The sequence below is a fragment of the Pinus tabuliformis genome, chromosome 7 (genome assembly GCF_031772625.1).
Source record: "Pinus tabuliformis cultivar Carrire ecotype Pingquan chromosome 7, CPIR1, whole genome shotgun sequence".
Taxonomy (NCBI): domain Eukaryota; kingdom Viridiplantae; phylum Streptophyta; class Pinopsida; order Pinales; family Pinaceae; genus Pinus; species Pinus tabuliformis.
The window spans coordinates 710,883,811-711,027,989 of record NC_142293.1 but is presented as its reverse complement, the minus strand read 5'-3'; the positions used below and the strand labels follow the sequence as shown (position 1 = coordinate 711,027,989).

General features: G+C 36.0%; 5 protein-coding genes across 7 annotated transcripts; 2 read left to right on the top strand and 3 right to left on the bottom strand.

Annotated features, from left to right (window-relative positions):
* Positions 1 to 16,326: 16,326 nt before the first annotated feature.
* On the bottom strand, positions 16,327 to 18,098 carry LOC149249497 (arogenate dehydratase 3-like). Of its 3 annotated transcripts, none has more exons than XM_089458710.1 (2): positions 17,863 to 18,098; positions 16,327 to 17,532 (listed from the first exon to the last, which is right to left on the bottom strand). In XM_089458710.1, exons 1-2 carry the CDS (start codon positions 17,943 to 17,945, stop codon positions 16,827 to 16,829), a joined length of 789 nt encoding a protein of 262 aa, XP_089314836.1. In that variant the 5' UTR covers positions 17,946 to 18,098; the 3' UTR covers positions 16,327 to 16,826. The 3 variants fall into 3 exon arrangements, with proteins under 3 accessions (XP_089314836.1, XP_089314837.1, XP_089314838.1); XM_089458711.1 differs by having other exon boundaries at positions 17,875 to 18,098; XM_089458712.1 differs by lacking the exon at positions 17,863 to 18,098 and adding an exon at positions 17,663 to 17,838.
* Positions 18,099 to 94,782: 76,684 nt separating this feature from the next.
* Positions 94,783 to 121,610, top strand: LOC149249496 (putative WRKY transcription factor 74). The gene is made up of 4 exons (XM_089453213.1): positions 94,783 to 95,034; positions 95,189 to 95,377; positions 121,199 to 121,323; positions 121,433 to 121,610. The coding sequence occupies exons 1-4, from the start codon at positions 94,783 to 94,785 to the stop codon at positions 121,608 to 121,610; spliced, it is 744 nt and encodes a 247-aa protein (XP_089309339.1).
* Positions 121,611 to 122,734: 1,124 nt separating this feature from the next.
* Positions 122,735 to 123,600, top strand: LOC149249495 (putative WRKY transcription factor 7). The gene is made up of 4 exons (XM_089453204.1): positions 122,735 to 122,745; positions 122,830 to 122,976; positions 123,187 to 123,312; positions 123,423 to 123,600. Exons 1-4 carry the CDS (start codon positions 122,735 to 122,737, stop codon positions 123,598 to 123,600), a joined length of 462 nt encoding a protein of 153 aa, XP_089309330.1.
* A 1,843-nt stretch (positions 123,601 to 125,443) lies between these two features.
* Positions 125,444 to 128,398, bottom strand: LOC149249494 (uncharacterized). The gene is made up of 2 exons (XM_089453198.1): positions 127,415 to 128,398; positions 125,444 to 125,883 (listed from the first exon to the last, which is right to left on the bottom strand). The coding sequence occupies exon 1, from the start codon at positions 128,396 to 128,398 to the stop codon at positions 127,703 to 127,705; it is 696 nt and encodes a 231-aa protein (XP_089309324.1). The 3' UTR covers positions 125,444 to 125,883; positions 127,415 to 127,702.
* A 13,013-nt stretch (positions 128,399 to 141,411) lies between these two features.
* Positions 141,412 to 141,918, bottom strand: LOC149249493 (uncharacterized). Its single transcript, XM_089453190.1, has one exon. It carries the CDS (start codon positions 141,916 to 141,918, stop codon positions 141,412 to 141,414), a length of 507 nt encoding a protein of 168 aa, XP_089309316.1.
* Between the last annotated feature and the right edge of the window lie 2,261 nt (positions 141,919 to 144,179).

The window sequence follows — 144,179 nt, the reverse complement described above, 5'->3', positions numbered from 1 at the left end:
AACTGTTGATGAGAATTAGCGCTTCACTTCTCTTCACTTGATTTGTACGCCACTCTTCAATGATTTCTCTATGGTTTGGTTTATTTTGGGTTTCCTCGTCCTTCCACCATTATGCAATGCGACTCACTCCAGAGCTTAACTCTACGGGTTCTTTAATTAATGTCCCTCCAAAACATTACTTGGTTCTTCAAATGGATTCAACGATCCATCTCATTCCTCTCTATTCTTCTCCTCTGTGTTTCGCCTGGACTCTTCCTACACACGTATATTATACAGAATATTCCGATCCCTACATAACTTTAACATTCAATACATGAATTTCACACTTATATAGTTTAGAACCAATCACCGTATATATATAAACACCTAGTTATACAATTTCTCTATCTTTGGCTTGATCTTCTCATGTAAATGGCCTCTGATTACAATCTGCTCGTAGGCTTAGAATCACACCCCTGCTCTTCTAGTTTCTCTCTCGCTAACTCTTGAATTATACAAAAAGATCACTGTTTATACAAAAGTGGATTCATGAACCAATTCTAGTTCAGATCCAGAAATCTCTCTCTCTTATAAAAAAATCTCTTCAACTCCACTCTTTTCTAAACAAATGCTAAATCAAGCTTTCAAATCCCTCATATCCTATTCAAACCAGATAAATCTAGTTGTTTGGCCTGATCTCTACACAGGGAGGATCAATCAACCACTATACCCTTTTTATCATATTTTACAATAAATAAACACTCTCATACATTTAAATAAATAAAATTAACTAAACTATTGTCTTCCAACCCTTTGTTAGTCACAACATGTGATCATGCCATCACATTGCTGACTAGGCCTGAATGCTCCTATATCAATCCTGCTCACTTAGATGTTTACCTCTTGTTCATCGTGTTATCTGTTAATTTATAGGGTATGAATATTTATCTATCAGTAAATTTATGGGGTATGAATATATATCTTCGCGAATAAAGCGTATTACAAATATCTTTATTGGTAATGTTTTGAAATTCGACTAGCAAGATTAAGGTCAATTTGTTTGGTGCCTCTTTTCAAAATATTTTCGAAATCCACAATAAAAATAAATTCAAGAACATAATCTCCCCCTTCTACTTCACATATTAATTTAATTTTTTAACATAAAAATAGTTTGCAGCAGCTGAATATATGTATTTGCAACATCAAATCCATGCTTTCAACTGTTCTATATCTATATGACTAGTTATATGAAAATCTTTGTATGCCATGTGATGCATTGAATATCGAAATTCAGTGAGAACTTATACATAATATTTTTGAATTTACATTATTATTAAATTGATTTGGCATTTTTATATTGAAAATGGAATATAGAGGAAATATTATTTTAATGACATGATGAAAACGTTAATATATGATTAAAATTTAATATGTCAAGAATGAAGGATTTTAATATTAATATACATAGATGTTATAATTTAGAAAAAGTTTTTGTTACATATTTTAAATTTAGAAAAATTTGTTAATGGTGATAAGTTTATTTGGTGTGATTATTAAAAAATTTTATCTACTTAATATTTATTAATGAAAAATTAAATGATTGTATTGATGTTTAATTTAACATTTATAATGAAAAATTAAATGATTGTATTGATGTTTAATTTAATATTTATAATGACATGATATTTAATATTTTATTTGTAAATTAATTAATTATATTTTTTTTAAATGTAATTTATATTATAATTTTAATATTAATTTTTTTTTTGCAATTAGATACTTTGTATTACTTCAAATGAAGATTCTATAGATAAAAAATTTCCTATTACTAATTTGCTAAGATAAACTATACCAATAATACCTAGTAACAGAAAATCTTGACATACATCCACATGAAAAGACAATAGATACCTACTAGTGTTGCAAGCAAAAAATACCTTGACATACATCCACATGAAAAGACAATAGAGACTACTAGTGTTGCAAGAAAAAAACCAGTGAGTCATAAAACGTAGTGGATAGAATCTCTAGGTATTAGTGATGGTTGGTCACTATCTTGGAGAAGGATAAATTGGTTGATCTCCTGGCTAGAAGGATTAACTTGTCATATATACTATCAATTGTTTCTTCCATATATGATAATTTCTCATGTTGAGTCCTCTCATATGCCCTATGTCATTCAAATGACATTTAAACTTGTACCAACTTAATGCCATGATCGATGGAGTGACAAGAGTGTATGCAATGCTCCAAGTATGGTGGGAACGACCCTCTTTAGTATGAATTGGATTATATCAAAACGAGGAGAAAAAAATATTAAAATTTATTTACAATAACTTATATATAATATTTTGAAATTTACATTATATTTAACAAAAAAATTTAGTATTAAAATTTAATTTAATATTATATTTATCAAATTATTGATATCAAGTTAGATAATCTAATTGAATTCCTTCCTACATAAATTTTCAATAACCATGTTAAATTTTGAAGTAAACTTTAATAAGATAAAATTGTAAGATTAATAAAATATATCATGAGGAGAGATGACTAATATTAAAATAGTAATAAATTCCTATATAGTTGAAAAAAGAAATTGTTAATAAATAATATTAAAATAACAATAAATTTTTAAAAAATAAGAAATTATAATTATGGAAAACAATAAAAAAAAAATGAGTAAAAAACTCAAAATAAACCTTTTTAAATAATAAATATTAGATTAACATTAATTTCATAATATTATTAAATACTACCAATTCTATTTAAGTTTAAATGATAAATTTATTAAAATCATTAAAATAATAAATATATAATATTACATTGAAAAAATAAAGCTACAAAATCATTTTGTTACACTATCGTTTTTAATCAAATTTGTTTGTCATTTAAATGGTCCTCAACGTATATATTTTTATATTCAATTTGAAGATCAACATTTTACATTGTTTTTTAAATTTTAGCGTAACATATTTGGTTTTATCATAACGATCAACATGAATCAATCGGTATGAGCATCCAGATTTCGAACTTTTTCACCAATTTAAAAGCAAAGAATTTAATAAATAGTTAAATTTAATTTTTATGTCTTTATCATAAAAATATTATTAATTTAATATAAAAAATAATATTATTTTTATTATTTTAAATATATTTTTTCATACATAAATAAATTTAACAACTTTAATTTATTATTTTAATAATTTTTAATTAAATTTAAAACAAACTTACTTTCTAATCTAAAAAATAAAATCTTATAACATTTAAATTATATTATAATAAACCATATAAATGGAATATTAACGTGTAAATATGTAGATTTATGTGAGAGAGGCCACATTACCTTTATAAAGGGCATTTCAATGCAATGCATCAATTGATGGGAGAGAATTATATATATGATGTGCATGGAGGTACTTCGTAATTAATATTTTTAAAAAGACAACCATACATAAACTTCTCGTATATGTGCAAATTATAAAGAATAAATGATATCACTTTAGTATGGAAAGTAGTGTCATAATCATTACACAACAAGAGCAACAACATAGGTTTAATTTTGGATAATCAAATGAGAAAGTGTCTCGAGGAGGAATGATTGTCCTCACATTCTGGCATATTTTTGACATCATTTGTTGTGTCATAATTTCATAAAAGAAATTATTTATTTTCTATATGATTTAGCATTGTTTTTATACTTTGTTGAAGATGACAGTTACTTGTCATCTAGCATTGTCGAAGGTATAAATGTTATTAGGGAGACAAATTGAGTTTATGTTGGCAGGAACTAAAGTCAATTCTTGACTTTGTTTTATAATTTTTTGGATAGGTGGAATCTGTAATAGACATAAAGATGTTTGAAAGATAATCATCAAAGATTATATATATATATATATATATATATATATATATATATATATCAATTTTTTATTTAATAATTTACTTTTAAATTAATTGGATTTATATTTTTAATCAATTTGTAATGGTGTAATAGGTTTTGTTTCTAGCAATATTATAAGAAGTAATAATATAAGAAGATGGAACAATTGAATCTCTTAGGAATTTTAATAAAGAGCTTTGGAATTTTAATAAAGATCTTTGTTGTTGTTAGGAAAAAATTGTTATTTACTTTTATTACAATTTAATTTGTCATTATTTCTTGTTGTAGAGGTTGTTGTGAATACATTGTCAAATAGAATACCTTCTAAGTCTCTAGCAATGAAGGTTTGGGGTTAGTCATGAGATTTTTTTTAGTTTTACTTGTTAAGTGTCATAGGTTTCATGAATGCATAAACACACTCAAATATGGAAACCATTAAAACAATTCAACACAACATCTCGTAAGTCTAGTGCCATTATTTTTTCATTGAAGGCATATATGTTTCCACATAATTGAATATGTTAGGTTGAATATGTTCTCGCACTATTATAGTGTCTTCCCAAAGAATACCACTAAGAAAATCCTCCAACTTTGGACCTTTGCATCACTATAGTGTCCTATCAAAGAAGTGTCACTAAAAATGTCCTCTATCTTTGAGCCTTAGACATATAGTCATCTTTGAAAAAATATTAACATCTAATTTTTTTTTCCCTTTTATGAAATTGGTCTATGTGAATTGTTAGCTCACAAATTGCTCTGAGAATTTTTATTGGGGCTGGAAATGATGCAAAGAATAATTAATTGGCCATCTACCTACATCTTTACCCCTTATGATTCTATCAGAGAAAAAATGGTTTTAAAAGTATGCATCTATGCCTATTTACTTAGAGTAAATGGAGTTCATGGAAATAGAGATAGGCGATATTTAGGAGAAAAGGGTTTTCAAAAGCCTTTGCTTCAATTTCCTGCCTACTATGAGAATAAAATTTCTCTATTGGCAAGTAGCATCATCTATAGAAGCATAAGCCAAAGAAAATTCAAATGCTAAGATCATTCCTTATGCTACTTTCTTTGGCAATGATCCATACATCTATTGATGATCCTACCTAGGTACGATATTTTCTATTATAATTGTTACCTTCTTTAAAGCTCTACCTTGTTTGAAGTTTATCTATCGAAAAAAAGTTTGCAATTATTACCTTCTTTAAAGATCTACTTTGTTTGAAGTATATATCTATTGAAACGAAATTTATACCTTTTAGAGCTAAGGTCATGTAGAAAGATAAAAGAATAATAATGTGATGAAGATCATATGAGCTGAAGTGGTATAGAAAGGTAATGTCATGGAAACTACATCAAAGTCAATGAGGCAACTAGCTCACATAGTAAATGAAAGCGAAGAACATTCTGCGCATGTTGTGTAGTTGAAGTATATATCTATTGAAACAAAATTTCTACCTTATACAACTAAGATCATGTAGAAAGATAAAAGAATAATGATGTGATGAAGATCATATGAGGTGAAGTGGTATAGAAAAGTAATGTCATGGAAACAACATCAAAGTCGATAAAGCAACTAGCTTACATAGTAAATGAAAGTGGAGAACAATCTAAACATGTGTTGTATGTTTAAACCATGATATATTAACATTGCCCCAAATGGTAAATTTATTATACAATGCTAATGTAATGTTAATGCTTCAAGCAAAAAATAAAAAAATAAAAAAAATATCATTACCAAATACAATAGTGAAAGCATAAAATATCATTCTAACAGAAAGAAAGCATTTATCACATGACAAAAATATAAAATATCTTTTAAATATGCTTTAAAAATTTCAAAAAATTGAGTGCATTGGATAAATAAGGCATTAATCCCTTAAAAAAAAAAAATGATGTAAATCTTTTTACCAAAATGGTATGATTAAGATAGGTATAAAATAATAAGATTGTATGTGAATTTATGTCTACAAATAACAATCTAAAATAGTTAGGATAGTTTCATATTCACATTATTTGAATTAAAATATAATAAAATAATATAATGTATAAGATCGTATGTGTATTTATGTCTAGAAATAATAATTTAAAATAATTAGGAGATAAGTTTCATATTAAAATAATATAATGCATTTTTATTTGTGGCATATATATATATATATATAATTTTAAGTTTTTTTAAATAGTCAAAAAATTATTATAATTTATTTGTTAAATTAGTAGTGAAGACAATTATCTCTAACTGTTATTTCTAAAAATTTGGTTATTTGATAATTATTTTTAATAAAATATTATAATATATTTTTATTTATGAAATAAAAAAAATTTCCATCCTTCATAACATATATTTTATTAATTAACTTTAAAAAAATATTAAAAACTTAATTATTTTATGATTTAGATTTTATGGTTGGTTATCTTGTTTGCTTTCATACAAATAAAACAAACTCTATTGTCTTCCTAAAAATCATTATCATGTTATAACTAGTGCAACTACATTAAAAAAATTAACGTGGTTGATATAGCAAAACACTTTATAAATATAACAAAAAAAAACTATTGCAACGCAAAGAATGCCTTACCAATGTACACATTTACCTGATTAACCATGTATAAAAAGGTTATAGGCCAACTTTAACTTGAGAAAAAAAAATACTTACACATCTTATTGTAAAATGAACCATTTTGCTAAAAAAATGTGTTTATATTAATTTCCTAACCTAATCAGAATATGAACTTATTAGAATTGGAATAATCTCAAATGAAAACCATGTATAAAATGGTTATTAGAATTGGAATAATCTCAAATGAAAACCATGTATAAAAAGGTTATAGGCCAACTTTAACTTGAGAAAAAAAGGACTCGCACATCTTATTGTAAAATGAGCCATTTTGCTAAATAAAATTTGCTTATATATTAATTTCCTAATCTAATGAGAATATGAACTTATTAGAATTGGAATAATCTCAAATGAAATTGGTGAACGGAGCCATGGCACGAATATAATTTTTTAAATTTATTAAAACTCAATGCAACCTAACAAACTTTGTAACATGCTACAACCTTTAATAAGCATTAAAACTAAGCATATGTTGAGCATATTGCCTTAAAAATCAATATAAATCATCAATTAAAAAATAAAAAAATCAACAAATCTTTATCCACATTGAATTGAAATAAAAAACATTCCATAAAATTATTTTTATATACAATCCCACTTGAAATACTGACCGGAGATCTAAAGGGATTACTACTTTGTAAATGACTTGAAAATTATTTTGTATACAATCCCACTTGAAATACTGAACCTGAGATCTAAAGGGATTACTACTTTGTAATGACTTGAGACATACGGCAAGGAAACACCTATGAAATGCAATGAAGTGCAGTCAAAGCGCAACGCGTGTTTGATGAAAATTGGGCTTGACTTTGAAATTTAGGTATGAAATGCAATTAAGTGCAGTCAAAGCGCAACGCGTGTTTGATGAAAATTGGGGTTGCCTTCGAAATTTAACATTGTAAAAGTAGATGGTTTTGAACTTGTGATAGATGGTTCTAGGTTTTCGTTTTCTGTTTTTTTTTTCCTTTATCAATTCGGTTCCAAACCAGGCATGAATATTTGTGGGAACCTTGCTAATTGTGTAATGTGCATAACTTCCAAGAAATTTATTCATATATTGGAAAAAGTATTTAAACCATTCAAATTCATTATGCAATTAAAAATAATTCGTTTTAGCGACGTACAAAGTCCAAAGTACTCTTTTACGTAAATATCAAAGTTTTGTCATATTCTTTATGCAACGAGTTATGGAATGTTATGGTGATTGGCAAAAGGATTTAAATGAATTAATTAGTGGCGTTGTACATGCTTTAGTACAGAGATGAGGGAAAAAAGATGGCCATACACTCTGTGTGTGATAACTAATATTTAATGGGAGAAGAAGGGAGGGCAATAATATATTAATGTGTGAAGTGATGGTTTGGTGGACACAATTTGTAGATAATTCAAGTTTACATTTACATTTAGCGTTTTGGCATACAGAGTTGTTGAGATGGTCTTTTTCTTCCCACTTATGTGACAACCAAATCTCTAGTAACTCAGATAGGTCAATCTGGAAAACTATTCTGGCATGTATATATGCAGGAAAAAATAATCATAGATCTCTACTAGAGTTGATTCTGTGAAGCCTTGAGACCATGTGTGTTCAACAAGATTCAACCAGATGACATTATGATATTATTATTTTTGGTATAAATGGATATGTGTCCACTCGTGAAAGTTTTGGCGAGAGGTTTGGCACTGAGAATCCTCGTTGCCTCCAAACCCACCAAAGTAGGCATTCATTCTTCAAGATTTTCTTTTTTTTTCAAGATTAAATTTGATAAAGTCCTTGTCAAGATAATAGTGGTTCCTCTTATTTCTATCAACACTCTTGCCCTTGATGCCCAACAATTGGTGGCGAACTTTCATCTGGAACATTCCAAGTTGGCGAAGCTTCCCAATAATTCTTGCCTCGGGGTTTTGAATCCGTAGCTAGAGATTACGGTTTACATGGGAAGCCAAGGTTCAAACTGCGGTATGAACTTGGGAAAGGTGTTGGGTAAATTCTTGGTTCCTCTGGACCTGGAGGGAGCCCATGAGAGGTTGGTCATGTTCCACAGCAGGTAGGTGTCTATTGGGAAAAACTCAACCAAAGATTCGAAAGCGGGTCCACAACTTCACTTGAACGTTCGGGCGGAGCCCAACCCAAGGTTCAATTTCGAGTTTGACAGTGAGCCCGAGTGCAATCTGCAAATCCTGAAAATTCAAGGAAATATTCGTCAACCAATTTTCAACTACAAGTTTAGCCACGATAATAATATTAGATAACAGATGGTGCTTTTACTCTTAGGTCTCACCTCATTTATTCATTCATATATATTTCATTTTTTTGGTTAAAATAAACCCTAAGAAACTACATTGTGGGACTGGCACTTGGTCTCATATCTTCAAAACTCATGTCATCCTAATAGGATAGACAATGTCGCTAGTGCAACCCTAGCCGACGATTCACTCTGATTTCACTCTGTCAACTTCACCAGTAAAATCAGAATCAACGAATGACTTGCACCAACTATCTTTCCATTGAAATCTATTCTATACATTGGGGTAAACCATAGTTAGAACAGAAACATTGTGGGTGGCTTAACACAGTATACCTCAAACTTAGCGATGGATAACTGTCCACCTCAAAAGCATATCAAAATCAACACGCTGTCACTTTCCCTTTAAAACTCATGGCATCCAAGTGGAGCCTACAACATATAGATTGAAACCTTAGTCGACAAGCTAACACTCCATAAATGTAATGATGAAAAAATACCCTATTGACATTGGTTTGTATTTCACTTTTCATATGCCTAGCAAATATTGGTTCAATTCAATTTACATTCTCACTAGGTTCTCTTCTATTCCTACGTTTGTTATAGATCTTTTCATGTTACTCTAAATTATAGATCCATGGGGCTTTTGCAAATAGTTATTTTGTTAAATAGAGAAATGCAAGATTGTGATAAATGTGAGCCTTCTATTTCCTTTGGTTAGAAATAAAATATCAAGGCAAAAAAAAATAGCAAAATGCAGAAGTCTCATGATGAGAGTCTTCTATTTCTATTATTTGGATATTAAATACATAGTGTTTTGTATAATTTGAGTTGTTATACTTAAATAATTTAAGTTATTATAATTTAAGATACATGTAAAATAATAGCAAAAAACATTCAATTACACCTTTGTTTTGGGAACCAGATATACTATTTCATTTTGAAAATAATTAATATAATTTATAAAGTTTTTTTTATTATGTGAATGTCTATTTTTAAATTTGACTGGGTTTCCGTCTGCAAACACTCCTCACCCCAACCAATAACGAAGGCATCGACTTGATGGTCTACTTGGAAAGGCGCCAATTAGGACTGACCCACATTCGACCACTAGACTTCCGTAGGATGCCCACTCATCAAGGAGCATGCTCCAATACCCTTTGATTCACTGTTTCGAATCCCATATTTTCAAACTCCAAAACGTTGTCGACAACGCGGGTATTTGTTGAAGGGGAATATGACTAGCATTTGCACCAGATGTTGCAAAGGAAACGTCGTAAGGCATAAATTGAAGAACACAAATACAACACAAGATTATTTTGATAAATAATAAAAATTTATTGACCACTCAAATCAATGCCCCATTAACTGGAACCACTTAGTAGACATATCTATCAACATTAGGATTATACACAATGATCAAGAAATTTCCCATATACAAACAACACCTTCCACAACAATCTTTTGTCACGTCCACATTTTAAAAAATGCCTTGGAACATGATTGGAATCTCCCATATTGTCTTTTTCATTATGCAGATAAATCTTCCCTATTGCTATTTTCATCATGAATATTGTTAGTTCATTGTTGTAAAGTGTTAGTGTGTTAAAATATACAAACAACACCTTCCACAACAACCTTTTGTCACATCCACATTTTAAAAAATGCCTTGGAACGTGATTGGAATCTCCCATATTGCCTTTTTCAATATGCAGAAAAATCTTCCATATTGCTATTTTCATCATGAATATTGTTAGTTCATTGTTGTAAAGTGTTAGTGTGATAAATTCAATACCATAAGTTCAACAAGCGAAAAAAATTCCTCAATTAGCATAATATGTATTTTTCTATCACCGTGTATTCTTCAGTCATGCATTACAAAAATTCCATCAAAGAGCACAAGTAACAGATTAACTGATTTTTTTCGAGATCATAAACTGGAAAAGCCCTGAAACTTTTTGAGTTCCACACGTAAACCAGAAAAATGAACCACCCTAAGAAACCCTAAACCAAGAAAATGAAAAACCCTAAGAAACTCTAAACCAAGAAACATTTAACGCTGGTCATCGTTGCTGATATATTCATGACTGATCATCTCTGATGGGTGTGCCTTCTGCGGATAACCTGAAACTATCAAGCAATGCATTCCTTCCACTCAAAATAACATGAAAGAAGTCATTAACCTGTTTAGAGAGAGGATCTAACCCCTGGGCAAGCAATTGTGCACTTTGTTGTAATTCCTGTATAGCAATTCTGATATGTTCCACTTTCTCTGTTCCATCGACAATGTCAGACTACACCCTTATTCATCTATTCTTTTTACCTGGCCTTTGATGATGATAAGCAATGTTGAATTGGAAATGTGTATCACAACATTGCCAAAAGTGGCTCAATATTTGCTAGATGTTTTATAGGTGATAGAGTAAGGCATTGTTTAGTACAATTTTTAGAGGTGATAGAGCAAGGCACTGTTTGCTATATGTTTTAGAGCTGATAGAGCAAATCACTGTTTGGTAGATGTTTTAGAGCTGATAGAGCAAGGCATTACATATAAGCTACTTTAAGAGGAGTTTTTCAATATGAAATACAGCTCCATTTTGTTATGAAATGCATTGTTAGATGGACATTTAAGATCAACAAGTATGCTGTCATTAACTCTTAGGGCTTAGTAAACCAGTACAAAACCATCTTTATGTTTATAGGATTTTCCATGCGTGGAAGCAACCTTAGTCCTTAATGCACTTACTTTTTTTGTTGCTTCTTTCATTGTCTTTAGTGGTATCTTGCTAGAAAATCCTTACATAAATTCCAATATATGTTCTCTAAAACAATATAAAATTCTCTCAAACGCAAGACATGAGCTTGGATACCACTTGGAGCAAAACCACATCACAAAAGACACATTGTACATTGAACGCACAAACAATAAGTTCCTTTCTTCCAATTTTTGACATTTTGCATTAAAGTAAACAATATCCAAGCCACTAAGTAGATAACTCTGTTCTTTTTCCTGTCTATGGGTGCACTGAGGCAAAGATTTTTGTTTTCTGAGGAAACTAAAAAAATAACTGTCCATAAATATCTAATTGATAAAGACTATTTAGTAATGATTTTTAACTTATCACAAAAAGCACACTCATTTTTATGCCATCACTAAGAATCGAAGGTATGCTTTTGTATGAAAGTTAGACATGGATGGAAGGAGTTTGACTATATTTTGTGGTTCTAGATGTCTACTAATACGACCTAATTTGACCTTGAATGATGCAAGTTCTGGTTTCTTGAGCTTTTTATAAAGACAATGTTGAATTAAGATTTTGAGCTTTTTCTGATCTTGAGTAGAGTTTAGAGGATGTTTCCTTCATTACCAATACAAGTTTGGATCCATCCCATAACATAGTTGAATTAACCTGAATGGATTTTTCTCCAATATTGTTTTTTCCAAGCCATTATGTTCCTTAGTTAGCTCAAGTCATCTACAGACACAACAAGGACCTTGAAAATCCAGCCATTAATCTGAAAGGATATATGGTAAGACCCTATACTGTCATTATGAATGTATGGGCATTAAAATATAACAAGCAACACTTGAAATGGACGACAGATGGCAATAAATCATTTGTTCTAAATAGGATCATATAGAATGAAAAGGGGCGATTATATTTCTATATTGTGTTTTAACATCCGGAAAATCATGGTTCTGGCAGGTGGGCAATGCACTTACAGACGATTTCCATGATCTTGTAGGGATTTTTGAATTTATGTGGTCTCATGGTTTGATATCAGACAACACCTACTGGTTGCCCAATATTCACTGTGACTTTTCATCTCTTGTGCATCCATCAGCTCTATGTAATATGGTATTAGATCGTGCCGATGTGGAAATGGGGAATATTGATCCATACAGTATCTACACCCGTCCTTGTTTGAATAGTACTGGAACATATAGAAAACAACAGAGAAAAAGATATGTAAGTATATTATATACATTAAGCATTGTATATGCCAGCAGATCAGTTTGAAGGTATGCTTAAAGTCCAATTTCGTATCTTTTGCATTTGGTAGTCTCTTTCCCATTGACATGGTAAACTGTAAAATAAAGACCAGAGAAAAAGATGTGTAAGAATATTAGATACATTAAGCACTCTATATGCCAGCTTATCAGTTTGAAGGTATGCTTAAAGTCCAATGCTATATCTTTTGCATTTGGTAGTCTCTTCCCCATTGACATGGTAAACTGTAAAATAAAGACCAGACTAGATGATTGAGGTCATTTTTTCTCAAATTAAACACATTCTTGCGTGCCATTGAGGTCCACAATTTGTTGCATGGTGAATTTAAATGACTGGTATCCATCACCTCTAGATGGGGATAATCAGATCAACTATAAGAGCACTACTGCATTCTCTTTCTCACAGAGGCTTGCTGCATCCACAACAAATTTATCGTGTTCTTCAATAACACACTGGCACCCTAAGCATTTTATGGTAAAACAAAACACATAATTTCAGTCAAACAAAGATGGTTACAAAGTTCTCAATGATCAAGGATTTTCTGATCAAATTGTTTTCTGTCGCTTTCTCTCTATCTGCCCCATGAAAACAATCAAGCCCATTAACTGGAGTCTAGTTTAGAGCTGACAGAACCCTACTCGAGTTTGTAGGGTGCCATGGGGATGCTTTTCTTGTGCACTACAGACAGGGAAACAGGGTAGGGTCATTTTTAGTGTCGTTTGTTGTCAATGGATTCCTTGGATATGCCTCCTATGATGGAAGACTGTCTATGGGACGTCCCAAATGTCAGGGGTTTGTCCTTGCCAAATGGCTATAATGGGATTCTGTTAAAAAAGTGTTTTTTAATCAACCACTGGTTAACATGAGCAAGATTTTCTTGATTGTGAGGTTATTAGTGGTGTATTTATTCGGCCAGAGTTTTGAAGGATTTGCAGGTCTTACTATTTTTTGTAAGCATAAGCACACATATCAGTATGGATATGTTATTGGAGAAGCTTAACTCTGGTGAAAGGAAGCCATCATTAAAATGCTTATTATTTTAACTTATATTTTACTTGAAGCCACCTTTTCCCATTAATCTATATAAAACCAGCAATCCTGTTCATATTTTTTCCTTAATGAACACATATAGAAAATATTGCCAAATGGCATAATCAGTATAGTATATTGTGATTGGCATACGAGGAAAATTAATGGAAACTATAAAATATTTATGATATTTAAATTTGATAAATGATACTAAATGCATATATGAAAACCAAATAGAGATTATTTTATAATTTAACTATAATAAAAAATAATAGGTGTGATATAAATTATTCAGCCCTCTAACCAACGTCCTCAGTAAACTAGAAAATTTCCTCCATCTAAATTACAGAACTATCAGTCCAGTTTTGTATATTTTATCGATGCCAACAAAAAGGTTTTATTTACCTTAGAAAAATAATTAGACAAATTCAAACAAAATAAATTTCTGTGTTTTATTTACCTTAAAAAAACAGTAGACAAAATCAAACAAAATAAATTTCTGGGATGTCATGATTGAGGTAGCAGCAACCAGATACAAAGTACTGCAGTCTCGTTTTGGAAGTCCAAAAGAAATTAGTTTATATTTGAGTTATGCTTTGAAACATAATAATTTTCATACGTAACTCAGTTTTGGAGAAAGGCACAATAACTTTATGTGTAATGATTTCAGATATAGTTGGTTTGTAGGTTATTTGTTTTTGGATTTGAACCAGTGATCTATCGCAAGGAGTGTCTTAACAGTGCACTCATTCACCATCAATCCAAAACCCCATGGACTACTGTAGGCTATTATTAATCACAAATCTGATCCAGAATATTTCCAGACATACTATTGTTAATCACAAATCTAGTCCAGAATATTTTTCTAGCATCTAAATCTCAGAAGTAATAAAACAATTCTGTTTTGTAAATTTCCTTCAATGTCCATAAAATAAAGTTTATAACCGGAATGCCATGATTGAGGTAGCCAATCAAATACAAACGAAGTACTATTGGAAAAGCAACCAAATACTACTCTGACAAAAATGAATACAGAATACTGCATTTACATTTCCAGTGTTCTTTCTGCAGCCTTTCATTAAAGCAGCTGGATAGCAATAGAGATATTTACAACGTTGTAAGTCTGATAAGTAAAAGAAAATATGTATAAAAATCCAATGAAATTTAGCTTATACTTTAGCTCTGCTTTGAAGCATGTTATATACATAATTCAATTTTTGGATAAAGCCAAGCTATCCTTTGAAACATAGTAACTTTGATACACAAAATTCAGTTTTGGATAGATTTCAGACATATTTGGCTTGTAGGCTAATGCAAATCATATGTTCTTCACTTATCTGGTTCAGAAAAATTTCTACCATAAAAAGGCAAAACAGTGCAGTTTTGTAAATTTCCCTGTTTTTCTACTTAAAAACAATCCATCAAAATACATTAATGGTTTGCCTTGAAAAAATAACCAATCAAAATACATTAGTGGGATTCCATGCTGAGGTAGCCAATCAAAATGCATATAGAATCCATCAAAATACTTTAATGGTTTGCCTTGAAAAAATAACCAATCAAAATACATTAGTGGGATGCCATGCTTGAGGTAGCCAATCAAAATGCATATAGAATCCATCAAAATACATTAATGGTTTGCCTTGAAAAAATAACCAATCAAAATACATTAGTGGGATGCCATGCTTGAGGTAGCCAATCAAAATGCATATAGAATACTATGGGAAGGAAAGAGCTAACCAGCCATATATTGGGTATTTAATGCCCTCAGAGCAGCACGCCACTTAGCCTGATAACACGGGAGCGGGCAAATATTATTTAATGCCGAATTTGCCCGCCCCGCTCCCGTGTTATCACGTTAAGTTGCGTGCTGCTCTGAGGGCATTAAATACCCAATATATGGCTGGTTAGCTCTTTCCCTATGGGAAGAGCAAGCAAACTATTCTGACAAAAATGGATCCAGAATACTGCATTTACATCGACATATTTCTTTCTGCAGTCTTCTTTTAAAAGGGCTGGATACCAACAGAGATATCCACAAATGTTGTAAGCCTGATAAATAATATCAAATATATAAAAAAATCTAAGAAAAAATAGCTTATAAATTATAATTTAATTATGCTTGGAAGCACAGTAACTTTGATACACATAACTTAGTTTTGGATAAAGGCCAGTTATGCTTTGAAGTGGATGGATACCAATAGAGATGTCCACAAACGTTGTAACCTGATAAATGATACCATATAAATGTGAAAAAATCGAAGAAAAAATAGCTTATGGTTTAGTTCCTTTGAAGCATAGTAGCTTTGATACACAACATTTAGTTCTGGATAAAGAACAGTTATGCTTTGAAGCACAGTAACTTTGACACAATTTAGTTTTGGATAAATGTCAGTTATGCTTTGAAACATAGTAACTTTGATGCACATAATTCACTTTTGGATAGATCTGAAATAATGAACTCGGATATTTGTCTAGAAAATAAATGTTAATCAGCCATATGCTCCTCACAAGGCTAGTCCAGAAATTTTCGGTCCATGAACAAACAACAGTTACAGTTCTGTAAATTTTCCTCAATGTTGATAGAGTAGTATAATCAAACAAAATACATTTGTGGGATGCCGTGATTGGGATCGGCAACAAAAAATACAAATGGAATACTAAGGGAAGAACAACCAAATACTACTCTGCCACAGAGGGCCACAGGATACTGCATTTACATTTACAGCTTTCTTTCTGCAATCTCCCTTGAAGGCGGCGGAATGAATTTACAGAGGAAAATCCTAAGGTTCCATCAAAACTATAACAACAAAAAGCTTCAAATTACGCCTTCATCTGCCATAGATATTCAACAATATCATATAAATCAATTCATTCTCATTGCCCAAATCGCTGTAAGTTGCTCTGCTCTGCTCCCTCCTTTAGGAACCATGTACCATGTACCAGGAACCAGGAATATGTTTATTGATATGGAAAAAATATAACTTCAAGGTCCGGAAAAACTAGAACTAGAATTTCCTGATCAGAAAGACAAGGGGTTTTTAATATCATTGATTTATCAACAAGAGGATGGGGATGAGGATGAAGATGAGATATTATTCAAGGGGGTCATGTCCATAGGGTAGCTGCCCAAAACCCTAAGGAAGGAGGTGAATTCTTGGACCTCTTGAAGGGCATTCTGGGCTCTTGTGTCGGCCGTGGAGGCCTCAAAATCGACATAGAACATGTACTCGAAATGCTTGGCAGTGCCAATAACATTACCATCATCGACCACACGAAGTGGCTGGTTCCTGTGAGGCCTGCTCTCAATCTTGGTCAAACTTATATTCCTGAAAGCAAAGGCTGACAAGACCTTGAACAAGACGGAGGTACCCTTGTCTTGAGCAAACACAATGCTGGTCTTGAAGGGCCTGTCGGTTCTTGGAATGATGGGCTCCCTCGCCAGCATAACGAAGCGGGTCACATTGTTACTGTCGTCCTGGATGCCATCGAACAGGACGCTCATCCCGTAAAGCTCGGCTGCCCGAGAACTGGCTATGGCCGCCGTGTCGCGGAGGCCGTTGAGGGCAATGAACTCGGCGGCACCGGCCGTGTCATCGAAAGCCTCGCGGGCGACATTGAGGCCGAGCTTGGTGAGCGTCAGCTCGCACTGGGAAAGCGCCTGCGGGTGGCTGATCACCCGATTCAGATATTCTTTTCTCACGCCAGGAAGCGCCAGGAGGCAATGATGAACAGGCAACTGAACCTCCCCAACAATGTGAAGCCTGTTGTCAAATAAAATCAAGAATCAGGCGCATGTTGTCAAATGAAATCAAGAATCGGGAATCAATTACAGAAATTCAAGAATCAGGTATCAGTTACAGAAAAGAAAACCAAGAATCAGGAATCAGTTACATCAAAATTAACTGAATTCAAAGCAATGCAAAGCCTGTTGTCAAATAAACTCAAGAATCAGGCATCAATTACAGAAAACCAAGAATCAGGAACCAGTTACATCAAAATTAACTTAATTCAAAGCAATGCAAAGCCTGTTGTCAAATAAACTCAAGAATCAGGCATCAATTACAGAAAACCAAGAATCAAGAACCAGTTACATCAAAATTAACCAGTTACTCTCTTGCACAACAGCCACATTCTTCAGCGCCATCGTTTTCCTTGTCTCTTGCACAACAGCCATTCTTCAGCGCCCCTATAGCCATGGCCTGTGCAGCTGAGGTTCCCGATTTGCAAATATGAACCAGAACTGAAACCCCACCATTAGCCTCAATTCCCCAACCATTTTCTGCATTGCTCGTTAGCCCTCCAATGGCCGCCGCAACCTTTTCTTTACACAACGAGCTCCCGGATTCCAAGAGCCGAACCAATGGACCTAAATCGCCCTACGTTTTTTTAAGGGTTTTTAATGTTTTAATTTAATAAAAAAAATTAGACGGCTGATTTTTGTTCAATCGTCTAACAAAAGATCTAACGGCTACGATTAAGACAGAAAAGCATTTGGGGGAGTTCATTTCAGAGGGAAACGCCTTACGGCGTAATTATGGTGATCCACTTCTCGTCTGCAATGTTGTGGAATGCAGCGATCGCCGTCATTGGTTTCGTTGTTACTTTGCTGCTCAGCTTCGCATACGCGTCGAAAGGGACGACTCTCTCCGGATTTCCTATTCCACTAAGGCCAAACTTTCTGTGGATACTGGGATTAAGAAATGGGGACATATTGCTGGACTATTTCAGATTGTTTTAACGAATTTGAAAACCACTGGAATTTTATGCATGCAGCTAATGATGATTTCATGGAGGAAATATGTGACTTTGATTCTTATTTAAGCTCTGAGAACTCCGATTCTCATTCTGTCAGAGTTAACAAGTCGGTACAATGCCAATTATTTTTTGCAGATGATGCCCAATCCACGAGTGATTCCAGTTATGTCGAAGATTGGAACGCGCAATGCGAACATGAAAAGTATAATCCATCGATGAGTTATATGAATTATCTGCAGAATGCTTCCGATGATGACCTCGGACTCCCTCCGAATCTGAAAGAGGATCAAATGCAACCAAGATTTTGTGTCGATGGATAGACATGAAAAAAAAGGATTTTAATAATTTTGTGTTTAGAGATTTCGAATGTAGAATGACTGGCTAAAACAGAGTGGTTTCACTGCTCATGGTTTAAGATCGAGAACAAACTAGGACTTGTGTATTTGTCAATTAAGATCGAGATTGACTGACATTTTCAAGTTTTTCCAGATTTATTTTGTCGATATTTAAAGTTACTCATTTGTGTCTATGACCTGCAATTGCTATAAATCCTTTCACTGTCACAAGGCACAGAAAACCTACACGGATTACAAGCGAAAGTTGAACATGAATTTTAAAAGCCGGCATGCAATTCAATTTCATGAACAATATTTTCTTTTACAAATTAGATTAGATTTGTTTTAAGCACTGATTCATAAAAAGAAGAAGTGCCTAAATTATATGACAAACAATTTGGTGAATACATGGTCCCAATATAATGATGGACGTTCACATATATAATTATGGATATTAATTATTAAAAGTAGAATTTTTTTGCGGTAAAAATTACATTATCAAAGTTTTGTTAACTAATTATTATTTGTGTGGTTCTGTGTGGTTTATTGTAGAAATAAGATGAAAAACAAGATTTTGGCAACATATTAAATAGATGAAAAGAAAAAAAATTAACCATTATAATGTAATAGTTAGATTCAACTAAATAAATAATATTTTTATATAAAAATTGTTATATTTGACTAAATAAATAATATTTTAATATAAAGAAATAATTGTTAAAATATAATTGTTAATATTGAATTAAAGAAAATAATTAATAAAAAGAAATTTTTAATGAATATTAAAAAAAAATTAATAAACTTAAATAATCAAAACAATTAATAAAATCAATAATATAAAATAAAAATATTATTTGTAAAAATAATAAATGATTAAACTTAAACAGAGGATTTGAACCAGTGACCTATAGCAAGGAGTGCCTTAACAGTACACCCATTCACTATCAACCTATCCCAAGGAGTGCCTTAATATTGCACCCATTCACTCTCAATCCAAAGCCCTGTGGGTTAATAATAATATATATTTTTGTTTTAGTAGGTAAACACCCACGAGGATTTGAACCAGTGACCTATCGCAAGGAGTGCCTCAACAATACACCCATTCACCGTCAAGGAGTGCCTCAACAGTACACCCATTCACCGTCAATCCAAAGCCTAGTGGGCAATTTAATCAAAACACTAAAATAAAAATAATATTTAGTTCAAACTTAAAAAATTGAAACAATTAATTCTAAAAATTTAAAAATAAATAAAAATAATAAATGTTCAAACTTAATAATAATAATAATAATAAATTAATTGATTAATTATTTTTTTCCAAAACTCAATAAATAACTTAATAATGAAAAAAATAATTTATTATTATTATTATTTAATTGTTTTTTGGCTATTTATTATTTTTAAGTTTTTAGAATTAATTGTTTCAATTATTTAAGTTTGATTATTTGTTATTTTTATTTATTTTTAAGTTTTTAGAATTAATTGTTTTGATTATTTAAATTTGAGCTAAATATTTTTTTTCCATATATTATTATATTGATTTTATTAATTATTTTATTGTTTTGATTATTTAAGTTTGACCTAAATATTATTTTTCATTTTATTTTTAGATATTTATTAAAATTTTCTTTTTTATTAACTATTTTCCTTAATTCAATATTAACAATTACATTCGAATGATAATCATATTGGATGGTTCGAAATGCTTGGACAAAACTCTAATAATATGATTTTTACGAAAGTTTTCTTACTTTTCAAAATATGGACCACAAAAACCTAAATTCAATTATTACAAGAATTATTAACTCTATTAATATGATTTTTACAAAAGTTTTCTTACTTTTCATAATATGGATCACAAAAACCTAAATTCAATTATTACAAAAATTATTATATTTGCATTCGATTAATAAAACATGATATATTTAATTTTCATGATTAATATTTATTTATTAAATTATATTATGAAATTTATAAGTTAAAATTAGAATAATGTTATAAAAGATTTAGATCTTAAAGATTAAAAGTTAACTACAACCTTATTTCCAACACCTATACACCTATGTATATAGTAAAATTTAACTCAATAATAAATCTATATTTTATATATTTGATTTAATAAAATAGACCCAGCCTTGAATCAACTAAAGAACATAATCACTATCCAAAATATTTTATAAAATCTATATAATCACTATCCAAAATATTTTATAAAATCTTCCATACCCTTATCTTATTCATTTTCACCTTATTGTAAGTGTTCTTCAGAAACCTTTCGTTACTCACATCTCTTAATACAAGGTCTCCTTCCTCAAACCTCTTTACTCACCCTTTCCCAACAATTGTTATAACCTTGGCTACTTCACCGAGCTACTACTTAACCCTTTCCCAACAATTGTTATAACCTTAGCTACTCCACTAAGCTACCACTGCTTGTGCACTTCCTTCATATAATCAATGACTTTACATCTACATTTATATTTTTCGTGTCACACAATCTTGCCAAATTAGTGGTTCGTATTAGTGATCTAACAGAACATGGAAACAACTCCACTTGTGGACTTGATCACGAAATTGTTCTCTTTAAATACACTTGCACCTAACACTGAATCCCAATACTTTGGTTATTTTCCAACCAAACATATCAACATATTTGTCATGAATATAATTAAAGCATATGTTAAATATTTTATTCGTTATTACAATTTGATTTTGAAGAAGATACATTTAGGATGTGTATAATTAATTTAAAATTAAAGAATATTAATAAATAATTAATTTAATTTTAATAAAAATATTGTTTGTTTAATTCTTTCTAATGTATTTTTTCAAATTATTAATATATTTTTAAATGTATAAACAAATTTAAATTTTGAAAATATAAATACTAATCAAATTCATTATTTCAAAAATTTTAAGAAAATTGAAAAATATGTTAACAGGGTATAAAGATGGTGATAGAGTGTTTTGTTAAGGCGCTTTATGATGTGAATGTTAATGATTCGAATCTCTGTGGGAAAAAAATCTAGTCATACTAAGGGTTGGTGTGGCCCAGGTTGAGTGTGATCCGTGAGTAATTTTGACTACCTAGATGCCCTTGGGTCACAGCTACTCAAGCCATAGATTAGGCGTGCCAATCATCTAAAGACTCACATAACCTAGCAAACAAAAAGAAAATATATAAAAAATTGAATTTTAAATTATAATGATACAAACTTCTATAACATAACCCATATTACCTCAATATTTTAATGCAATGCATCAATTCACATAAACAAATTAAGTCCTTATTATGTGCTAGGAGGGCCAAGCTTGTTCAATCAATATTGGACTTTGAACCTTACCAAGTATCATCTAATTAATAATCCCTAAAAGAAAACTATACATAACTAAACTTCTGATATATGTGTAAAAAACAAAGAATAAATCCTATCACTTTAATGTGGAGAGCACTGCTATAATCACTAACAACACCACGAGATCAAGAACATATGTTTAAATTTTGATAATCAAATCAGTAATTGTCTCAAGGAGGGAATGGTTGGACTCAAATTTTGACATATTCATGACATTATTGGTTATGTTTTTATTTCACACAAACATTTATTTATTTTTCATTTGTTTGTCATTGTATCCATAGTGTGTGGAAGGCAGGGTTGGAATTTGGATTTCTCTTTACCCGTCATACAATTCTTTTTTGAAGTTTTGGGTCCTTATGCTTCCCGTCAAGAAACATTATGTTTAAAAATTTTCCCTTCAAGAGTGATATTCTCATAATAAATTAACCCTTCACCAATAAAAGTTTGATTAAAAATTTACCCTTCAATAACATAATTATGTTAAAAAAATTCATATATTTATCCTAAGGAACAAAAACCAAAATTTGAAAAAACTCAATTAAGGAGGTTTCAACAAAAAGTGTTGAATGTTTGATATTTGCTTATTGAATGTACATAATCAGTCCAAGGTAAAATACTTGATGGTTATCCATTGCATATATTTAAATTAACATTTAAAACCAACAATTTATATTATGCCACTTAAATATTTAGATGCCTAATAAGACTAAATTCCATGCAAATTCAGAGATAATTTCTGACATTATCTAATATAAGATTTTATACAAAATATAAATATATGACACACTAAAAAGGAATAAGAACATACCACCAACGTCCAACTGTTTTGGGAATATTTACTGTTCTTGGACAAACGCCTAACCCTCTAGACTTAGTAGCAGGTCTAGAAACAACAGACAAAGTAATCTCTACCTTTTCTATAATCAATAGATAAAACAAGAGAGAAGAGAAACCTACTTGTAGTTTTCGCTAGCTCCTTGTCTCCCTTGACCGATCTTGTTGCTCCTTTCCATACTTAAGCCGCTTGGAAAGTACCTACACAAACATAGAAACAAAAACCCATCAAGGCAAATGATAATGATCTATTGCTTATAAATAACATGGAATCGAGAACATGATATACATATGAAAGCATTAACATATAACACAAGCATAAGGAAAAAGTTTTGAAGACTTTATTGATAAGAGGAAGAATTACAACCCATATGTGCTCGATCCAGTGACACTCTTCCAATTCAATCCCTCTTCACCTCATGACAAGCAAGACACTTCAACACTATAACAATACTTGCAATCAATTCTAATCTCATATCACCAACATCTCCTTACAACTCAATATTTTCCAACCCCTTGATCTCTTAGATGAGTGATCTTTTTATAGGTGAGTGAAGGAGGTTATGCCATCAATGGTGATAATGAATGCCTTTCTAAATTTAGAAATCAGTTCCATGGAAGAAGGGATAGGGGATTGATGTTTCCTAATTCCCTTCCTCATCCAAATGCGAACTCAAAGGTGTAGGTGGCATTGAGAAACTTCTAGAGGCTTCCAATGGATAAGGAATCTTCAAACCCTCATGGAAGTTCACTCAAATTCACTCAGCGCAGGCCAAAGAGGGACCAAGTGCGCTGCATAGCACCCTGTCAATGTATGGTTTGCATTGCAGCGCACCCTAATGAAGGCCTACCTGCGCTGATCTTCTTAGAGGCAGTGTTTGGATGTTTTCAATGATGGAACTTCTTGGGAAGTGAGGCATTCTGATGTTTAACTTCTTTTAGGGCATGTAACAACTGCATTAGGGGTTGATGGGCCCTAATAGTATCGATCCGTAAGTCGGGGTTGATGTGCCCTAATGGATCTGTAATAGTTGCCCCCTAAAGCATGAAGTTGTAAATATATATGTCGAGTGAAATGATTTATCACAAGGAGAGGAGGTTTCGAAATGGAAGGTGACTTGCATCAATTACAATACATATATCATGATAATTTGATTTTTCTCATGAACTAGCTGAGGGAAGGAATACCCATGCTCAGCTTATAAACTTTCATTACATTACAAATATAGTCGTTTATAGATATAGAACTATGAATGGTTGACCATGAATGTAAGGCCATTGTACATTTGATTTAGTACTCCTAAAAATATCGCAGCCCGAATGGATGAAACTAGATTCAAGGTCTTCAATCTCATTCAATCTTTTGCTCAAGTACAAGTCTAACCATGTGAATAGATGTTCTGAATTTGAACATGGAAAGACATCATCTGATTACCAACCAATGATGTAAGTCGTTAACAGACGCAAGCGGAATCACCGATAATGATAATGACCCTCAAGGTACTATAGTACATTTTGCATGGTGTGAATAAATGATTTGATGTCGAACACCATACAAAGTCTTTCGGTCGAAGGTCAGTGATGTCAACCTATCGCCGAAAGCGAGAAACCTGCCATTGATGTAGGCAAGCTTCAAGGTACTGAAGGGGTGTTTCTAAGTCAACTTCTTAAATGATGTGTTGATGTCGACAAGAAGCGACTCATCACAAGAGGGCCTTGATGTATCCCACATTAATGACATGAAACGAGGTAAATGATTTTGGAGATGAGAATCAACTTACGACACAAGGTTCAGGAATGGCGGTCATGAAAATGAAGATTTACAGTATTTCAAAGGATGAAGTTTGAACTGAATGACTTCTCTTGAACATATCGGCGACACTGAATGAATTGGCAGCATTGACCCAAAACCAAAGTAATGGATGGTGTGATAGACCATAGGTATGATAACCATCAAGCAGATAACCCAACCCAAATAATTTGAATGAATTGGCAGCATTGACCCAAAACAAAAGTGATGGATGGTGTGATAGACCATGAGTATGATAACCGTCAAGCAGATAACCCAACCCAAATAGTCACAAAGATGAAGGGAAAGTGTCATGTCCAAAAGCGACTTGCTACCATAATTTTTTCTCGGATTTTTCGCATTTTCCCCAGTCATTACTGACCAGTACCTCTTTATTTTTTATCAAGATTGAGGAGGATAACATATGTTTGTTGTATAATTTCAACCTTTGGGTGAATCCATTGCTATTTGATGTTTTAACGAGTCTAGTGAAGGTGTAACTCAGTCTTGTCTAGATGGACAAGTTTGTCACTATTTGATGTTTTTAACAAGTTTAACGACAAAGATAACTCAGTCCTTTTCATTTTTAGAGAGTTTGAAAAGGAACGAAAAGGAAACTCCACAAGTTCTTTTTCGTAAAATAATCTCTCAAGTCCAAAAAAGCGTAAAATAATACAAGAGAGATATTGTTTCCAATCCTTTAACGAGCTAGAATAAACAAGCGCTCAACAAACTTTTCATATTTAGAGAGTCTGAAAAGAGCTTAAAGAGGACTCTATTTTGAGGAACGAGTGGTGTCTACAGTAGTAACTAGTTCCGGTGATGCTAGAACTTCTTAAAACATGTTGATTTATGTGTAGAGGTTGGCTAATAAGACCACTCATTGCAGTTGTTCCTCAAAAAGGGTAAAACAACCAAGTGAAAGCGTATGATTGGCCAAAGGGATGGTGGCGATGGGATGAAAACAATCAAGGCTCATCTGACGAAAAGGTTGATAGAATGGCAATCACAAGGGTTAAAATGGAAATGGGTTCATTTTTACACAAGCTTGAACCATAGGGAACTATGCTTGGAGTCAGTTTCTTGTTTACACAAGCTTGAAACGAAAAACTATGCTTGGACTCAGTTTCATTTTTAGACAAGCTTAAAACAAAAAACTATGCTTGAGATTGGTTTACATGCCCCCGGCATGATGAAAGGGAGAGTCTTCTGTAACCAGATGGAAGTCGCTATGGTGAAGCAAGACGGTTATCCAACACCATTTTGGCTTCATCTAGAAAGGGACAAAGGTGAATGGGGTGATTCCCTTCACATAACCTACAAGGAAACTTAACTTTACCACTAAGTGCATGCCCCCCAAGCTTCATTACATTCACCTAAGTAGCCTATTCCCAGCTATGAGGTAGATGGAATGAAGGTTCACTTACGAGATCAAGTGAAAGACTCGACTGGGATTTTACGAGATCTAATCAAAGACTCGACTTGGAACTTGGGACCTTGTTTCATTTTTTTTTTAATGAGCTTGACACAAGACAAGGAACTTTGCTCATATTCCTTGTTTCATTTTTTAACGAGCTTGACACAAGACAAGGAACTATGCTCATGGACCTGTTTCATTTTTTAATGAGGTTGACACAGTAAAAGAACTATCCTCATTTTCTTTGTTTCATTTTTTAACAAGGTTGACACAAGACCAGGAACAATCCTCATACCCTTGGTTTCATTTTTTTTTTAATGAGCTTGACAAGGGACAAGGAACTATGCTCATATTCCTTGTTTCATTTTTTAACGAGGTTGAAACAAGACAAGGAACTGTCCTCGTTGGCCTGTTTCATTTTTTAACAAGGTTGACACAATAAAATAACTATCTTCATACTCCTTGGTTTCATTTTTTAACGAAGTTGACATAAGACCAAGAACTGTCCTTGTGAACTGGTTTCATTTTTTAATGAGGTTGACACAGTAAAAGAGCTATCCTCATACCCTTGGTTTCATTTTTTAACGAGGTTGACACAAGGCAAGGAACTCTCCTCAAGCCTGTTTCATTTTTTAATGAGGTTGACACAATAAAATAACTATCCTCATATCCTTGGTTTCATTTTTTAACGAGGTTGACACAAGACAAGGAACTATCCTTGTAGGAGTTGTTGCATTTTTTAATGAGATTGACACAGTAAAAGAACTATCCTCATATTCCTTGATCACAACTCATAAGAGGTCATGAAAGAGAGATCTGGTTCCAATGCCCCCAGTACATGATGTACAACATCACTGAATTGATCGTCAGTTGATGTAGGTATGGAATAGGTTGCCACATAATTAACCCGTGGCGAGGATGATACCATTGGTACAAAAGAACCATTTAGGGAAGATGGTTGACTAGGAGCCATATTTGGACCGGGAAATGAAAGCTGGTCAACGGTGACAATTCTGCCTTCATGTGGGAAACAAATCACTCGAAAGAGTGTTGAAACAATAGCTCCCATGTCATAAACATAGTCGCGCCCTAGAAGTAAATTGTAATCTAATGGGCCTGGGACTACCATCACATTCAGATAAACGATTTTTCCTCCCAAAGTAATAGGTAACTGAGGGAGGATCCCTAATGGTTGACTGGTTCCTCTGTTAAAAGCCAACAGATTCTAGGTAACAGGCACAAGCAGTGGCAAACCAAGCACTTGCCAAGCAGTTGAGGAAAGGATGCTCACTGATGCACCTTCATCTATAATAGTGCCAAATACAATCATATTACAAACTTGTACTATGATCTGGAAAGGAACATAAGAAGGAAAACGGAATCCAGCCTGTCGATTCCAATCAAAGGAAGTGACTAGACCACTTGGAGGGGCTACTGTAGAAATGGAAGAATTAACCCCTAGAGTTACGATAGCGGGAGGATTTTCCTCCTGTCTTGATGGAACAGGAAGATTGCCCCCAAGCTCATTAGAATCTGAAGAAACAAAAAGAACTTGAGTGGTATCATGTTCACTCTCTTCGGGAAAGGTACGGTTAGCTAAAGGTGAAATCGGGTCAATTGTTACCTCGACCTATTGATTTGGATCGGGTATAGACTCATAGGATTCACTTTCATAGAGAGTGGTTTCAACTGACGGTTGATTTTGGTCAGTCAATTCATCAACTAGTGAAGGATTTAGGGAGAGTTTCCTGTAACCAAATGGAATTCGCTGCGGTGAAGCAGGACGGTTATCCAACACTCTTTTGGCTTCATCCAGATAGGGACAAAAGGTGAATGTGGTGATTCCCTTCACATAACCTACATGGAAACTTAACTTTCCCTTCTTTCCACGAACTTTACTACTACTAGTTGACGGTGCGTCACCAACATGATCACCAGAAGTTGATGACACAGGATGATGTGAACAGGAAGACCATTCGTCTAAGATCTAAGGAATATTACGACAATTTCGAAGAAGATGGTCTCCCACACAAAGTTTGCATGGATATCGAACTTTGTGAGGCTTGACGGACGGTTTCTCATCAAATGTTGCATTCAAAACAATGGTTACTTGGTTTCCCCTCTGCTGAATTTGCTTCTTCTTCTTCTTCTTCTTAGCCACCTGGTTACTAGTACCAATACTTTCACCAGGTGAAGAGGAAGAAGGGGAGGAAGAAACAACCGGGGAAGAAGGCAAAGGGTTAACCTTAGGATCAACTGTAGGTTGATTTTGTCCAGTTGGAAGTGTACTTGATTGCGGAGAAATCACGACATTTTGAACCAAGGAGGTTGAAAACAACCATATTGGCAAGCCAATGGTAAATCACGGAAGGGAAAATGTAGCCATATAAGGAGCACCAATATTTCTGAAAGGAGGAAAAGGACTAGGATTCCCATCAAAAGGAATTCCTTGATCGATGGACTCCGGATTTGTCGCCATATGTTTCAACCTAAGATCAATTAAGGAGCGAGCGAGGAGGATGTTATTCGCGGTCCATTAATTTTATTTTAATCAAAGTAACATAACAAAACAAAAGAGGGATGATTTAGGCAAAAGTTTTACCAAGCAACTATGAACCGCAGAATACCTCCTGGCGAACCAAGAAGTATGGGCAGAAAATCTCCCCGAATGCTGTGTTCGGTGTATCACAATTTACAAGGTGGCCGACTCAATTACCTGAGGATGGATAGCAACCTAGAGTTGTCCTCCCATATATACCCGAAGGTACGTGGAGGCCCAATCCATATAAGCACTGTCTAATGCAAAACCGCACAGTGAGAGCATTCCCATATACTTTACGTACTGTAACACCACCCTATATACCTGAAGGTATCTGGACGAGCTACGATATACTCACGTACGTGGAATGAGGTATCACACTCAGGATGTATTGCAGAAGAGAAAATTGGCAAAAACTTTCAGTTCCTAGATGGGAAACTGACCCTCAAGGGATCAACGCAGGCAGCAGTTAGAGACAGTGTGCTGAATCAGACTAGATCTATGCAGGAAGTGCACTATAGCGCACTGTGTCCTTCATTGGACTGCGTTGGTGACAGTAAGCCATTTTGAAGGCGATTTTGACATAGTTTCGACTCAATTTTCAATGAAAGAAGACTGAAATTCAATCAACGACCACAAGTACAGTATGTAGAAATGTCTTAAGAGGCTGATAAGCCACTAAGATGGATAATTGATCCCCAATGTAGTCGCCAATTTGTTTTGGGAATATTTAGTGTTCTTGGACAAACGCCTAACCCTCTAGACTTAATAGCAGGTCTACAAACAATAGACAAAGTAATCTCTACCTTTTCTATAATCAATAGATAAAACAAGAGAGAAGAGAAACCTACTTGTAGTTTTTGCTAGCTCCTTGTCTCCCTTGACCGATCTTACTACTCCTTTCCGTACTTAAGCCGCTTGGAAAGTACCTGCACAAACACAGAAACAAAAACCCATCAAGGCAAATGATAATGATCTATTGCTTATAAATAACATGGAATCAAGAACATGATATACATATGAAAGCATTAACATATAACACAAGCGTAATTAAAAAGTTTTGAAGACTTTATTGATAAGAGGAAGAATTACAACCCATATGTGCTCGATCCAGTGACACTCTTCCAATTCGATCCCTCTTCACCTCATGACAAGAAAGACACTTCAACACTATAACAATACTTGCAATCAATTCTAATCTCATATCACCAGCATCTCCTTACAACTCAATATTTTCCAGCCCCTTGATCTCTTAGATGAGTGATCTTTGTATAGGTGAGTGAAAGAGGTTATGCCATCAATGGTGATAATGAATTCTTTTCTAAATTTAGAAATCAGTTCCATGGAAGAAGGAATGGGGGATTGATGTTTCCTAATTCCCTTCCTCATCCAAATGCGAACTCAAAGGTGTAGGTGGCATTGAGAAACTTCTAGAGGCTTCCAATGGATAAGGAATCTTCAAACCCTCACGGAAGTTCGCTCAGCGCAGGCCAAAGAGGGACCAAGTGTGCTGCATAACACACTGTCACTATATGGTTTGCATTGCAGCACACCCTAATGAAGGCCTACCTGCACTAATATTCTTAGAGGCAGTTTTTGGATGTTTTCAGTGATAGAACTTCTCGGGAAGTGAGGCATTCTGATGTTTAACTTCTTTTAGGGCATGTAACAAACTACATTAGGGGTTGATGGGCCCTAATAATATTGATCCATAAGTCATGGTTGATGTGCCCAAATGGATTTGTAACACCAACCATCCAATAACAGAAATACATTTGGATACAAATGTTTAATTGATACATATACATACTATTTTGAATGATGGTTTACTCAAAAATTGAGTTAACCAAACTAATGTCACAACTTACAAGCTTCTAAATTACATTGCTCCAATGAAAATGAAGCAATGAAATGCCTCAAGTTGTATGAAAGTTATGCATTAAAGCCAACGAAAGAGGGGAATCATCTCCTTGTATTTAAATGCATCTTGAGAAGCATAAAGGGAAAAAAGTTATGCCATAGTACCAAAATAATCAAATCCAAACGCATCACATCTTTTATTGCATTTTCTAAAAGGTTGGTAAGATGTGGGTGTTTTTCAACCTTGATGACATTTTTCATGTGCCATCAACCTATAACAATAGAACATGAAAAAACTTTCAAATGATATCTTCAATTTCTTCTTACATCAGTCATCATCCATGTAACTATTCATGCCTATATTCCACATTCCATCAATACACAAAGAACATTAAAATTTCATATCAAAAATATAAATATAGTAGAGGAAAACAAAATTCATATATATATATATATATATATATATATATATATATATATATATATATATATATATATATAGATATATATATATATATATAAACTTTGTGCAAAGTAAAAAACTATGTAACTTAATAATTCTCACATGTCAAAAAGTCCTTTGGAGCTTGCCAAATCTCATAAACTTGTTCCCATTCCACCTCTGTCGTGTTAGGACCTATTAATGATATATGCATCAATGCATCAAATGTGTTAATTGATAGTATTGTTCTACTTATATCTTTGATCATATTTTTCTTAAAGAACCCTCATTCACATGCGATGGTGCTCGTTGGTATGGCAAGCATTGCTTGCAATAATTTTAGCATATTTGGATACCTAGAGTGCCAATATTTTGTTTGAGAAAATACTTTCCATGCATATTTCATTAGGAATCTTTCTCCATTCAAATAAACCACATCAATAAATTGATATAATTCTATTTTACGAGTTGTAATATCAAACTTTAATACATTTTCATCTTCATTACATGTTTTATGTTGCAAATGTGAAAAAAATATTTCAAGCCAATGTTTTGCATTATTTTCTCTAACATAAAGATATGACGGATAATGATAAGGACTAAATAGCCTTGTTGCGTTAAAAAGATGAAGATCTAGAAATCTTGAATTGAAAATCTCAATTAGTGCTTGGACATAATTTCTTGTAAGTTGTATGCAACTCTCAAGGGAGTCGTCAATGCAAGTTGCCATTGGTTGTGACAATTGTTCATTATGGATTAGAATATACAACAAATCATGTCTAAGGGTATTCCCCTCTTTGTCAACATTTTCAAGGAAACCATCTTTAGAGTCTTTCAAAATTTTAGTAAGATGTACAACATCTTCTACAAAAGAATCTGGTTTGGAGAAATATCTTTTAAGAGTATTTAATGCATGGTCAATAACTATTCCAAGCGATGTGGCATCCACATTATCTCCTTGAATTTTTTTTTATATTATTCAACTCCTTCAGAACATCAACAAGCATATTCAAACAAAATTGAGTTGAAAAAATTATTGCCTTATGATACCCTGAATTATTTCTTTCTCTCTTCCACAAGCTCAAAATAGCAAGCATTAATGTAACTAGTCTTTCAACCACTTGACCCCTGGAGAGCCATCTTATCCCAGGGATTTGAAGAACCAGAAAGGATTCTAATTCCATTATCTCTAATAAAGAAATGAGTTCATTATTTCTCTTTGTCGAATTTCCAACCCATAAGTATACCTTGTTTGTTATTTTCTCAACATACGAAAACTCTGTTATCTTTTTTGAAGCATTTGATGCTGCAAGTGCTTCACGATGTGCAATGCAATGAGTACCAATAATATTTGGTATATCATTCTTTAGCAATGTTACAAATCCATTTTCACATCCAACCATAGATGAAGCACCATCAGTCGAAACTACTATTAGTTTCTCATTTTTCAGCTGCCTTGTTTCCTTTAAATTAATGATGGTATCATATATAGTCTTTCCTTTTCCATTAGGAACAATAATCATTTTCATAAATTGTGATACTCAAGGGACCAAACCTTTTAAGTCTAGATATGTAAAATATGTTGAAAATAACAACAAGAAATGTTAAAAATAACATTGCTATAGATAGCATTTCAGGATACATTCCAATTTTAATTAGTCCCTAAATTAAAATTGAGAATTAAAATTCGAATTTGATCTCAGCAGTTGTTTGTAAAATAATTAATTAATTCATCTTGAGTTAATTAGTTGGAGAAAATCAAACATGAAGTCTATGTGAAGACATGCAACGGTTATCCCTTTGATTGAGGAAGTTATCCCTTAATTAAGGAGTTCACGATGAGTTGTACTTTGAGTTGTAATTAGTTAGCTCAGTTAACTGAGTTAAGTCCAATTAGATTAGTTCCAACAGTTTGTGGAACTGATTGTGAATTCCGTTAGTCAATGCATGCATGCATGCAACTAGTGTACTTCAGATAACCGAATATTCTCTCATAAATAACTCATGCATGTAAGTTTAGATAGAGACCCAGTTGAGATCAAAGGATGGGACAGTGTACTATCAGTTGTAGGAATATTCCCATGAGGATATATCTTGCATGCAGAAGGAATTCTTTCCTTGAGGATTGCGCAGTTATTTCAAAGGTTAGTGAGCAGTGTGTGAGGTAATTACAGACAGGTGGTAGCTTGAGGACCCAGGAGAAACTGCATAAGGAAATAGGAGGCTTGGAGGACTGAAGGAAGGCATATGTGTTGTCTATTCTGTCTATGAGCAGTAGTGAGGGATTGTACTGAGAGTTGGATAGCTTGTGAGCTAAAGCTTTGTGTAATCCTGAGATATTTCCACTTGTATGATAATATAGATAGCGGGGTTTTTAGCTGAGGCTTTCCCCAGAGTATTCTTCTGTGTTCATGTGTGATTGATTTCTTCTTCATCTGTTATATGTGTTCTATTTGATCTTGCTCAAAATCGATTAAGCTTCTGCAAGTTTGCTTGTAGAAGTAGATCAAGTATTTTGCTTTAGTTACATTGCATTATCAAGTGATCTACAGTGAGAATTTATACATGGTATTAGAATAAAGGTGATCAAAGCGGAGAACGGTATACAAAGAAGGGATAAGTTTGAAGTTTTGAAATTCTTGATTGTAGGTACAGAATTGATTTCTCATCACATCTCAAAGTTCAACAATGGCATTCAATGGCCTGAGACTCGAGTATGCCCTCGATTGCAGCTCGAATTACATAGCCTGGAAGGATTGCATGGAAGCGGTATTAGATGACAACAATTTGAAGGACTTCATTGATCAAGAAGTCCCCAAGCTAGCAGCAGCTAATGCCCAAAAATTGGCAGAATGGAAGAAATGTGTGGCGAGAGCAAGGAGGATTCTTCTGGAGGGAGTTCGAGACCACATTGTCTCGAGTCTCCATGGGAAGGAGACACCATTTTCAATGTGGAAGACATTGAAGGATCTATATCAGAACAACAGCAACCAGAGGAAGCTGGCGCTGAAGGACAAGCTTCGGAAAATCAAGTGTGAAAAGGGCGACACGATCTCTACATATCTGAACAAGCTCACCACCTACAGAGATGAGCTTGGAAGTGTAGGAATCATGACAGCCGATGATGACATGGTGAGTCTTGCTCTCCTCGGTCTTCCTAAGAGATGGCATAGCTACCAAGACTCAGTGAATGGAAGAGAGAAATTTCCAGATTGGGAACGACTATGGTCAGATCTGATGCAGGAGGAGATCAGGAGAAGCACCAAAGATGGTTCTTCATCAAAGCATGATGATGAATAAAATCTAGCCTTAGCAAGTAAGGCGAGGAAAGGGAAAGGGAAGGCTTCCCATTCCAAATCAAGTTCTTCCCATGGTGGGAAGAATATTGACAAATCTAAAGTGTGATGCTTTAATTGTCATGAGGTGGGCCATTATGCAACAAATTGTCCACAGAAGAAATCCAAGAAGGGATCCTCGAAAGGATCAAATGGTGAGGCACTGGCCTCACAGTTCGAATTGGATTTTACCCTCATCGCATGCATGGTTTCATCGATGGTGGGTTGTGTTTGGTACCTGGACAGTGGAGCCTCATTCCACATGACCAGCGATAAGAGTTTATTCAGTACCTTGGAGGAGAAGGACCTCCAGATGCGCATAGAGATGGGCGATGATGGAAAGTACCGTGTTTCAAGTGAAGGCACGATTGTGTTTCAGAGGGAGCATAGAGCTCCTCTCACCCTGACTAATGTAAATTATGTGCCTGGACTAAAGAAGAACCTGGTATCTGTCGTAGTGTTGGAAGACAAAGGCTATGATGTAGTCTTAAGTAAAGGAAAGGTGTTCCTGAGACACATCGCCATGGGTCAGACCAAGAGGATTGGGATTTGAGTGAAGAATCTCTACAAGCTGGAGGTAGATGACTGTGCTGCATTGAGTTCCAAAGCAGAGTTGGTGCAAATCCAAGATATTGGCGAGTTATGGCATAGAAGGTTGGGTCACTTGCATCATGGGGCCTTGAAGATCATGCAGCAGATCTCTACCGGACTTCCCAAAGGTAAACTTGAGCAAGTAGATACATGCAAAGGTTGTACCTTGGGTAAGTATGCAAAATCTTCCTTTCAAGATCGAGACAATCAAGCTGAAGCAATCTTGGAGCGAGTTCATACAGATGTGTGTGGACCATTCTCGATAGCCTCCACCACTAAACAAAGGTACTATGTTATTTTCATTGATGATTTTTCTCGTAGATGTTGGATCTATTTCATGCAGAAGAAGGATCAAACCTTCTCAAGGTTTTGTGAGTTCAAAGCCTTGGTTGAGAAAGAATCAGGAAAGAAGATCAGGGCCTTGCAAAGTGACAATGGTGGAGAGTATGTCTCTCAAGAGTTTAAGGACTTCTGTGCAGCAGAAGGAATTAAACGGGAGTTGACAGCACCCCATAACCCACAACAGAATGGGGTGGCCGAGAGGAAGAATAGAACGATTGTGGGAGTAGCTCGGGCGATACTGCATGACCAAGGCCTACAACTTCATTTGTGGGCTAAGGCATGCAATACAATGGTATACTTGTAGAATAGAAGCCCGCATCGCATACTTGGGATGAAGACACCAGAGGAAGCTTTCTCCAGGAAGAGACCAGATGTGAGTCACTTCAGGATCTTTAGCTCATCGGTATTTTTCCATGTGACCAAAGATGCCCGGAAGAAACTTGAGCCAACAACTGAGTTGGGGATACTTGTGGGGTACACTGATACACCCCACAACTATCGGGTGTTCTTGCCTACCATTCAAAGGACAGTGGTACGCAGAGATCTAAAGTTTGATGAGCAGAAGGCCATGCGAGTTTCCCTTGAGAGGGAGCTCAAGTTGCATGCAGAGGAGGAACTTTTGGTTCCTAAGGAGGAGGAGCCTCAGACTGATGCAGAGCAGCCGCATGCAGAGGTTCAAGGAGTGGAGACATCCATTCATGCAGAGTCTTACAGAGAGGGGAAGAAACGCACAAGGGAAGCTAACAGATTGTTGTCGGATGCTGGAGAGAATGTGGGAGAGCCATCTTCTCAACACAGACAGGGGAGGTCACCTGAGCGGTACACTAGTTACATGGTCCTTGTTGGGGAGTGTGTAGAGACTAAACCATCTTCCTTTGAGGAAGCAATGCAGCAGCCAATTTGGGTTAATGTTATGGTGGAGGAGTATGACTCCATAGTTCAAAACAGTGTTTGGGATGTGGTTCCAAGACTAGAGAACAAGTCAGTTGTGAGTTCTCGTTGGCTTTACAAGGTAAAGCAAGCTGTTGATGGTAGTGTGGAGAAACATAAGGCAAGATTTGTTTCTCGTGGTTTCTCACAGGTTGACGGGATCGACTATGATGAGACTTTTGCTCCAGTAGCAAGATACTCATCTATTAGATCCATGTTGGCACTATCAGCACAGATGGGTTGGAAGATCCATCAGATGGATGTGAAGATTGCATTCCTCAATGGCAAGATTGAGGAAGAGGTGTATATAGAACAGTCGGAAGGATTTGAGACCTTTGATAGTGAGTCACATGTGTGCCGACTCAAGAGAACTTTGTACAGGCTGAAGCGAGCACCTCATGCTTGGTACACCAGGATCGACAGCTACTTCACCGGGTTGGGCTTCACAAAGAGTGAAGCAGATGCGAACCTGTACCACATCATGGTAGAAGGTAAGCCATTGATCATTGTTCTTTATGTTGATGATCTAATATTAACAGGTGATGATCAGTTGATCAAGTCTTGTAAGGAGGATCTTGCAAGAGAGTTTGAGATGAAAGACATGGGTATCATGCACTACTTTCTAGGCATGGAAGTGTGGCAGAAGGATGGGGAAGTGTTTGTGTCTCAAGGCAAGTATGCCAATGAGATACTCAAGAGATTCCACATGGAGAAGTGCAAGCCCATGCAAAATCCTCTAGCAGGTTACTGGAGGAAGGAGGATGCTACTTCAAGTGAAGTAGTAGTTGCTACTGTGTATTGGAAACTTGTGGGTTCATTGATGTATTTAGTGAACGCATGACCAGATTTGTGCTTTGCGGTGAACCAGCTGAGTCAAGCTATGGTTCAGCCTACCAAGCTGTTTTGGAAGGTAGCTAAGCATGTGCTGAGATACCTCAGAGGCACATCTTAGTATGGATTATGGTATAGACGGATAGAGGGAGTGAAGCTTCAGGGCTTCACAGATGTAGATTAAGCAGGGCGTCCATTAGATTGGAAGAGCACTTCAGGAGGAATTTTCAACCTTGGTTCAGCTCCAGTTTCTTGGTACAGCAGGAAACAGAGGTCAGTTGCACTTAGCTCAGCAGAGGCTGAATACATGGTTGCAAGCCAGGCAACATGTGAGGCCATTTGGATGTGGAAAATTCTAGTTGGGTTGTTTGATTAGAGGATGGATCCAACTGTGATCTATTGTGATAATCAAAGTTGTATCAAACTCTCTAAGAATCCAATATTTCATGACAGGTCCAAGCACATTGATATCTGGTATCATCATCTTCGAGACTGTGTGGTGAAGAGGATCATGTTGTTGCAGTATGTTTCGACCAAGGTGCAGGATGCAGACATTTTGACTAAGGCATTGTCAAAATGCAAATTCGAGTTCCACAGGGAGCAGGATGCAGACATTTTGACTAAGGCATTGTCAAAATGCAAATTCGAGTTCCACAGGGATAGGATCGGGGTGACAGATAATCCCTTTCTTGTTGAGAGGGAGTGTTGAAAATAGCAACAAGAAATGCTAAAAATAGCATTGCTATAGATAGCATTTCGAGATACATTCCAATTTTAATTAGTCGCTAAATTAAAATTGAGAATTAAAATTCAAATTTGATCTCAACAGTTGTTTGTAAAATAATTAATTAATTTATCTTGAGTTAATTAGTTGGAGAAAATCAAACATGAAGTCTATGTGAAGACATGCAACAGTTATCCCTTTGATTGAGGAAGTTATCCCTTAATTAAGGAGATCAGGATGAGTTGTACTTTGAATTATAATTAGTTAGCTCAGTTAACTGAGTTAAGTCCAGTTAGAATAGTTCCAACAGTGTGTGGAACTGATTGTGAGTTCAGTTAGTCAATGCATGCATGCATGCAACTAGTGTACTTCAAATAACTGAATATTCTCTCATAAATAACTCATGCATGTCAGTTTAGACAGAGACCCAGTTGAGATCAAAGGATGGGACAGTGTATTATCAGTTGTAGGAATATTCCCATGAGGATATCTCTTGCATGCAGAAGGAATTCTTTCCTTGAGGATTGCACAGTTATTTCAGAGGTTAGTGAGCAGTGTGTGAGGTAATTACAAACAGGTGGTAGCTTGAGGACCCAGGAGAAACTGTGCAAGGAAATAGGAGGCTTGCAAGACTGAAGGAAGGCATATTTGTTGTCTATTCTATCTATGAGCAGTAGTGAGGGATTGTACTGAGAGTTGGATAGCTTGTGAGCTAAAGTTTTGTGTAATCCTGAGATATTTCCACTTGTATGATAATACAGATAGCGGGGTTTTTAGCTGAGGCTTTCCCCAGAGCATTCTTCTATGTTCATGTGTGATTGATTTCTTCTTCATCTGTTATATGTGTTCTATTTGATCTTGCTCAAAATCGATTAAGCTTCCGCAAGTTTGTTTGTAGAAGTAGATCAAGTATTTTTCTTTAGTTACATTGCATTATCAAGTAATCTATAGTGAGAACTTCTACAGAATACACAACAAGGTTTTGTTCCAAACCATTCTCTATACTTTCATCTAACAATATAGAGAAAAATGGAATTTCTAATATTTTTCTAGTTTGCTCTTCTTCAAGGTAATTTGATATAGAGTGAATAAATTAAGTAGTTGATTTTCTATTTATGTAGGAAGAATACTCCACTCGAGAAAGCATATTAGGCGTCAGCAGATGCATATGAAGATGACAAATATCTTCATAAGTAGCAATTGAAATACCTTTTTGTGTAATAAAATATGGTAAATTCATGGTGGTTATGACCCCTTTCTTATTAGCCTCACTTATAGCCACTATGTGTTCTCTAATGGGCTTTGTCAACCTTTCAATTTAATACAAATTTCTCTGAGTTGATGTTTGATGAATAATAGATATTGCATGAGTTGTCACAACATCATATTGAATGGTATTCCATCCATATCCAATACCCATGGACCTTGAGCCTTGTACTTCTCACAAATTTTGCACTTCATACTAGTCTTGCCATATTCAATGTTGATACTATACACCCAAGGATGTTTTGTCATCCACTCTTCTTGAAATTCACGTTTTAAGAAATCTTTCCTCCTAGAACTACTAGATACACCATCTTGTCCTTCCTTTTCATGGCCAAAAAAATCTAGAACAACAACAAACTCTTCATCCATTTCTTTATTAGCATCATCATTCAAATCAAGTATAGATGGAATATCTTTAACATTAGAAGTCTTTTATGTTTTAGAATATCCATAAAAAATGTCAATAGTTGATTGACCCTTCCTTTTTGGAGGCATTTCTATTTAAATAATGTACCTACATGCAAAACAATTACAATAAATTAATAGTTTAAAAAACTTACAAAATAAAACAACTTAACATAGTTAGCTTAAAAGATATTATCTACAAATAGAACTCTTAGAAACTTAAAACCCTACCACAAAAAAATGCCTTAATAGTGCACCATGTCACCATCTAATCTAAATCACATGACATCAATTTCGGCTTTGATTTCACGTGAACTCTAATTATGGTGAAGCTTCAAAATATGTCCACTTTTGTTATTGCCAAGTGTGTCTGTTATCCCACGCTGTGTGAGAAGGCATTTTTTTTAACAAACAAAATGGTGGAGGATTTTAGTTAGTTAGTTTAAATCCAGTGTTCTCCCTAAAAGGTTATAAGGTAAAATTTAGGAATAGAGTATTCCATTTTTCCTGATATAGCATGATTATTAGTAGATAAAATGTTGTAGGATTTTGATTAATTTGTTTAATGAGTGTTTTTTTTAGAAATTTATTGGTTTAAATTTAAGAATAAAGTATAAACAATTCTGCAAATTTTAAGAATCAAATTATTATCAATAATGGATTATGGAAATGTGGTTAAACTGATAATCTAAACCTACAATTTTCTATGGTCTAAGTCTCTCTCCAAATCTTCAAACAAAAAAGTGAGACCAATTTTAATTTTTATCTTTTGAAGTTTTACGAAATACTTCTAAATAAATTGATCAGAATAATTTTAAACGAACAGACATTGGAGACTTCTATAACAAGAATATTATTATTATATTTTAGTGGGAAATTCACTCTGAAATTCTTAGAGGGATTTGCGTTGTTTTTTTTTTTTTTTTTCTGAATTTGACTACTTCTATTATCTTACAAAGAAAATATACAAAAAAGTTTACATAGGGCAAGGCTTAAGTGGATTTTCTTATGCGCCCTGGCCTTGCCCATTTTACAGCACCCAAAATGAATGTATTCAAAATTGGGTAAGTTGCTGTACCACTGCTGACACTGTTACATAACATTGAAAGACTGACCATGTCTGGACGGAACATTTGATGCACATAAACACACCAGGGCCTTTTGCTGACCCAGACAAAGACAAAGACAAAGATACAGACAATTGGACAAAGACACTTGACACTTGGACATTTACATGCGACATTTGAACTATAAAGCCGACACATTGACAATATGACCGAATTGCATCTGAAAATCCCATACAAAACTGAAGTTACCATGACAATTTCATTCTTCATCAGTGGACTGTGGCTCCTCTGCAATTCTGCATCCGAAGTGGAGCGTGTTCTCCGAATCCGAGAGCTGAATGATCTTATGAGGACTGTCGTTTCGGGCAGGCTGACTCGGACCAGACAGAGGAGTAGCCGCACGCACGGAGGGGCCAGCTTCAGGATCCAAATTGGAGCCAGGGCGCTCCAATCTCTGCTTACCCTCACTCGGACCAGGCAGAGGAGTAGCCTCACGCACCGAGGGGCCAGCATCAGGGTCCAAATTGGGGCCAGGGCGTTCCAGTCTCAGCCCACCCGCATGACAAGGAACCGACCAACCCGGCCCTGGAATGCGCTCGGGCTGGGCCCAACCAATGTCTGCACCTACCGGAAGGCAAGCGACAGGGGAGTCGTCTCCACTGGAGTGCCGCCTATCCAACTGAGGCTCGATACCAGGTTCCACAGCAATTGTTACAATCAAAGAGGAGTTGACATGCGGACAGGGGAGGCGATACCTGAGCGTGGGAAGCTCTCTCTGGCTATCATCGTCAATAGGGCTGCTTTCCTTCTGCCCTCCAACTTCATCATTGCTATCCTGAAACCAACGGGGCTGCGAGGTGACTTCTATTGAAGAAGAAGGGGAGTAATGGTCTTCTCTTGGCGGCGCTCGGCCCTGAATTCCTCCCCTCCGACTACCCATTCTTGGCCTATCCCTCGGCATCCTTAATTCCCTTCCAATTTCAATGCTTTGAGCTTTCACCAGGGCCAGAGCAGCTCCCAGTGACAAGAGTGAATTCCACCCCCACGCTCTGACTCCGACCTCAAGAGTCCACTGCCGCAACGCCCCCGAGCTCCAGGAACTAGCTCCAAGAACCAGATTCGGGTACCAGCTCCAAGAACCGGCGCCAAGAACCCACTTCCAGAACCAGTTCCAATTACTAGTATCCGCCCCTCGAGCCCAATGACGGAGCAAATTCACCTCTCGAACAACAAGAATCAGCAACAGGAAATTCAGCATATAGCACCAGTTCACACTCCAGTGACGGAGAACAGTCTCACAAACAACGCGCTCACAGACAACAGTCTCACCCCTCGGCTCTGCATTCACATTGCTGCTTGCGCAGAGGAGGGTCTCCCTACCAGACTCACCATACTCCCGCGGACAAACCATCCTCCTCAGCTTAAACTCCTCCATCACCCTGCTGCCCAACTGTCTCCCTCGAGCCGAGAAGACAGGCATTAATGCCTTCACTTCATCGCTCTTAACTTCATTAAAATCCCTTAACGCATGGTACCTCCATTCATTGAGGTCGTGACACCCGGCCACGTGATGGCGCGTGTCGTGCTTACGATACTTAATCACCCGCATCCGGGAGGGATTTGCGTTGTTAAAATACAAGGTCCTACGCCAATTTTTTTTTTGGTTATCCAAATTTCAAGCATAACTAAACTTTAGGCTCATTATTATACCAAAAAAAATATTACTTATAAAATAAAAATAAAAATCATACAAAACCAATTACGATGTAAACCTACCTTCACATAGTTTACCTTCACGTAGGATAGAACTAGACTTTCAATTTAGAGGCTATACGACTGAGCTATAGAGTCAGAGACGGCTAGAGGTAGGGTATGCTGAGAATCTATTGTAGAGATATATTTTGGAGATACTAGAAGTTAGCATGTGACAGGAACTTCGAACAACGGAATGACCACAACAACCATCATTTCAAGACTCTACGAACGTCAATTTTTTTGGTCTCTCCTTTCTTAAAATAATATAGAAAAACAACCAATTTGTTGATAGGATAATTTATTTATTCAATGGTAGTCATAGATTCATAATAATTCTAATCCAAGAAGGGATTTTCATTGACAACCAGAAGTGATAGTCCTGGAATTTTGTAGTCTTCCTAACTTCACGTTGATCCATTAGTATAGCAAATGGTTAGGTTGCATTAAATAAAAATGTGGGTTGTAGATCGGGCCACCTACAAGGCCACATGTAAGGCACACAGATTACTATTTTATTCATTAATTTGATTACTCTCTATTTTAACTTTTACATATTATTACAATCATCTTGATTTTTTTTTAATGAAAATTAATAGTTAAAAATCGATTTCTACCACCATTATCATCATACTACCACAATTTTATGAAAATTTATATCGAATCTTAATAATTAACTCATATAAAAAATGAAAACACTCACAATGCAGATGGTCAAAAATAAAAATATCCTCGAAATATAACATAAAAGTATTTAGAAAATATACTCATCACCAACCAAATTAAGTAGGCAATGTCATCTTAAATCAAAGTCTTGATCCACCTAACACATAAGAATTTTGTTCCCTAACATCTTAAGTCAAAGTATTGCTTCACCTAACACATAAGAATTTTGTTCTCTAAGTAAAATTTCACATAATGAAAACACGCCATCTGAATGGTCAAAAGTCAATAAACACTTGAAAAAATATGAAAATCGATGTGGATCGATTCTAGAAAATGCGACTACTTGAAAATCACACAAACCCATCAAATTTGGCATCCAATCTAAAAAAGGATTGGTTGAGGAGTGGGATGGCATCAGAGTATTTGTTGGTGTTTAACTCATAGATTAAATGGCATATTCGCAACCATGCCTACATTGTTGTTTAACATTCAAATTCACAACCATGCAGTTACAAATAATCTCTAGTTGCCACAATGGTTGCATTAACGATCAACTCATCCCCATTAGGGAAATCTCGGGAAGAAGAATGAATCTTCTTTATAATTAATAAATTACATCGAAAAAAATTGGGAACATGATAACTCCCAACTTTCTACACAATTTCAGTGTTTTGGCTTCCACATTTGGAAAAGTATTTGAGTAACGCCTGACAAGGAATGCAGGTCACAGATAAGCAGAAGGACATGGAAAGGGTAGAGTAATTCCTAGGGAATAAATGGTCAGGATTTCTCAGAAGAAAATCGGACAAGGGAAGATCTGATGGGTATCTTAACAAGACTGTGTCTAATACCAATGTTGGAAACACATCAAAATAGATAGGAGATAGATAAGTGTGTGGTTGTGCCTGACACAAGATGCATCTATATATGGTTATACTATTTCATCTATATATTCATATTAAATCAAAATAAATTATACTGAATCAAACTCAAATTTGCATGCCCGGAGTTCAAACCTAACTTATGAAATCAAAAAATTAAAAGCTCACAGCAATTCAGACCCATAATGTCTGAAGAAAAAAATCAATGCCTAACTTGAGGCATCAATTCGTAGTTTCCTCGAAACTGAATGTGCATATGCCTTGAGAGTGCGAGTGTCAGGGAAGTAGACTGCCCAAATCTCTTCTACGCCTGTGCAGTTTGACGATGAATCCAACCACCAGCAATATTAACACGACTTCACACCGGCACAGTGGCGCTGATTGGCATACTTTCTGTAAAAGGAAGGTAGTGTTGTGGTGTACTTTTTGTAGAAGGGTAGCAGAAAGCAAGATGGATTGTGGTTGCAAACATTCCAATAAAGGTAAATTTCCCTTACAACTTTTAATCCACTGGCGAATCGATTGTGGTTGCAGACTTGTAGTTGGGAACTTGCCAGTTGCGTCGTTAAGTGAGGAGTCAACTTGCCAAAAAATGCACTGTTAGATGGAAAATAAAGGGGTTTAATAACAGTTTGGAAAAAAAATTAAACATCAAAAATATGTCTTCCACCATTCCAGGAACGTCACGAAAAACGAGCATCCACAAATTCCAATTCAAATACGGGAAAAATGCATTATGGCAGGCAAAATGCCCATCAAATTCCATCCCTGGTGGAAGGTACACAAATGTTATTAGGAAGATAAATTTAAATTTATGATGATTGTTATTTTTGGCATCAAATGAGAAGTAAAGTTAATTGTTGATTTTGTTCTGTATTTTTTGGATGCTGAAAAACAGTAATAGATATAAAGATGTGTGAAAGACGATTATTATTTTTTCATTCTTTAACTTACTTTTAAAGAAGCTAGATTTTCCTTTAATCAATTTACAATGGAGTAGTAGGCCATCCTTTTGGAAATACCATAAGAATAAATAATATGGCAAGATGGAATAATTGAACTCTTTAGGAGTTTGAATAATGAGCATTGTTGTTGTTAGGAAAATAAATTGCTATCTACGTTTATTACCATTCAGTTTTAAGCTATATTGTGATTTCTTGTTGTAGAGGTTGTTGTGAATACATTGTTCAATAGAAGGCCATCTCAGTATTTAGCAATGAAGGATTTGGTTAGTCACAAACATTCTTTTATTTTTTCTTGCTAAGTGTCATAGGCTTCATGAATGAATAAACATACCAACATGTAGAAATTGTTAAAGCAATCTAGCACAACATCTTGTAAGGCTATGTCATTGAAGGCATTCATGTTTCCATAGTATTGAATATGATAGGTTGAATATGTTCTCACACTATTATAGTGTCCTCCCAAAGAAGCACCGCTAAGAAAATCCTCCAACTGTGGTCCTTTGCGTTGCTATAGTTTCCTATCAAAGAAGTGCCACCAAAAACTATATTTGGGCCTTAGACATATAGCCATCTTAGAAAAAATATTAACATCAAATTGTTTTTCCTTTTATGAAATTGGTCTTCATGAATTTCTTACTCACAAATTGTTGTGAGAATTTTCATTGGAGGTGGAAATGATGCAAAGAATAACTAATTGTGTTTATGAGCACAAAACATTGAGAATTAACCATTTTGCAACTTGTCTACCCCTTCTTTATAATTCTACAATTGCAAAAGTAGTTTTAAGGTTGTGTACCTATGTCTCTCAAGTTAGAGTCAATGGAGTTCATGGACATATAGGATAGGTGATGTTTAGGAGCAAAGGTTTTTCAAAATCCTTTTCTTCAATTGCACGCCTACTATGAGAATCACATTTCCCTATTAGCAAGTAGCATCAGCGATAAAATCATAAGCCAAAGATCATCCAAGTTCTCCTTTCTTTAGCAATGATAAGATCATTCCTTTTGCTCATGTCTTTAGCAATGATCCATGCATTTACAAGTATTCATACCTAGATATGATCTTTTCTATTCTAATTGTTACCTTGTTTAAAGCTTTAGTTTGTTTGAAGTTTATCTATAGGAACAAATTTTGCAATCATTACCTTCTTTAAATATCTACTTTGTATGAAGTCTATCTATTGAAACAAATTTTCTTCTTTATAAACCTAAAGCCATGTAGAAAGTTAAAACAATAGTAATGCAATGATGATCATATGAGGTGAAATGGTGCAGAAAGATCAAGTCATGGAAACTAATAAAAGTCGAAGAGACAATTAGCTCTCACTGATTAAATGAGAGAGGAGAACAATCTTGGCATGATGTCTACGTTGGAGTTATGATGTACTAACAATGCCCCAAATGGTCGATTTATTATACATTGTTAACATATTGTCAATGCCCTAAACCCAAACAACAAATTAAAAAAGTATCCAAAGTATAGACTTAAGGTCAGATCATCACCTAAACTAATAGTGAAAGCATGCAATATCATATCAAACAAAAACATTTAACAAAAGAAAAAATTATCCTTTAAGTTATATTTTGAAATTTTCAAAAAATTGAATGCATTAGATAGGAGTAGAGGATTAAACCTAAAAACTAGTAAATTGATATAAATTTTATACTAAAAATTTTAATAAGATTTTTATGGTCATTAATGTTAAAGAATAACAACTTAGAATAATTTGGAGGTAGCTTTTCCTATATTCATCCCTTGGTTCAAATATTTCAAACATTTATTATAATGTCTTTTTATTTATAGCAAAACTTTTTATTATTTTAAAAATATATTTAATGAAAATTTTGATTATTAAACTCGGAGGGGAACTTTCACTCTCTTAGAATAATTTGTTTTATTTTTCTCAATTAAGACAAACTCAATTTTCTTGCTTAAAAAATCATTATCATCATTATCGTTATAATTATAAATATGAAAATTATTTTCTTATCCAATCCCGTGAGAATTTTGAAGCTGAGATCTCTATGGGGTTACTATTTATTTGTCATTGACTTCATACATACAACAAGCAAACGAGTCAACCTATTCACTACGAAATGAAATTCAGTGCAGTCAAGTGCACCACGTGTTTGATGAAAATTGGGTTTGGCTTTGAAATAAAACACTTACTATAATGACGGGAATGGGGAAGAGATTACTATTTAGTTGTCATAGTGTTGGATGAAAATTGGGTTTGACTTTGAAATAAAACACTCACTATAATGACGGGAATGGGGAAGAGATTACTATGTAGTTGTCAATGACTATGAAGGGTTAGAGATAGGGATAGTTTAGAAAATTAGGGATAGTTTAGAAAAGTAGGGATAGGGATGGCTTAGAAAATTAGGGATAGAGATAGGGATAGTTTAGCAAATGAAGAGAATGTAGAGGAGATTACTATTTAGTTGTTAATAAAAAGAAATGAATGCATTGGGTTTGACTTTGAAATAAAACACTCACTATAATGACGGGAATGGGGAAGAGATTACTATTTAGTTGTCAATGACTATGAAGGGTTAGAGATAGGGATAGTTTAGAAAATTGGGGATAGTTGAGAAAAGTAGAGATAGGGATGGTTTAGAAAATTAGGGATAGAGATAGGGATAGTTTAGCAAATGAATAAAAAGAAATGAATGATTTTAATGACGTTAACCACGAGTAACTTAAAAGACCAGACTTAAAAGACCAAGAGAATAACAACTTCGTATTCCTTTCTAGCAAAAACATTTCTAGGAATTCACTCCCTACGAAATTCAATTCAGCACAGAAATGCAGGCCAAGTGTTTCATAATTACGTAATGCAGTCAACCCCCCTGAAAAATTTAAAGCTATGATCTAAAGGGGATTACAATTCCTCGGTCAATATTTGCATTCATATGGAAAGAAAGCGACTACGAAATGCAATAAGTAACCAGTAAACCACGAGTTCGATGGAAATTGGGTTCCAATTTGGAAAGAAGACGTCTGGATGGTTTTCTCATTAGCCCAAAAAGTGAAAAATTGACAGTTATGGGGAACCATTAATTAAGCTGAAGTTTTTTTATGGCGAGGCTTTGCCTCACGACATTGTTCATAGATTCGTCGGACTCCACCTCATATTCTTAGATTCGTTTTCTCCTTGCTTTCGCCTTGCGAGATCGGTGAGAACGTTGCTCTTTCATGTGATCCTTCCCTGCGTCCACCTCATATTCCTAGATTTGTTTTCTCCTTGCGAGGTCGGTGAGAACGTTGCTCCTTCCTGTGATCCTTCCACGCCGCTGCCCGCCTCCGAAAAGTACTCGAATTTGGGGAGTTTGACGCCAGCCACATTGTCTTGATTGGCCCTGACCCTAATCGTGGAGGACAGGCCTGGAATTTCAAATTCTTTCTGCTCGTCAAATGAAAATTTCATGACGTTTTTACATTTTACATGCCTTTCTTTTTACGTTTTACGCCAATAAACCACTTTTCATACTAATAAATTAAAATTGTAGCATTGGATCTTCCGGCATTGAACTCTTCTATGTAATAATCAATAAATAATTCTATGTTTGTTCATAAAATTTCAAAATAGAATCATATAGTTTTCACATAGATGCTAGTGAGTAGTGTACAACATCCGCAGTGTGAGCATGGTCATCCAAGCCTCCAATGTGAGTGTAATACTAATCATCTTATACTATATGATGTTGAAAATATAGTGAAATTATGGTAATTTACTAAAAGTAATAGCTACTAGCATTTATTCATGCTTAACACAACATTCTTTAAACCAAATTACCATTAACACAACATTCTTTAAACCAAATTACCAAAGTTGTGCTTATAATTGCAAACTTTCAGACTTCACATAGATATATCCATCTCTAACAAAAACAAATCGCTGAAATATCAACATTGATCCCCAATCTGGACAATTATATCAACAAGTGATCCCCAATCTAGACAATCTTCAAGCAGCAGAAAACTTGAAGGCAAATATGGACAGTGTGGACTTTTAGTTAACCATTCAACTATAATTTTTCACCATTAAAGCAAGAGGATTGAACAATTACAAATCATTCTCGTAAATTTATCTTTGGGTTGACAATTGGATTATCCCAAATGATGCTAGAACATTAATTTAGGATTTTTTTACACAGATCAAGACTAGAGTTCAATTCATAAACGGTTCAATTCATAAATTCTTCTCATGCGTGTACAAACCAGATTGAAGCGATTTTCCTCATAAACTCCGAAATAAGGAAGGGAAAATTATAATCACTAACCTTTTTCATTTTTCTAAAAAGGCTCAGAAAATTCTAATCACAGACCTTTTTCATTCTTCTAAAAAGGCTCAAAAAATTCATTCAAATCATGCACATTTTTCATTCTTCTGTAATATTTTATATAATCACACACATTTTTCATTCTTCTATAATATTTTATGTAGTTTTACCATTAACAACACATCTGAAACAATGTACAGAGGACAAAATGTTCAAACATTTGTCAACCCAGAAACATTATTTTTAACATATTCTGGTCTATACGTATATTATATATGAAAATTTTCAATCTCTCCTCACTAACAAACTCGAATTCTAGTTTTATTACAATTTCTAGATCAAAAAAAATAGGATCAGTTTGACTAAAATTAAAAAGAAATATTTGTTTTTCATCTTTTTAACTTAAGTAAATAAAAATAAAAATGCAACTAACACTAGTTAGTTTTCAAACTAGTTTTATTATAATTTCCAGATCCAAAAAAATAAGATGTCTCACTAAAAATAGAAAACAAATATTTGGTTTTCATTTTTTTAACTTAATTAAATAAAAATAAAAATACAACACAACAGTTAGTTTTCAGAAGTCATTTATTGTTGTGCACCTCACTACCATACTCAAACAAATCTAGCATTATAGAAGTCAACAAACAAAATAAAGAAATTTAACGACACCATGCATCATTGTACGTGGGTAAAAATAGTGGAATTGTAGTCTATCATATTTATAGTGAGACTATTTAAACATTGAAAACCATGCAAATATAGTATAAATAAAACATTTAGTGGAATTTTTCCAAACTATAGTGTATTTCATTGAAATTCAAACTTGTTAGAGAAAATACAAAAAAGTTTTTAATAATAGATCGTAATTATACTTCATTTAAAGTCAATCTTTCTAGAGAAACTACAAAAAACTTTTCAATAGGGATATCTTAACATAACCTAGAAGAAATTTCAAAGCTCAAGAATCCTTCTTGACTTTGTATCAGTCCATACCTCATACTCTGCATGCCAATCAACATTAGATGATTCAGGTCCATTCAAAGATATTCTCATTAAAGCATCCAGTGTATCCAACACTAGCCTTGATTTTCTGATGTCCCTGATGATGTTTTGCTTAGAAAATCCCCTTTCACAATCTATTGTACTTGCAGGAATAGTGAGCATGGCTTGCCATAATTTCATCATATTAGGATAAGTTTTGTGCCATTGTTTTGTGTTATGAAAGACTTTCCATGCTTCTTTCATAGAAAACCCTCACAAGCCAGATTTAATGAATCAACAAAAGGGTGCAACTCTCTTTTACAAGCTTTAACATCAAATAAAGCTACAAATCCAACATCACTTGATATGGTATGTTGCAAATGTTGAAAAAGCTTTAAAAGCCAACGCTCTAAATTTTTCTCACGATTACGACGCTCTTCTAGATAATAGCAAGGGCTGAACAATTTTGCTGCATTAAAAAGATGAAGGTCTGGAAATCTTTCATTTAAAGAGTCTATGAGAGTCTCTATATAACCTTTTGTGAGTTGTTGACAACTCTCTTGTGTACCTTCAATACAAGGTTTCATAGATTGTTTCCTTGCTCCATTAAATTCAATATCCATGGTTAAGATAGAGATGTATCGTAATTCATGTCTATCTACCAATGTCCCTTCATCTTTAATATCAATGTATCCATTTTGAGAATCACTTAAAAATTTTGAAAGATAAATTGTGTCTTCTGCAAATGTCTCTTTTCTCAGAAACCATCTAGATATTGTACTTATAGTTACTTCAAGAGCCAACCCAATAGTTGTAATGTTTTCTTCTTGAAAAGTCATATTCAACTTGTTCAATTCCCCTAGAACATCAGCAAGCATATGTAAACAATATTGGATAGAATATATCTGTGCCTTATCATACCATGATGAAGTTTTTTTTTTTCATTTTTCCACAAAGTTAAAATTGCTGGCATAAGCTTCACAAGCCTTATAGTAACTTCCCCTCTCAATAACCATCTCACTGAATGTATTTGTAGAACATCAAGAACATCAATTTGCACGACTCTAAGCAAATCATTAAGTTCATTATTTCTTTTTGGGGAGTTTTGAACCCATGAATACACTTTGTTTGCAATTTTTTCAACATATAATAACTCAGGTATTTTATTAAAAGCATATGTTGCTGCTAAAGACTCGCGATGAGCCACACAATGAACTGTAATAAGGTTTGGATTGCTCTTTTTAAAAAATGAAACAAGACCATTTTCATGTCCAATCATTGTTGAAGCTCCATCTGTAGAAACAGCGATCAAATTTTTATATTGAAGGCCTCTAACATTTATTAATTGATTGACACTATCATATATTGTTTTCCCTTTTCCATCCACTACATCATTGAGCTTCATAAACTGTGAGATAGGTGGACCAAGACTCTTTGAGTCTAAATATGTTGCATAAACAACAAGGTGTTGCTCTAAGGTTCGATCACTGCTTTCATCAACCATTAATGAGAAGAAAGAGCTTTCCATCATATTTTTTGTCTGAATATATTCACGATGTTTTGATATGCAATATATAAAATCATTTGCAGACTTACAATTTGTGTATGAAGAGTACTCTTGAGACTTTGGCATATATGGAGTTTTTGCATCCATTAGAAATTTGCAATGTTTCTCATACTTTGAAAGAGATAAATCTTCTTGACAGATGAAATATGCTACTTTCATTGTAGAAATCACTCTTTCCTTATTGACATCTTCAAGCTATCTAATATGATTTGGAATTGGTTTCATCTTTCCCTCTAGAGAATTTATCCATCTTGCCTGCGCATCTTTATGCACCAATGAATTTTCATGAGTAACAAGAGCATCATGTTGTAATGTTGTGCAACCATTACCTAAACCCCATGGTCCATTCATCTTATACTTCTCACAATAACTACACTTCATAGCTATTTTATCATCAAACCTCACATAATTCAACCAAAGAAACTTATCTAACCATTCCATACGAAAGTGTCTTTTTGTTTGCACTTTCATTTTTGAATTATTAGCAACTTCTTCTTCAACTTCATTTGTTTCTTTATCTAGATCACGATCAGAAGAACTTCCAAAAATTTCATGTAATTGTTGTTCCACATTAGCATTATGGGTTTCTTCACATGTTTCTAAATTGTTTTGAGTCTTGGAAGTTTTCCCTTTTGTCCATCCATACATTTCCCCAATTGTAGCTTGTAGTTTTCTCTTTTGAGACATTTGTAGATTTGTAATCACCTATATAAAAAATACATATGAAAATTAAAGTTCATTAAATCATACAAATTGGCCAAGTTAATACTTTCTAATAATGGATATTTATTTATTACCTAAAAAAGCATAAACATTGTTAAACCCATTACCCAAAAAAATATTTGTTAAAAAAATATTAAATGTTAAAAAACAAGGTATTAACAATTGCATTTAAAACAAAAACAAATTGTTAAATAAAATTTAACTATTATATATAACTCAATTCAACAACCTCAATGGCCTTCACATGCAAATCCATGATCACGTAAAGTTATACCATCACATCTAATTATAAAATAAATTTATATTCATTTCAAACTATTTAAAACCGGACATGAAAATTTGAAATGACACTCTCGCAGTTCTAAATTTTATTAATACAATTTTATGAGTTAATAAATAAAATTAATATTCATGGCAAACGTTTTCAAAATCTTAAAGTCACAGAAACGATAAGCTTTAGGATAAAATTTGTTCAGCTCCCTTATAAGATCACGGTTCTAAATTTTACTAATATAATTTTATGAGTTAATAAAAAAAATTAATATTCTTTCAAAATGTTTTCAAAATCTTAAAATCACAGAAATGATAAGCTTTCATATAGGAATTTAAGATTACGTTATAAGATGATGAATAATAATGAATGGTTTCAATTTGGAAGTCATGTCCCTGTAAATATAGAAAGGATAAGTTTTCAGATAGAAATTTCAGATCACATTATAAGATGATGAATGATAATGAATGGTTTCAAATTTCAATTTTGAAGTCACGCCCCTGTAAATTCAAAATCTTCAACTTCCCATTCCACAAAACTACCAAATAACATTAAACCTCTTATCCAGTGAAATTTTGAAAATTCAAAATACCAAATAACCTAAACCATAAAACACATAATAGATTAGAATACAAAAAGTAAAATACACACTTTTTTTTCTTGAATTTGAGGGTTTATCGCTACCAACTTGAGTTTGAGCTACTCCCCAAGCTGGTTGGAAGAAATCATGCCTTAATTTACTTCAAAATTTCTTTAGGGGCTCCCTAAGCTGGTTGGAAGAAATCACACCTTAATTTACTTCAAAATTTCGTGAAGGGCTGTATACCATATCAAAATGTACATATAACTTGTAAGTATTTTTCAGGTTTTACAATAACTAACTACATAAGTAAATAAAGCAACACGCCTTAATTTACTTCAAAATTTCCTTAGGGACTGTATACCATATCAAATTTGACATAACTTGTAAGTATTTTTCAGGTTTTACAATAAATAAAGAGTACATACCTCATAGGTTGATGCCACCAGTGTAGCAGTTTTGAACGAGAAAGCATGCCATATTCAGAGGCTAACAAATTCAACACTGCAGTAGAGTAAAAACAAATTCAAAAGCAACCATGTCTTAATTTACTTCAAAATTTTGTGAGGGGTTGTATACCATATCAAATTTTACATAACTTTTAAGTATTTTTCAGGTTTTACAATAAACTAATGACATAAGTAAATAAAGAGTACATACCTCATAGGCTGATACCACCAATCTAGCAGTTTTGAACCAGAAAGCATGCCATATTCAGAGGCTAACAAATTCAACACTGCAGTAGGATAAAAACAAAATCAAAAGCAACCACGCCTTAATTTACTTCAAAATTTCCCCAGGGCTGTATACCATATCAAATTTTACATAACTTGTAAGTATTTTTCAAGTTTTACAATAAACTAATGGCATAAGTAAATAAAGAGTACATACCTCATAGGCTGATACCACCAGTCTAGCAGTTTTTAAGCATGCCATATTCACAGGCTAACAAATTCAACACTCAACACTGCAATAGGGTAAAAACAAATTCAACAGTGAAGTAGGGTAAATTAAAAGATTGCAGGGATGTTATTGCTTTTCCCAATTAGAAAGAAAGAGAAATCACAGAGGAAAATGTAAGACCATAAAACACATAATTCATCAAACCACATATGGTTAGATGCGAAAGGCGAAAGTGGTAACTGGACCATGGTAAATTCTAAAGGCGAAAGTGGTAAGTGGACTAAGTGGACCCTGGTAAATTCTAAAGGCGAAAGTGGTATTTGGACCCTGGTAAATTCTAAAGTTGTTTCGCAAGAGAGTGAAATCCAATGCTAGTAAATAGGTCATTAAATTATGTCATAAATAATAAATAAATAAATAATTTTGGGGATTAGTAAATTCCGGTATTTGTAAACTCAACCTTAGTTATAATAAATAATTTTGGGGATTAGTAAATTTCAGTACAATAGATTTTTACGGTTTGGATTTTTAATTAAACGTCAAAATGACGGGACCCCAATATATTTTAGACATCAGATTTGACGTGCAAAAATTTTCACCAACCGTAAAATACATGCTGAAACTTAAAATACGTCTTGTAGGATGTCAATTTCCAGGCCTAGTGGCGGAGTCCATGTTATCCTTGACGATGTGCTTGATATTTTCCCTTGCGATAGCAACCACCAGCACACGGCAAAAGAATACCATTGTCGTCGTTGATGCATATAATACTTCCAAAAACTGGGACTTGCTTTAAGTTTCACTCGCCGAAGCCATCGAAAGCTTCTCTCTGATTTTCCTCAGCATCGAGCTGCACGTGTCTAGTCTCGAGCGCTTACTACAAGAAGCCTGCGAACTCTGCGCCTCTTTCTTGACGATGAATTCCTTACAATCACCTAGCATCGTCTGGGCCCTCAAAAGCTACTTGGTGAAGATAGGTTCATCTGAAAAACCCCCCAACCTAGCAACGATCATCTACAGCGATGGGTGGTATTCCTTGATATCACATATCGTCTCTCTCAGCGCATTGCAAATGTCCATGAGCTTCACGGTGGCGTCTAGTTGCTCGTCTACCCACTTGCGATTTTTGCGCGAAATGGCCTTCTGGATGTGGGGAAAGAGCTCGTCTACCCAAGAATGGACACCCAGGTAGATTTCCAGAGCTTGGCCGAGCCACTCCGCGCTTACATTCGACTCGCTGCTTTCCTTTAGCCGACAAAGATCGGAATTGAAGCGAGCCTGGAAGGCGTCCACAAGGGGATGTGTGTAAGTTGCGGGATATATTGTCGACAAGGAGGTTCTACAAAATGATCGACGACAGCATGTTGAGAGGTGGTCTATTTATAAACCTCTCGAGCTATCCACGAACACCAACCTTTGCACAGACCTTCAATAATCGCACGAAATGAATCATTCTGTGCTGAGATAAAATTATTGGAATGTCCAATTTTAAAGCATTTGAGACAGGTGTCTGTAAGGTATGATTTCTATATTTCTATAAAGGCACATAATTTAGATTCCAACTACACCTGGTCATGCATGCACCGCGCGAGTGATTCGTGACACCAATTTTTGCAGGGCATCTAGCCTCCACTTTTGGCTTTCTATGCCCCCCACAGCCAATTGCACCAAAAGTAAAAACACATCCTCTCCCGACAATGTTACTTACATAAATAAATGAGGGTACAGGGCATATTTGATTAGTAAATAAGGTGTTATAAGCGAATTTTATATATAGGCAGTTCTTGAGGCCCATGTTTTTCCATGCATTGGGTCCTTCACCCAACATCTTATTCTTCTAGGCGATCACATTCAATTGCGTCCTTATGTTGCAGAGTATGAGTTAGCAGAGAGAACAATATGAGAAATTCGGTCTCGTGCAGTTTAAGTAGCACCTCAAGAGTCGTTTAATCAAGTCCGTGGTGTTTCCAATCATAGGGCTCTGTGAGTTGGGCAACTGCCCTCAGACCACCGGGTGTGGAGTCCTCTAGGGAAGTGCACGATTGATCACCGGTGCGGGGGTTAATCCTAGGTCCTTATATTTCCTGGGCACGCCCATAGCGTTGTTGTCAAATGTCCCTCACACACGTATGTCCCTCCCTATCCATTTAACGCATTCGGCATTTCTTTGCACATCCATCCAAATGCTAGTTGTATTTGACTTATGCCTTGTAAGTAACAATCTGCGTATTAAATTCTATCTATAAATTTATTTTAATTGCAGTGTAAAAATAACCCGAAATTTGAAGGGCGAGCTTTAACTGTCCATAGGATTCTGGAATGTTCGATTCCGGGATATTCCAGTTGTTCTTAAAGGAAAAATAAAAACCACTAAAAATCCTTATGCTTATTTATGTAAAGGGGTAACAACTTGGAAGGTAGGTTACTCTCCTTAGTTGGGTTGAAATTTTTAACGAGACATTATAATGTAACTTTATTTATGGTATAAATCTCACTGGTTTGAGTTATTTGATTATTATCTTCAATAATACATTATAATAAATTTTTATTGTGGTATAAATTTTATTAGTTTTAAAAGAAAATATTCATTAAAAAATTTAGTTATCGTGTGATTATCTTATAGGTGTGTTTATTTTAGAATAAAATTTCTAGAATTTTATTTTAATTATCTATAATTATTAGGTGGATGATAAAGATTCATCCTCCATAAAATATTCTTAATAGAAGTCACAAATTAAAGGTTGAGAATATATATATATATATATATATATATATATATATCTATATATATATATATATATATATATATATATATATATATATATATATATATATATATATATATATATATATATATATTCATGAATCTAAAAGTTTACATTATGCAAAAAGATTACATCGGTGTGTTCAGATTTCCAAAATTCTACCACCTCACCCTTGCCAGATTTATTGGCCAATAAGTAGTTACCAAAACACATAACAAACTGCCAAAAATACTTAGCTAATGAGAACCGGAAAGGAACATAACACCAAAAGACCTTCAAAAGTGGAATGCAGTTAAAAAACCATTAAGGGAGAAGAATTAACCAGAGCAAGATGATATGGTCTATAGCCTGCTAATAGGAAGGCTTGAAGTCACAATATACATGATTCTCCATATGGGCCAATCTTCCCTCAAATTGGTCCAATTTCTCTTGTGTGTGCCATTACCCCCTTTGCATGTTGTCGAAACAATCTTGCATATGCCACTAATGTCTCTGGAGATCATTCATAAAACCAATTATCTCATTCTTATCAGTGTGTTGATCTTGACTAAGTTACTCCCAGATCAGAGTGATATGCCTAACATTACTACCAAAGTTGTCTAGAGAGGGGACTAGCTCCTCAATGCTAGGTGTATGGATTGGGTTAGCGCCAATGACCTCACATTGGATTGGGTGTTCCAAATGAGGCTTTTCATGTTGTCCCCTCTTGTCAATCCCCCTATTAGATCTACCCCGTTGATGAGGCATTTAAATTTGGACTATACACCAATAGATCCTGAAAGTAGATAGATTATAGGTGCACCATAGGTGCTTAACTCTCTTACACTTCTCACCGATGGAGCCAAGCTAGAATATCCTCCCACTCGAATAACTACCCTCTTTATACAAGGAAAATTTTAGAGAGTTAAGAAACTGGGTGCTCACAACCCTCCACCAAAAATACACAAAATCCTCCAGCAAACAACTAGACTGGAGGGAGCGGCCTAGCAATAAGGTGGCTTGTCGCAACCTACTCAGGCTATAAGCCCATAACCACAACCAGAGCGGATAGGCTCCAAGAACCAAAAGTTAACCCATAATTAAAATAAAAATAGGTAGTCCACCAGAATACCCAATTTTCAAGTTATGATGACAAGGATCAATCTCTTCCAGATGCAGATTCGTAACAAAAGAGATAGGGCTACCCTCAATTCTCCTAGAGACTAACACAGAGCCTTCCAGACCATAACTAGAATAGAGTAGTCATCCTAGAGAGATAATGGGTTGATGCCTCCCTCTCTAGTTGAACCCCTCAGGTTGCAAGCAAAGCAGTGGAACCTTAATTACCAAAACCCGACTCAAGACAATGATGCTACCAAAATTTACATAAAAAGAACAGGACTCCCAAATAAAACATTAAGATTGGAATCAATATCAATTATAGAATGATACTGAGCAGGGAAAACACCATGCCATACCTTACTCTAAGCCTACGAGCCCAGATTTGAACCCTGTTGGCATTCAAGTATGCAGGAGATCACCAATAGCACTGTAATTTCAATGACAATGTGTTGTTTTGCAAGTTGTGAGCTCCTTGTACCAGGTTCCCAACTCCACTATGATTGAGAAGCATCACCACTACCATGAGCTCTCCAAGCTCTTGAACATGGCCACCAAGTAACTAACCCCAAAATATTAGAACAAACACCTTCCCCTATCTTCACTCCCCACGTTATTATGACTATCTAGACACGCACAACATTGAGGCCGATACCATCTTCAGGACTACAAAGCGAGTGCCTCTGCCACCATGAAGGATTCAAAATTGCTTTTCTCTAAACCTCAACCATCATCCTGTTGATTAACTTAACACCCCTGCACATTGAAGTTGAAATAAACCACACATGAGGTTGCATGGTAGTAGTGTGCCATGCCACCCCTCCTTAATAATCAAGGGGATCACTGGGGTGGTGGACACCCTCCCAGAGACCTACATCCCACCGTTCATTCACCGCCATTGGGAGAAATTAAAGGTTGAGGTTTATCTCAAAATTAGTTACGTTTTTTCTGGCCTTTTAATTAAATTGATTAATTAAAAAAAAAATGTCATATTAGTAAGTGTCATATGAAATGAGTTATGGTTTCTTGGGCATGTGATATTGATAAGCCATGGTATTGTAACAAACCCTATTTATAGGTTAATAATCTCCATGGTAAATTGGGGTAAATCTACATGGCTAAGAATCTTGTTACATGTTTAACTCATAGATCAATTCTTTTTATAATTAATAATAATAAATTTAAAATAAAGTTATATTTTAGTTCATTTTTATGACTTTTTTTTTTTTAATTTTAACAATATGAGATGTATCATGAAACAAGTGTTTTGATGTTTATCATGGATGGAGGTCTATCAACATTTACAAACCATTTAATTTCTATAATTATGTTAGTTTTTAAAGAATGTAAATTTGATATGTCCCCCAATATCTCTTACTTTTGATAAATTCTAATAAAACAAATCCTCTTACCTTGCTAAAAATTACATCATTATAATTATAAATACGGGTTTGACTTTGAAATAAAACACTCTAAAATTAGTTCGTTTTGATATGGTGCATCATGGTTCATTTTATAGTATTTAGGCAATATGAATTTATTGGAATTATAAGTTTAATTTGTAAATTCTACATAATTCAAGTGCCGAGGATTTTTAATGTAGAAATTTCCCACCTGTAGATCACATCATAATGCAATAGACTAAAACAAAATACTTGATCTACTTCTACAACCAATTTAGCGGAAGCTTAATTGAACATGAGCAACATCAATAGAACACATATAACTGATAAGAAGGAATCAATCACACATAACACAGAAGAAATATCCAAGGGAAAGCACCAGCCTAAAACCCCATCTCTGTATTATCATACAAGTGGAAATATAACCAGTATTACAAAAAGAATCAACTCAAAAGCTATCATGCTCTCTCTGCAATACCTCTGCTGCTCATAAACAGTCAAAGGCCTCTATCCAACCTCTGGTCTGCCCTCCAAGCCTCCTATTTCTTTGCGCAATTTTGATTGGGGTCCAGTGCAGCCACTTATGTGAATTGGCCTCTTCACACACTCACTAACCTATGATCCAACTACGCAGTCCTGAAGGAGATAAATCCTCATCATGGATGAGCTTCCTTTATATGAAAAATATTCATCCAACTGATAGTACACTGTCCCTTCTCTGATCTCAACTGGGTCTCTATCTGAACTGACATGCATGAGTTATCCATGAGTGAATACTCAGTTATCTGAAATACAGTAGTTACATGCATGCAAGCATTAACTAACTAAACTCTCATTAATTTAACAAATTGTTAAATTAATCTAACTGGACTTGACTCAGTTAACTGAGCCAACTAATTACAACTCATCCTTATCTCTTTAACTGATGGATAAATTCCTCAATTAATAGATAAACTGTTGCATGTCCTCACATAGACTTCAAGTTTGTTTTTCCTTAACTAATTAACTCAAGATGAATTAATTAATTAATTTACAAACTGCTGTTAATATCAAATTCGAATTTTACTTCCTATTTTAGTCCAGGGACTGACTAAAATTAGGAATCCATCCTGAACTGCTAAAAATAGAATGTTATTTTTAGCACTTCCATTTTTCATTCCCTGTTGCCCAATCCAGCACTAGTACCCAAACTACTATTTTTAGCAGTGCTATTTTTAGCACTTCTATTTTTAGCATTTCTTGTTGCCATTTTCAACACTCCCTCTCAACAAGAAAGGCTTCCTCTCGAACTCGATCCTGTACCTTCGGAATGTTCTGCATGCAACACTTCTACCAAGTGTGGTTGCTCCAGCAACTCTCGGAACAAAAAAACTCCCAACCGATCTCTCTGTTGGGCTAGAAACATACTTTGATGTTGAAGCTCTACCTGCTACTGACAAGTGCTCCCTCTCTGACCTCTGCACTACTGCAACATCTCCATGCATCTCGCACCGTTGCACACCTCTCTGTGCCATCCTGCACTGGTGCAACACACTTGTGCCTCTCGCATTACTACAGCCTGTTAGCTCTACGCTGTCTTGGGACTCCTGCACTGTAACTCTCTCTGTCGTTCCATCTGCATCTGTCTCTACCCAATCAGTCAATCCTGCTACTCCTCATCGGGGCTCCTATAGCAAAGTCGAATCAAAGAGGTTGGGTGCCTCAAGGATCCTGCCCCTCCTTCTTGGGACAATCACTCCACATCGCCCCACCTCTTACCTGGAGGTATGGCTGTGTGTGATCCCTCTACCCACCTGGCTCAAAGTTTCCCCCTACTGGAGGTCTCTGCATGAGTGGATGCCTCCACTATGTCTCCTCTCAGCTTCCCCAATTGTGGCTACTCCACAACCTCCTGAAGCTGTTGCACCAATCATGGCTCCTCCACAATCATCTGAGACTTCTTCTGGCACTGCATGTTGAGAGATAATATACTCTCCCTCTCAACCACCAAGTCTCCATCAGTTGCCTTGCTGCTCAAGGCTTTCCATGTATCTTGTACCTCAAGTGCATACAGGGTCTTGGCTAGCACACTAATCTGTTTCATATTTCCCATCATCACGAAATTTTCTAGAAAAAGAGCTAATTTTAAATCAGCGATATCTCCCTCATCCGAACTCTGATTCAGCCAATTTTTTTTTTTGGTATTTTTCCTCAAGGAATCCAGATCCACTATTTGTTTCTGAAAATTTTGCACAAAATTTTTCAGATCTGCTCTGAAAACTCACGGCCCAAAACTCAAAACTTCGAAATCTCCTCTAGTATATTGTTCTCCGCTTTGATCGCCTTTGCTTTGATACCATGTAGAATTTTTCTACAAATCAGCTAGCTCTGATACCATGTAGAAATTTCCCACCTGTAGATCACCTGATAATGCAATAGACTAAAGCAAAATACTTGATCTACTTCTACAACCAATTTAGCGAAAGCTTAATCGAACATGAGCAACATCAATAGAACACATATAACTAATAAGAAAGAATCAATCACACATAACATAGAAGAAATATCCAAGGGAAAGCACCAGCCTAAAACCCCATCTTTGTATTATCATACAAGTGGAAATATAACCAGTATTACAAAAAGAATCAGCTCAAAAGCTATCCTACTCTCTCTGCAATACCTCTGCTGCTCATAGACAGTCAAAGGCCTCTATCCAACCTCTGGTCTGCCCTCCAAGCCTCCTATTTCTTTGCGCAATTTTGATTGGGGTCCAGTGCAGCCACTTGTGTGAATTGGCCTCTTCACACACTCACTAACCTCTGATCCAACTACGCAGTCTTGAAGGAGATAAATCCTCATCATGGATGAGCTTCCTTTATAGGAAAAATATTCATCCAATTGATAGTACATTGTCCCTTCTCTGATCTCAATTGGGTCTCTATCTGAATTGACATGCATGAGTTATCCATGAGTGAATACACAGTTATCTGAAATACAGTAGTTACATGCATGCAAGCATTAACTAACTGAACTCTCATTAATTTAACAAATTGTTAAATTAATCTAACTAGACTTGACTCAGTTAACTGAGCCAACTAATTACAACTCATCCTTATCTCTTTAATTGATGGATAAATTCCTCAATTAATAGATAAACTGTTGCATGTCCTCACATAGACTTCAAGTTTGTTTTTCCTTAACTAATTAACTCAAGATGAATTAATTAATTAATTTACAAACCACTGTCAATATCAAATTCGAATTTTACTTCCTATTTTAGTCCAGGGACTTACTAAAATTAGGAATCCATCCTGAACTGCTAAAAATAGAATGTTATTTTTAGCACTTCCATTTTTCATTCCCTATTGCCCAATCCAGCACTCGTACCCAAACTGCTATTTTTAGCATTTCTTGTTGTCATTTTCAACATTTAAAAACACTAAATTCAATTTTACATTAAAAACATATTAAAAATTCATAACTCTTATTTTATTATTTTTTTTAGGAGGCCTATTTTAACTTCAAAATATTCCTAATAAATCTAATATTTTAACTTCAAAATCTTCCTAAGAAATCTAAGTGCCCCAAAAGTTTTGTGAGGCATTGAATCCATATTTACATTCAAAAATTTAATTTAAATAATAAAAAATGCAAAAAAATATATAATTAGATTACAATGAAAAAGCCAAAACAAATTGATGATACATTTATAAGCTAAGCACTTGATTGGAGGTTTTAAAACTTTTAATTGACCCAGAGTTTTGGAGAAGAAAAGGGAGATTGTTGTTCTTCCTCATGAAGAAAAATGGGTGATTGGAGAAGAATATGGACGGAAAATCATTAAAGAAGGGAGTGGCGGAGAAAATAAGAGATGGAAAGATGAGAGATTGGCCATAAAATTTCAACATAAGAAGGTTTGCATTTCTATTTTGTTCTTTTAAATAACAAATTATGGTAAATTTGGTGGAGACTAAAATAAAATAAGGGGCATTAAGAAAAAGTATTTAAAAGAAATTAAGTTAACTTTAGTGATGGTTGAATTTTATTGAAACATATATTTGTAATTAATTATACGTATTATTATAATTTTAATAACATTGGTTACTAATTATAAAAATGTTATTCTAGGGATTTGAAATACAAATTCCTTGAGGTTATTAGCTTCCTTGGACAAAATAAGTATTGGAGGGCTATTAACATCCGGAAAAACTATTAGTATAAATTCTAAGCATTGGAGTAATTTAACCTTACAAAACATCAAATAAACTTTTAGATATTGCTAATTTAAGTCTAGATTCACCAAATGTTGATTTTTTTAAGTTTTCTTTTTTCATAACCCATGAAAAAGCCCATGATTCTTGACCTTCATTATTTGGTTTTGATTAACTAAAACCTCTTCCACTAGGAAAAAGGAACCAATGTCACTAATCTAGAATTGCATAATGTAAGACCATTTGTGCCATTTTTTTCTTCAACATATTATTCTCTTTTGTCAGTATGGATATCTTTTCTTTATTTGTTGATAGAGTATTGAGGATGAACCTAATTTCTTGGTCTCAAGCTTGGCTCCGATTGAGGTGAAGTTGTCTAATCTTCTCCATTTCATCCCTTTTCCTCTTTACTTCATATATGAGAAGAGAGATATCTACATATTTTTTACAACTTGAGAGAAAATAGGCTTTGTAGCACATTGAGAATGCCTAGGAATATGGTGACAAGAGAAAAACTAGATAAGGGGGGAGTCCTAATAACCCCTCATAAAACCACAAATAAATGGGAATTGACTCGAAAAAATGATAAACCCAGCTAAACAAAACGACCAAAAAAAAGTTCCAAAAGAAACAAACAACAACCTGAAGGAAGGATAACACTCGAAGGGAGTAAATGGAGGGGATTGATCCATCAGAGATATAATACATGCCATCTAGAAAGGTGTGATGTGACATATGTCAAACCTACAATGAGATAACCTAATGAATCAAAGACTTGGTCGATTATTGAAAACAACACTCAATATTTCTTGATCAGATACATAAGAAAAGTTAATTACAGAAAATAGAAGTCATGGCTCCCTAATCCTTGTTGGAGGAAGGATTCCTCTTAGCGAGAGTATCAACACATCCATTAAAATTTCTAGGTATATGGAAGAATTTCAACTCTTCAAAGCTTTGGATTTCTTGTTGGATTCTGATAAAGTTTCTTTATATGGGTGAATGGACATTTGCTTTTGTATTATTATAACTTTTATGATTATCTCAAAATATTCTAGGACCATTAATTTGGTGATCCACCATGAGGAAGCCAATCAAAGCCACATAAAAGGAGCACAATATTCTACTTGATTATTGTTTGAGTGTCGTAATCAAGATGAATAATCCAACTTCTTTGTTCGATTTGGGTTTAGAATAACCCTCTCGCCCTCTCCTAATTCTAAGTATTATATTTAAGTTCTATAATCAAGTTTTTTTTTCTTCTTCAAATCTAGGGTGTGGGGCTAGATCACATACTGGTTGGAAGAAAAATTTGCCAAACTATGGGGTGCTTCCACCATGATTGTGTGAACAATGTGCCCTTGAGATACTTATTATCCCTTAGAATGGGCCCCACACTTAACCCTTCCCCATGAAATTTAAACATGAGACTTGATGTGAACTAAACCTCATACAAACCAATTGATATACAACTCATGGGTAGTTGGGTGTGAGAGCTATGTTCTATAGTGTTGTATGATTCTTTATTTTTCTTCTTCTTCTTTTATTATTATTATTATTATTATAGTGTAACCATGTCATTTAAGAAGAAACTGTAGCTACCCATCATACCCAATTGAAGATACAAATGAGGTCAATAATGCATGAATAAAAGCATCAAAGGAAACATCACACAACTAAGGTGGAAAGGCTTGTAAATAAATCATTGTACATTACTAACCACGCAAATTAAGGAGATTATTCGACTAGGTATAATCATAAAAAAAATTGAAGGAATTAAATGGAGGGGATAAAGACATTGGAGGTATAGTACCCACTACCTCCAAATATAGAAGAGGAATTTGAGTCATCAAAGGTCTATTACCCACTACCTCTAAACATGAAAAAGGAATGTGATGTGATGTGACATATGGAAAACCTATAGTGAGATAAATTAATGAGTTAGTGGTGGATTATTAAAAACAACACTTAATTTTTCTTGATTAGATGCATAAGACTAAAAAATTATGTAATGTAGGAGTCATGGTTCTCCAAAGAGGAAATGAAAACTCCTTGTTGGAGGGAGGATGCCTATCTAGACAAAGTATCAATACATTCATTAAAATCTATGGCTATATGGAAGAATTTTACCTCCTCAAATTTTTTAATTTCTTGCTAGATTATGATGAAGTTTCATGTCATAGGTGATTGGATGTTTCCCTTTGGATTTTGCATAGCTTTTACGATTATCTCATAATCTTCTAGGACCACTAATTTGGCGATTCATGTGAGGAAGCCAATTGGAGCCCAATAAAAAGAGGATAAGATTCAATTGGATTATTGATTGAGAGTCATAATCCTGATGAATAATCCAATTTATTTCTTGTATCTTGGTTTAGAATAAGCTCTCTTGTCCTCTATTATTTATAACTATTAGTTTTAACTTCTATAATTAGTACTTTTTTTCCAGATTAAGGCTATTAGGCTAGGACACATATTAGGTGGAAGAATATTCTACTCAACTACAAGATGTTGTTACCAAGATTGTGCAAGCAATGTCCGGTTGAGACACTTTTTATCCTTGTAATTGGTCCCCACCCTCAACTCCTTCCCATGATATCTAAACCACAAACTTGATCCGAACTAAACCCCACAAAAACCAATCGATCTAGACATAATGGGTAGCTAGTTTATGCTCTATAGTGTTATATGATTTTCTTTTCTAAACATAATGTAATAATGTCTTTTAAACAAAACCTATAGAGACGAATTAGACCCAATTGAAGTAGCAGGTGATGACAATAACATAGTTGGGATTCGAGAAAGTTCTAAAGGAAACAAGGCAAAGTTGGGGAGGAAAATTCTATAAATATATCGTGGCATGTTCTCAAGTACATGAGCTAAGAAGATTATCCCACTAAGGAAAATCTTAAAACATTCAGATGGATTAAATGGAAGGGATCAAGCTATCAAAGCTATAGTACCCACCACCTTCTAAGTGTGGAAGAGGAATATGGTGTCAAACCTATACTAAGATTTAACTTAATGAGTCACATGAGTGGTGAATTATTTAATTAGATGCATAAAAAAAATCAATTATGGAATAGGGAAATTATGATTCTCCAAAGAGATAACTAGAATTCCTTCTAGGAGGGGGGTGCCTCTTTAGTCAAGCATAGTTAAACTCATTAAATTTCTGGATATGTGGAAGTAACTTTCAAGAAACTGTTCAATCGCTGAATTTTTCTCTCATTCAGTAACACGAGAGACAATTCATGCCCTTAGCCATTTCAATGGTTCGGATTTGACTTCCACTTAATTTTTTATTTTTTTTTCAGCTGGTTCAGTTAGCTGCTCATCGTGTTCTATGTAAATTTATAGGGTATGAATATTTATCTCGATGAATAAAGCGTATGGCTGAATATAATAATCTACTCTTCTGCTTCACATATTAAATTAAAAATAGTTTACAGCAGCTGTATTTGCAACATGCAACCCGTGTTCGCAACCGTTTAATCTAATTTTTCTGATAAATAAATTTTTATTTTTATTTAACATTGTTAACCGGAAAAAGCTTTTAAAGGCATGTAATGAATTGAATATCGAAATTTGCTAAGATCTTACACATAATAGTTTTGAATTTACATTATTAAATTTGATGGCATTTTTATATCCAAAATGGATGGCATTTTTATATCCAAAATGGTGTACGAGAAGGAAGGTTATTTTAGTGACATGGTGAAATCTTTAATGTATGTGATTAAAATTTAAGAGGTTAAGAATTAATGTAAAAGTTATTATTATTTTTAATTTAAATAAGATTGATTTAATTTTGGAATTGTTTTTAGTGTAATTTTTTGGATTTTTCTGTGAGGTGAAACCTTGATTTGTGTTATTTCAACTCGTTTTTTGACTATATATGGATTCAACATCCTTAAAAACCCCTGGGACACTTATTGTGCAGGGTTACCCATCAAACTTGTGATTTCAATCAATTCTTGTAAGATTTTAGAGAAAAACTTGTGATTTCAATAAATTCTTGCCGGATTTTAGAGAAATTAGACGGGAAAAGCCCACTAGAAAAGCTTCCAAAAAGTCGCACTAAAGACAACTCCTTTAATTTTTAACGAAATTATTTTATTATTATTTTTATCGTGTATAAATAAATTTAAATTTTGAAAATACGAATTGATTAGTTAAAATTTTTATTTAAAAAATTTTAAATTCAATTTATTATAAGATTTTAATTAATAAAAAATATGTCTATTAGGTTTAAAGGAGAGAGTGGTAGGGTGTTTAAAGGAGATAGTGGTAGGGTGTTTTGTTAAGGTATTTAGTAATGTGAAGGTAAAGAAATTATTTTATTATTATTATTATCGTGTATAAATAAATTTAAATTTTGAAAATATGAATTGATTAGCTAAAATTTTTATTTCAAAAATTTTAAATTCAATTTATTATAAGATTTTAATTAATAAAAAATATGTCTATTAGGTTTAAAGGATATAGTGGTAGGGTGTTTTGTTAAGGTATTTAATAATGTGAAGGTAACGAAATTATTTTATTATTATTTTTATCGTGTATAAATAAATTTAAATTTTGAAAATACAAATTGATTAGTTAAAAATTTATTTCAAAAAATTTAAATTTAATTTATTATAAGATTTTAATTAATAAAAAAATATGTCTATTAGGTTTAAAGGAGATAGTGGTATGGTGTTTTGTTAAGGTATTTAGCAATGTGAAAGTTACTTATTACTTTATGGGAAAAATTCTAGGCATGTTAAGGAAAAATCTTTGAGTGATTTTAATCACTTAATGCTCCTAGATTGGGACTACTCAAGTCACAATTTAGACATCCTAATCATGTTAAGGCTCACATAACTTTGCAAACTAAAAAAATATAAACAATAAATAATATAAATGGAATATTAAACTATAATGATATAAATTTCTAAGACACAACCCATATTACGTGAATATTTCAATGCAATGCATCAATGAAATTGAAGAATTAAGTCCACTTTGAATCGTTCGATCAACATTGGATTTTGAATCTTAGGTGAATGGTTCTCTTGTGGGGTTTGGTAATGTACGGCAACCTGTTAGGGACTACTAATTACAGAATATTGTCTAAGATTCAAAATCCAATGGCATTATTTGTTGATGCCTCATTTGAAAGAAATACAAGATCTTTCCAGAGAAGCCAACATCAATCTAAGACCAGAGCCCTCAAATTACAAGAAGTCAACCAAGAGATTCATCATCTCAAAAAATAAATTGTCTCTCTAAAAGCATAGGACTCTGAGTTAGAAAAAGGGAAGAAAACTGAGGATGCATATGATGAATATTACACCAACCCAAATATTGAAATATTTGAAGAAAAAAAGGATGATACTATAGGTTTCACCGACATGAGAGTTATGGCTATCCAATATCAGCAACATCATGTTATCCTAGATATCTGTATAAATGGTGAAATGTTTTCCCCAAAAACACTTATTGACTCTAGGGCAAATGTCAATATTCTGAATTCAAAAATAGTACCTGCAAAGTACTGGGTAAAATCCTTTAGACAATTGATTGGGTTAGGAAACAAAGATCTATTGTATGAAGTCCCTCGAGCTTCTATTTGCTTTAAAGAGCACTGCATCAAATTAAAATTTGTTGTTGCAGACATTCCTATTGATTGTATTTTGGGGAATGTATTTTTAGCAACTGTAGAGCCACATGGGTCAGCCAGATTGAAAGATGGTAAGGCTGGTTATTTTATATTTGTACCAAGCTCAGATGGAAAATTACAAACAATCAAGTTACCCTTTGTCTCTACTCCCAAAGTATCTACCATGGTACAAGCAATGCAGAAGATTGAAAAAGCAAAAAATAAAATTGAAGAGCTCAAAGAGCTAAAGACCACCATAAAGATAGGAGATTATCTTCAGACTCCTATAATTAAACAAAGGATCTCAAGTTTGAGATCACAGATAGAGAAAGAATGTTGTGCTGAAGAACCAAATGTGTTTTGGCATAGAAAACAGAATTGTGTAGAATTTCCCTACAAAGATGAGTATGAAGGAAAACCCTGCAAGAGTAGAGCAATCCCTATGAACAAAGAATATAGAGATCTTTGTCAAAAAGAGATAGAAAGCCTCCTGAAAAGGAGATTGATCAGAGAATCTAGCAGTCCTTGGAACTGTTATGGTTTTTATGTTAATAAACATTTAGAACAGTTAAGAGGGATCCCAAGATTGGTTATAAACTATAAACCTCTGAATACTGTCCTCTCAAATGATACTTACCCCATTCCTCACAAAGGAAATCTTCTAGCAAGAATAGCAGGGGCTAAAGTATTTCCTAAATTTGATATGAAATCGGGATTTTGGCAGGTGGCAATCAATGAAGATAATAAATTTAAGACAGCTTTCAGTGTCCCAGCAAGACACTATGAATGGAGCGTCATGCCTTTCGGACTAAAGCATGCCCCCTCCAAATTCCAAAAGGTTATGGATAATATTTTCAAGCCATATTTTGATTGAGTACTAGTATACATTGATGATATACTTATATTTTCTAAAAATGTCCATGATCACATTAAACATATCCAGAAATTTGTACAACTTGTAAAAACCAATGGATTGGTTCTTAGCAAGAAAAAGATTGAATTATTTCAGACAAGTATCAAGCTTCTTGTCCATACAATTAAAGATGGGCAGATCACTCTGCAAAAACATGCTCTGGAATTTGCTAATAAATTTCCAGATATTATCACTGACAAAACTCAATTACAGAGATTCTTGGGATGTTTAAACTATGTAAGTAGCTTTTACAAAGATTGCGCCAAAGATAGATCATTACTCAACAGAAGACTACAAAAACATCCAGAACCTTGGTCTCAGGCCCACACTGAAGCTGTCAGAAGAATTAAAATGAAGGTAAAAACTCTTCCTATTCTTCATATCGCTGATGAAGATTCTTTCAAAATTGTTGAAACAGATGCCAGCAATGAAGGGTGGGGAGGAATTTTGAAGCAAAAGAAAGAAGGAGAAGAACAAATAGTTCATTTTGTCTCAGGGACTTGGAGCCCACCTGAGAAAAACTATTCTACTATAGAAAAAGAGGTCAAAGCAGCATGGAACTGCATTGATAAATTTGATATCCACCTGATACACAAAAAGTTTCTCTTAAGAACGGATGCCTCTGCACTAAAGAAAGTCCTTAGTAAAGCTATAAAGAAAGCGGGAGAAGCTAAGTTTGCAAGGTGGCAGGCTCTATTTGCAAATTTCAACTTTGAAGTCGAACACATCAAAGGCAAAAAGAATTGTCTGCCTGACTTCCTAAGCAGAGAATATTTAAATCAAAAAGACACTGCCATGGTGATAGTAACATAATGGGACCCTTCCCAACATACAGAGACTCTAAGAAGTATTTATGAAACACAGAACTGGGAAGAATATTGTTCCAAATGGAAACCAACATGGAAGCTAAGAAACACAAAAGCGCTCGATGCAAACTTGCAACCTCATTCAGATATTTAGCACTTAGTACCTGAAAGGAAATTCTACCCCAAAGGTAGAAAATGGATACACGACATGGTGTATCAGAGGAGTATGATGGCCGCACATTTGGCTGAAGAATCCCTAAGCCAAAATTTTAGAGATATCAATATGATCTGGACAGAAGGAAGCAACCAGAGGAGAATCTTCAACAAATATCTTGCCATAAATCGGACCAGATGGCCGGGATGGTACGACATGCTAGAAATGTGGCCACAGGGTAATCCAAGCATTATCTTCCCAGATACCATTTACAACTTTTCAGACTACAAAAAGTTGTGGTGGGACATCATGAATGTAGATGGAAAAAATGAAACTCACTACACAAGAGTAAAATTCGGGGCCACATGGACCACACAAAGACAACGACAATGTGAATGGCTTCAACAATGATGGAATGATTTCGGCCTCAATAAGACTGCTATGGATCCTCTTTTCTTCCAGCGTTACTTTCAGCTAGAATGTGACACTTTGGATTTTCAACTGAATGTTGGCATTCTCCATGTAAAATTGTAGGAGATCTCAATAATTATCAAGACAGTCAAATTCTTGTTTACTTTATGAAAAGACGCCATAAATGGTTAGTCATGACTAAGATTAAACACCAAATCATCTTAAGAAAGCCTATGATTGTACGAATAATTTATACAAAGGCTAGGGATTCTTGTAGATATTCTCAGATAAGATTTCCAGGGGCCACACCCTTGGGGGACTAATGGTTCTCATGGGCTTGTCCTTAAAGCTTCCATAATGTAATAATGATGTCTAGTCACAAGAATGAATGTGACCAGTTTTCTTGTGGGCTTTTCTATTTAAAAGCATCCACTATGTAAATGTTATTTACAGTATAAAGTTTTTCGTGGGATTTGTTCAAATCTTCCACAGTGTAACCTAGTGCGAAGATTCTTCAGTCACGAGACTCAGAGAATTTCTCTGAGTTTTGGTGAGCTTTGAGCCACATCTCTTCGACTGACGAAAGATAGTATTGAATCTCTCTGTTTGAATGTCAGATGTTTGTCCCCTGAGTTTCCTATATAAGGAAGGAGTAAGGCTCATTCTGGGGCATTCGAAGTGTGAGTGTGATTTTGGTGAGGCTTTTGAGTTTTTGAGTCCAAGGAGGAAGTTCTTGCTTCCATCTCCTTAGAGTCGGATCTGAGAAGCTTGCGCATCAGAGTGAGAGCAAAGTGGCCAGATTCTTAGGTTTTGAGTCTATGTGTTTCATAAGAATTCAAGTTCGAAAGACAGAGTCTGTGAAAGGCCAGGAAGCCTTTAGATAGCTTCTTGCTTGACAAGTTGCAACATCTGATAAATTCCTAAACAGTCTATCTCTGGAAAAGAGCTTCAAAATTTCTCTCTAAATTTGTAAAAATCTTCATAAATAATATGAGTATCCATTTCTGAGTTGAACTTTCATGTGAGTACTTTCCTATTTTCCACCTATGTTATATTGTCTGTTGAGGTAGTATCTGTGAGACAAGAGGTTCGCTTGAGGTTCGTCGGAGGTTCACTGAGGTCTGAGGAACACCATTCTGTTAAAGGTAAGAGGCCGTGTGAAGGACGTTGGTGTGTGAAAGTCCAGAGGTTTGTGTATGAGTTCGTATAAAGGTTCATGTATTGATCACAGAGAAGAGACTCAACAAGAGCAAGCTTGCAGAAGCCCCTGCTACAAATTGGTATCAGAGCCAGTAACGTCTGGTTCATTACGGTTAGTACTCATTCTATAAGTCTATAAATGGATAATTCTAGAAGATCAGTATCTTTCAGAGAGCTTGAAGCTGAAGAACAAGCTGAAGAAAACCCATTAAGAGATATGTTTGCATCATCATCTAAAAGGGTTATAAATTCTGCGAAACTTGAATATTTTGAAAGTCAGCCTGCACCTAAGTGGTGTTTGCCTAGTATCTCCTCGTTAGAAGTATATGCTGACCTATCTATGTTCCATCTTAAAGTTGTAACTAGAATATCTATCAAAGAAAGTATTAGTCAAATACAAGAGAACTCAGATTCTGTACAAACAATTTCTCTTCTTGATACTAAGAAACTTCAGGCTGAAGCTAAAAGACTGGGAACCAAATATTTGCATCTAGGGTGCATAAGGATAGGGATCAATCCCTTAGTCCACAGAGGATTGAATACTTTTGTTCTTGCCACAGTCAGAGATTTGACACATAACAAGTATTCTTATTCATTGATAGGAGGGATGGTTGCTCCATTATCAAATGGACCCGTATACTTTGATTGTTATCCAAACTTTTATGTATACACATTTGATGAGCACATCAAAGATATCCTGCAACTACAAGTTCAAACAACAGGGTTTGATATGAAGAAAAAGAGAAATAATATTGCCATTCAAACTTGTGGTTGTTTCATACATACAAATACCCTCTATCCTGCAGTCCTCCATGCTCCCAGCAAAGAATCCAAATCCAGTGTGGTTGTTCTAACAGATACCCAAAATCAGAAGTTAGAACATCAGATTATTAAATGGGAAGACTTAAGTTTCCCAAAACATTGGGTTGTTGATAACCCAAAACTTCCAACAATGCAAAAGATCACTTCTGCTGATATACAAGAAGGACCATCATCTGCTGTAGTGTCCTTTCCTAGAAGATCTACAATAGATTGCAGAAGGATCGACTTAGCTTGCAAGTCATCGTCTATGTATATTGATCCACAAATAGTAGATACCGCCAGTTCTTTTACACCATCTGTAAATTGCCCGCATATAGATTTATTTGAATATGCCCAGATTGTAAATTTTTCATCTCTGCAAGTCATTTTCCCAAGCTGCAATCAAAATATAAATCTTAGCAGCCTTGTTGATTCTGTCATACATCAAAACCACCATCCAAGGATAGGAGAATCTCCTCCTACAACCTCTGTCACTCCGTGTCCAAATCCTAAGTGTTCTGAAATACCATTCCCTCATGATATTGATCATGTATTAATGATTCATGAGCTTCCATCTTTGGAAAATGAAGATCCCCGTCTCAAAGACATGTTTAGCAAAATGCGTTCTATTGGTATGCCGCACTATGGTCTAGGGTATCTGGAACAACTTGATGAAATAATCCCTCAATCCAGATTTAACAACTTTGTGCCTTCTGATTGTAAGAAGCCTTCAAAACCAGAAATGCACAAGTTCTTTTCAATTATGGAAGGATGTAAGAAGCATACAATTGATCATCAATGGATGAAAAATATGCTTAATTGGGATTTATACACTCATCCTAAGGCTGAAATTTTTGACCTTAGCACTCCATACCCAGAAAAAATCAGATTATCCCATGAATGGAAAGCATACATGCAAAAGAATAACATTTGGTTGTATTTTTATGAATGGAAGAAGAAGAAAGAAAGTATAGATGTACAAATGGCAGATGTTGAATCATCTTCAGCAAAACATTCTTGGACTGCCACAGATGGCAGTAAAATTGAAACTTCTACCACCTTCCCTCCTTACAAAGGCATTGTATTAGGAGAAGCCCAAAACAATGCTAAAGCCATTCCTTTGGTCTTAAAGGATGATGGTGCCCTTGGCATTGATGGTAGAATACAGAAAGCCAGTGAACAAGTAAACTGGACAAATACAGCAGTTAAAGGGCTAGAAATGAGTTGTGCAAAGTCTATTGAAGTTAAAGAAGGTTTTGACAATATACAAGTCTCTGTAAATAGTATTAACAGAACTCTAAATGATGTGAATTATTCCACTACTGTACTAAAAGGATTTGTTAAAGAATCCTTAACAAGGATAGAAGATGTTGAAAGAAAAGTAGATCTGGGAAAATAATATACTTAAGAATCTATTGAAGGACTCTCTGAAAAATTTAATAAAATGCAAATAGCTCCCAGAGACAAACTGATTCACGTTTCTTCTCTATTCAAGAGATCTGTAAATATTCAGCATCCTATTAAGCCTATTGATAGATTTCCTTCTCTCTTCCCTAAAGAAATGGCTGAAGAAAAATCTGAGCCAATGACTATCTCCCCACTGTTTAAAGAAGCAGAGCAACCTAAAAGCTCAGAACCACATATGTTCCCTATCTATGAGCCTCTCCAAAGTAAATATACAAAGTATCCATCACCTGATCTCAGTGGGAAAGGGAAACTTCCATAAACACATAACTTCCATCTTGAATCACACAGAGAATGGAATATTAACAATCTGAGTGTTGCTCAGATTCGACAAATGATAGATCTTATGTTTACAGAATACAAGCTTATGTGCCTAAGGCGAAAAAATGAAATAAAAGCTTGTAAATCTATTGTTCAGTGCTTTACTGGAACTTTGTTGAGATGGTGGGAAACAAAGTTATCACCAACAATAGTGGCAAAAATGGAAAATGAGATCTTGCAAGATGAAGCGGGAGATATCACTCATAATTCTGATGGAGCTCCACAAAGAAATATGATTGGGGCACTAACTTCATTTATTTTAGAACATTGGTGTGGAGAAGAACTTGAACTTGCCAATAAGCATGAGATAATTCTCATGAATATTAAATGTAATAAAATGTCTCATTATGAATATTTTCATAGAGACTAGATTCAAAGAATATATGAGGTTAAAGATAGCAAAAATCTCTTGTGGAAGCAAATCTACTTAGCAACATTTCCTTCAAAATTTGTAGATTATCTAAGACAACAAGATGCTTTTCAGTTGCCTTTTGAATCTTTTACTTGGGGAGAAATATACAACACAATAACAAAAGTTCTGGAAAATTTATGCAATAGTATGAAAGTTAATAAATCTCTGCAAAAGATATCAAGATTACCAAACAGCAAATCCATCTGTAACAAGTATGGCCTTGCTATAGATGACACCATAGTAAAAGGAAGAAAAGCTAAAAAGAAGGCCAAGAAAGAAAAAAGACAAGAATACAGAAAATATCCACAGAGGAAAAGAAAAAGGACCAAGAAAGGATACTATAAATATGTGTCAAAAACACATTACTATGAACCCAAGGATATTCATCTGCAGACACATAAGAAAGATCAGTGGAATAAATTGATTTGTTGGCTCTATGGCCAACCAGGACATACCTCCAATCGTTGTCCTTTATCAAAAGAATCTAAGAGAAACAGAGGAAAGAAATCCTTTGAAGCTGCAAAGAAGAAAAGGACAGTAAAAACAAAAGGCATGGTGCGAATTCTGTGTTATAAATGTGGTTCTAAGAATCAAAAATCTGAAAATTGTACAAACATCTCATTTAAAGAACAGATACAACAAAGACAACTATGTTCAACATATGAATTCTCTGAAAGTTCTTCTTCAGAAGGCTGTGATGAAGAATTAAACATGCACATGAATGATGTGACTGCACTGATTCAAACAACTACTAGTGTGAATCAAGCACTGAATCAGAAATATCATCTGATGAAGACCTTGTTTCTTAGCCAAAGGAGAAAGTTCTCATGGCACAAACCATGGACAATGCAGAAGCAAAGCTACCTGCCTAGATCATAACATTAGGAGAAGGAGAGATGAAGGAAAAGTTACTAGAAACTTTTCTAAGCACAATGCACAAAAATTAGGGGAGCAGTAGCAAGACTGCCTCTAAAATTGAACCAAAGGCATTATTCATCGATGCCTCATTTGAAAGAAATACAAGATCTTTACAGAGAAGCAACAACAATCTAAGACCAGAGCCCTCACATTAGGAGAAGTCAGCCAAGAGATTCATCATCTCAAAAAAGAAATTGTCTCTCTAAAATCACAGGTCTCTGAGTTAGAAAAAGGGAAGAAAACTAAGGATGCATATGATGAATACTACACCAACCCAAATATTGAAATATTTGAAGGAAAAAAGGATGATACTATAGTTTTCACTGACACGAGAGTAATGGCTATCTAGTATCAGCAACATCATGTTATGCTATATATCTATATGAATGGCAAATGTTTTCCCTATAAACTATGTAAGTAGCTTTTACAAAGATTGCGCCAAAGATAGATCATTACTCAATAGAAGACTGCAAAAAAATCCAAAACCTTGGTCTCAGGACCACACTGAAGCTGTCAGAAGAATTAAAATGAAGGTAAAAACTCTTCCTATTCTTCATATCGCTGATGAAGATTCTTTCAAAACTGTTGAAACAGATGCCAACAATGAAGGGCGGGGAGGAATTTTGAAGCAAAAGAAAGAAGGAGAAGAAAAAATAGTTTAGTTAGTCTCAGCGACTTGGAGCCCACCTGAGAAAAACTATTCTACTATAGAAAAAGAGGTCAAAGCAGCATGGAACTGCATTCATAAATTTGATATCCACCTGATACACAAAACGTTCCTCTTAAGAACGGATGCCTCTGCACTAAAGAAAGTCCTTATTAAAGCTATAAAGAAAGCTGGAGAAGCTAAGTTCGCAAGGTGGGAGGCTCTATTTGAAAATTTCGACTTTGAAATCGAACACATCAGAGGCGAAAAGAATTGTCTGCCTGACTTCCTAAGAAGAGAATATTTAAATCAGAAAGACATTGCCATGGTGATAGTAACAGAATGGGACCCTTCCAAACATACAGAGACTCTAAGAAGTATTTCTGAAACGCAGAATTGGGAAGAACATTGTTCCAAATGGAAACCAACATGGTAGCTAAGAAACACAAAAGTTCTCGATGCAAACTTGCAACCTCATTCAGATATTCAGCACTTAGTACCTGAAAGGAAAGTCTATCCCAAAGGTTGAAAATGGGTACACGACATGGTGTATTAGAGGAGTATGATGGTCGCACATTTGGTTGAAGAATCCCTAAGCCAAAATTTTAGAGATACTAATATGATCTGGACAGAAGGAAGCAACCATAAGAGAATCTTCAACAAATATCTTGCCATAAATCGAACCAGATGGTCGGGATGGTACAACATGCTAGAAATGTGGCCACAGGGTAATCCAAGCATTATCTTCCTGGATACCATTTACAACTTTTCAGACTACAAAAAGTTGTGGTGGGACATCATGAATGTAGATGGAAAAAGCGAAACTCACTACACAAGAGTAAAATTCGAGGCCACATGGACCACGCAAAGACAACGGCAATGTGAATGACTTCAACAATGGTGGAACGATTTCGGCCTCAACAAGACTGCTATGGATCCTCATTTCTTCCAGCATGACTTTCAGCTAGAATGTGACACTTGTGGATTTTTAACTGAATGTTGGCATTCTCCATGTAAAACTATTGGAGATGTCAATAATTATCAAGACAGTCAAATTCTTGGTTACTTTATGAAAAGACACCATGAATTGTTAGTCATGACTAAGATTAAGCACCAAATCGTCTTAAGAAATCCTATGATTGTATGAAGAACTTATACAAAGGCTAGGGATTCTTGTAGATATTCTCAGATAAGATTTCCAGGGGCCACACCCTTGGGGGAATAATGGTTCTCATGGGCTTGTCCTTAAACCTTCCATAGTGTAATAATGATGTCTAGTCACAAGATTGAATGTGACCAGTTTTCTCGTGGGCTTTTCTGTTTAAAAGCATCCACTATCTAAAGGTTATTTACATTACAAAGTTTTCCGTGGGATTTGTTCAAACCTTCCACAGTGTAACCTAGTACGAATATTCTTCAGTCACGATATTTAGAGCACTTCTCCAATTTTTGGTGAGCTTTGAGCCAAATCTCTTCGACTGACGAAAGATAGTACTGAATCTTTCTGCCTGATTGTTGGATGTTTGTCCCCTCATTTTCCTATATAAGGAAGGAGTAAGGCTCATTCTAGGGCATTCGGAGTGTGAGTGTGATTTTGGTGAGGTTTTTGAGTCTCAGGAGGAAGTTCTTGCTTCCATCTCTTTAGACACGGATCTGAGAAACCTGCGCATCAGAGTGAGAGCTTTGGTGAGACTCTAAAGTGGCGAGATTCTTAGGTTTTGAGTCTGTGTGTTTCATAAGAATTCAAGTTCGAAAGACAGAGTCCATGGAATGCCAGGAAGCCTTTAGATAGCTTCTTGCTTAACACGTCGCAACATCTGATAAATGCCTAAACAGTCTATCTCTGGAAAAGAGCTTCAGAATTTCTCTCTGAATTTGTAAAAATCTTCATAAATAATATGAATATCCATTTCTGAGTTGAACTTTCATCTAAGTACTTTCCTATTTTCTGCCTATGTTATATTGTCTGTTGAGGTAGTATCTATGAGAAAAGAGGTTCGCTTGAGGTTCGTCGAGGTCTGAGGAACAACAGTCTGTTAAAGGCAGGAAGCTTTGTGAAGGACACTAGTGTGTGAAATTCCAGAGGTTCGTATACGAGTTCGTGTAAAGGTTCGTGTATTGATCACAGAGAAGAGATTCAACAATAGCAAGCTTGCAAAAGCCCGTGCAACTATCTCAAAAATTTGATAAATTGCATATAGCTCCCAGAGACAAACTAATTCATGTTTCTTCTCTATTAAAGAGATCTATAAATATGCAGCATCCTGTTAAGCCTGTTGATAGATTTACTTCTCTCTTCCCTAAAGAAATGGCCGAAGAAAAATATGAGCCAATGACTATCTCCTCACTGTTTAAAGAAGCAGAGAAACCTAAAAGTTCATAACCACATATGTTCCGTATCTATGAGCCTCTCCAAATTCAATATACCAGGTATCCAGCACCTAATCTTAATGGGAAAGGGAAACTTCCAGAAACACATAACTTCCATCCTGAATCACACAGAGAATGGAATATTGAAAATCTAAGTGTTGCTTAGATTCGACAAATGATAGATCTTATGTTTACAGAATACAAGCTTATGTGCCTAAGGCGAAAAAATGAAATAGAAGCTTGTAAATCTATTGTTCAGTGCTTTACTGGAACTTTGTTGAGATGGTGGGAAACAGAGTCATCACCAGCAATAGTGAAAAAAATGGAAAATGAGATCTTGAAAGATGAAGCAGGAGATATCATTCATAATTATGATGGAGCTCCACAAAGCAATATGATTGGGGCACTAACTTCATTTATTTTAGAACACTAGTGTGGAGGAGAACTTGAAATTGCCAATAAGCATGAGATAATTCTCATGAATAGTAAATGTAGTAAAATGTCTCATTATGAAGATTTTCATAGAGACTGGATTCAAAGAATATATGAGGTTAAAGATAGCAAAAAGCTCTTGTGGAAGCAAATCTACTTAGCAGCATTGCCTTCAAAATTTGTAGATTATCTAAGACAACAAGATGCTTTTCAGTTGCCTTTTGAATCTTTTACTTAGGGAGAAACATACAACATCATAACAAAAGTTCTGGAAAATTTATGCACTAGTATGAAAGTTAATAAATCTCTACATAAGATGTCAAGATTACCAGACAACAAATCCATCTGTAACAAGTATGGCCTTGCTATAGATGACCCCATAGTAAAAATAAGAAAAGCTAAAAAGAAGGCCAAGAAAGAAAAAATACAAGAATACAAAAAATATCCACAGAGGAAAAGAAAAGGGGCCAAGAAAGGATATTATAAATATGTGCCAAAAACACATACTATGAACCCAAGGATATTCATCTGCAGACACAGAAGAAAGATCAGTGAAATAAATTGATTTATTGGCTCTGTGGCCAACTAGGACATACCTCCAATCGTTGTCCTTTATCAGAAGAATCTAAGAGAAATAGAGGAAAGAAATCCTTTGAAGCTGCAAAGAAGAAAAGGACAGTAAAAACAGAAGGCATGGTGCCAATTCTGTGTTATAAATGTGGTTCTAAGAATCACAAATTTGAAAATTATCCAAACATCTCATTTAAAGAACAAATACAACAAAGACAACTATGTTCAACATCTGAATCCTCTGAAAGTTCTTCTTCAGAATGCTCTGATGAAGAATTAAACATGCACATGAATGAATGTGACTGCACTGATTTAGACAACTGCCAGTGTGAATCAAGCACTGAATCAGAAATCTCATTTGATGAAGACCTTGTTTCTCAGCCAAAGGAGAAAGTTCTCATGGCACAAACCATGGACGATGCCGAAAAAAAGCTACTTTCCCAGATCAGAACATTAGGAGAAGGAGAGATGAAGGAAAAGTTACTAGAAGCTTTTCTAAGCACAATGCACAAAAATTAGGGGAGCAGTAGCAAGACTGCCTCTAAAACTGAACCAAAGGCATTATTCATCAATGCCTCATTTGAAAGAAATACAAGATCTTTCCAAAGAAGCCAACCGCAATCTAAGACCAAAGCCCTCACATTAGGAGAAGTCAGCGAAGAGATTCATCATCTCAAAAAAGAAATTGTCTCTCTAAAAGCACAAGTCTCTGAGTTAGAAAAAGGGAAGAAAACTGAGGATGCATATGATGAATACTACACCAACCCAAATATTGAAATATTTGAAGGAAAAAAGGATGATACTAGAGGTTTCACCGACATGAGAGTAATGGCTATCCAGTATCAGCAATATCATGTTATGCTAGATATCTGTATAAATGGTGAAATGATTTCCCTAAAAACACTTATTGACTCTGGGGCAGATGTCAATATTCTGAATTCAAAAATAGTACCTACAAAGTACTGGGTAAAATCCTTTAGACAAGTAATTGGGTTAGGAAACAAAGATCTATTGTATGAAGTTCCTCAGGCTTCTATTTGCTTTAAAGAGCACTACATCAAATTAAAATTTGTTGTTGCAGGCATTCCTATTAATTGTATTTTGGGGAATGTATTTTTAGCAGTTGTAGAGCCACATGGGTCAGCCAAATTGAAAGATGGTAAGGCTGGTTATTTTATATCTGTACCAAGCTCAGATGTAAAATTACAAACAATGAAGTTACCCTTTGTCTCTACTCCTAGAGTGTCTATAGTGGTACAAGCAATGCAGAAGATTGAAAAAGCAAAAAATAAAATTGAAGAGCTCAAAGAGCTAAAGACCACCATAAAGATAGGAGATTATCTTTAGACTCCTATAATTAAACAAAGGATCACAAGTTTTAGATCATAGATAGAGAAAGAATGTTGTGCTGAAGAACCAAATGCGTTTTGGCATAGAAAAAAGCATTGTGTAAATTTCCCTACAAATATGAGTATGAAGGAAAACCCTATAAGAGTAGAGCAATCCCTATGAACAAAGAATATAGAGATCTTTGTCAAAAAGAGATAGAAATCCTCCTGAAAAGGAGATTGATCAGAGAATATAGCAGTCCTTGGAACTACTATGGTTTTTATGTTAATAAACATTTAGAACAGTTAAGAGGGATCCCAAGATTGGTTATAAACTATAAACCTCTAAATATTGTCCTCTTAGATGATACCTACCCCATTCCTCAGAAAGGAAATTTTCTAGCAAGAATAGCAGTGGCTAAAGTATTTTCTAAATTTGATATGAAATCAGGATTTTGGCAGGTGGCAATCAATGAAGATGATAAATTTAAGGCAACTTTCAGTGTCCCACAGGACATTATGAATGGAATGTCATGCCTTTCGGACTAAAGCATGCCCCCTCCAAATTCCAGAAGCTTATGGATAATATTTTCAAGCCATATTTTGATTGGTTACTAGTATACATTGATGATATACTTATATTTTCTAAAATCATCCATGATCACTTTAAACATATCCAGAATTTTGTACAACTTGTCAAAACCAATGGATTGGTTCTTAACAAGAAAAATATTGAATTATTTCAGACAAGTATCAAGTTTCTTGGACATACAATTAAAGATGGGCAGATCACTCTACAAAAACATGCTCAGGAATTTGCTAATAAATTTCCAGATATTATCACTAACAAAACTCAATTACAAAGATTCTTGGGATGTTTAAACTATGTAAGCAGATTTTACAAAGATTGCGCCAAAGATAGATCATTACTCAACAGAAGACTACAAAAACATCCAGAACCTTGGTCTTAGGCCCACACTGAAGCTGTCAGAAGAATTAAAATGAAGGTAAAAATTCTTCCTATTCTTCATATCGCTGATGAAGATTCTTTCAAAATTGTTGAAATAGATGCCAACAATGAAGGGTGGGGAGGAATTTTGAAGCAAAAGAAAGAAGGAGAAGAACAAATAGTTCAATTTGTCTTAGGGACTTGGAGCCCACCTAAGAAAAACTATTCTACTATAGAAAAAGAGGTCAAAGCAGCATGGAACTGCATTGATAAATTTGATATCCACCTAATACACAAAAAGTTTCTCTTAAGAACGGATGCCTCTGCACTAAAGAAAGTCCTTAGTAAATCTATAAAGAAAGCAGGAGAAGCTAAGTTCGCAAGGTGGCAGGCTCTATTTGCAAATTTCGACTTTGAAGTCGAACACATCAGAGGTGAAAAGAATTATCTGCCTAACTTCCTAAGTAGAGAATATTTGAATCAGAAAGACACTGCCATGGTGATAGTAATAGAATGGGACCCTTCCCAACATACAGAGACTCTGAGAAGTATTTATGAAACGCAGAACTGGGAAGAATACTGTTCCATATGGAAACCAACATGGCATCTAAGAAACACAAAAGTGCTCGATGCAAACTTGTAACCTCATTCAGATATTCAACACTTAGTACCTGAAAGGAAAGTCTACCCCAAAGGTAGAAAATGGATACACGGCATGGTGTATTAGAGGAGTATGATGGTCGCACATTTGGTTGAAGAATCCCTAGGCCAAAATTTTAGAGATACCAATATGATCTGGACAGAAGGAAGCAACCATAGGAGAATCTTCAACAAATATCTTGCCATAAATCGAACAAATGGCCGGGATGGTACGACATGCCAGAAATGTGGCCACAGGGTAATCCAAGCATTATCTTCCCAAATACCATTTACAACTTTTCAGACTACAAAAAGTTGTGGTGGGACATCATGAATGTAGATGGAAAAAATGAAACTCACTACACAAGAGTAAAATTTAGGGCCACATGGACCACACAAAGACAACGGCAATGTGAATGGCTTCAACAATGGTGGAACAATTTCAGCCTCAACAAGACTGTTATGGATCCTCTTTTCTTCCAGCGTGACTTTCAGCTAAAATGTGACACTTGTGGATTTTTAACTGAATGTTGGCATTCTCCATGTAAAACTGTTGGAGATGTCAATAATTATCAAGACAGTCAAATTCTTGGTTACTTTATGAAAAGACACCATGAATGGTTAGTCATGACTAAGATTAAACACCAAATCATCTTAAGAAAGCCTATGATTGTACGAAGAATTTATACAAAGGCTTGGGATTCTTGTAGATATTCTCAGATAAGATTTCCAGGGGCCACACCCTTGGGGGACTAATGGTTCTCGTGGGCTTGTCCTTAAAGCTTCCACAGTGTAATAATGATGTCTAGTCACAAGACTGAATGTGACTAGTTTTCTCGTGGGCTTTTCTGTTTAAAAGCATCCACTATGTAAAAGTTATTTACAGTACAAAGTTTTACGTGGGATTTGTTCAAATCTTCCACAATGTAACCTAGTATGAATATTCTTCAGTCACAAGACTCGGAGCACTTCTTCGACTTTTGGTGAGCTTTGAGTCACATCTCTTCGAGTGACGAAAGATAGTACTGAATCTGTCTGCTTGCTGTCGGATGTTTGTCCCCTCATTTCCTATATAAGGAAGGAGTAAGGCTCATTTTTGGGCATTCAGAGTGTGAGTGTGATTTTGGTGAGGTTTTTGAGTTTTTGAGTCCAAGGAGGAAGTTCTTGCTTCCATCTCTTTAGAGTCGGATTTGAGAAGCCTGTGCATCAGAGTGAGAGCTCTGGTGAGAACCTAAAGTGGCCAGATTCTTAGGTTTTGAGTCTGTGTGTTTCATCAGAATTCAAGTTCGAAAGACAAAGTCTGTGAAAGGCCAGGAAGCCTTCAGATAACTTCTTGCTTGATAAGTCGCAACATTTGATAAATGCATAAACAGTCTATCTCTAGAAAAGAGCTTCAAAATTTCTCTCTGAATTTGTAAAATCTTCATAAATAATATGAGTATCCATTTCTGAGTTGAATTTTCATCTGAGTACTTTCCTATTTTCCGCCTATGTTATATTGTCTATTGAGGTAGTATCTGTGAGACAAGAGGTTCGCTTGAGGTTCGCTGAGGTCTGAGGAACACCAGTCCGTTAAAGGCAGGAGGCCGTGTGAAGGACGCTAGTGTGTGAAAGTCCAGAGGTTCGTGTACGGGTTCATGTAATGGTTCGTGTATTGATCACAAAGAAGAGACTCAACAAGAGCAAGCTTGCAGAAGCCCCTGCTACAAATTGTCAATCTTGGCTTTTGGTATATGTGCAAAGAATAAAGAATAAATGCTATGCATTAATGTGGAGAGTAGTGCCATAATCATTGACAACACCACAAGATCAAGAACATGTGTTTAAATTTGATAATCAAATGAGAAATGTTCTTTGGGAGGGAATGGTTGGACTTACATTTTGACATATACTTGACATCATTATGTTAAATTTTGATTTCATAAAACATTTTATTTACTTTCCATTCGTCATATTTATTATTCGTCATCTATCATTGATCATTGTATTCATAGTGTGTGGAAGGTGCATAAATGCTATTAGCAAGATAAATTTGAGTTTATGTTGATTGTTATTTTGGAAATCGAATGAGAAGAAGTAATGTTAATGGTTGATTTTGTTTTATATTTTTTTTAGATACTCAAAATCAATAAACATAAGAATGTGCGAAAGATAATTATTAATTTTTTATTTTTTAATTTATTTATAAAAAAAAGTTGGATTTGTACCTATAATTAATTTTGAATGGAGTAGTGGGCTATTTATTTGGCAATATCATAAGAAGAAACAATATGGAAAGATGTAACAATGAATTTTTTAAGAGTTTGAAAAAAAAGAGTTGTTGTTGTTAGGAAAAAAAAATTACTATCTACCTTTATAACAGTTCAATTTTTAGCTATAATGGGCTTCCTTGTTGTAGATGTTGTTGTGAATACATTGTCAAATAGAATACCTTATGAGTCTCTAGCAATGAAGGATCTAGTTAGTCATGAGCACTCTTTTATTTTTGTTTGCTAAGTGTCACAGGCTTTATGGATACATAAACACACTAAAATGTAAAATCCTTTAAAACAATCCAACACAATATCTTGCAAGGCTAGTGTCATTATTTTGTCATTGAAGACATCAAGTTTCCATAGTATTGAATATGTTAGGTTGAATATATTCTCACACTATATTATGGTGTCCATCCAAAGAAGCACCACTAAGAAAATCCTCTAGCTTTGGGCCTTTGCATCACTATAGTGTCCTATAAAAGAAGTGCAACCAAAAATATCCTCTATATTTGAGCCTTAGATCTTAGAAAAAAAAATACCAAAATCTAAAATTATTTTTCCTTCTATGAAATTGGCCATTTCGCTACATGTCAACAAAACATTGAGAATTGGCTATTTCGCTATATGTCAACCCCTTCTTTATAGTTCTACGAGAGAAAATGTGGTTTTAAGATTGTGTACCTATGCCTATCTGGTTAGAGTCAATGGATTTCTTGAACATATAGAGATAGGTGATGTTTAGGAGCAAAGTGGTTTTAAGATTGTGTACCTATGCCTATCTAATTAGAGTCAATGGATTTCTTTGGACATATAGGTGATGTTTAGGAACAAAGGGTTTACAAAAGTCTTTTTTTGGTTGAAATTTTGAAGATGGATGGGAAGGTATAAGGTTATCAAATTTGATGAGTGAAACTGTTTTGAAATTCTAATTTTCGTTTTGATATAATGACATTATGGCTGATTTTATAATTTTTTTAAAGAATTCAATGCATAAGTTCAGTTTTTTCTTTTTATACTAGATGTGTTTGGAGCAGTTTTCAAACATACATAGTCTTACTCAGAATCCGACCATAAAACCTGTGAGACTAAATCTCTATACTTAACTGTTCAACCACGGCATTGAGAATTACGTGTTTTCTAAACCTGAAAATGCAGAAGAGTTTGCTATTTAGTTGTCAATGACCTCATATATACGGCAAGCAAACGACTCAATCCACTCCCTACGAAATTCAATGCAACGCAGTGATGCAGGCAACGCGTTCCATAATACTCTAATGCAGTGAATCTAAAGCTGTGATCTAAAGGGAAAAAGGGAATTACTATTCAGCGGTCAATATCTGCGTACATATGGCATGCAGGCGACAACTAAATGCATTAAATACACCAGTAAACCACGGGTTCGATGGAAATTGGGCTCCAATCTCAAAAGGAAATCGTCTCGTTGGTTTTCACATTTGCCCAAAAATACAAAAAAAAATTGACAGTTATGGGAAATCATTAATTGTATTTTACTGATGCCCTGTAACTAATGATCTGCCCGTCAAATTCCATCTCGAAATGCATTTTGTGTATAGTGAAAAACCATTAAATTTATTTTAATTGCAGAGTCTAAAAATAACTCGAAATTTGAAGGGTGAGCTCAAACTGTCCGTAGGATTCTGGAAAGTTGGAGGGGGGATATGCCACTTGATCTTGAAAGGTCTTAAAGGTAATATAAAAATCACAAAAAAACCAAATGGTTATTAACAACTTGGAAGAAGGTAGGTTTCATACTCTATTCACTTGGGTTGAAAAATTTTAACAAAGGTCTTTAAAGGTGATATAAAAATCACAAAAAATTTCTAGGTTATTAACAATTTGGAAGGTAGGTTTCCTACTTTACTCACTTTGGTTGAAAATTTTAATAAAAAATTATAATGTAATTTTTATTTATGGTATAAATTTCATTAGATAGAAATTTTTTGTAGAAAAATAGTTAGATACCATTTTTTGGGATTTAAGCGTGTTAAGTAAGTCATTCATCTATGACCATTTCCATGAGAGTTAGTCGTAACTAACTATTTCTCATGATTTTTGAATAGTCCACTTAGCACTCATTGCATCAGGTCATCCTTACAGGGGTGAAGAAAAATACTTATTTTTATCAAACTATTATAATGTATTTTTATGTGTATAAACTTTATTAGTTTTAAAAGAAAATATTTATTAAAAAAATTGGTTATGGTATGATTATTCTATAGGTGTGTTTATTTTGGAAGAGGGTTTTTAGATTTTTTTTCTCAAGCTTTTGTGGTTCATAATGTTTAGAGAAATAGATTTTCCTAAAAAGATTAGAAGAAAATTAATAAAATAATAAAAAGCAAAAGAAAAATACTAAAATGATAAAAAAACAAAATAAATAATATAATATTAATATTAATGGTTAATATTATATATTTTTATTATATAATAATATTAATGGTTAATGAATAATAGGATCAAATAATGTGAAGGGAATTTTTACTAATATTATTAAGGAATTAATAATAATAAATCTGAATTATGGATAATTATTAAGTGGATGGTAAAGGCCTAGCCTCCATAGAATATTCTTAATAGTAATCACAAGTTAAGGTTGAATTTATTTATTTAATTTTAATATGTGAATCTATAATTTTCCATTATGCAAAAAGATTACATCGGTGTGCCCAAATTTCCAAAATCCTATTGACCTCAACCTTACCAAATTTATTGGCCAATAGGTAGTTACCTGATCCACGATGTTTTCACTTATAGATGTATACAAAAGAATTGCATATAAAATTGCAGCTTAACACGTAAATGTGCACATAAGAAAAGAAGAAGTAAACACATAAAAGGCACAAAAGAGGACACCAAGGCTTGATAACGGAGTTCGTCCAATTCGGACTACGTCTCGGGCCCAGCTCAACAATGGGGAGGCCTTTCTTATTAAATGGCATGAATAAACAGAATTACATTCATCAATCTGTCCACAAAGAGGCTTATACCTCCAATCTGCAAGATGGCTATGAAATGAATGCCTGGGGTGGAGAGGTATGTAGCACCAAAGCGTCCCGCAGCAATGAAAGGGGCTGGAGTCATGTAAACTGTCTAAAACAGATCAATATGTGCTCTCGGCCTCCTGCAAAACAGTGTGCTGCAACCATAAAATGCCCCTCCTCGCTCTTTCCAACGATCCTCTTTTATAATGGATTCTCGAACAGGATCCCATCCCAATCGGGGCTTGTCTGGCTCTTAACAAAGGCTGGTAGAGTGGAAGAATCGGCGGGTGCAACCGCCTCTCAAAGATGGTCTTTTATCGTTGAAACGATAAAGCTTCAAAATCCCGAAAAACACTGCAAATCTGCCCAAAAACCATATACCTGGACCTCAAAAACCATTAAATCGGGCTTATTTTTCCTATTAGGTCCGTGCTGAGGTCGCAAATCGGCATATCGGGGTGCCCCTGTCCTGGTTATTGGGAATGACTGACCGCCGATCGCCGATCTCGGCGTCGGTCATTCGCATCGACATCCCACACATACATCACCTCGGGTGTCCGATAGAGGTTCCACCGATCCGATTAATCGCCGATCGCACTGCCCGCTCGCTGATATACATGTAAGTCCTCCAATTGCGATTGCCTCCAATCCACCGATCCAATCTGATCGGAGATCGACGATCGGGGGTTCCATGGCCCAAAGCTTAAATCCGCCCATATGCAACCTCCGATTGTGATTTGGCCTTAAAGGCTTAAGACTCCTTTTCAAAGGAAATTCCTCATTTTCTTAAGGACTAAAGCATCCTTCTTCGGGCGATAACTTCATCATCCGGACTCGGATTGAAGTACCGTTTGCGCCGTTGGAATCAGGAAGACGAGATCTCTGCTCTGGTCCTAGGTTGACTTCATTCTTCCCACTTGGATTTCTGAGTTTTTCCATGCCATTGTATCTGAAGATCCACCTGGATCAATCCTCCCCATTGAGGAGCTTTTGGACCACCAAAAGCTTTTCATTAGTCAATTGGCAAGTGAGGGAATTGTTCCCTCACTTTCTCTTTCTCCAGCCATCTGGCCTTGCTGGGATGCATTCCCTTGAATCCAACTCGAAGGTATTCTACATCTCCTCGCCATGAAGTCCTAGTTCTTCTGTCGAGGATGATGTCTTCGGGAAACTCATCGAGATATTCTGGTGCAAAATCATTGATGGTAGGAACTATGCCCACCTCATCAGTGTCCATGATCAAAGGAGGTTCATACAGCTTCAGGTTCTCCACATTCACTACTGAGTACATCTGCATATATACCGGCAAGTCAAGACGAAAGGCATTGTTCCCAATCTTCTCCAATATGGTGAATGGTCCATACCGGATTGGCCGCAACTTCTTTCCTTCTCCCTTCATCCTGTCTTTGTTGATGTGGAACCACACCTTGTCGCCCACTTGGAATTGATGGTCAACTCGGTGTTTATCATGTCGAGCCTTGTAACGGGCTTGACTCTTTTCCAACTGCTCTTGCACTGCTTGGTGAATCATTTGGATTCGCTGAATGAACTGCTGAGCTTTGTCTTTATCATTATGTCCACTGGAGCCATCCTCCCTTCCAAAGACCATGTCAAAAGGGTCCTTTGGCAAGTAACCAAAGCATGTCTCGAATGGTGAACGCTGCGTCGATGAATGCACTACTTGGTTGTAGGAATGTTGTATATAGGGGAGATGTTCATCCCACAACTTGGGATGTTTCCCACAATAGCCTCGTAATAAGTGTACCACGGTACAGTTAACAACCTCTATCTGCCCGTCGGTTTGCGGGTGAAATGTCGTGCTTCTTTTCAGTTTGGTGTCCATCATCCTCCACAAGCTGGTCCAGAACTCCCCAAGGAAGCGAGAGTCTCGATCTGACACAATTGATGTGGGTAATCCAAAGTGGACCCAAACATACTAAAAGAAAAGAGAAGCAGTTTACTATGCAGTAATATGCTTTTTACAAAGCATAAGAATACACATTTTGCTAAAACGGTCAACGACGACATACAAATATTCGTGACCCTTCCTGGACAAAGGTAAACCTCCTACAAAATCCATTGACACACTTTCCCATGGACGACTCGGAATAGGGAGTGGTGTGAGCCCAAGTTTTCTATTAGAGGGCTTTGAAACAGAACACATCACACAACCCTTTACATAGTGAGTCACAATGTTTTTCATATGAGGCCAAAAACAAAATATTTGTACATGACATAAAGTATTTTCGACACCAAAGTGTCCAGATACAAGAGAGGTGTGGGCCTCTCGAATTACATGCACTCTTTCTCCTGTGGGAATACACAATTTACCAAGGTGATACAACAATTTCCCCTGCAAGTGATAGTTGTCCACCTGTGAACCATGGGTTAGTTTTGCATAAACCTCCTTAAAGTCATCATGTTAGCATATTGTTCAGCATAACTTTCAAAAGATAATGAAGCATTATGCAAAATAACAGAAGAAGAAATAGGAGGGTGAGATAGCATATCAGCCACTTTATTACTAGTGCCCTTCTTATACTTTATTACCAGATGAAACTGTTGAAGAAAGCCCATCCACTTGAAATGATGAGTTTGCTGCAACTTCGTTTGTGACTAAAGGTACTGCAAGGGCTGGTGATCTGTATGGATGATGGTCTCCTTGTTGATCAGGTAGTGTTTCCACTTTTTCACACTCTGCACCAAGGCATAAAGTTCCTTGTCATAGGTGGGATAGTTTATCACAGCTTGAGAAAACTTCTCAGAATGGTAAAAAATTGGCTTCTTTTGCTACATCAGTACAGCTCCCATGGCATAACTGCTAGCATCGGTTTCGATCTCAAATGGCTATTGGAGATCGAGTAAGGCTAAGACTGGCGCGGTGCTAATTTTTTCCTTCAATGTTTCGAAGGACTTCTGTTGTCTTCCTCCCCATTGCAAGACCTGTTTCACACTTGTCAATGTGTACAAAGGTGCTGCAATAACAGAGAAATTAGCAATAAATCTCCTCCAATACTGGACTGCACCTAAAAAGCTATGGACCTCAGTTACACTAGTAGGCTTAGGCCAATTTACAATTGCTTCAACTTTAGCAGGATCAATTTTTAACTAACCATGACCAACAATATGACCTAAGTAACCCAAAGAGGTTTTCCTGAACTCACACTTTGACAATTTTACAAAGAGTTCTTATTTCTTCAGCACAGCAAGCACTTTCTTTACATGACTCACATGTTCAAACTAACTCTTGCTGAAAACTAGTATATCATCTAAATATACATGAACAAACTCATCAATGAAGGGCTGAAATATATTGTTCATAACCCGCATAAAGGTGGCTGGAGCGTTGCAAAGCCCGAATGGCATTACCATCCATTCGAACAGCCCCTGCTTGGTTTTGAAAGCGGTTTTCCACGCGTCCTGCTTTGAAATTCCGACCTAGTGATAGCCACTGCAAAAATCCAATTTTTTGAAATATACAACACTTTTTAATTGATCCAATAAATCATCTATGCATAGGAGGGGATAGTGATTTTTTACTGATATTTTGTTGAGAGCACAGTAGTCCATGCACATCCTCCAGCTGCCGTCCTTCTTGGGTACTAGAACAATTGGCAAACCGCATGGAGAGGAGCTCGGCCTGATCATGCCTTGGTCCAACAATTCTTGCACTTGATGCTTGAACTCCTCCATTTCGACTGCTGACATTATGTACATGCTGATATTCGGCAGAGGGGCGTCATGCAACAAGTGGATCTCGTGTTGGATTTCCCTCTTTGGAGGTAGTCCCTGCGGCTCCTGAAACAATGCATTATAATCAGAAATTAAGTCCATCAATTCTTGTTTATGCTTCCCATCACAGCCTTGGAACGCGTCCACAAATTCAGCCTCCTTTTCCCTTACAACCATAAGCATGCATGTCTTGCTGGAATTCACCAGCCGTTTCATCTGCCCAGCGCTTACGAGGCTGGCGTTAATCTTGTTTTGATGAGCCCACACTATGTATTCTACCCCATCCTTAGTGATGTGGTATTTATTCTCATGGCGGAAAAAGACTGCTTTCTTGTCATACAGGTATGGGCTCCATAATACCATGCCACAAATATCCAGTGGGATTACATCCATTTCTACTTCGTCTACTAGCTTAGACGCAATCACAAATTTTACCTTGCACTGCTAGGTTACATTCAATTTAGCTTTATCATGTATCCATCCCAACGGGTAAGGCTTTGGGTGCAATTTTGTTTCTAAGCCAAACTTCTTTACCAGGGATTCTGCAATTAAATTCGCTTTGGACCCAGTATCAAACAGAGTTTCTAATTTGGTGTGATTTACTACAACTCTGATATGAAATAATTCAATTCTTTTTCCATCATTTGAAAGGGACTCATCTACAGAATTGGTGCTTCCATGTGATTTAGAATCAACAGGAGGTGTAAGGGTACCTTTTGTTCCCGCTGCTATGACCAGCGCTTCATCTCCCAAATCTGATCCAAGGTCTTGCTGTGTTGTTGCCACTGTTTTATGCTTCCCTTTTCCTCCATACTTCTTTGGGTGTTTTTCTGGGTGTTGCTTCCAACAATGATCATCATCGTGGCCTTCTTTCTTGCAATGATTGCAATAAGGTCGCTCTCCCTCTTTGGCTGTTGTTGTTTTCTTCTCCTTCCCTTTCCATTTCGCTTTGGATTTGCCATTGGGAGGTTTGAATGGTGGCTTTCTGGACTGGTCCTCTCTTTCATTCTTGCCCTTGTTCTCAATATGAATTGCTTTCACACTAGCTGCGTCAATAGTGGTTGGTTCAAACAACAATAATGAATGCCGAATATAACTATGCAGTGAGCCAATATACTTAGTTACAACTTCAGGTGTATCTAGTGCAATACCCAAATTCAGTGCTTGCTTCCTAAATTCTTCTGTAAAACTCTGAACATCCTGCCCTTTTCCTTGCCTTAAATATTGCCAATTCATTAAAGCTTTATGTTTGTATCCTAAGGGATAAAACTATTCCTTTAACGCAAAAGTAAAATCAAACCATGAGGAAAAGAGCTTACCCACATTTTTACTGCTCTGCAATTTACTCTCCCACCAAACGAGAGCTGTGCTACCCAGCTGTAGAGAGGCCAACTGGATTTTCACCTCATCCTCTACGATTTGTTGAATCCTGCAATAAACCTCAATCTGCCTGATCCAATTGTTAAGATTTTCTGCGTTACTTTCACCATTAAACACAGGAAGATCAAATTTAACATCTAATTTAAAAAAAGGTTTCTTAGATGCATCCTTTGGATTTCTCTGATTATGGTGGTGAGGGGAAGAAGAACCTTCACCACCAGAAGGAGAAGGAGGGGGTTCTTCTCCATCATTCCCATGTGTTGAACCTTGTCCTTCTAGATTTCTCTCTTCAACTTTTTCCAGTCTTATAACCAGTTGACTGATATTCTCTGCCATTGAATAGAAAGTCTTTCTGAAATTGCGCTCCTCTTCAATACGAGCTTCCTCTTTAGTGATGTTTCTTCTCCAGGGTGCACGCACTACCTCTTGATTGAAAGGTTATAAATTCCCTTCGCCTTTTTGAAGCCTGCCTCTTGTTAGCATACAAACATGCAATTCACATCTAAAAAGCCCTACTCTAATACCACTTGATCTAGGATGTTTTCACTTATATATGTATAGAAAAGAATTGCATATAAAATTGAAGCTTAACACATAAATGTGCACATAAGAAAAGAAGAAGTAAACACATAAAAGGCACAAAAGAGGACACCAACGCTTGATAACAGAGTTCGTCCAATTCGTACTACGTCTCCGGGCCCAGCTCAACAATGGGGAGGCCTTTCTTATTAAATGGCATGAATAAACAGAATTACATTCATCAATTTGTCCACAAAGAGGCTTATACCTCCAATCTACAAGATGGCTATGAAATGAATGCCTGGGGTGGAGAGGTATATAGCACCAAAGCATCCTACAGCAATGAAAGGGGATGGAGTCGTGTAAACTGTCTAAAACAAATCAATATGTGCTCTCGGCCTCCTGCAAAACAGCGTGCTGCAACCATAAAATGCCCCTCCTCGGTCTTTCCAACGATCCTCTTTTATAATGGATTCTCGGATAGGATCCCATCCCAATCGGGGCTTGTCTGGCTCTTAACAAACGCTGGTAGAGTGGAAGAATCAGTGAGTGCAACTGCCTCTCAAAGATGGTCTTTTATTGTTGAAACGATAAAGCTTCAAAATCCCAAAAAACACTACAAATCTGCCCAAAAACCATATACCTGGACCTCAAAAACCATTAAATCGGGCTTATTTTTCCTATGGGGTCCACGCTGAGGTTGCAAATCGGCATATCGGGGTGTCCCTATCCTGGTTATCGGGAATGACCGACCGTCGATCGCCGATCGCCGATATCAGCGTCGGTCGATCGTGTCGGCATCCCACACATACATCGCCCCAGGTGTCCGATAGAGGTTTCGTCGATCCGATTAATCGCCGATCGCACTACCCGCTCACCGATAGACATGTAAGTCCTCCAATTGTGATTGCCTCTGATCCACCGATCTGATTTGATCGGAGATCAGCGATCTGGGGTTCCATGGCCCAAAGCTTAAATCCGCCCATATGCAACCTCCGATTGTGATTTGGCCTTAAAGGCTTAAGACTCCTTTTCAAAGGAAATTCCCCATTTTCTTAAGGACTAAAGCATCCTTCTTCGGGCGATAACTTCATCATCCGGACTCAGATTGAAGTACCGTTTGCACCGTTGGAATCAGGAAGACAAGATCTCTGCTCTGGTTCTAGGTTGACTTCATTCTGCCCACTTGGATTTCTGAGTTTTTCCATGCCATTGTATCTGAAGATCCACCTGGATCATTACCAAAACAAATAACAAACTGTCAGAAAAACTTAGCTAACTAGAAACAAAAAGGCACATAATGCCAAAAGATCTTCAAAATCATATCACAATCAAGAATCATTAAGAGTTAGAAGAATTAACTGGAGCAAGATGTTCTTGTCCAGAGCTTGGTGATTGCAAAGGCATGAAGCCACAATGTACATGATTCTCCATATGGGTCAATCTTCCCTAAAATAGGTTCAATTTATGTTGTATGTGCCACTACCCCCTTTGCATGTTGCCCAAATAGTCTTGCATATGCCACTGATTTCTCTCGAAAGCATTCATGAAGCCAATTATCATGTTCCTATCTTCGTGTCGATCTTGAGTAAGTTGCTCCAAAATCATAGTGATATGCTTGAGTTGACTACTAAATCTGTCTAAAGAGGGGACCAACTCCTCAATACTAGGTGTATGGGCTGGGTTAGGGTCAATGACCTCACCTTGGCCTCGGTCCTCCAAACAAGGTCTACCAAGTTTCCCCCTCTTGCCAATCCCCCTACTAGCTCTACCTCGTCAATGAGGCATTGGATTACACACCAATAGATCCTAAATGTGGATAGATTGTAGGCACACCATAGGTGCTCAACTCGCTTAGAATTCTCACCCATGGAACCAAGCCAAAATATCATCCCCCTAGAATAACTACCTTCTTTACACAAGGAAAATTCTTGAGAGTTGAGAAACTGGGTGCTCACAACCCTCTGCCAGAACGATCTAAAACTGGAGGAGAACTTATCCTCTCAAAAATTGATCGTCCTCTAATGCTTTGCAAGTAAACAAAATGGGTCTTAAATGTAAACATGTTTTATAATCTCTTCAAGGTGGTGAGTTAGTTTTCACATGAAATTTATAAAAGTATCATATTCACATGAAACTCAAAATGGAAAACATGGAGTTAAAACCAGCATTTAATGACAAAGTTCGCCGCTCCTAGGCTACGTCTCTAGGTGATCCTTAAACTGCTATGGATATTCCACTGGACAAATCGTCACAATAGATCTGATAATAATATATTAAAATACTGAAATTTTACACTATTATAGTTTATTAAACTTTAAGATCTGTGGATTTAACTATAATTAGTGCATGCATGCGAATATAATTTATGCAGAAAAATAGAGAACGACAAAATAAGCTCATACACACATAAGACACAAGATATGCTCTCTAGGAAACCCTTTTGGAAGAAAACCCAATTGGAAGGTGAGGTCGCTTCACTCTCTTTCTCTGTCTGGAAATATGGTTGCAAGTACAAAAAAGTAATGTTTGTGGCCTATGGGCTACTACAGTGCACAAATCCTCTCTATGTTATTTACCTCCTATCTCTCCTGGATATATTTTCTCAGCTATGGAACAAAATGCTCTCAAAAGAATGGAATGCCTCTTCCTTCTAGTGGCCCAATTATAGCCCAACCTGATAGCCTACTAGTGGTTAATTTTAACTACATCAACTCTTAACTAGAGTTACAATATAGACTATTCTAGAGTTATTTACATCACAAACACGTAGCTAGCCCTTTTTCCATAAATAATGGGGATTGACACGACATCCTCCTGAACTATAGGTGTGAAAACAGGAAGGTCAACTTCTGAGTGGCATAACTTTTGCATACGGACTTTGATTGACGCGTTTCTTGCATCGTTGGAAAGGTATTTGTTTGTGTTATCCCCTACAATGTCCCAGGCTGAGGAGAAGATCGAAAGAGGTAACTTCAAACCACTTACAGTTCAGCAGCTAGCCTTGCTAAACTAGAGAGGGATCTCTCTAAGGATTTGTTAATGAATAACTGGAAAAGAAACGGATTTTAGGCTAGATGTATAAGTCTTGTTTGAGTATTTGAAAATTTAGGGTTTTTAGGTTTGTTGGACTAGGGATGAGAACAAGCAATTAGGTTAAGTTATCAAGTGTGCAGTGACAGGCATAAAAAGGAGTTAGATATCAGTGTGTTATGATGAACTTAGGATTTATTCAATGTAGTATAGGTCTGAGAGTCTAAGAAAACATAATGAGCATGTATAAACATGAATTCATTAATTTTAGAAGAAGAGAGACACAATCACAATTTTCCACATAAACAGAGCTTAAATCTAATTATTCTGCCTATATGACTGCAAGGAAAATCATAGGAAGAAGATAAAGCATGAAAAGAGGGATGATTTCATCAATTAGAAACTGATCTAAAAGGAAAACAACACCATAGACTCACTGAACAAGTATTCCTGAAATATAGTTGCAACTGTTCATGTATTAGCTGTAAGAGAAAATAAGGTACCAAGCCTCTCCAAAAAAGTCCAACATTTTTCTCTGAATGAAAAATGATACATATAGACTCAATTGAACCACTTCCCCACCTTTAGGAGTCGAATTCCTAGGTGGTGGAACTGTTTCCAAGATTCTCTCAACCAATAGGTGAGAGTGAGAAGGTCAAATACAAACACTTCTTGTAGACTTTGTTTTGGATTTTACTTCCTTAATGAGGCCTATTAAACCACAAAAACAACATATCATGTCCATTTATTCATGCTTACATCATCTAACCTTGAACTAACTTCAATTACATCAAGAGTTTTGACTTTGACCAAGTCAAACTGAAAACTAGGAAATTTACACAGTGAAATTTAAATGAAAAACACAGAAATTTGCAGAAGCACAGCGCCAACTTTGAGCCCACTTTAAGGTCCCTTCCTAAGATCAAAATTGATATCTTAGAGAATGGTAAACTAGCCTTGCATGTCTAGTTTCCATAACATCTTGAAATTTTTTAAATGACCCATGGGAAAGCTTCAAAAATTGATTCTCCCAAGATGTCTCCAAAAGCACAGCGCGTGTGAAAAAGAGGGGCAGAATGTTGATTTTTGACCCCTTTTTCTCATTTTTCACAAAATATGAGCCATGTATTGAAAATATGAGGAAATGGGTTATAAGAGGAGGGCATAATATTTCCAAAAATTCAAGCCACTTGTCATTTGGATCCTTGAGGAAAAAGCACAGCGCCAAGGCACTACGTTTTTCGCAGGGCCAAAATTTTGGGTTTTTCTGCAAAAATAAATCTCCAAGATGGGGTGATATCTCTCTAACCATAAGGATTTTTTGAAAACTTATCAACTTTTTTGTAGATAAGGACGTTGTGAAGAAAAACCTCTCTCAGTTTCTGGAAATTGATTTTCATTTGCTCGGAATCCGTGCCACACAATCATGACTAAAAACAGTAAATTAACTTGAATTTTTTTTTATTTTCTGACATAGGTCTCCAAGAGAGTTGCATATCTCCCAATCTATGATACCTGTGTAAAACCTGAAGGATTTTTTTATTTTTTATTTTTTATTTATTTATTTATTTATTTTTATTTATATATATATATATATATATATATATATATATATATTTCTGTTGGTATATGATTGACGAAAACCTCTTCCACTTTTGTCAATTTCATCTCCATTTGGTCAAAAACACACTTTGAAGCAAAATCATCCCTGTGTGCCGCAAATGACCTCTTGATGAGTTTGTGAGGCACTGATCTCTTTGATGTTAGATGGCTCAACTCTTTAGACATGTCCTCCATTATTGTACTTATTCTTGTCAGTGTGTGGGGCCTTTGCTTCCAAGGTGAAACCCTAGCTCACTAGGAGGAAGAATTAGGGTTTAGTTTTAGGAAAGCAGGGGATTTGAGACAGTCTTGTAGATGGAGGGGAATGAAGGGGTTAGGGGCTTTCTAAATTCTTGGGAAAATTTTGGGTGGTAGGGATAGATGTTAGGGAGTGTAAGGAGGTGGAATTTCTTGAAAAGAGTGAGGGAAAGGTGTGAAAAAGTCCAAAACACAATCCTAGCCTAGAAATTTGCAAAAATGCAGCATTGAGCTAGGGTTTAGGGAAAATGAGGGGAAATGAAGGGAATGGGTATGGTAAATGGTTGGGAGGGGTATATAAGGTATGTGAGGGGGTTATGGAACATAAAAACTAGGATTTTTCTCACTGCAATGAAGCAAAATCATTTGGAGACCAAAAGCACAGTGAAACCCTAGGAGAGGGATTTTCACTGAGTTCTTCAAAATGAAGGATGCATAAGAGGTGCCAGATGTTTATTTACTTGCCAAGGAGATGCTTAAACTTGTGAATTCTGAAATGAAACCCTTTTGATGCTTTGGATGGTCCTTTGTAGCTTGAAAGTTGATTTTTGCTTTGGTAGTGGCATGACATCATATGTCCCTTTGAGAAATGATGAGACGAGGTAGTGTACTGCAGCATTGTCTTATTTGAAATAAAACATTACCTTTACCTTTATTTTTCTTTCCCTAAGCTGCTAACTCCCTTTACCCACTGACTCACATGATGGAAATGTTTTTGTTTTTACATATGGTATCATGATGACACATGGAGTGAAACCCTAAACCATGACCTAAAATGAGGAATTTAACCATTTCATGACCCAAGACACTTAAATGAAGATATGATACCTCGAAGAAGACAATGACCATGATGAGTGATGAAGACCATGAGTAAGTGAAGGGAGCAGCAATGACCTAGACACAACAGCCAATGACCAAATTTTATTTTGAAACCTAATGAAATGATAAAATTTGACCTCAAGACCCTAACAAAACCTTGTAAGAGCATATTTGATCACTGGTGACTGACATGACTGGAAGGCACTAACATTGGCTCCAACTGGGGATGACAGCTCCTTGGAGGTGTCAAGAACACCATAGACTAGGTAGCCTTATCCATTGGGCATGGAGTCAAAAACAAAAAGACCAAACTGAAAACTGAAAACTAACTGACTAACTGAACTGACTTGACTATAAAAAACATATTGACTGAACTTACTTATGGTAGCTGACCATCGAGATTTTAGGGCCTTCATCTCGGGCTTCAAATCCTGATGATAACCGCCCACCTGCTGAAGATGTATATACAATCATGTGTAATGATCCCTATAGTGTAACCACTTCAGCAAATGGCTACTTATTTTAATTTTACTTGTACTTTCCTTGAGCAGGCAGAAGAAAAAAGAAAGTGGCAATTGAACTTTTCCACTGGATCCAATACATGTATTGACAAACTTGGAAAATTCTTCCTCTACTGATGACTGCAATAAACTCACCAGAGGATCATGAAATAAACCTTGGCTTTCATCATTCAAATCTGATTGATCTTTAATCATGGAAGAAAATGTTTTATGTTGGAGATGTTCTTGTGGATCATAAGACTGTTATAAATCAACAATGATTCTTCAATGATATGCTCAATTACCTTTACCTGATGATTGGCAAGAGGACTTTGTTTGAAAACCATAGTGCTAATGTGTACACCCATAGGATCTAAAATAATCTGTTATTTTTCATTATTCTCCTCTTCATAATATGCTTGCAATGTTTGATGACTATTCCCGGCCATGAATACATTGTCTGAAACCTCCATATATGCCAGTTCAAAATTATGATTTTCATGAATCTTCTCTTTGAATAGTGTTTCAGATCTTTGTTCATGCATTTCATCAGACAACTCATCTTGGTCTTCACAAACCTGATCTTGAAATAAAAACTCAGAGAAAGAACAATCTAAAAAAACAAGTGAATGACTATCTTCATACCTTTCATCCAAAAGACAGGGTATTGGATTCTCATGGAAAACTTTAAATGCATAAACCACTTCAAGTATATTTGAATCCTCATGTGCTTCAACAGGAAGAATATCAATTTGATTGTCACAAGAATCAAGGAAAACAACTTCTTGTTCACTATTTCTTTGCAAAAGTAGATGATCATTTTCATAAGATGGTTCACTACTTAAGTTTTCTGTACATGCAATTTCAGAATTTTGACTTGTGCCAATTTCTTCTTGACTGTTAGGATGTAGATTTGTTTCATCTTCAAGAAAAGAATAAGTTGATGTGTGTTGTGAATGATCCTTTGTATCAAAGCAGCTAATCTATGTTATTTTCTAATGGGAAGAATATTCATAAAGGGCCTCTATGATCTCATAATATAGACATTCTTCATTACCAAAAGTATTTTCAAGGTATTGAATGAAATTTTCAGAGGATTCACAACAATCTTCGAACAACAAGAATGAATGATGGGATTTTCCATAAAACTCAAAGAATGTTGTGTGGGATTCTTTAAGAGAGAATAAGCTACATGGCTTCAATCCTTCATACCATGATCTTGCTTTTCCTTCTAGGTTAGCCATAAACATTTTCATCAAAAAATCCTCATGAAACTTAATCCCGAGCTTATGTATATGCCAATGAAATTTGATTAGATGCATAATAGCCTCATCCTCATTTCCATCTATGAATTTGGGCAGATTAGTTTGCCAATCTATGCAAGGAATACAATTCGGAAAACCAGGAATGTGAGCACGATTCATAGAATCATACCTTCGAGCAGTTGAATCCATTTTGAAAACAGTTAAGTCACCAAGAAGTTCTTCAAACTACCAGTTTTTGAACAGTGGAGTTGCTGTGAAAATTCTGAACCTTTGGATTCTTCGACACTAGAGTCGCCAGGTGAAATATGCACAGCTTTTCTTATGTTTGATCATTGTTCACCATCAGCAATCAGATCTAATCATTGTCATTCTTTCCCAGTGAATAAATGATCTTCCGTTCCCTGACAATGGCGCCAAAATGTTATCCCTACAATGTCCCAGGCTGAGGAGGAGATCGAAAGAGGTAACTTCAAGCGACTTGCAGTTTAGTAGGGCTAACTGCTAAACTGCAAGTGGTTTGAAGTTACCTCTTTCAATCTCCTCCTCAGCCTGGGACATTGTAGGGGATAACAGTTTGAAACCTCAAAATGCTCTTGGAAGGTTTCAAGCCCCATTTCGCCAAACTGGGTACCACTGATAAAAACGGTCCTACGAGTTGATTCCTCCACTTTTTCCGCTCCAAATGCATCAAGATGGATGACCAACAATATAATGATCCAATTCAGATCATTGAGCCTACTCCAATAGCTAGACCACTCTATTTATTTAAGTGATAAAGGGTACATGCAAATTGTTGACAATTGAGTGGCTTGTTTCCCCTACAAGGAAACATTCTCCTGCAAAGAATTATCACTCCAAAAATATGACCACCTACAACAAGTCATGAAAAGGTCAACATGAAAAGGACTCACACATTAGGTCCTTGTACTCCACCTAAAAACCAAGCATAAAATGTACAACAACTCCACATTGAAGTACTGAAAAGAGCTTCCCTCAAAAACACATAATGAGAAAAGACAAAGAGGAGTTGCACTACATAAGTCACAATTGTTGCAGATGAAATAAGAAGGTTGGTAAACCCCTACAAGATTATTTCCATGCTCAAAATGTCTTCAAAACTGCTTCAAACCTTTGATTGTCTCTGGCACTAAAAGATTCAATCCTACAAAAAGTCCTTCCAAAAGTGCTCCAATCAGAAAAATAAGGCTACCAATGGATTCAGAATGCCAAAAACCCCTATTTGGGCTCTTCTTGGTCTCAAAAAGACCAAAAATTGATCAAGTTATGCCTCCTTGAACACTTTTTTCTATTTGTCCTGCAATTTGGCCATACCTACAAACTGTGTGACAATTTATCCCTTTAAATAGTTTGAGAAGAAACAATTTTGCCCGTAAACGGTGCAATTTATCGCCTCATTAAAATGCCCAATAACCCCAATTCGCAAAAACAGGGTCACATGGAGCGCCCATAAGGCTGGGGGCTGCGGCCAACGGTCTGCCCCCATCGGTGCTAGCACCTTTTCCTTCGGGTTATGGTCATGTCGTGCGATGATGTGGCCTGGGGTCGGGGTCCACTGCCTGCCCCCGCCAGGCTAGCTCTCTACACCTTCCGATGTGGGCACATGGCATTAATGTGGCTGGAGGCTGGGGCTAATCGCTCGCGCCCTCCGCCCAGGCCTCTGTTGTATGGTCGTATGGTGGTTCTAGTAACCAAGGGCTAGGGCCCAACGACCTTCCCTCTCCGCTCGCGCCTCCACAGCAAGTACCAAGAGACCGGGGTATGGGGTTTTTCCCCACCCCAATCCACTAAACTACAAGCCAGGGTCCCGTGGCGGTGTTGTGATCAAGGGCTAGGGCTAACGCCTAACATCTCTCTCCCTACGCCAAAACATGTTGACTTCAAATATAACCCATGATCTTAATGGGTTAAGAAACAAAGCAATGACGCGTTGGTAAGCCATGGGGTTTATGTGTGGCAGGTCCTGTGGTCAAATCTTGTCGATGCCTCTAGGATCAATACAAATATTTTGACCAATGTGGAGGTGCCATGTGGCGGCCTCTGGTTGGGCCATGTGGCAGCCTCTTATTGGGCCACTTAAAAATTCCACAAACCAATCAAATGAATCCAAATGTCCCCTCTATGAAGTGACACTCGTCGAGCTCTGTTGGCCCCCCGTACGACGAATTGTCAGGTTTACATCATCATGACATCAGCAGTAAGGACTGCCCAATTAGCCCACCTGCAAATTTTTCAGTTGTTGAGCCAAAACTTCAGAACGTCATAACTTTGTCATACAACATTAGATTTGGGTGATTCAAGCATTGTTGGAATCAGGACGACGAACACTATGAATTAACACTAGTTTTGTGATATTCTGGGCACTTTCATTTTTTAGCCTAATTTTGATCTCTGGATCATACCTCCCCACTAAGAACTTTTGGACTCCAAAAGTTTATCTTCTTCTAGAAAATAAATGAGGAAAATTTTCCTAAACTTTCTCGATATCAATCTTTCATGTTCTATTTCAAATGGTGATTTCAAGCTCCAATCAAGGTACTCCACCTATCCTCTACGTGAAGTCCTAATCTTCTTGTCAAGAATCGAGCCACAATTCTTCTAAACATGCAAGAACAAAAACTTCAATGGATGGAATCTGAACATTCTCTCCAAAACCATCTTTATTAGCTCAAACAAACTTCATCTTGAAGTCCCTCTTTGTTGAAGACAAACTTGATTTTCCATCTTGGAAATCAGAAGCAACTCAATGCTTTCCATGCACTGATTCATACTTTACTTTGTGGTCCTCAAACTGCACTTGCACTCTTAGGTACACTGGTTATATTTTTCTAATGACATACTTGGCTTTGTCCACATAAACATGTAGAAATTTTGAATAATATGACACTTATTCACATAGATTATCCCGATTATACACTATTGCGGAATACATGCACAATACATAATCTCCTCTACGTTGATCATCAATTTAGCAACATTAAAAACAATGAAACATCGATCGCATGCACACATTAACACTGTATGTAACCCGGGGAAAGCTTACAGCTGAAAACCCCACACTATCTGTATATTAATGATTGAGAACATGTAACAATACATAGTACAATACTCCTCAAAAGTATCCAGCACTATCTCCACCTGTTACACACAAAACTAGCTCAGATCCGAACAAGTCACAGGTTCAAATCTCCACACCTGCTTTGCCTGCCTCCACTGCACAATTCCTTGTGAAAATCACCCACACTGAAAATCACGTGAGCACAAGCTATATTTGCTTGGTATTGGCCCACACTACACAGAGATCATTGGCATAACTCAATCCCATTGATTGTGCAAGTCTCATGCACAACTGATAGTCACAACTCACCCTTTCACTTACCTCTAACACCTGTCTCTGTTGAACTGTCTGTGCACTGAGTTAACTGATGTATTCTTCGGTTACTTTATGAGTTAATAATTAGTGAATTAATTAACAATCAATTCACACAACTCATCACTAGTGTATTCTCCAGTTAGACTGAATACAACTAGTTCAACTGAACACAACTCCACCAACTCCACATCCAACTCCACATAACTCACATGCATGAGTTCTAACTGAATTCCTCCATGCAATAGCTCAACTGACCCACAAAGAAAGTGTACTTCCTTCTGACAGCTGCATGTGCCACATATGTAGCTCAAACTAAAGTGCTCCAAGAGAATAAGATAATGTTTAGAGTCCAAATATTACTAAGGGCTAATAATATTTGACTGTTTCTATTTTTAGCCTGGCAGTCTAAAAATAGACTCTGATCACACCGCTGTGAACCAAAAATAGAATTCCATCTATTTTTCCCAACATGACCAATCATCCATAAACAACATCCTGCAACTCATAGACCATGATCCATATGTCTAAAAATAGACTTTGTGCCAAAAATAGCCTACGGGCCCACTTAGTGAAGGCGACTCCTTTCCACTAAGCTCCATCATCTTGTTGCATTCTCAACACTCCCTCTCAACAAGATATGGATTATCAGCAACCCCTATCCTGCCTTGGTGGTATTCGAATTTGCTCCTAGTGAGCGCCTTCGTCAAGATATCAGCATCCTGATCCTCCGTTGGAATGTATGAAAGTAACATGATTCTCCGCTGCACACAATCTCTGATATGATGGTACCTGATGTCGTCCGTTGAGCTCCCTACCAAATCTGCATCCTCCTGTCTGTACCAAGATCCATATCCTGATGTGCCTCTCTTGAGCCTGCACACATGCGACTCCACCAACTGTCGATAAACAGTGGCATCCACTACCTCCACTGAAGTAGTATCCTCCTTCCTCCAACCTCCAGGAAGGAACACAGTCTTCACATCCATCTGATGAATGTGCCACCCCATCTGCGCTGAGAGATCAAGAATCATCCGTATGGAAGAATACCTTGCGACAGGTGCAAAGGTCTCCTCATAATCGATCCCCTCTATCTGTGAAAAGCCTTGGGCAACAAATCTTGCCTTGTACTTCTCCACACTCCCGTCAGCTGCCTGCTTAACTTTGTAGATCCATCTCGAACCCACCACTGATTTCCCTTCCGGTCTTGGGACAATCTCCCATGCACTGTTTCTGACAATAGAATCATACTCTTCCACCATGGTGTCTACCCATGTGGGATCCTCCACAGCTTCCTCGAAAGAGGATGGCTCAATCACAACACATTTGCTCACAAGAGCCATGTATCCAGTGTACCGATCAGGTGACTGTCTCTACCTGCGTTGGGCTGTAGGTGGTCCTACAACTTTCTCTGCATCTTGAGCCAGTCGCTCAGCTTCTGTCAAGCGCTTTCGCCATCTGATGGTTGGCGCTGCATGAGTGGTCTCTTCCACTCCATGAAATTCGTCCTGTGGCTGATCCACGTCCTGAAGCTCATATTTAGGAACTAATAGCTCCTCATCTGCATGCAAGTGTGGCTCCCTCTCAAGCGAACACTTCATGGCTTTCTCCTCCTAAAATTTTATATCCCATCGCACAACAGTCTTGCCACTGTCTGCCAAATACACACGATAGTTGTGGGGCGTATCAGTGTACCCCACAAATATCCCAACCTCTGTGGTCGGCTCCAACTTCTTCCTGGCATCCTTCGTCACATGCATGTAAACGTTAGCACCAGAAATCCTCAAATGAGAAAGATCAGGCTTCTTACCAGAATAAGCCTCCTCGGGTGTACTCATGCCAAGTATCCTGTGAGGACAACAGTTCTGCACATAAATTGTTGTATTGCATGCTTCTGCCCACAAGTGAAGGGGTAGGCCCTGATCATGCAACATCGCCCCTGAAGCACCCACGATCGTTTTGTTCTTCCGCTCAGCAACCCCATTCTGTTGTGGGTTATGGGGAGCTATGAGCTCTCTTTGAATCCCTTCTACACTGCAGAAATCCTTGAACTCACCAGAGCTGTATTCACCACCATTATCGCTCCTAAGAGCCTTCACCTTCTTCCCCGACTCCTTCTCGACTAGTGCTTTGAACTCACAGAACTTTGAGTATGTCTCGCTCTTCTTCTGCATGAAGAAGATCCAACACTTACGAGAGAAATCATCAACAAAGATCACATAATACTTGTGTTTTGCTGTCGAAGCTACTGAGAAAGGTCCACACACGTCTGTGTGAATTCTCTCAAGGATCATTGTGGCGTGACTATCCTTCTCGTGAAAGGTAGCTTTCACAAACTTTCCCAAAGTACACCCCTTGCAATGATCTAACTGCGCAAGAGTGCCTTTAGGAAGCCCTGTAGTGATCTGCTATAGTATCTTCAAGGCTCCATGGTGAAGGTGACCCAATCTCCTGTGCCACAGCTCGCCATCATCCCAGCTCACCAATCCTTCTACCTTGCATGTCATTGCTGCACAACCATCCATGCAACTGATAAAGTTTCCTCACTCAAACCCCTATCTTCCGGGTTTCTTCAGTTGTCTTGCTGCGCGGGAAAGTCTTTCCCTCGCTGAAAACAACATCATATCCCTTGTCTTCTAACATCGCCACAGATATAAGATTCTTCTTCAATCCTGGAACATGCATCACTTCCTTTAATACGAAGGGTTTACCAGACTCCCTCTCAAAGGAAATGGTACCGATATCGGTCGCACTATATCTACCATCATCACCCATCTCGATGTGCACTCCAAGATCTTTCTCCTCCAGATCAGAAAACAAATCTCGATCTCTTGTCGTGTGAAAAGACGCACCATTGTCCAAGAACCACACCGATCCCATCACACTTGAAACCAAGCATGCGATCAATGAAAAATCAAGCTCAAATTGCGAGGCTAGATCCTCTCTTGCTGTAGATCCAGCAGCTTGCTTGTTCTTCTTCTTCTGTGGACAATTAGTGGCATAGTGTCCGTGCTGGTGACAGTGAAAGCACTTCACCTTGGACATGTCCTGCTTCTTTCCTTTTGCATCAGACTGAGAAGCTTTCTTGTTCTTCCCCTTCTTTGCTTTGGCAACCAAAGCGCAATTTTCTTCATCAGGTCCCTCTGATGAAGATCCATCCCTGGTATTTTGCCTGATCTCCTCTTGCACAAGATCTGACCAAAGTCTCTCCCATCTTGGCAATTTCTCCCGACCATTGACAGAGTCCTGATAGGAATGCCAACTCTTCGAAAGACCAAGGAGATCCAAGCTCACCAAGTCCTCATCATCAACAGTCACCCCCACACTTCCCAGCTCATCCTGAAACTGAGTGAACTTCGTGAGATACTTGGGTATACTGTCGCCCTTCTCACATTTGATGTTTCTGAGTTTATCCTTGAGCACCAGCTTCCTCTAATCTCTCTTTCTTTGGAATAGATTTGTCAACGCTTTCCACATCAAGTGTGGAGAAGCCTTTCCATGCAGGCTGGACACAATGTGATCCTTCACGCCCTCCAACAGAATCCTTCGACACTTTGCTGTCTTCTTTTGCCAAGCCTCAATGAGAGCAGCATCAGTAATCTTTGGGACATCAGCCTCTATGAACTCCTTCAGCCCATTATCGTCTAACACTGCCTCCATCCTGTCCTTCCATGCAATATAGTTTGAGCTGCCCTCAATAGCATACTCCAATCACAATCCGTTGAAAGAAATTTCAACTTTGACACCAAGAAAACACTGCTGCAAATTCGAATTCCACTAGCTCCAAACTCAACCGCCTCTGATCTAAGATTCGTGAGAACAAAGTATTTCTCATACAAAGATTTACTGTATGGGCTTTTATCGGATATCTCACCTTCCAAAGGAAGGATGAATCCAAAGGCTGCCTAGCCCGATTACAGACTCTGCGTGAAGAAATAAAATGTAAACACTTTCTGAATAATAGATCTGATGATCAACAGCTCCGATACCATGTAGAAATTTTGAATAATATGACACTTATTCACAGAGATTATCCCGATTATACACTATTGCGGAATACATGCACAATACATAATCTCCTCTACGTTGATCATCAATTTAGCAGCATTAAAAACAATGAAACATCAATCGCATGCACACATTAACACAGTATGTAACCCGGGGAAAGCTTACAGCTGAAAACCCCACACTATCTGTATATTAATGATTGAGAACATGTAACAATACATAGTACAATACTCCTCACAAGTATCCAGCACTATCTCCACCTATTACACACAAAACTAGCTCAGATCCGAACAAGTCACAGGTTCAAATCTCCACAGCTGCTTTGCTTGTCTCCACTGCACAATGCCTTGTGAAAATAACCCACACTAAAAATCACGTGAGCACAAGCTATATTTGCTTGGTATTGGCCCACACTACACAGAGATCATTGGCATAACTCAATCCCATTGATTGTGCAAGTCTCATGCACAACTGATAGTCACAACTCACCCTTTCACTTACCTCTAACACCTGTCTCTGTTGAACTGTCCGTGCACTGAGTTAACTGATGTATTCTTCGGTTACTTTATGAGTTAATAATTAGTGAATTAATTAACAATCAATTCACACAACTCATCACTAGAGTATTCTTTAGTTAGACTGAATACAACTAGTTCAACTGAACACAACTCCATCAACTCCACATCCAACTCCACATAACTCACATGCATGAGTTCTAACTGAAGTCCTCCATGCAATAGCTCAACTGACCCACAAAGAAAGCGTACTTCCTTCTGACAGCTGCATGTGCCACATCTGTAGCTCAAACTGAAGTGCTCCAAGAGAATAAGATAATGTTTAGAGTCCAAATATTACTAAGGGCTAATAATATTTGACTGTTTCTATTTTTAGCCTGGCAGTCTAAAAATAGACTTTGATCACACTGCTGTGAACCAAAAATAGAAGTCCATCTATTTTTCCCAACATGACCAATCATCCATAAACAGCATCCTGCAACTCATAGACCATGATCCATATGTCTAAAAATAGACTTTGTGCCAAAAATAGCTCGCGGGCCCACTTAGTGAAGGCGACTCCTTTCCACTAAGCTCCATCATCTTGTTTCATTCTCAACAAAACATAGTCATCTTCTGCACAATCTTTATCAAATATTACATTCACAAACAAGCTTCATCTTGAAACACTTATATCAGTGAGTACATGACGCAACTATAGACATACTAGATGACATACAAATTCTCATCTCAAAAAGTACTCAAACAATTAGACTCATCATCAAGCCATAACAACATAACATTTCAAATAAAACACACTTGTTGCAAATAAGTGATTGTTCGTGTATTCACTTTACAAAGTACCCAAATGGGAATGTACAAGTATTTACAATTTTACAAGGAAAGAAAACTATACAAAACAGTCTACCCAATCTTTCCGTATCTTAGGCTTATGGGTTCTCTTTCTGCACCTGTTCTACTTTGAAGGTTGCCTTAGGAACTCCATCAGTTTCCTCTTTTCCACCTGTCACTTTCCTTGCAATGGATCGCTTGACCTCTTTTTCCTTCTTGGGACTAAGTTCCAGATGAAGTTTCCAACACCTTTCTATATGGTGCCCATTCATGTTACAATGGGTACAAAAATACTTTCGCTTGCCCATCAATAAGGAAGTATTCAAACATGAGAGAGGTTCTTCATGCTTAATTCCAAGAATTTGGTCCATTATCTTGACCATCACTTTGCGTTTCTTAGAATCGGCCACACAATGGCTAGTTGCGTCACAAAATGTGCAAGGAAACATATCCCTTAAATAATCAAAATCACTAACATTTTTAAAATTTCCATGACACTTATACTTGTCCCTTGGGTTGTGGCTTTGACGATGAGGACTGTACTTTGCATGTTCTTTGAAACATTCATCTCTCCTTGGATACAAATTTCCATTATCACTACTATCATGGTGTAACATATCATCATTTGATTATTTATTTGCCTCAAAAAGTTTAGAGTACTCTCCAATTTATCCATGACCATAACCCAATCCTTCATATCGTGGTCGCTCCTTCACCTCGATAGGATTAGTGATACCTTGGCCATTGATTCCAAGACCTCCTCCTTCATAACCCATCCGAGTTAACAGATTCACACCAATGCCATTAGTATGATTTTCAAAGGCTGCAAAAGATGTGTTATCAACATAAATTGAAGGAGTAGAACTAGAGATGCTAATTACCTCCTTTAATTTTCCACCCATATTTTATGTTTCATATGTTGATGAAAAAGTAGATGATGACTCAGGACACCCACTTTTACCAATATGCACATAAGGAGAATCTCTTAGGTGTTGAAAAAACTCATAAGCATCATCCTCCACATAAGGTCCATATCATGTGTTTGAACCATGCCCAAATATTGGTTTCATCTTAGAGAAATTATTTGCTGCTTCTGGTATGTAACTCTCACCAACTTGTTCCTCCAGTACATGCTGCAACTGAAGGTGCATTTGCCTCTTCTCCTCCTCCACAACTTCAAGCGATCTCCTCAACTCAACATTCTCCATTCGAAGAGACAAGTTAATCTCCTCTAACTCTTGGAGTCTTTCCTGCTTCAGCTTCTTGCCCATACTTGCAATTTGGTCAGAATCAGCTCTGATACCATAATGATTTGAAAATGGAAGAGAACTTCTCCTCTCAAAAACTTACCGTCCTATAATGCTTTACAAGTAAACAAAATGGGTCTTAAATGTAAACAAGTTTTATAATCTCTTCAAGGTGGTGAGTTAGTTTTCACATGAACTTTTAAAAAGTAACATATTCACATGAAACTCAAAATGGAAACATGAAAAGTAAAAACCATCATTTGATGACTAAGTTCACCCCTCCTGGGCTACGTCTTTGGTCCTGCTCCAATAGCTAGACCGCTCTATTGATTTTAGTGATAAAGGGTAAATGCAAATCATTCACAATTGAGTGACTTGTTTCCCCTACAATGAAACATTCTCCTGCAAATAATTCTCACTCCAAAAATATGACCACTTACAGCAAGTCATGAAAAATTCAACATGAAAAGGACTCACACATCAGGTCCTTGTTCTCTGCCTGAAAACCAAGCATAAAATGTACAACAACTCCACATTGAAGTACTGAAAATAGCTTCCCTCAAAAACATATAATGAGAAAAGACAAAGGAGCTGCACTACAAAAGTCAAAATTGCTTCAGATGAAATAAAAAGGCTGGTAAACCCCTACAAGGTTCTATCCATGCTCAAAATGTCTTCAATACTTCTTCAAACCTCTGATTGCCTCTGGCACTAAAAGACTCAATCCTGCAAAAATTCCCTCCAAAAGTGCTCCAATTAGAAAACTAAGGCTGCCAATGGATTCAAAATGCCCAAAAACCCCTCTTTGAGCCCTTCTTGGGCTCAAAAAGACCAAAAATTGATCAAGTTATGCCTCCTTAAACAAATTCTGCTATTTGTCCTGCAATTTGGCCAGACCTACAAACTGTGCGAAAAATCTGCCCTTTAAACTGTTCGGGAACTGACAACTTCACCTGTAAACGGTGAAAATTGTCGCCTCATTAAAATGTCCAATAACCCATGTGCGCAAAAACAGGGTCACATGGAGCGCCCATAAGGCAAGGGGTTGGGGCCAACAATCCACCCCCACCGGCGTTGGCACCTTTTCCTTTGGGTTGTGGTCACGTCATGCGATGATGTGGTCGGGGGTTGAGGCCAACTACCCACCCCTGCCGGCCTAGCTCTTCGAACCTTCCACTGAGGGCACATGGCATCAATGTGGCCGAAGGCTAGAGCTAACCACCTGTGCCCTCCACCTAGGCCTCCATCGTATGGTCATATGGTGGTTCCGGTAACCAAGGGCCAGGGTCCAACGACCCACCCTCTCCGCTCGCACCTCCGCAAGGTCCTCTGAAGCACCAAGTGACCAAGGTCTAGGGCTGGTCCCCGCCTCACTCCGTTGAAATCCAAGCCAAGGTCCCATGGCGGTGTTGTGACCTGGGGCCAGGGCTAATGCCCATCCCCTCTCTCCCAATGCCAAAACATGTTGACTTCAAATATAACCCGTGACCTTAATGGGTTAAGAAACAAATCAATGACGCGCTGGTAAGTCATGGGGTTTGTGTGTGGTAGGTTCTGTGTTCGAATCTTGTTGATGCCTTTGAGCTCAATACAAATATTTTGACCAATGTGGAGGCGCCACATGGCAGCCTCCTATTGGGCCACCTAAAAATGCCACGAACCAATCAAATGAAGTCAACTATCCTCTGTACGAAGTGACACTTTTCGAGCTTTGATCTGCCTCTCATATGCCCATTTGTCAAGCTGACATCATCATTACATCAGCAGTAAGGACTACCCAGTCAACAGCCTAGTCATCCCACCTACAAATTTTTCAGTTGTTGAGCCAAAACTCCAGAATGTCATGACTTTGTCATACGACGTCAAATTGGGACGATTCAAGTGTTATTGGAATCAGGACGATGAACACTACAACTTGACGCTGGTTTTGGGAGATTCTAGGCACTTTCATTTTTTAGCTTAATTTTGATCTCTGAATCACAAAAACACACAAAACCCTCTAGCAAACAACTAGATTGTAAGAAGCGACCCAGTAAAAAAGTGGCATGTTGCAACCTACCCAGGCTACAAGCCCATGACCACAACCAAAGCGGATAGGCTCCAAGAACAAAAATTTAACCCAGAATTAAAACAAAAATAGATAGTCCACCAAAATACCCAACTTTCAAGTTAAGATGACAAGGATCGAGCTCATTTAGACACAAAGTCGTAACAACAAAGATAGGGCTACCCTCAATCCCACTAGAGATTGGCATTGAGCCTTCCAGACCATAACCACAATAGAGTAGTCATCCTAGAGAGGTACTCGCCTGTTGCCTCCCTCTTCAGTTGAACCCCTTAGGTTGCAAGCAAAGCAGTGAAACCTCAATTGCCATAACCTGACTCAGGGCAATGACGCTACCAAAATTTACATAAAGAGCCTATGTAGAAATTTGAATAATAAACACTTATTCATAGAGATTATCCCGATTATACACTATTACGGAATACATGCACAATACATAATCTCCTCTACATTGATCATCAATTTAGCAGCATTAAAAACAATGAAACATCAATCGCATGCACACATTAACACAGTATGTAACCCGGGGAAAGCATACAGCTGAAAACCCCACACTATCTGTATATTATAATGATTGAGAACATGTAACAATACATAGTAAAATACTCCTCACAAGTACTCAGTACTATCTCCACCTGTTACACACAAAACTAGCTCAGATCCAAACAAGTCACAGGTTCAAATCTCCACCGCTGCTTTGCCTGCCTCCACTGCTCAATCCCAAGTGAAAATCACGTGAGCATAGGCTATAATTACCTTGGTATTGGCCTACACTGCGCAGTCCTCATTGGCATAACTCAATCCCATTGATTGTGCAAGATCTCATGCACAACTATAGTCACAACTGATAGCAATCTCAACCTCTAACACCTGTCTCCACTAAACTGTACATGCACTGAGTTAACTGATGTATTCTTCAGTTGCTTTATGAGTTAATAATTAGTGAATTAATTAATATTTAATTCACACAACTCATCACTAGAGTATTCTTTAGTTAGACTGAATACAACTAGTTCAACCAAGTTAAACTGAACACAACTCAATCAACTCCACCGAAACTCAACCACATGAGTTCTAACTGAAGTCTTGCATGCAATAGCTTAACTGACCCACAAGAAAAGCGTATTTCCTTCTGATAGCTGCATGTGCCACATCTGTAGCTCAAACTGAAGTGCTCCAAGAGGATAAGATAATGTTTATAGTCCAAATATTATTATGAGACAATAATATTCGACTGTTCTATTTTTAGCCTGGCAGTCTAAAAATAGAAACCTGCCCATATGTCTAAAAATAGAAGTCCATCTATTTTTACCAACATGACCAATCATCCACAAATAACATACTGCAACTCATAGACCATGATCCATATGTCTAAAAATAGACTTTGCGCCAAAAATAGCCTGCGAGCCCACTTAGTGAAGGCGACTTCTTTCCACTAAGCTCCATCATCTTGTTGCATTCTCAACAGCCTAGGACCCCCATATACAGAGACTAGGACTGGAATCAATATCAATTACAGGATGATACTGAGTTGGGAGACCACCATGCCATACCTTACTCTGAGTCTGAGAGCCCAGATTCGAACCCGATTGGCATTCAAATATCCAGGAGATCACCAGTAGCATTGTAATTCCAATGACTATATGATTTTTTGCAAGTCACGAGCTCCTTGTACCAGGGTCCCAATTTCCCTGCGATTGAGAAGCCTCACCACCACCACGATCTCTCTAACCTCTTGAGCATGGCCACCGAGTAACCAGACCCAAATTGTTAGAACAAACACCTTCCCCTATCTTCACTCCCCACGCCATTGTGACTATCCAGACTCTAACATTGTTGAGGCCAATACCATTTTCAGGACTGCAAAACCAATGTCTCTACCACCATGCGGGCTTCAAAACCGCTTTTCTCTAAACCTCAACCATCGTTTTGTCGATTAACTTAACACCCCTATGCATTGAAGTTGAAATAACCCACACATGAGGCTACATGACAGCGATGTACCACGACACCCCTCCTTAATAATCAAGGGGGTCGAGGGTCGGTGGGGTGGCAAACATTCTCCTAGAGACCCAAATGTTGTTGTTAAATCACCCCCATTGGGGAAAATTAAAGGTTGAAATATATCTCAAAAGTAGTGATGTTTTTTTTGCCCTTTTAATTAAATTGATTAATTAAAAAAATTGTTATATTAGTAAGTGTCATATGAAATGAGTTAAAAAAAATTGGGCATATAGTATTGTAACAAAACTTATTTATAGGTTAATAATCTCCACAATAAATTAGAATAAATCTCCTTGGCAAAATGAAATAAATTTTTATGGCTAAAAATCTTATTACATTTTAAATTATAAATTAATTTTTTATAATTAATAATAATAAATTTAAAATAAAATTATATTTTAGGGTTTTTTTTTTTTTTAATGATTTTCTTATTTTTTTAACCATGTCAAATGGTTATGAAAGAAGTGTTTGGTTGCTTATGCTTAAAAAAATTACATCATTATACTTACAAATATGAAAATTAATTTTTTATCCCATCCCTCCAAATTCTAAAGCTGAGATAGTTGTCGATGACTACATACGTATGGCAAGCAAACTAGTCAACCCAGTCACTACGAAATGCAATTCAGTTCAGTCAAGTGCACCACATGTTTGACGAAATTGGGTTTGACTTTGAAATGAAACATTCTAAAATTAGGTGGTTTTGATATGGTGCATCATCGTTGATTTTATGATATTTGAAGGCCACGTTGGTTTTGATATGGCTCATCATCGTTGATTTTATGATATTTGAAGGCGATAGTTCCGTTTTTTTTTTTACTAGCATTTGCACCAAATGTTGCAAAGGGAACGCCGTAAGGCATAAATTGAATTATGCAAATACAAAAAAAAAATACTTTGATAAAGAATAAAAATATATTGAATGCTCACATCAATGTCCCATTAACTGGAACCACTTAGTAGAACATATCTATGAACATTAGAATTACACACAATGATCAGGAAATTTCTCATATAGAAACAATACCTTCCACAACAACCTTTTCTCACATCCACATTTTAAAGTAGACATATCTATCAACATTAGGATTACATACCATGACCAGGAAATTTCCCATATACAAACAACACCTTCCACAACAACCTTTTCTCACATCCACATTTTAAAAAATGGCTTGGAACATGATTGGAATATCCCATATTGCCTTTTTCATTATGTAGATAAATCTTTCCCATATACAAACAACACCTTCCACAACAACCTTTTCTCAAATCCACATTTTAAAAAATGCCTTGGAACGTGATTGGAATATCCCATATTGCCTTTTTCATTATGTAAATAAATTTTCCACATTACTATTTTCATCATGAAGATTGTTAGTTCATTGTTGTAAAGTGTCAGTGTGTTAAATTCAATACTACAAGTTCAACAAGTGAAAAACATTCCTTAATTAGCGTAATATGCATTTTTCTCTCACCGTGTATTTTTCAGTCATTCATTACAAAACTTGCATCAAATAACACAAGTAACAAATTAACATGTATTTTGTCTTCATTATTTTCATCACGGAGCCAAGAAACACGAAATCCTAGAGTGGGTGTTCGTTATATCCAAATTGTTGCAATGGATGTGACCTGCCATCAAAAAGAGCATTCCCATCCTTAGATGAACCCCATTCTTCTTCACTTGACCACTTGATTTTATTCAATTCCCATCATTTTTTCTCCATTCATTTGCCCCATCTTACCCCATTCTTCTTCAGTTGACCACTTGATTTTATTCAATTCCCATCATTTTTTCTCCATTCATTTGCCCCATCTTCTTATCTATCAAAGGACTGCCCTGGTCCTTCAAAGCATTACCACTAGTAACAAGGAGATCATCAGAAAACACACTTTACAACTTTGAATAGGGCTGAGACATATCACATACAAGAGTCTTCAAGCTGCAATATTTTGTTCAAATAATGCATGCTAAGATCATTTTTCTTAAAATTCAATTTATAGTAGATTGTAATTTAATATTTAAAATAATTATTTAAAAAAATGTAGTAAACTAACAAAAAAAACGTATGCAATAATGTGCCAAATTATATAGAGTAAGTTATGTATGAGTGGGTACTATGAGATATTAAGTGTAATAAAAAGTAATTGAATGGTGTTTCTCACAACTTTGGAAATTATAATAATTGATCTTTTATTTTTTAATTATTAATAATTATAATACATTTAATATAGATGAAATATTATTAATTAAACAGAAATCGAAATAAACAACTTCTAAAAACACCATTTTGCACTTTCAATTATATTTTAAATTATCCCACATGGATGTCAACGATATGTCATGTACTTGCTCACTATTTTTTTTATTGATATCATTAATAAACAACTTTTAAGAACACCATTTAGCACTTTCAATTATATTTTAAATTATCCCACATGGATGTCAACGATATTTCATGTAATTGTTTTGTTTTATTAATGATAATGACCATAAAAGTACATCGAAGCATATTCAATGCACCTTAGTTGGAACTTGCAAATTGTGATAGTTGTCCAGACTTCAAAGATACAGAATATACGGATATATGGAATGTAATGCAGGGCATCTTGTCACGCTTTGACAATATTTAACGAGTGCTCGCTTTTATTACGTTCATTTTTAACATACTGTCCACACATGCAATTGCGAAACTTGGCAAACAAGACGCCAAGATAAGATTATCGCATACACAGTTCTGGTATTGATATTAAAACTGCTCCCATGAATGTCATTGCTCTCCGACAGCATGACCTCTCCCCGCATCAATCGTGATGTAATACAAGACTATGTGTATCTCGAAAGTCATTAAATTATTCCTTACGTCTGCCACTATCCCAAAATCACTAACGAATTTATTAGTGTTGATCCACTCTTAAATATAACCTCCAACTCCTCTTTTCTTCTTTCCATTTTTATCAAATTGATTGATGCGCACATTTATGCCAGAATTACACACATCCAATAGAATGGATCGGAACTGGTTGCTAAATGTATTCCATATAAAGGCAACTAACTGCATACGAGAAAGATTAAAAGGGATATTACAATTTAAAGAACCTTCTCCCTAAAGGGCACTTTTCCTTCAGCTGTATGGACTTCTAGTAAGATTGAAAGAAATGGTTTCACAAGATGCAGCACATGAAACCCACCACTTGGCATTTTCCCTTCTCCAAAGAACTGTTGTCATGTAATAACATAGTTACCATGTGATGCCAGATCCCTCTCAAAAAAATACCCAAGGAGATTACATTCTATAACTATTGTAGTATTTACTATTAATAAAAGTAACTACAAGAATATAAACCCTAGTTGATTTATGATAAAAAGAGTTGTCACACCCCAAACAAAAGCTGGAGTACTGCGACACCCAGAAACAAAAAAAAACTAGTGATATCTACCAAACCCAAAACAAAACCTTGGCCATCTCAGAGAGGCACTTTTGAGCAAATGGAAAATGCTCAAGAAAACAAAACTCTCATTACCGACGTGAAAATCACCATCGAAATCCTCTCTTAGGCATTAGCAAGTAATGCACATGCAAGGGGGTAAGAGTACAATAATGCAATACCTACCTTACAAATTTGAGCCCAGAAAACTACTGATCCACTGCAAGGGAATTAATGATCTGCAATAGATGCACCTCTGCCTTCAAAATACCAGCTGCCTAACCTGAAAATCTGAAGAAAAACCTTGTTCACGGAGCAAAATATTATCGATATAATAAGTTAAGTCGGTTGACGATTCGTAAGGAAGATAGTTGACAGTTATTGCAGGATCCAACGACCCAGTAACAACTGTCACGGCTGGAATTCCTCAATTCAAATCAACAAGTAATGATTACCCATTTGTCTAACAACAAAATCGAATGGCACATATTTTGACACGAAAGCAGTTTGGGGAGTTCATTTCAGAGGGAAACGCCTGATTCTAGTATATGATGGTTACATGTGATTTATGATGTTGATCTATGATGGTTGTGTTTTGAGCTAACCATATGTGATATGTTTATACATGATGTTTTGATCAAATAGTTAGTTTGACTTGTTGTGACATGAAGTAAACTTGATTGCAAATGTACCTTATTGACGAGCAACCAATGACATATGATTTGAAGTTATTTCAATTTATTTTGAATCTAATGGAATTTATGTGTTTAGTACGGGAAGCACGGAAATCCCTGGTTGGGTGGTTAAAATCAAATACAAGAACTAGCAACAACAACAAAGAAATTGGAACATGCAGCAGCATGCTGGTAAAGTATTCAGGAGCAGGTCCATTGTGGGATAGTATTCAAGTATTGATTATTATAACCCATGATGTGTATAGGGTCTAGAATGTAGCCTGAAATAACATGAATTCATGAATCAGAGTGAGCACTCTTGTCGTGAACTACCTAAGCGTGAAGTATATGGATTTCATATTGAACTTCTCAAGGGATGGATGAATGAACGATAGACACTACAAACTAAGCCTAAGACTGGTTTTGAGATTTGCTATGGGGGCCACAACCATCAAATCCCCATCATGAGTGGATACATTTTCATGACATGGTGATGGGGAGAAGAAGGGTTGCAATAGGAGTAGACATGAGAGGTAGGAGAAGGGAAGGAGACTAGAGGACAAAGGAAAATCAATACAGAGTGAGCACGGTTATGGAATTTAGAAATAGGGTTGGAGAATAGAGGCAAGTGAAGCATAGAGAGGAATAGGAACCAAAACCATAAAATAGAGAACTCTCCTTGAGAGGCGGAGAGGTCGTGAAGCCTCCACACATGATAAAACCGACCATAGGAACAAAACCGACTACCTTACGGCGTAATTATAGTAAAGTTATTAATATCTTATAATGCTTTTAATCAAAATTAACTATATTCATTTAACTTTTTTTATTATTATATATTAATTTGGAATGAGCGAGAGGATAATTTCTCTGTTTTGCAAGAATTTCTGAGACTTGGAAAATTTTATTTTTCTTTTATGTTTTTCAGGTTGGTTTTAAAGTCTGGCTGATGGCACCTATATCAGTCGGAGTATATCAATATATCATGATTGTTATGTAAATAAATATAGTGAGAGTCTTATTGATCATGTTACATTGTTTCACTTCTTTTCGGATTGCCTATACAAGTCCTCGGGAGTGAAAAGAATGATCAGAGTACCTGCTGCCAGTGCGAATTTGGCGGACATTCCATCGGATGAATTCTCTTGGGTAAAATTGACGCAGATGACCATATTAGGCCATCCATATCCAATGTATATTGCTGTTACATTCTTTCATTTTTTTTGGTTGTCTATACTGATACTCTTTCCGCTTTAATTGGCCTCTTTGATTAACTGATATTTTATTGCTTCGATCTTGCAGAAGCTATTACAGGTGCAGAACAGTGGGTTGTCCTGCAAGAAAGCACACAGAACGAGCCCTAGATGATCGAAACATATTTATTGTATACTACGATGGTAAACACAACCATTCTCTTTCTGTATCTGAAACACAGGCCCTGAAATTAGCTGTTGAATATAGTCCAGAGGATGTGGCTTAATAGTTAGGTAAAATCAGGTACTTTTCATGATCAATACTATGTACGCCCTTAAAATTGCTTTAGAAGAAATTTCTTCAAGTGGAAAAAAAATTAGTCTTAAAAGGACCTTGTGAAATTTTCTGCATCCAGATCTCCACGGACCTTGTGAAATCAGGTACTTTTCATGATCAAATACTATGTACGCCCTCAATCCATCAAGATCGATAAGTTTGGAGTTTCTGAACGATTTATCTTTTCTACAGATTCTTTGCACAATATCATTAATGTTCAAAGCCAAAGAAAAGCGAGGCTAAATTTGCAATGATCGAAGAATATTAGCATTTATTATACCAAGCTATCTGCTTGCGGTGGTCAAATTTATTACAGCGCCTGGCCCTTGCCTCCAACGTTTTGTCTTTTAAGTGATTTTCTATGTGATGATCAGATCAATGCATCACTGTTCGATTTTTTAAAAGTTAACCCCTCTTTTGAAAAAAAGAAAGAAAGCCGAAGCACTTATAGTTGTTCTCGTTTTCGTTTTTATGGAGAATCGGTTAGATATCGACCATAGTCTTACCTGCTGCCACTTTTTGAGTTCAATATAGTCCAGAGGATGTGGCTTAATAGTTAGGTAAAATCAGGTACTTTTCATGATCAATACTATGTACGCCCTTAAAATTGCTTTAGAAGAAATTTCTTCAAGTGGAAAAAAAATTAGTCTTAAAAGGACCTTGTGAAATTTTCTGCATCCAGATCTCCACGGACCTTGTGAAATCAGGTACTTTTCATGATCAAATACTATGTACGCCCTCAATCCATCAAGATCGATAAGTCTGGAGTTTCTGAACGATTTATCTTTTCTACAGATTCTTTGCACTATATCATTAATGTTCAAAGCCAAAGAAAAGCGAGGCTAAATTTGCAATGATCGAAGAATATTAGCATTTATTATACCAAGCTATCTGCTTGCGGTGGTCAAATTTATTACAGCGCCTGGCCCTTGCCTCCAACGTTTTGTCTTTTAAGTGATTTTCTATGTGACGATTAGATCAATGCATCACTGTTCGATTTTTTAAAAGTTAACCTCTCTTTTGAAAAAAAGAAAGAAAGCCAAAGCACTTATAGTTGTTCTCGTTTTCGTTTTTATGGAGAATCGGTTAGATATCGACCATATGTGTCATACATGTCTTACCTGCTGCCACTTTTTGAGGTTGATTTTCATTGACAGCGTTCAATGCAGATTTGGAAGGCTGCTGTTCCTATATCTCTTCAATTTTGCAGCTAGTAATCTTAGAGGTTCTTTTGTTACTCGAGCTATTGGAGCTGGCAAGCTTCATAATGTCTTCAACCTGCCCAGAGAATGGCAATGTACTCAGTCGGAAATAAAGTAAAAGGCAGAAAGATGAGAGAATCATATCGTTTTATGAAAATTTACACAAATTTTCTTGATGTATTATATGAGTTGCTCGGATCAAAATAAGACCTTCTCAGTTAGTCAGAGTATATCATTATATCATGATTGTTATGTAAATAAATATAGTGAGAGTCTTATTGATCATGTTACATTGTTTCACTTCTTTTCGGATTGCCTATACAGGTCCTCGGGAGTGAAAAGAATGATCAGAGTACCTGCTGCCAGTGCGAATTTGGCGGACATTCCATCGGATGAATTCTCTTGGGTAAAATTGACGCAGATGGCCATATTAGGCCATCCATATCCAATGTATATTGTTGTTACATTCTTTCATTTTTTTTTGGTTGTCTATACTGATACTCTTTCCGCTTTAATTGGCCTCTTTGATTAACTGATATTTTATTGCTTCGATCTTGCAGAAGCTATTACAGGTGCAGAACAGTGGGTTGTCCTGCAAGAAAGCACACAGAACGAGCCCTAGACGATCGAAACATATTTATTGTATACTACGATGGTAAACACAACCATTCTCTTTCTGTATCTGAAACACAGGCCCTGAAATTAGCTGTTGAATATAGTCCAGAGGATGTGGCTTAATAGTTAGGTAAAATCAGGTACTTTTCGTGATCAATACTATGTACGCCCTTAAAATTGCTTTAGAAGAAATTTCTTCAAGTGGAAAAAAAATTAGTCTTAAAAGGACCTTGTGAAATTTTCTGCATCCAGATCTCCACGGACCTTGTGAAATCAGGTACTTTTCATGATCAAATACTATGTACGCCCTCAATCCATCAAGATCGATAAGTCTGGAGTTTCTGAACGATTTATCTTTTCTACAGATTCTTTGCACTATATCATTAATGTTCAAAGCCAAAGAAAAGCGAGGCTAAATTTGCAATGATCGAAGAATATTAGCATTTATTATACCAAGCTATCTGCTTGCGGTGGTCAAATTTATTACAGCGCCTGGCCCTTGCCTCCAACGTTTTGTCTTTTAAGTGATTTTCTATGTGATGATCAGATCAATGCATCACTGTTCGATTTTTTAAAAGTTAACCCCTCTTTTGAAAAAAAGAAAGAAAGCCGAAGCACTTATAGTTGTTCTCGTTTTCGTTTTTATGGAGAATCGGTTAGATATCGACCATATGTGTCATACATGTCTTACCTGCTGCCACTTTTTGAGGTTGATTTTCATTGACAGCGTTCAATGCAGATTTGGAAGGCTGCTGTTCCTATATCTCTTCAATTTTGCGGCTGGTAATCGTAGAGGTTCTTTTGTTACTCGAGCTATTGGAGCTGGCAAGCTTCATAATGTCTTCAACCTGCCCAGAGAATGGCAATGTACTCAGTCTGAAATAGAGTAAAAGGCAGAAAGATGAGAGAATCATATCGTTTTATGAAAATTTACACAAATTTTCTTGATGTATTATATGAGTTGCTCGGATCAAAATAAGACCTTCTCAGCAGGAATATCGTAAACATTCACCACTCCGTTATAGAACTCCGTTATTGAAAATAGTGAATTGAGATGTGGATAGTTTCTCCGGCACTTCTGCTGCAACGAACCGGCTGAAAATAGTGCCATAAATATATAGTTAGCCTTCTGAACGTTTAAATTGCTGTAAATTGAATGAATTCCATCGAAATCCTCTCTCAGGCATTTGCAAGTCATGCACATGCAAGGGGGTAAGAGTAGAATAATACGATATCTACCTTACAAATTTGAGCCCGGAAAACCACTGATCCGCTGCAGGGGATTAATGATCTGCTGCGCCTCTTCCTTCGAAATACCAACTGCATAACCTGAAAATATGAAGAAAACCCTTGTTCATGCAGCAAAATATTATCGATAGAATAAATTAAGTCGGTTGACGATTCGTAAGGAAGATAGTGGACAGTTATTGCAGGATCGAACGAACAGTCGCAGTTATTGCAGGATCTAACGAACAGTCGCGGCTGGCCTTGCTCAATTCAAATCAACGGATAAGGATTACCTAATCGGCTAACACCAAAATCCAATGGCACATATCTTGACACGAAAGCAATTTGGGGAGTTAATCTCAGAGGGAAACGCCTTACGGCGTAATTAATCACGTTGTCTCAAATTGCAAATACAATTTGGCAATATAAAATCCAAAATACAATTTGGCAATATAAGATCCAATTTTCCTGTGAGATAAAATGATAAGAAAACATTCAGAAACTGTAAAATTTTGCGTCCCGCCCGGTTAAAAATGGTGAGCAGGAGATGGTGGTGGAGGAGGAGGAGAGAACTGCTTATACCGTGCTTCAGTTTGTCCTTGGAGCACGCGATGCACTACGCTCGTATATTATACCTTGTCAGATGAACTTTGGAGTTTTCTTATTTCATACTCAATATTCGCTGAGAGTGCAGTAACCTATTCCATAATATATATATATATATATATATATGATCAGCGATCACATGCACTGTGCAAAGATGAGGTGAATAGCAATTAAACTATCATCCTCGTGTTCTGATCACTCTGCAGGGGAAAGGAAAATAAAGTATAGAATTCAGTCTCACCTTCTGTTTCACCAAGAAAGTTAGATTAGGGTTCCATAATTACATCTAACCCAACCCCAGTACAAATAGACTTAATTTTTGTAATTAGTGTCTGTATGCACATTACAAATCAATCATCTCCAGTCTACCTCCATATCACAGAAATTAATGTATGAGTGGGCTGCTAAACACACAAACTGTAGATCTACTGATTCTAGAGAGGATATAGGCACCACACACAAACACGTAAATTCCGTCTACTTTCTCTGTAGGTCGACTCAGTCAACTGACAACAAATATCTCCATATTAACCCCAACTTGTCACGAAACGCTGAAGAATTTCGCAGCTGCACCTGCAAGCATCCCCCATTCTCACCAGATTAATCTTAATATAATTCTAAACATGCAGTAAGATTTTTATTTTATGTGGATAGACTAGTAATTTTCCAATAAAGAGTATTTTATCAAATAAAATAGTTTCGGCCAACGCCCTTCTAGAGGTAAAAATAATACGTCGTCTCAGTCAACTCTAACTGGGAAGTTAGAAGGTAACCGCCTACGTTGAAGTCTGAAGAAGGGGAAGAAACCAAAAAAATTCATACAAATCACCATAATGTTTTTAAACTAGTTTTTATATATTTTTAATTTATGGCTTTTTGCTTAAAATTTGAATTAATCGGATGACGGTTAAATGTGTCGTATATAAATTTAAGTGATTTTTAATTTTTTTATTATAAGGTTTTGAATTAGTTTTATATATTTTTTTATTTTCAGTTTTTACAGTTGAAAGATGTTCTTATATTCTTTTAATCTCTTTTATATTTATGAATAGAGTTTTCAATCATATATATATATATATGTTAGAATTTATAAATAGAATTTTAGATAATATTTATATATATTTGTAAATTTATATTTTTTTATATTTATTTAAAGTTTAGTCTAATGTATAGAAGAAAGTTTTTTCACATAATTTTAAGTTTGTTTGTTATTTAAAATACAGTTTTGAATGCATAAATGTATTTGCCATCCTGGAAAAAATTTTGGGCACTGGAATTATATAAATTAAACACTTTAAACTAGAATTTTTAAAAACCAGTCAGATTAAAATTAACTAAAAAATTAATCATAAAAAATCATTTTATTTATAAATTAAACTACACCTTTATTTAATCTAATTTGATCATAAATTTATTATTAAAATTTTCAATAATAAAATATCTACACATTTAAATTTATTTGAAGATTGAAAATTTTTAAGAATTTGTTATTTACGTAACTAAATTTATGATTTTGTTTTCAAATTTATCTAATCTAATTATGAATTTAATAACAATTTAATTTTAAATTTATAAATATATTTTTAGATTTACTTAATTTAATTTGATAATAATTTGATAGCCACTCATGATCTTTCTGAAAAGTGAAATGCCTGATTGTTCTGTCTTCTCTTTCCTGACTATTCTTATGAAAAATCATTATTGTTAATTCTTATACCATTAAACAGTTCATGATTATTCTCTCCGGTACCCAACCTAACTCATTTTCACCCCCTACAAATGCAACTCATATAACTCTACACTATCAAGATCTCTCATGAGCGCTTGAGCACAGGTACAATGTGTTTACGCAACATCATCTGGTGCTTGGTTTTTGAAGTTTAGTAAGAAATGAAAATATTTCACGTTCATTGGTATCAATAACTTAGTTGAGTACTCTACGTAAATTACAGTTCGTTTGGAACGTGCTTTGACTACAGCGCAATTTAGAAATTGCGTTGCTGCAAATTAAAGTCCCGGAAGTTGCGGAGGGTTTCAGTTAAAAACAGGATAAAATAAAAGTAACCCTAATGCGAAAATAAATAAATGCGAGGGAATTAAGTACCTGGTTTGCTATAACTGTAGCCTAATCAGCAGAGAATGGTACAATAGTTCTCCCATGTCTCCAAATCGGCAACGTTGATGACCTGTTACTGCTGCTGCGGGCACACACCTCATGGAGACATAACTGTACTCACGCACGGTTTCGCTCGCCCACGATTTAACACATAACAACTCTGACTTTCCACACTAAATCTTTTATATGTACAAGACAAGCATGGGCTGCAGAGCGAATGCTCAGAATCTGGGATAGGATAGGATCCACTCCTTGTAGGCATTAATGGCTGTCGTGCTATTGGCCTGGTTGTTCATCGTCGTTGTTGTCTTCTTGGTGGATTGAATTCGGATTTGGATTTGGATTTGGATTTTGAGTGTGTTCAAAGTAATGATTCAGCTGGGATCGTCCGGGATTGTAGGAATTGAGAGGCGATGCATAAATTCCCATATGGCCCTCACCTCCAAGGCCCAAACCCAGACCAAGGTGCTGATCATGCGGCGAAGGACCCAGAAACGAGCTCTGCAATTCCATCCCTGCTAGATTGATTCTGCTCGGCATCAGGGACGGGATTGTCAGCACGGGGGAAGACGACATACCGGCAAAAACCGAGCCCCCACCACCGGCCCCGCTCGCGCCCGCGCCTCCGCCGCTGGCGAGGCGAATCGATGTAGTCGTGCACATTGATCTGTACATGGCATCTGATGCCGTCGTCCATATCTGCTGTTTAGCCGGTGTCAGATCCGTGTTAACGGGAAGCATCCATACAGTGCTGGGTTTGGGCGTCCACATGGCGGCCCCGGCAGGTACCAGGTTCGAATCGCCGTAATGAAAGGGCTTTAAAGCAGTACCTACCCCGTGTTCGGCCTTTCTCTGCAACTCTCCTAGAAAACGCTCTTGATGAAATGGCTGCCCTCCAAGTGCCAAATCTGGAGTGTTATTGCAGGGGATTAATGATCTGCTGCGCCTCTGCCTTCGAAATACCAACTGCATAACCTGAAAATATGAAGAAAACCCTTGTTCATGCAGCAAAATATTATCGATAGAATAAATTAAGTCGGTTCACGGTTCGTTTGGAAGATAGGATCGAACGAACAGTCGCAGTTATTGGAGGATGGAACGAACAGTCGCCGCTAGCCTTGCTCAATTCAAATCAACGGATAAGGATTACCTAATCGTCTAACACCAAAATTCAAATCAACGGATAAGGATTACCTAATCATCTAACACCAAAATCCAATGGCACATATCTTGACACGAAAGCAATTTGGGGAGTTAATCTCATAGGGAAACGCGGCGTAAATATATATATTTTAGGTTAAGTTGGAATTATAAGTTTAATTAGTAAATTTTACATAATTTAAGAATTCAAACATTTTTAAGAATGTTGAATCTAATTTTATATTAAAAACATCTTAAAATTTTATTATTTTTAGGAAGTTTATTTTAATTTTGATATCTTTTTAATAGATTTATGTGTTTTTAAAAAAAAATTAAGACATTGAATCTATATTTATATTCAAAATTATAATTTAAACAAGGTCGTATAGCTATTGTTCTCTGCGTCTTAGTTTAATAAAATATTTTAATGTCGTGATGTGTACTCCAAACATAATAAAATTGTAAAATAAGTTATATGAATATTTGTTTAACATTTTTTTTTATAAATTTTTTTAATATAATTAAACATTTTTTTGGTAGATAAATGTTAGATATATATATATATATATATATATATATATATAATTGACATTGAAGAGAATGATAACAAGTTAATAATTATTTATTTAATATTGAATGATGACAATTTTTTTATATAATGCTCATATTACAGTACACATGTCATATCATTAGAGTATAGTTTGATATAATAAGAGTTGTACACGTTATTTTTACATATTTTTTTCACATTTATATTTTTTAAATTATTTTTTAGTAAATTAAAAAATAAAACCCATAAAAATTGTCTATTCAATACTTTATACCAATGAGAAAATGAAATTTTTGAATTTAATTACAAATCATTTGTGTTTATGGTACATAGTAATTAATATATAATGTTTTTAAATTATTTATATTTATTGTACATAGTAATTAATAATAAAGTACACAAAAGTCATTGATTTGAAATTAATAATAGAGTACACAAAAGTCGTGAAATTTGGAGACATTTAATGTCATAATTTAATAGTTTAATAAAATATTTTAATGTCATGATGTGTTATATGTACTCCAAACAATAATAAAATTGTAAGATATATTTGTTTAACATTTTTCTTTTATTAATTTTTTTAATATAATTAAACATTTTTTTGGTAGATAAAGGTTATATTGATATATATATATATATATATATATATTTGACATTGAAGAGAATGATAACAAGTTAATAATTTTTTATTTGATATTGAATGATGACATTTTTTTATATAATGCTCATATTATTGTACACATGTCATGTCATTAGAGTATAGATTGATATAATGAGAGCTGTACAAATTGTACACACGCTATTTTTACATATTTTTTTCAAATTTATATTTTTTTTAAATTAATCTTTTGTAAATTAAAAATAAAACACATAAAAATTGTCTATTCAATACTTTACACCAATGAGAAAATGAAATTTTTGAATCTAATTAAAAACCATGTGTGTTTATGGTACATAGTAATTAATATATAATGTTATTTTTCAAATTATTTATATTTAGGGGGATGAATCATTGGGAGGAGCAGAAACACAAGAAGAATGAATCAAGATATCTGAAACTATAGTATGTTGAAGTTCATTCGGGATCCTTAAAAAAATGATTAACTCTAATCCCTTTCTAGTGGGAAGGTGGCTTCTCAAAGAATATGGAGAATTAGTTGTACCCATGACACCCGTGCCATTAAACCTTCAAATAGCTTGGAAAAAAACTTCTTCCATTAAACCTTCAAATCAAAGCTTGCTCTGAAAAAAACTTCTCACAATTGAAAACTTCGTCATCCAAAAGAATGTTGAAAGAAAAGATTTCTTAAATTATTAAGAGACCAAGTCTGGATTTCAGAATGAAACTATATGAAACCAAACAAGAACTTACTTGTTCCAAAATTATTCCTAAAAAATAAATATCTTCATCGTTTATTGCAATAGAGATCTACAATGAAATCCAATCGATTTAAGCATAAATCGGCCAACTAAAGAAAAATTCTACCGGCTACAAAAGTTTAGAGAGTTCTGCCTATCTTTACAAATCTCCCAATGTTTACGAGAATTAATTAATTATACTTAATTGACGGATTATTTTATGAAATCTTAAACTATTTATCCACTCAATTCCATCCCTAAGTGTAACTATCACAAAAAAAATTCCATCACTTGTTATATTTTAAACAAAACAAAACGAACTGGAAAAATATTATACATATGACTATGCAAGGCAGAAGTACGTATACTCAGTTATTGGAGAGGAGTTATGCCATATGCCTATGTATGGCAAAAATCTCATATATTGAATTACCGCAGATGAGTTATTATGTTTTTTTTCGAAAAAAAATGAACCTACAACTACTTCATGCACCAATTGCAAGGCTGACGACTTTTGCATTTCCAATCATCACATTTATTTACGGTTGGAGAATCGATTTGAAATGCCATTATAATTCGGAAAGTAATCATTATTTTATCGAGATGATTAAATTCCACTAGGGGAGGGTCGCCAATACATGTGCGCCTTCCCCGCCACGTCATAATACCACGCGTCAACCCACATGGCTCCGGTACGACACCTGTCCACCGTGGAGCTGGCCGTGTGGGCTATCACCTCGAACATTAAAACACCTCCTTCGCGCCATTTACTAGGTTGGTCTGGGCTCATTTCGACGATGTTCCATTTTCCCTTTGTCTTTCTGCTTGGGGCCGGTAGTTGGGCGAAGCCCCCCGCCGAAGATGGCGCGGGACGGCCCTATAACCTGCGCGCATGGTGGTTAGAACGTGTGCTGGGGGAATGGTGTGTTCGGTTGACAGGGTTTGTATTGTTGCGCGCAGAGTCGTTTATTCGTGTGTTGGTGCGAAGGTTTGATGGAGTTTCTGGGTTTCTGGCTGGGACAGCGGTTCTGCTTTTCTTGTGCTTTTCCGCCTGGATTTCTTGGTCGTTCTGGAATGCAAGCTGTTTAACATGGAATGCCGGTTGTTTAGCGTTTCTCTGGTGGTGGTCTTATCAGGCGATTTTGTTGTTTGGGGAGGAGTCGGTCGCCATTCTACTGAGCTTGAGGTAACATAGCATTTTTAGGGTTTAGCTCTGCTGTTTTTGTTGTTTTTGTGATCTCTAATGGCTTCTAATGGCTTTTTTCTTCCTGTTGCAGGTGTTGCAGGTGTGGAAGAGGACATTGCAGGTGTGGAGAAGGTCTGGCGAGCTGTGGGGAAGGTGGGGGAGGTCGGCGACCATCCATGGCCTGTAACCGGTAGGATTTTTAATCCTACCAGCTTTACTCTGTGTTTTTCAACACAAGCATCTCTAACAGGATATTTTGTGAACTTTCTATGGCATTTTATGGCAGTATTTTGAGCAATTTTTTGAGGGTTTAGGGTTTTAGGCATTCTATGGCATTTTTGTTGTTTTAGGGTTTAGGGTTTTAGGCATTCTATGGCATTCTGTTTTTGTTGTTTTAGCCTGTTTTAGCCCTCAAAACGCTCTGTAGCTGCTCTCCCCTGACTTGCATAGCCGACCCCGAGCAGAAAGACAAAGGGAAAATGGAACATTGCCGAAATGAGCCCAGACCAACTTTCGAAACTCTCTGTAGCTGCTCTCAATTGCCTTGTTACTGTGTTTGCTTTATAGATAAAAACGCTGCATTTTTATTGTCCCTGCTATTGTATCTTTTTCATTTGGCATATGAGGGTTTCTCTTTTCTTTCATAGAGTTCTGAGTGCTCTGCTTCGTGCTATTGTTTGTTTTATATTCGACTGCTCGGAGGGGAAGGCTCTTCTAAAGCCTCACTAAACCCTTACGAAGCTTCTTCGCAGACTTGCTACTCAGGTTGCTCTCTGGGCTACAGTGTTGTATGGAAGCCGTGGACATTTGTATGGACTTTGTATGGAAGCCGTGGACATTTTACGACCTTAATCACAGTTATACTGTTAATTTATTTATGGTTTCTTGAAGTCATAACTGTTATCTTGTTTCCTTCTATGAAAGTCTTATTCTGAATTTTACACACAAGTTGCATTCTCTATTATTTAAATTGACTTGGGCTACAGTGTTGTATGGAAGCCGTGGACATTTGTATGGACATTTGTATGGAAGCCGTGGACATTTTACGACCTTAATCACAGTTATACTGTTAATTTATTTATGGTTTCTTGAAGTCATAACGGTTAGCTTGTTTCCTTCTATGAAAGTCTTATTCCGAATTTTACACACAAGTTGCATTCTCTATTATTTAAATTGACTTCTCTGGATACTGTTTGAACGCTACTATTCTTGATTTACTCATTGTAGAATATTATGATTTCCTTATGCTGTAAAACCTTGCATAGTGCTAAGTTTTTGAGATCGTTTTCACTTGTGACGGTGCATCTCTATTTGAAGGTTATTTTGTTTTTACAGCTGATGAGTTTATAAGTTAAGAAATGGGTAGGGTTTACTGTTTTATGAACAAAGCTTCTACTCTTTTATTTCCTTTTAATATCGCTCAGCTTTTACTAGCAAACTTTATAGGATTAAATCCTTGTCAGGGTTTTGTTAGAGTTTTGTCAGGGTTTTGTTAGAGTTTCCTTGTCAGGGTTTTGTTAGAGTTGAAATGCCCGATAATGCATGCAGAGAGATTGACCGTTCTTCATGAAGAAATAGGTTCGATATCTGCTTGAGTCGGAGTGTTGGTGTTTTCAACTTGTAACTCTAGTGTCTCTCAGTAGTTATGTCTTCGGTCAGGTCTTGAGTGGGCATATCAATTTGGAACAATTTCTGTTTTTTACACCTATGACCTGGAGCATATTTTTCATCACAATTATAGGAGAGTCCATTTCTTTGGTGGTCTGCCATTTGTGTTGGAGACAACCTTTGTACTTCCAAGGGATGTGTAGGAATTGTGTTAAGTTGGAATATTTGATTCTGCAAACAGATTTCTATGCACTTTTGAAACTTTTCTTCCTAGTTGCTTGGGGAACAGGGATATAAGGAGTGCAGAGCTATCGGGAGAGGAGAATGTGTTGATAATAGTGATATATTTGTAGGGTGCTGGTGTCCATTGTAGCTGTTGAATTGTCTAGATTGTGTACCTCTGAATGTAAATTTCTTGTAATATGTGAAAAGAATATTGAATCAAAACCCTCCTTGACCCGTATATAGCACATGACCTACTAAAATTTTAAATTTATGGAGTCGGTATAATCTCTATTCCAAAAAACATAATTATTGTTGCTTAGTTGCCATGCATTAGATACTGTGAACACTCTTATCAAGAGCCAATTCAATCCCTTTAAGAATGGCATGTGCTTCTGCCTGATTGTTGATCTTTCCTAAGGTACATTCAAATTTTAAACTTTATTTATCTCCAGCGTTGATGAGAAGACCCACAATTGCAGTTACCCTGGATTTCCTTTCGGTACACTGATTTCCTTTGAATCTCTCTTATTTTTGCAATGCCTAGTTTTGTGCAGGGAAGTTTAAATTACAGGAAAGCTTAACATGCTGTAGATTTTGAGCTCTGAAGCAATTTTGTGGGATTTTTGTATACCTACTGCTTTGGAATTTCCTTCTTACATGTATTAGAGGCAATTCATAATTTTTCTGTACCGTAATACACTGTTATAGATCAATATTAACTCCAGAACTCATAAGTGTAAAAAGGGATCTAAAGAAACAGAGACATGATTCTCTTGATGCTTAAAAGATCCCATCTTAAGATGGGTCTACGCTGGTTTATATTTTGTAGATTTATAAATTATTGTAATTTTATTTTTATTTAGTTTTTATAATAATTTAGCTATTTTTAATTTTCCATTTTTACTCCAATTCTTTTTTCCCCCTCTAAGAAGGTTGTTGTAACTTTGCGTCAATTATAACAATTCATTAGTTAACCAAACAATTGTCATATGTGAATCACTCATATTGTCAAACAATTGATCTACTCATGAAGGAAAATGAAAAAGGTGAATAGGTGCTTAGAAAAGAATTAATGACTAAGCCACAATTCGTCATATCGCTGATTAGGTTACTGTGCACCCAAATTTCTCTATCTTTTGGAAAGTTGATGTAACAAGATGGAACAATATGATTCTCATAGTTGTTCATCAACTGATTTGATTAATTTAGATACTTCCATCATTTTTACTGGCACATATAAAAACACATGCTCTCTATAAGTTGGGCATACTCCACGGTGGACAGGTGTCGTACCGGAGCCATGTGGGTTGACGCGTGGTAAACTGACGTGGCAAACAGAAAGACATATTCCATTGACGTGGTAAACAGAAAGACATATTCCATTGAAAATTTCTTATCAACACACAGTTAGGTTGCCACAAGAAATCACTACTAGGTTGTAAGCCAAAATGTTGCTGTGCCAAGAAAAAGATACAATCCATCCAAAATCCACATCATAATGTGGTTAGAACCGAAAACATATGACACCCCTATTCTTTATGGCCCTGAGAATCTTGAGTGCCAAAACTCCCCGAGTTACCTTCTTGAGCCAGGTAGGTTGGCCTACCAGTCAAGGGCTGATTAGGAAATGGTTGATTGTTGCCATATGATTGATTCCAATTTGCAGCTTCCAACCATGGAGGTATTGAGTACCCATACCTCACATTTGCACTACTGACCCCTGCATTAAGTGGAGGTGTGTAATGAGCATACAGAGAATTGACAGCAGCTCTGGTAGGAACAAGGCAAGTGGGTAAACCCTCGGTTTGATAGTGGGGCACTTGAATGTTTATGAGATCTTGGAATAATGGTGTATTATCTGCAATGGAGTCCAATGAGTTTGAAATAATCCTAGTTTCATCAGCTATTCTTGTATCGTTGATCATCCCTTGTTCCTTTTCAAGCATTTGTTGTGCCTTTCGTTTTTCCTTTTCCTGTCTTGCCATTTGCTTTTGTTGGTCCTTAACTTGCCTTGCTTTATCTCTTTCAATCCTTTCTTCTGCTCGCTGTTGTGCTGCAACAATCCTTGCTGCCTTCTTCTCCTTGACCATATCCTTCTTTTTCTGTTTTAATTCTTGCATTTCAAGTTTCTTTTTTTCTGACTCAACTAACAGGTTTATATAGTCCTCTGAGGTGAGTAGCTGTGAGCTTCGGCCCAGACGAAGACTACCCGGTGCACCTTGCGTTTTTCTCATTGATACTCTCTCTACTGGTAGCTTTAGGAACCGTCCAAGTGTCTTCTCCACCCCTTCCACCTGCATGTCATTGCTTGGTACTTCCCTTTCAGTATCTGTTGGAACTGATTGAACCATATCATTATCTTCATTTGATGCCTCATTATGTCCTTCATCTTCTTCCATTGATCTATTGTCCACAAAAAAATGAACAATTTCACTGTTCAATTCTGCTGGTTGTGAGGGCATGTTCATGCTTTCTTCATTGGTTGCTGAGACACTATGTGCATTCAAATTGATCATTGCTTCTGCTAGCCATGAAGGTGGGGTTACTTGGCTTGGCAATGTCAATTGGTCATTGTCAACTGCATGTTCAACAATATCATTAGCAATATCAGCGACAAGAATTTGATGTTCTTGAGTTGGTGGAACAATCTCCATGTTACTAGGAATTTGTTCATTGTTATATTGTGTTTCACATACAATTTCATCATCTTCAGCATATAACTGTCCTTGAGACAGGGAAATCATATTACCAGCTGCAACAACATCATCTTGGTCATCTACTTCTTGCACTTCAACACATGTTTGGACATTCCCTTCTTCCTGACCATCCACACGAAACGCTTGGCTACAACCAGTATCATGCATAAGAGCATCATAGTTCAGTGGCCAGATTCCTGTCCTCCTAAAGCCAGCCTTGATATTTGATGGTGTCAAAGCCCTTTTAAAAGCTTTACTTGCAAGCTCTGCTAGCTCAAACCTTTTCACCTCAACCCCTGGATTCTTTGCCATCCATGCAGCACGCTCCGACCTGAAATAGTTCTTGAAAGGGCCAAACACACTAACATCAAGGGGTTGCAGCCTATGAGTGGTATGAGCGGGCAATGTCAGCAGGTCGATGCCTAAATTGTTTGCTTCCTCAATTGTTTGTATAGCCATGTGGCTCCCATGGCCATCTAATATCAAAAGGTGTCTGTTATTAGGCGAGACGCCACCTGGTACCGATGCAGCAAAGTGAAAAAGCCAACTTAGAAACAGTTCTTTAGTCATCCATGCATGGGGATGTGCAGCCATGCATGCACCTGGTTCACAGTTCTGTATATAGTTTTTCAGTTGATTTTTACCTTTGAATAGATAAAATCCTGGGATTGAAGTACCAATTGCATTAACACAACATAAAATAGTTATCCACTCCCTGCTCTTGGGCAAAATCTTTGGCACATTTCGGCTCCCTCTCTTGGCAATTACCCGCATGCCACAATTCCTCCCTGCCTGTAAACCTGTTTCATCACAGTTCCATATATGGTCTGCTCCATAAGAATGTTTATCATAAGCACTAGAAAGTGTGTCATAGAATTTTTGCACAACTGCAGGGCGCAAATTTAATGCTCTGTCTCTGTCAAGGCCCTCAGCAGTACGCAATACAAGTTCTGGATGCCTTTTTTTAAACCCAAACCACCATGATTTACTAGGAAACCCATCTTTGAATGGGTTTGGCCTCCCTTGACAGATTTGAGCAACTGTTGATTTGAGTTGTATCAACTCTAGCCCATGTCCCAGTTGGGCCATCTCTTTACACCACTCAACCACCTCGGCCTCCTCATCCTCAGTCATAACTGTAAGAGGCCCTCTACGTTTTGTATGAGTCAGTCCATTTATCCAATAATGTATTGACGAGGGAGGAATACCATGTTTTTTTGCAGATGCCCGAACTGAGTATCCATTAAACTCTATGTCGTCAATTGCAACTAACATTTGTTCTTTTGTCCATCCTCTTATAGCACTGATCTTTTTAGTTGAGCTTGCCCCTTGGACTGTTGTTGATGGTGGTTCTGTGGCTGATGGTGTGTTAGCATCAGCGACTGTCACATGGTCATCTTCAACAATGTTCCCTGGTGCATTGCTGGCATCGACATCAGCTGGCCTGTCATCATCAGACGATGTGCATCGCAGCTGCGCACCCCTTGTCACTCTCCTGCCACTTCTCCTTGTACGAGCAGAGTAACTTCCTTTTGCCATAGATGCAACAACCTGTAAAATTATTGCATGCATTTAGACATTAGAATATATGTTAAATTATGCTTTACTACTTCTGCAAAAATTACTTTTCCTCTATTACAGGAAATTATCAAAACATTTTGGATACATAGCTTGTTACAGGAAATTATCAAATGTGAAGGAGATACGTGCTACTAAAATAGTTACACTTCTTCCATACAAATATGTTATTTTCCATTTTTATTAGGCTAAAAAGAAGTGTGGGTGGGGAACTGATTGTCAGTTTGCTCACTCAGAAGAAGAACTTCAAAAGGGTCAGCAAGTATTTTCTATTTTTGGTCAGAAACTAGAAACAATTTATGGCAATGCAATAAGTTCCAACATTTATGACGAGGTAAATAATTATAAAATCAAGTTGTCCATGCATTATGAGAAAAAGGGAACCTATTCAAATGGGTTGAAGTGCAAATTTTCCCATGGACACAATGAGCTTAGGCCTTTAGGTCACAGATTCATGCAACAACTTGTCCTAACAAAGCATTTTTTTTCAACGTTGTCAAAGAAAGACTCAATTTGTTGATTTTGTCCTGATAGAGCATTTGTTTTCAGCTGTCAAAGAAAGACTCAGTTTTTTGATATTTAACAAGGATCGAATTTGTAACTTTTTTGGCCATGAATATTTCACTGAGATTGTGTGTTGAATTTCAATTTGATAAGAGATGAAATATTTCAGAACAAATATTATTCTATAGTTGCTAACAATTTGAGGATATTTAATGCTATTCCTAATTTGCTCTACATTTTTGGAATTAAAAAATCTTGGTCTTTGATTCCTTCTACTTGTTTACCCATGATCAAATTCTATTACCAATTGAAAATTATGTTACCCACATTTTTCATTTTTTCAGTAAGGACAAAACATTTTGGATACAGAGCTTGTTACATTATGATTCTATGGTCTCCCAGGTGTCATAGACAATTGGTTTTACTTCAGTTTAATTGAGTTTCATTGCAGTCATTTACTTTTTATATTTTTTCATATAATTTATTTACTTATTTTGAATATTGTGAAGAACAATCTCTGCTCCAAGATTTCTCTCCATTATCTGTGACTTAATTTACAGTGCTGAATTATGTAAATCCCCATTCCTTTGGTCCAACTTTTACAACTCCGTATGGCTCGGGCTCTCCATACCCTAAGGTCTCGAGCTCAACGAGGTGAAAAGATATGAAGGCCAATAAGACTGTCATCTGCTATGTTACTTATAATTGTGTTTTCTCATTATCTAAAATCTTACAGTCATCTAATCCAATAAAGAGAAATGGTCATCTGCTCGGGCTTCAATTCTAAGAAACCATTCCCCAGTTCTATGGTCCATTCATCAGTAGTATAAATTCACTTATTTGCAGTCTTTCGACTCAATATCAAAATGTTTGCTTTCTCAATAGCTTCATGCTTCTGAAAATATGTGAAAAATTACTAAGTTTATCAGAGTCATTAAAGTTACAATTCGTTTTTGTTCTATGTTTTAACTCATCCATGTTCACTCGGATCTTGTCACTTCTGAATTGCCCAAAATCGGATGGTTCACACTAGGAGTACAGTTTGACATCGGCTGGCATTCTTTCTTTTACAATAACCTTTCCTTCTTTCTGACAGGAGGTCTTATAATAATATAGTTGTCGACCAGTAAAGTAAGTCAAGCAAGCCAGTTCGGTAGCTGACCAGTAAAGTAAGTCAAGCAAGCCAGTTCGGTAGCTGTCCAACGGGCAAAGGCTTCTTTCTTTAGAGTGCTGCCCGCCCCCTTCTTCATTCATTCATTTAGGCCCGACTAGGAGTGGATCCAGGGAACCTGGCTCGGGAACAACTTCTTACTAGTAGGGGCTAATCATAGTAAGAGAGTCCAATCTCTAAAATAGAGCTTAGTCTCTCCCCATAGTAGTATACTAGTAAAAGGCATAGATTATGACTTGATCCAATAGAGTCAGAACACCTTTATATCTAAAAGAAATGGTGCTCGATGAAACGATCCAGATTCCACACTATGTTGTGGGCTGGGGGGAGAGCTGCTCTGCGAAGCTAGGCATTTAGTGTTCTTATGGAGGAACCATAGAACCCAAGCCATAAAATCGCTCAATTCCTGTAAGCTAAGGTTCAAGGTTCAATTCCTGTTAGGTAAACAAGCTATCGCTCAATTCCTGTAAGCTAAGGTTCAAGGTTCAATTCCTGTTAGGTAAACAAGCTATGACTACAGTACTAGCACGACATACGTGACATTTGGACATACGTAACATTTGTGATATGTAAGTTGTAATCCCTATGAAGTTGATGATCGAATAATTCGTGTAAGCTAACCTTCAATTCCTGTAAGGTAAGCAACCTGTGACATTGATGCTAGAACACATACATAAACTCTGTGAGCAATGAAAACAATGAAAACAATGAAAACAGAACTGTAAGAAGAATGAGTTGTAATTCATATATCTGATAAATGAAAACAATGAAAACAGAACTGTAAGAAGAATGAGTTGTAATTCATATAACTGACTTGAATATATTGGCTACTGTTTTGTGATGTTGTCTTGAAGTTTGCTGAATAGTTTGAAAGCATAAGATGCAACTTCAACAGTGGGTGGACTTCTTTTATAGTTTTGGGGACTTGATTTTAATTGGTGGACATGGATGCACATGGATTGCAATGGCTTCATTTTGAATGTGTGGTATGGATTTAATTTGCTGTGATCTAATGGTTGGGAATTGTTTATTTGTTGATCCATGTGCTTTGATCTGTTTTGATCTGTCATTTATTGCAGTTATTGGGTCTGGGTGTCATTTATTGAACAAAGTGGATTTAATTGTTATTGGGTTGGGTGTCATTTATTGAACAAATTGGATTTAATTGTTATTGGGTTGGGTGTCATTTATTGAACATAGGGTGTTTAGTTGTTGAACAACACAGCAGTTATGGCTGACATACATTCCTTTTGTTATGTGCAGGTAGGCATATTTATTTGGGATGCAAAGTTCCAGTTCTGATGAGTGGGGGTTGAAGTGACTGCTGTTTTGTACTTCTGGAATAGACCAGTTTGGAAGCTTTTATGGCTCTAGCTGTTTTCTACTTGGGTCAATATGTTTTGCAATATTAAATAGTTAAATACTATTTATGGACAGTTGTGGGCCCAGTCAATATATGGGTGATTTTTGGACATAATTTAAAACTTATTTATACATAATGTTATTTATTTATGTTTAAATTTTGGTTTCAAAAGTCTTAATCACTGGTGGTTTGGTGGGACCAGTATTATATCAACTACTGGTCCCTGCACAACATTAGGAATCTCTCCCCTATAATTCTAATCATTATTTTATCGAGACATAGAATTTCTTTTTTTAGAGAGAAAAAGTGATATTGTATTATATTGAGGGTATATAATAAAATCAGATAGTTATAGAAAAACAGCTCTTTGAAGCTGGAGGATCATGATCATGATAGAGACAGTCTACTATGGACCACCTGGACTGTTCAAGAAAAAAACCAGGAAACAGAGCAAATGATAACATATACACGATATATGTGCGCGCATACATCATCAATGTGAAAAACTGAACGAAACTAGATTCGTGGCTATTTGACGTCCAAAACGCCAAAACATATACAAGTATTAAAAACAGAAGGGAGAAACTAGAGAAAGGGAAAGACAATCATAAACCGGGAATAGAGAAGTCCTGGATAAAGCATGAGAAATCTCCATATATAACCTTCATGGACCAAGCGCCAGGTTCAAGTAGCAGGCCCTCCTTTGACAGTTTGTCCGCTTGCTGATTCTGAGCACGGAAAATGTGATGAATGGAGCAATCCCTCAAGAGACCCCAAAAGAACTTAATTCTGTCCACCCAACCTGCAAGATGAGGGGCCATTATATTGCAGGATCCTTTGACATGATCAATCATTGATTTGGAGTCGCCAAAGATCGAAATAGACTGAATATCACAAAAGATGCAGAAAGCAAGGAGGCCCGCTAGAGCCCTTGCTTCAACGAAACTGTTTGTGCCCTTTCCACTGTGCCATGAGATAAAATATTGAAGCTCCTCGTCCATCAAGATGTGAAAACCACATCCACAGTTGTTTTGCTGCTCAGCACCATCAAAAAAAGCTCTCGGGAAACCTGCGAGACTAACATCTTTCACTTCTCTGTTGCATCTTTTCATACTGGGCTGCTTTTTAGGCACAGAGTCATAAGTGGAGATGATGTGTTGCAGGATAGATTTGAGTGGGAGTTTTGACTCTTTGAAAATTTTGTTATTTCTCCACCTCCATGCGCACCACAACACGATGATAAGGATCGGCCTCCATGAATCCCTTTGACCACACCACCATTCAAAAGCAGATTGAATTGAATCAAAAACAAAATGAGGAAAACAATATAGAAGAGCCAAATCGAGACATAGAATTTGTTGACACTTATTTTGCGGCACATTTTTCATTTCTCCCATAAACTAAAAAATTACGCACACATACATTTATATATAATAAAGTATGATAATAAATTTTTAATGTATATAATTTAATTTGATAAGGTTAAAAAGGTTTTTAATTATTTAATTTTTTACCTATATATATTTTTATATAATCAGGCTGCCTTTTTCGTGGTAGTTTTTTTACTGGTTTAGGTGCCATAAACTTCATTTAAGGTAGTACTTTTTATGTGATACTTTTTTGTCTTATATCTTTTACACATTTATTGTTCACATCCTCTGTATAATTTATTGTGTGAATTTTTTTTCATGCACAAATTATATTTTATCTTTAAATTTTATTCATAATTTTTTGGAAATCGATTAGTTTTGGTTGTTTTATATTACATTTTCTTGTTGTAGTTTAAAAGTTAGTTTAGTGACTAGATTAGTGGTTTGCATGAATTAGACGTCATTTAAATTTAATTCACTTTTTTCACCATAATTTATTTCATTTTGTAAATGATAAATGGATGCATGCATGTGATTGATTTTAGGGCTGATTGATATGAAGAGAAGGGCACCTTCACCACTTCCATCCTAAGCTCTTTCATCTTCTCCTTCCACCTCCAAACTCTGTCCCAAAAACCTTGTTTTATAAGTTATTCTGTCTAGGTCACTGAGAGCACTCATCCTAGTGCAAGACAGGCCTCTGAGAGGTCCTGAGCTTGGATAGGGGCTCAAACCAACCTCCTTTCATTTGCTTCAACTACTATCACCCTCTCCATACCCTTAAGCAAACATTTTCACCCTCAAAAATCACTCGGATGCACTCCTGTAGCATTACAGACCTGCTTGTATCATTATAGACCTCCTGTAGAAATCGCTTGTAGAAAACCTATAGCAGCATTTTTCTTCATTAGTTTCGACCCACACTACAACTTTGACTTAGCATAGATGCCTAATGACCCCCAACTATGGTAATATGATCAAGAAAAGCTCCTAGGTCACCCCAAACCTTCCTTGTCTTCACTACAAAAACTAGTCTCTTTATCATGCAAGTAGGTTATTTATTTATGAACAAGCATAAACTAGGTAGATGTTACCTACAATTCTGATTGGTAGTTTGATGAATTATGCAAGATAAATTAGTTTCCTTTTTGCAAGTAGATGAGGTAATTTGGTGAATTTTGCAAGATAACATAGCCTCATTTCTCGAAGTAGGTTAGCCTTTGTATTTTCATGAATTGAGTAGTTAGGTTTCTAGAATTTGAGTCAATGAAATTTCTATTTTCATAACTAGAAGCAATTTCCAATTTGTCATTTTATCAGGCTTTCATTCTAATTCAGTAGAAGGAAGGGTCTTTGAGCACTTTTTGATCTAATGTCATAACTTAGGGTGGCATGAGTGGAATCTTATCCGTTGTGCATATAACATTGTCACCTCGAAGTTTGTACGAACCCCAGGTCGGTAATTTGAGTTGATGATCCCTTGGGAGTTTCAACATTCTTGGTGCAATAACAAGGCTCACCAGCTTCGATTATCAACTTTTCATTTTTTGGGATCAACCATCCAAAGATGGGTGATTTTTTGAGGTTTATAACCATTCCCGTAGGTTGACTAAAGTGATCTAATATAGAGTATAGGGAGAAAATATGATAAATACTCCCATCTGAAAACATAAGAACATTGTCAACAAATAATAGATGAGAGAGGTTATAGTTTTGTGAGATGATGACCCCTTTAAAGATGCCTCTATGGAAAACACCATATATAAGTCTGCTTAGGCCTTTAGCCACGAGAAGAGAAGGGAGGGGGAGAGAGGGAAGTATTGTCTCGGTCCTTTCTTTACATGGAAAAAAGGACATGCAACCTTGTTTATGAGAATAATAAAGGAGGGAATGTTGATGCAATTCATGACCCAACTAACAAAAGAGTGAGAGAAACACAAGTGGATCAGGAGGAGTTTACGATATAGCTTCTGACCTTGTCAAAATCTTTTAAGAGGTCTACT

What these genes read in the sequence shown, in the direction of transcription:
- LOC149249497 (XM_089458710.1), bottom strand. Translation starts at nt 17,945, where the DNA reads ATGGCTGTTGTGCAAGAGACAAGGAAAACGATGGCGCTGAAGAATGTG. An exon ending in AGTAACTGGTTAATTTTGAT is followed by an intron (nt 17,533 to 17,862) that starts GTAACTGGTTCT and finishes ATTTGACAACAG; the next exon opens with GCTTCACATTGTTGGGGAGG.
- LOC149249496 (XM_089453213.1), top strand. Translation starts at nt 94,783, where the DNA reads ATGAATGCCTGGGGTGGAGAGGTATATAGCACCAAAGCATCCTACAGC. An exon ending in CTGGTAGAGTGGAAGAATCA is followed by an intron (nt 95,035 to 95,188) that starts GTGAGTGCAACT and finishes GTCCACGCTGAG; the next exon opens with GTTGCAAATCGGCATATCGG. An exon ending in ACCCGCTCACCGATAGACAT is followed by an intron (nt 95,378 to 121,198) that starts GTAAGTCCTCCA and finishes TGCCTATACAAG; the next exon opens with TCCTCGGGAGTGAAAAGAAT.
- LOC149249495 (XM_089453204.1), top strand. An exon ending in TGTACTCAGTCGGAAATAAA is followed by an intron (nt 122,977 to 123,186) that starts GTAAAAGGCAGA and finishes TTGCCTATACAG; the next exon opens with GTCCTCGGGAGTGAAAAGAA. An exon ending in TTAGGCCATCCATATCCAAT is followed by an intron (nt 123,313 to 123,422) that starts GTATATTGTTGT and finishes TCGATCTTGCAG; the next exon opens with AAGCTATTACAGGTGCAGAA.
- LOC149249494 (XM_089453198.1), bottom strand. Translation starts at nt 128,398, where the DNA reads ATGCAGTTGGTATTTCGAAGGCAGAGGCGCAGCAGATCATTAATCCCC.
- LOC149249493 (XM_089453190.1), bottom strand. Translation starts at nt 141,918, where the DNA reads ATGAAAAGATGCAACAGAGAAGTGAAAGATGTTAGTCTCGCAGGTTTC.